The sequence below is a fragment of the Malus sylvestris genome, chromosome 15 (genome assembly GCF_916048215.2).
Source record: "Malus sylvestris chromosome 15, drMalSylv7.2, whole genome shotgun sequence".
Lineage (NCBI taxonomy): Eukaryota > Viridiplantae > Streptophyta > Magnoliopsida > Rosales > Rosaceae > Malus > Malus sylvestris.
Window position 1 is genome coordinate 16,112,718 of NC_062274.1, and position 133,184 is coordinate 16,245,901.

The following is a 133,184-nucleotide window of genomic DNA, read 5'->3' on the forward strand; positions in this document are numbered from 1 at the left end:
TCACGTGTTCTAAAAGTAAATCACTCATTCAACAAAGGCTTGTCACGTGATGAATTAATGACAAAATAATCTCTCCCCAGCCATTAATTGTATACTCTTTTATGAATCCATAGAATTTCCCTACCTCAAAAGACAATCTCTCTCCAGCCCTAGTGTTGTGGAAAATACAAATCATATAGTTTTTATGCATTTTCCAATCAAATTTGCTAAAAGAAAACACAACCCAAGAACCCAAAATTAAGAAAGTGAAAGAAAAACTATGGTATTATTATAAACAAATCCATGATACATTTGAGTTAGGGAACATCACTGATTCTAAACTAGGGAAGAAAAAAAATACAAGAAAAATGGAAAAACAAAACAAAAAAAATAATCAACCTCGGAAAGAAGGGGGAGGGAATGATTTACATTACAAAATGGACACTACTTCACAAAGAACAAAATTTTCTCGTGCGAACCATCCGGCGTGCTCTCATTTTCCCGGTCTCAATCGGTGATACGATTCACTCTTGCTTAATCATAAGATGCATGGAAAGTTTCAATCGAAGAGCTTTACAGTTTAGAAACTTTTTCAGTCAGTCGACCTCGTTTGCACTCTTCAATACCTGTCCTCCAGAGTATAACAACCCCATAGGGTGAAGGCTGAAAAGTGCATTTTCTGGTTCATTGTTCATGTGTCATAAATCATGAGATCCGTGGAGCATCATAGCAAAACGCTTAGCACTGTCTGAGCGAAAGCTATCTCCTTTAAATCCAATCTGGGAGGAAACCATAATTCAAGATGCACTCGCTCAAACAAGAATCATACAAAATTGTAAAGTGATACATATTTGCAGGGTGAAATTTATCGAGTATATATTCAAGCGCAGATGATTACCTCACTCAGGCTATCGGGGGAGAACCACCGCAGCAACACCCCAAGATGGACAACAGCAGGAATTATCTTGAAAAGCAATGGCGTGGTGACCTGCACCATAAGATCACAAAAATAAATATTCCTTTAAACATGCCATGCACTTCGAACTGAGACGCAAATCACATTTGAGGAGATGTCTCGCATACCAGACTGAGAGCTGTTGTGCCTAGAAGCAATAGATATAATTTACCCTGCAATAGTGATAAACCTTCAGTTCCCATTTCACTTTACACTAAGCTTTCAGTTAAATCCCTAGATTAGGTGGGGTATGTAAGGAAGTTAAGTTTTTTAAAATTTCTTAGGAATGCAGTTTACGGGTGAAGCACTAACCTCAACTAGATGAAGATTAGAAGCACGGCTTAGAAGAACGAAAGCAAATTCTCCAATTTGCGCAAGAGACATCCCGACCTACGCATATAGGATAACCTAAGGCCCCTCCGTCAACAAAATGTACGAAGTAAAAATGGAAATAAGGATGCGTTGACAGTTTGTTGAAATCTTACAAGAAGGGAAGTCTTGTTATTGTATCCAAATCCCTTGACCACGCAACCAACCACTATAGTTTTTACAATAATTACCAATATAACGGCTGCTAATAAAATATCAACATGATTCCAAAGGAAATGAACATGTATTAACATCCCAATGCTGGCGAGAAAAAGAGCAGCAAAGAAATTGCGAATGGGTTCAACCTGAAAGATAGGGAACCCCAAATAAGAGCAGAAACACATGTAAAATTAGAATATTGAATTGAAATATTATGACAATTGATGATAACATTTCAACACTATTTACGAAACATGCTGAATGGATCACACATCCTGTTAAATTGTTTACTATGATAGTAGAAATCTTAAGTAGGAAATTTCCTAGAATCATCAATCATGAAGCATACAAGGGGATAACAATTTGTAAAGCCTGTATCAGCTACACGTACATAGCAAATAAAAAATATCTTACTTGCTCCAGCGTATGCTGACCAAGATCAGTTGTTGATATCATCACTCCAGCCGCAAAGGAACCCAGTTCAAGGCTTAAACCCAGCTTATCACTACACTGAAATGACAAAGAAAAATGCACATTATATCCATCCTTCCAGGCAGTTATTAGATAGACACGTGTAAGCATGAAAGCATGTACTGTAGACCCCCAGGGGAAGACGTTTGGGGTTAGGTATATCAACTAACAAAGTTGGTAACCCCAAACCCCTTACGTCCCGTCCCCCCTCCCTTTGTTGATGATAGTCTATTTCTCTTACTGATGTATTAACTCGAATGAGTCCGTCCTATAAAATGGAAGATGTAAAAGATAGGAAATGAGACAAACCCAGGCAACTAGTAAGCAGAACGCCACTGATGCCAACTGATACAGTTCATTTGTCTGCAGATAAAAATTGTTCAGTAAAAACAATCTCTGAAATTAAAGCATCAGAGTGCATTAAAATGAAGATATATCAAAATACCTGAGAAGATAGGCTTATCATAAGCTTAAGGAACCATGGTACACAAGTACGTGCTAATATGGACAAGGTGGCCAAAAACATAAGCAAAACCACCAGCCTGTGATAATGTAGTATTTAAAAAGAGACACGAGGCAATAATAGAAACTCAAAGCAGGTAAAATCCAATTCATTTTAATATCACTAGAGAAATAGAGCAGTTAACAATCTCCTGTTCCAAAGACATTTAACTTTTCTGTTTCTAACTTTCCACAGCTGACTAATGGGAACTACAGAAGCATGTATAAATGCCCAATCCTTGATTGTATTACTTAATTTAACAATCACATATGACTCCTTTTTGTGATAAGTAAATAGTGTTAACACAGGCCAGCGACCAGCCTCTTAAGACTGGTTGCATCCGCTCTCCTTCTCCCCCTTCTTTATATGATAGGATGAATTTTCATAACAATTACTTACGATTTAGTCATGGATATTACTCCTTGAAGAATACCAGAAGTCCCACCCAGAACTGGAAGCAGAGCAAATAGCAAACCCACAGCACAGTCCTAGTAGGTCACGCAAGGAGAAATCATAAGCCTGAATTCCAATCATTGTTTAAATGCTAAGTAGTGAAACTTAGCAGTGATAGATTCTGCAAAGTGAGAAATTATGATATCACATACCTGCAGTATAAGAGTGCCAACTACAACTTGACCATGAAGAGCACTGATACTATTTCTTTCCATCAAGAATTTCAAAACCTGCAGACCGAAAAAAGATGAAATAATACAACAACTAAGAGGTTGCTACAGGAAGACCAAGATTCAAGGATACAGAAAAACAATGAGATTGGACTAAAGGAGAGGTAGGCAAACTTGTTTTCCAGTATCACCACTTGAAATATCAAATATTCCATAAAATTGCAGATGACAATTCATATAGAATGAAAACAAATCAATTCTATGTATATTGTGCATACAATTGTGAAGAAATACTAATTTCAGATTAACATAAGCTGAAGAACCCACAACCCATTTGCAAGAATTAGAAAATTAAAGGTCATGAATCCATATATTTTTCCCCAAAAAAACACATATGTAGGGGATGAGAGAATTTAGAGATATCAGGGAAAAGAGAGTCACCACAGCTGTCGAAGACATAGAAAGAAATGCACCAACAAATACCCCTTCTGAAGTCCTCCCACCGCATAACTAGAAATAGCATGCAGCTCTCGTATTAGAATTCCATTGAAGACACAGATTTATGTGCAAAAAAAAGGAAGTAGGAAGAATCATAATATGGCGTCATTGGATAACAGGTCTAGATATAAATATGTAGCAAAAAAATATTGAGTAAAATGTAAACATACCGAGGCTGTTATTCCACACAAGCACATAAATAGGAATATTTGCAGTAGACCTCCCAGAACAGCCACAATTCGAACAACCCGAAGCTGCAAACTTGAAAAGGAGAGACTAGTATCATGGCCTAAATTAATAGACCAACAAAATCCAAAGGGATACTGCAACATTCAATTTACAAGCCTACCTTAGCAGCTGAGAACTCCAAACCCAACGCAAAAAGAAGAAAGATCACCCCAAACTGAGCCACAGTCTCAACCTGCATGCATTTCTTTTATCAAGGAAACAGAAGTAATGCATATGAAGATATCTTAAAGATCATACGACAACATACTTGCACCATTTCACTGACAAAACTCAAGCCTCCAGGTCCAATAACAGATCCTGCTAGCAAATATCCAGTAATAACCTGTCCATAACATAGTGAGTGGTCACTTTTTCGAGAATACATGGATCTTAAAGCAAAAGAGGTCTTCAAATAGAAACTTATTATAAAAGAATGCAAAGAGCTACGATAGAGGACAGACTGGTTGTCCAGCACAGGCAAATGCAATTCCACCACAAGTTGCAGAAACAATGACAACTACCAGGTCCGAAATCAATCTGAACATATGAAGAGGAAACATCAGCCAAAATTTTCAGTCACTCATAAATGAAAGGGTAATAATAATAAAAACGTTAGCTGACCTCAAGTCCAATTGCAGCACAGGATATTTTGACTTGCGATTGGACATAATAAAGATATTGTCCTGATAAAAGAAATTTGAGCATACCAAAAAGTATCAACTTCGACCACAAGACAGTGTATATATTTTCCAATACAGCAGTATGCTATCATCATTAATTGTTATGGACATCACAATAATGCACTTTTACACATTTTAAAAACATTACCTATCCACTTTACAATAGTATAAATGCAACGTGAACTAAACAAAGTTTTCCAATGACGGATGGCAGAGTAGACATACCTTTCGATCTATTAATGTTGGCATATCTTCTTCTCCATTCTCATTATGGAAAACATCATGAAACTGAAATGACCTAAAATAAGGCTCACAACAGTGTCAGCAAACTCACTTCAAGTATTCGTATATCCAATTACAACTTCCACACACTGAAGTTAACATATTTGTTCTCCAATTCACAAGATAGAAGTACATACTTCTCCTCCTTGCTGTCATTCTTCTTGGACTTGACTCTAGCAACGGTTTCCAGAACTGCCTAATGGACAAACAGTTACAGCTCTCAATCTTGGGCCAAGATTATGCAAAATCACTTATGCAAGACAATATTACAATATTTCAATATGAGAAATTTTGGAGTGACAAGACTAAACATAGCATCCAGTGTAAACATTTCTTTAGTCCATCAATCTAAAGCATCTTCCTTTTTTGGTATCTCGCTCTAAAGTTTGTCAAAGGTGTTAACTTTAAAGTGATCATTACAAGATGGTTCTTAGCAATGCCGGTTTTAAACGTTCCTAAATCAGCACTAGGTGTACACTTGTCAAAGGTGTTAACTTTAGAGCGATTATCATCAAATTGCAATCCGATCTTCGCAATGCCGGTTTTTAGCATCCCAAAATCAGCTTCTAGGTGTACACTACTGATCAATTACATCAAACTACAACCTGGTTTCTAGAAATGCCGGTTTTTAGGGGTAAGTTCTGCCCGCGAACTCCGATCATCTAACACCAAAACACATGACTTTAAAACCGAAAAATGTCAGAGCATACAAGTGGCCTACCTGCTGTTCGGCAACGCTATTATTGAAGCCGCCAGCATCCTCGGCTGCACAACAAGGCACAACAATTTACACCATATTAACATCAACGTTGTCGTTAATTGCTCCAAAATTTCAATCCGAATTCAATTAAAAATTCCACATTTTTTCATAGTACCAAACAGACAGTAACTAATGCATGCAAAAACGAGGAATTGAAATTTGAAAGCCGTTTTTTAAAAATGGCCAAAACGAGGAATTGAAAAGCTCGGGATCTGAAAGAACCTTGATTTTGCTCGTTCTCTGGAAACTCCCGCTCCAGAGCCCGATCAATCATGTCGGCGAAGCTGTCCTCCTCGCCACCGCGCGACGAGTTCTTCGACTCGGCATTGGTCTCCCCCTCGGCCACGGCCACCGAGTTCGACTGTGTCGACTCGGAGGACTCGGTGGGGACAGTAGCGAAAAAGCAGAGAAAAAGAACAGACAGTGCGAGGACTGTAGGAGATCGGAGCCTCATTGGAGAGGCGGCGGTGCGTGGTGCGCGTAGAGTGACCCCGGCGCAGAGCAAATACGACCGTCGTATTCGATTCTCTGTGAGAGGGAAAAGGTTTCAGTCGAGTTTTTTGGAGACGGAGGAGATGATGGTGAAAATACGAGACTGTCCTCCGAAGCAATGTTGTGGGGGAATCTCCCCCAGGTGTAGGCTCTGTGTCGTGAGAGAGGAGAAGGTAATTAAACCCTACGCGCCGATGTACGCGCGTGATTGCACCTTCAGCGCACGTGGAAAATGGAAACGCAATCTACGTTTACATGTGCTAGTGGGGTAGCTAAACGGTGCTTTCCGCCCTCTGGGGAGGCGGCAACTGTGGGTAGGGGATTCGGTGCGGCGGCGGCGCATGAGGAGCAATGCAGCTCCCAACGGTCAATTAGGTAGAGTACGGCCTTGGCGCCGTCCGCGGCAGCGGGAAACTTTCTTATATTTTGCGCAAGGACAGAATTAAATGTTAAGCAAAGGTCAAGAATGACAAATGAGGAGGATGATTGGTCAATTAAGTGACAATTGATCCAAATTATAGATCCTCGAATAGATCTTGACCAAAAAAATGAAAATCCTTGTATGGATCTATTTGAACGGGCTCCACATTGTCATGCCTGTATGCGTGGCAATTTGTTTAATAAATAAATCAAAATCTAAGACCTCTCACTTACATATGAAGATAAATATCAATAAATCGTAGTATTAAGTGGTAAGAACCTTGCCATTGAATCTGATAAATTCTTCGTCAAATTGAGATTGATTCCGTCATTCGAGTGAGAAAATTTGACAAAATGCGATATAGGAATGGGCTCATTAGCAAATACGGATATTTAGGCCCAGCCAAGAACCCAATTTCTTATTTTGATACTTCTCTCTCCTAAATTTGAAGAAGGACAAACAACGTCGTTCTTATCTACCTTACCTCGTAGGCTTGCGTTTGTGGTGTTTTTTGGGTGTTAATCGAATGGAATAAGTTGTTACTTAGTATTACGGTCTAGTGATATTTTTCTTCACTTGTAAGTGAGAGGTCTTAGATTCGATTATCGATAAAGACGAATTTAAACCATATTATTGCTAGTTCATTATGAGGTTAAGCATACCCCCTCCCTCCTTAATGTAGATAATATCATTTATTCAAAAAAATAAAATCTAACGGAAGAAGCTTATTTAATCTCTGAGGTAATCTTATTAATCATATTTTGTTTAAACTAATTTGCAATTATTTTCTAGGGCTTGAGGTTTCTGATTGTGTGTAATCATTAATTAGGGTTTGAGTTGCACTTCAATCTGTTGTTAAATTGTTGATTAGTGTAATCCAGTGAAGTTTGCAATACAAAACGATTGTAAAGGGATGATCTTTTGCTTCCCCAAGAATTTTTTTTGATATATGTTGGTTCTTGCTAGTTAGGAAATACAGATAAATAGCAAATAAATGGCTAATTAGTTGCTGATTTAAAACGAATTTTATCAGTATTGAGTCCTAAATTGAAATTGACATGTACACTGGTGGTGGGATGTGGAATGTTGGTCCCTTTGAAAAACTAGAACTTAGCATTTAGATTCTCCTATTTTAGGATTGACAAATTTTCGATTTTGGTTGCATTACTACGCGAAAACATTCCCGTGTTAATGGAGTTTTGAAATGTTTGATGAAACCATCGAGTTATTCCTTACAATAGTTTTGAGATGATTCTGGGATGTGTTAGTTTGAAGGTTGGTGTCTCAATTTTCTTGTTATTGTATGTCATCTATATGGTTTCTGTTGATGCACAAAACCGAAGGTCTTGGAATAATGTAAATCCGACCGTGAATCTGCAAGAAATGTAAATAACACAAGATGTATCATGGTTCACCCCAAGGTTTGGGCTACGTCCATACTGATTATGTATTTCTCTGAGAGTATTGTGAAGGAGAGGGAGCTCTAAATGAGAGTCAGAGCTTTGAGAGGATGAGGGGTTAGGCCTAAGAATTGGCCTTTAAGGGTGAGAATGAGGTTCTCCCTAATTGTGAGGGTGAGGGTCATTTTATAGAATAAGAGTTCCTCACTTATTACATATTTGCCCATTTCTTTATTATATAATGACATTTAAGTCCCCCGAGTATTTATACGAGATCTAAATACGGAAGCCCTAAGTATGGTATAAACAGTAATCCCCCAAGTCTTCAGTCAAGAGAGTCTTTTGACTGGAGACTTGAAATTCAGTCCATGTGTGGGCCTGAAGTAACTAGATGTCGTCTTGAACTGATGCTCGGTATGCGGCGGTGCCCAATCTGAAATGATGCTCAATTAGAAGTCGCACATGTTGCGCGGCTGCTCTGTTTGTGGCTTATGTTGCCTTGGTTGGCTCGGCCTGTGGCGTTTGAAGGTGAGGGAGTCCCTTTTATAGAATAAGGGCTCGCTCGTCAATACATAAATATGGGCTAGAGTTGATGCTCGCGGTGAGGCGGTTAATCAGTAGGCGGCGATGCTTTCTAATGATGATGAGGGAGTCCCTTTTATAGAATAAGAGCTCACTCCTCAATACATGAAGAATGGGCTAGAATTGATGCCCTCTAATGATGGTGAGGGAGTCCCTTTTATAAAATAAGGTGTTGATGCACAAAACCGGAGGTCTTAGAACAACGTAAATCCGACCGTGAATATGTAAGTAATGTAAATAACACAAGATGTATCGTGGTTCACCCCAAGGTTTGGACTATTTCCATACTGATTATGTATTTATCTGAGGGAGAGAGAGCTCTGAGAGTGAGAGTTTTGAGAGAGGGTGAGGAGCCTTAGGAATTGGCCTCATAAATGGCCTCCTCTAATTGTAAGGGTGAAGGGTCATTTTATAGAATAAGGACTCCTCACTTATTACATATTTTCCCCTTCCTTTATCACATAATTACATTTAAATCCCTCGAGTATTTGTACGAGATCTAAATACGAGACCCTAAATATGGTATAAACAGTAGTCCCCCCAAGTCTTCAGTTAAGAGAGTCTTTTGGCTGGAGACTTGAAATTCAGTCTATGTGTGGGCCGAAGTAACTAGATGTTGTCTTGAACCGATGTTTGATGTGAGGTGGTGCTCAATCAGAAATGATGCTCAACTAGAAGTAGCACATGCTGCGAGGCTGCTCGACTCGTGGCTTATGTTGCCTTGGTTGGCTCGGCTTGTGGCGTTGAAGGTGAGGGAGTCCCTTTTATAGAATAAGGGTTCGCTTTTCAATACATAAATATAGGCTATAGTTGATGTTCGCGGCGAGGCGGTTGCTCAGTAGGCGGCAATGTTATCTAATGATGGTGAGGGAGTCCCTTTTATAGAATAAGGGATCGCTCCTCAATACATAAGTGATGGGTTATGAGTGATGCTCGCAGCGAGGCGGTTGTTCAGTTGGCGGCGGTGCTCTCTAACGAAGGTGAGGGAATCCCTTTTATAAAATAAGGGCTCGCTCCTCAATACATAAGTGATGGGCTAAATCCCCTAAGTATTTTTCATGAGTGCTCTCTAATGAAAGTGAGGGAGTCCCTTTTATAGAATAAGGGCTCGCTCCTCAGTACATAGATAATGAGCTAAGTCCCCCCAAGTATTTTCATGATGCCTAGTTGAGGCCTAATATATGGTACATAATGCAGTCCCCCAAGTTTTCGGTCAATAGAGTCTGTTAGCTGGAGACTTCAAATTGAATCCATGATGGGCCGAAGTGGCGGTTGTTCGGAGGCGGTATTTGTATACCCTGCACTGAAGCTTTGTAAGTGAAGCTTTGAAGCTGGAGCTCTGTAAATGAAGCTTTTGAAGCTAGAGTTTTTGTACATGAAGCTTTTAAAGCTGTAGCTCTGTAAATGAAGCTTTTGAAGCTAGAGCTTTTGTAAATGAAGCTTTTGAAGCTGATTGACATGAGTGATGCTCATGAATGTTTGATTGACATGAGTGATGCTCATGGATGTTGACATGAGTGGTGCTCATGAATGTTGACATGAGTGATGCTCATGAATGTTTATGTATGATTGATATAAGTGCTGCTTATGAATGTTTATGTATGATTGACATGAGTAATGCTCATGTATAATATGAAGTACTGGGGGTACTTTTGATCACATGGTTGGTGGCATGAAGGAAAGTACGGGTTGTACATTTCATCACCTGGTTGGTGACATGAATGGCTAGTTGCCAAATGATATTAGAGTACGGGTTGTACATTTCATCACCTGATTGGTGGTAATAGCGGCAGGTTGCCAAATATTTTTGGAGTACTGGGCGTACTTTTGGTCACCTGGTTGGCGATAATAGCGGCGGGTTGCCGAATAATTGTGGAGTACTGGGCGTACTTTTGATCGCCTGGTTGGAGCTGTTTTGGGCTTATGGGCCTTCACTCTCCACATAACATTCCAGCCCATTTATTTTGGGCTTTGCCGTTTTTTTTTAATTATTATTACCCTCTGATGGGGTTTATACAGATGTCTCCGAAAGATAAGAAAAATAAATCACATCATACATCTGCCAAGAAAAGTAAATCACATCATTCTGGTGGGGTGTTTATTCCTTGCCTTTGCTTTCTCTTTTCCCTTTTGGCAGATGGCAGACAACGCTTCCGTATTGGTTGAGGAAGTGTGCAGACAATTATCAGCTATTACAACTGGGTTTTTTGGGTTGTCCTCGGGAATATTTCTTTCAGCCTTGCCGACAAGATTTGCACTGACATAAGCAGCTTTGGTATATATGCCTCATCCTTTTTCTTTTTCTACCATTTGAACACAAGTTGGTGTACTCCAGCTGTAAAAATCCCATCAGAGTGCTTTTCTTTCTTTTCTTGTAGCTTTACTGGTTGCTTTTGTTTTTTGCTTTCTGCTTTTGATCAGTCCAGATTAGCGTAACATGTGAGGAGGCGCACTGCACTGGATTCCTTCTCCCTACAGAACTTGGAAAGAGGATACAAGTAGCGTGCACACTGTTTGAATGTAGCAACCATGAACTTCCCCTTAGCAGTTCTCCTCTCTGCCTCGCTGGTTGGAAGATGTCTGGCGCCTTGCTGGTTGGGAGATGTCTGAAGCCATTGTAACTGGTACATTGACAATTGTTCCCTGCTTCACTGCTTTGAAACGACGCCGTCACCAGAGGTCTTCTGGGCCTCAAATTCCACGGCTTCTGAAGTAGCACCTTAGCTTTCTTCTCTTCTTGATTGCTTTCCTGCTCATCGCTCATACGACGCTTGTTTTTCGAGCACGGGATAAACGATAATCGGCAGCGATCGGCGCGGGAGGACCAAACGTGGTTGTAGCGGTCTGATTTGGAGTTTGGGTCGGAGGCTTGTTCGGCGGAGGCGGGTCGGCTCTCGAGGTCTTGCACACAGCCCCACTTTGAACCCTCGGATCCAGAGCGCCAAAGCCAAATAGAACCAACCGCGATTCCCCATGTTTCTGAAGGGCAGCATTGACTATGTAACCCTTTTGCAGCAAGTGCTCAGCGAGACCAACATTAAAGAATGTTTCTTTGGTGGAATTACTGCAGTTTCTGCCAGGACGACTAGGATTCTAATCTCTTCGTGATTTATTATTATTATTATTATTTTTGCTGAAGACAGAAGAGAGGTGAGAGGTATTTGGGTCTTTCTTGGGTTTTGCAAATCCACGATGGACAGTGGTGAGATGAAAATTTTGAAAGAGAACCGACATAGTTTTTTGTGTCGTTTCCCACAGACGGCGCCAAATGTTGATGCACAAAACCGGAGGTCTTGGAACAACGTAAATTCGACCGTGAATCTGCAAGTAATGTAAATAACACAAGATGTATCGTGATTCACCCTAAGGTTTGGGCTACGTCCACACTGATTATGTATTTATTTGAGGGAAAGAGAGCTCTGAGAGTGAGAGCTTTGAGAGGGGGTGAGGAGCCTTAGGAATTGGCCTTAGAAATGGCCTCCCCTAATTGTGAGGGTGAGGGGTCCTTTTATAGAATAAGGACTCCTCACTTATTACATATTTGCCCATTTTTATCACATAATTACATTTAAGTCCCTAGAGTATTTGTACGAGGTCTAAATACGAGACCCTAAATATGGTATAAACATAAGGGCTCGCTCTTTAATACATAAATAATGGGCTAGAGTCCCCCCAAGTATTTTTCACGAGGCCCAATTGAGGCCTAATATATGGTGTATAGTGTAATCCCCCAAGTCTTCGGTTAATAGAGTATGTTGGCTGGAAACTTCAAATTGAATCCATGTATGGGCCGAATTGGCGATTGTTCGGAGGCGGTATTTGTATATCCTGCACTGAAGCTTTGTAGGTGAAGCTTTGCAAGTTAAGCTTTGCAGCTGGAGCTCTGTAAGTGAAGCTTTTGAAGCTAAGGCTCTATAAATGAAGTTTTTGAAGCTAGAGCTCTGTAAATGAAGCTTTTGAAGCTAGAGCTTTTGTAAATGAAGCTTTTGAAGCTGATTGACATGAGTGATGCTCATGAATGTTTATGTTGATTGACATGAGTAATGCTCATAGATGTTAACATGAGTGATGCTCATGGATTTTGACATCACTCATGAATGTTTATGTATGATTGATATGAGTAATGCTCATGAATGTTTATGTATGATTGACATGAGTAATGCTCATGTATAATTTGGGAGTACTGGGTGTACTTTTGATCACTTGGTTGGTGGTAATAGCGGCAGGTTGCCGAATAATTTTGGAGTACTGGGCGTACTTTTGGTCACCTGGTTGTAATAGCGGCAGGTTGCCGAATAATTTTGAAGTACTGGGCGTACTTTTGGTCACTTGGTTGGTGATAATAGCGGCAGGTTACCGACTAATTTTGGATTACTAGGTGTACTTTTGGTCACTTGGTTGGTGATAATAGAGGGCCTGGTTCTTTTGGGCATATGGGTCTTCGCCCTCCACATGACACTCCAGCCCATTTATTTTGGGCTTTGCCCTTTTTTTATTATTTATTTTTATTATTACCCTATGATGGGGTTTATACAGATGTCTCTGAAAGATAAGAAAAATAAATTACATCATTTAAAACAAAGGTTTCGACAGTTGCAGATCGTTGGTGCGTATTGGACCCCTCTTCTGTCTCTTGCATGCATGTGCACCCAATTAATCATTAATCTCTTCTTTGTCCCTTACCACTTGCGGTCCTGCTCATTCAAATCACAATCTCTCAGATTTTATTCTCTTGTCTGCTTTGCTCTTTTTTCTTTTGCTTTATCTTTTTCTCTTTTCCACCGCATCTTATTTTTGCTTTTGCTTTCTCCAGACATCCGTTGCTTTTTCTTTTCATTTCAGCTGTTGATGGATAGCTTTGTTGGGCACTGGGGTGCTTTTCACTTTCATTGGATGCCTGTTTGTTGGATTCGAATCTAGCATCGTCGTGGGCGCTGCTGCAGGGTTTTTGGAGATCTTGGAATCGATGGAGGTGGTGCTCCGGCGAGCATGTTCTTGGGCAGAAGCTCGCGAGGGTTTTAGGGCTTCTTCGTCTACTTCTTGTTCGTCTACCTCATTCTCCTGCTGTTTTTTGTTCATCGGCGTCGGAAATTCATGATCAATCCATCTCCCACAAGCACAAAATACGCCACTACTTTAGTTATTAGCGGTTGATAATTAAGACGATAAATAAGAAAGTGGTAGCTGAGATTGAAGGCTAATCAAGCTTTGCATGTGGGGAATGGGGAACCACAAGTGTCGGCGACCTTCTTGGCGTTTGGGGAGTTGACAAGCTTCTGGAGGTTGGGGTTCTTCACATACTGGCAGAGGCAAGGGCTCTACTCCTTGAGTTTTCCGCAACACACGGGGGTGGGAGAGTTCGAGGGCATGATTGCGGTGGCACATGGGGCTAGCTCCATTGGGTTACAAGTCGTGGCTGCCTCACCCATCTGGGTTTCCTCTCTTGCAAGCTCGTGGATCCGACTCGTCCCCAGATTGCACCCCTTTGTTCTGCTCGGCCATAGCCTCAAACAAAGGCTTTGTAAACAAACCCACACCCGGCCCATTGTCGCTCACACTCTCTGCCTTCAAGTATTGCACCGACAGCTCGCCAATGGCGTCGCGGCACGCATCCCGGACGTCGGAATCGGCTTCCTTGAGCCTTTTGACGATGTAGGCAATGATTTTGGTCAAATGGGTAGAGGTGAAATTGGGGTGAGAAGCAAAGACCAATGCGAGCAGGCACAAAGACTCTTTCTTGACGGTAGGTTTGGGATCGACGGAGGCGTCGTAGAGGCAGTTGAGGAGCATAGGCAGGCCCTTAGGCGCGAGGGTTTGGATGATTTTATCGAGATCTTCAACGGTAATTTGGTACGTGTCTCCATCGGAGAGTTTGGAGAGGGAAATGAGGATTCTCTGCTTGAGCTCCACCATGGCCAGGTGGGTCGAGAAGGAAGAAGAAGCAGAGGACTTTGAAGAGGAGTTTGGTGGTTGCTGCTGCTGTGGCAGCGTTGTGGGTGATGGGTTTGAGGGCTTTGCCAATTTGGAAATTCTGGGTCTGGCAAACTCATGGTTTCGAGTTGATGTGGTATAGTTTCGGGGATGGATGTAAAATGGAAATGGGTTCTCTCTGATTCGGAGATTTAAGCTTTCCGACTTCGACAGTGAGAGAGGAACAACCAATGATGTTGCAGAGAGGGGAGAGAGAGAGAAGAGATTTGGATATGAGAGAGAGTGTTGTGTTTTAGTTTTTTCTCTTTCTCTCTGTAAATTGAATGGGTGTGTCTTTGAGTGTGGGTGTTGGATTGTTTGGTTCCTGGGTTTTCTTTGCAGATTCACGGCGGTGAGATTTGATGAAAAAATGAAAGAGAACAGACATAGTTTTTCGTATCGATTCCCACAGACGGCGCCAAATGTTGATGCACAAAACCGGAAGTCTTGGAATAACGTAAATCCGACCGTGAATCTACAAGAAATGTAAATAACACAAGATGTATCGTGGTTCATCCCAAGGTTTAGGCTACGTCTACACGGATTATGTATTTCTCTGAGAGTATTGTGAAGGAGAGGGAGCTCTAAATGAGAGTCAGAGCTTTGAGAGGATGAGGGGTTAGGCCTAAGAATTGGCCTCTAAGGGTGAGAATGAGGCTCTCCCTAATTGTGATGGTGATGGGTCATTTTATAGAATAATGGCTCCTCACTTATTACATATTTGTCCATTCATTTATTACATAATTACATTTAAGTCATCCGAGTATGTATACAAGATTTAAATACGGAGGTCCTAAGTATGATATAAACAGTTTCCTTTCCTCATCGTCGGAGGTGAAGTATCCGGCATAACCGTATCAGCATTATGCTATTGAAAAAAGACTATTGTAAAAGAACACAAACAGTGTTGCAAATAGGAAAAGGTTAATTTAACCATGTCCGTCATGGTGGTTGTGGAGAGGTACAGTGTGTGATCCATGGCATCTGTTTTAAGTTCTTGAGATGTTTAGTCGTTTTACATTTCAGGCTCTTCTTACTACGGTTGTTGGATACGCGCGCATGATGCAAATGATCTGTTGTACCTGGATCTTTTTCATGTAGGACTTTCATAGCAATATGCGTCTGCGTTTTTCATCTCATGTTTGGTTAGTGTGTATTGATTACTTCATTCTGGTTGGTTGTATTTTGCATGATACGAAATTCAATGGATTACGGTGTGCTTCATATCGTATTGCTAGCCTTTTGGTTTCTACTCACCTGGTGTTTTGCTTCTGATACTCGCTCATGCACCATCTTAGTGCATTGTGCGAACGAAAATAAGTCACTGAGTTCCCAATGACCTGGTTCTTCTCTTTCCTGCTCTTCAGCTCATAGGGTTACACTTTTCGAAGGTGTTAACTTTAGAGCGATTATCATCAAATTACAATCCGATCTTAGCAATGCCGCATGAAATTCACCCCGTATGATTACGGAATAACCTCACTAGGCCCTCATTTTATGTGGCTCTGACAAATATTTTGTATTTTAATCCTGATTTAAATCAATTTTATGTTCCTCCTCTGATTTTGTTTCTCCTGTTTCCATAGTAGTTACGTGCTATAATTCTTTTTTAAATATAGTTTACTACCTCCTGTGGACTGAATTGGAATCTGGTTACTATGGTTGTGTGAATTTGCCGGTTTCATGTTGGGATTCAGTATATCTTGTTGCTGGTTTCCCCTTCCGAATTAAGCTTCTATATAAGTTTTATGATAACTACTTTGAAGGTTGTTGGATTGTCATTTCCAAGCTGCTCGAGCGATTTAATTGATTCAGAGGATTCAAAATAGGCTGTTAAGGCTTGACCACTTTGATTTATGACCGTGACATTAATCTGTGATTGTGATACAATGATGATATTGATGTTTGATTTCACCACTTGTATTTGGGGTGTTTCAGATTTCTCGTTTTGTTGCTGTTCTCTGAGGTAGAAGTCAGCTTCAAGCATTTCTGCTTCATCGTCCGCGACCTTTAGCAAATTACAAGAGCACGGCGAAGGTCCTAAGAGACACCCTGCGAGAAACAATGCAAATATTTGAATATCTGCCAAAAACATAACTTTGAACGAAAATCTTTATAAATAGGGACCATGCGAGAAACGGGTTTCTTCTTCAAAATAGAGGAGATCCCTAAAATTTCTTTGTGGAATGAACAATACATCGCCTGAACGGGTAGAGTAGAAGACCTTAAATTCTCCGGGAACTCTTAGCAGCGGCTTATTGTACCGTCAGTAATAAAAAAGTTCACGGCACTTGCCGATCATTAGCGACGGGGAGTTTGCTATATGTGGGTTCACAATACACACCAAAAGTGGTCAATAAAAGTCTAAAACCGTTGCAAAGTCTGTCTATCCGCAATAATTAATCCTCGCTGACCACGCCCTATAGGAATCATCGAATCAATAACAATAAGTTCTGTTTGAAGAGGCTCGTATACGGAACGTCTTGAAATAATGCCAGGAGCAGGAGACTTAATCAAAATTTAGAAAATGAAAAGAAATTTTATTAGATCGTGTATAATACTTTGTACTACTTTTTATTTTTCTAATTGACATAGACCCAAGTCCTATATTAAAGGATAGCTTAGCTGGTAGAGCAGAGGATTGAAAATCCTCATGTCACCAGTTCAAATTTGATTCTTGGCACATGAGTAATTTGTATGAGTATATATTCGAAAAATTTATTGATATGGGTCGACAGACATATTCATTAATAGTATAAATTATGATACATATTTATCCATCTAAATGTCGGAGATATATCATTTTATATATCATAAGTATATAAAGTATACAAAAGAATTCCATTTTGTTTCTTGTTGTTCTTTTATTTATCCATAATGTGTGACTGCGTCTCCTCTTGTTGAGACAATACTATGTTATTTCCGATGCTTATATTAGTTTTATTTACGTTGTTTGTTGGAGTCATAGGAATTTCTTTCTTCAATCATGAAGGAATATATTTGGATATATTATCCAAATCGTTAAGTTCATCCATAAATCTTTTACATCAAAATAAAAAGAATCTAGTGGATTGGTATGAATTTCTCACAAATACAATTTTTTTTCAGTTAGTATAGCTTCTTTCAAAATCCTTATATCATTTTTTTTTATATAAGCCTTCTTTACAAAATTTGAATTTATTTATATATTATAGCGGAGTGTTCTCCCTATATGGGGGTAACTTGAAATCTTTGCTATCATCCACAAATATGCTTTGCACCAATACAATCTGAGAACAGAGTAGATATTCTAGAGTCAAGAAGCCACAAAAGCAACTAAATTTTGGGAAGGATTTATATATTATTCGAGCGATAGTTTGATTAATTTAATCTAAACTGTTATAAACGAGAGAGACATACTTCGAACCTTTAACTAACTTGATTACACCCGTTTTTAATGTCGAAAATTTCCACAAGACATAACTATTTAATAATTATTAACCTTTTGAGTCAAACAAGCCCACGTTACTTGTATCTGCTTTGGTTCCCGTACCTTCGCATGGAGCTTCTCCTTTGATGCATTCTTGGGAAGGCACAATTTATAAGATTAAATATTAAATCATTTTCAAGTCACAATTCAGAAGACATAATTAGGAACAATTCAGAAGATTAAATTTAAAATGTCAGGCCTTTCGAGATTAAATATTAACAAACTGTTTTTTATAAACATATCATACATTATTGGTTCTCAATTACAAAGTGTAATCCAAGTAACAAAAATATGAAAATTATTCACAATTTGGCAAATGGATTCTCTTCCAAGGATTGGATTTCGAGCGTGGAACGTCCAAACGGTTTGCCACTTCTCATCTGCAAGAGCTACAACAAGGTAATTTAACTTGAGGGTTATGTAAATCAACCGTTAGGCCTTTCACAGTAGATTGAAAAACTGAGTGTGATACTAATAATATAGAAATCAAACTTCTAGAGTAGGCCAGAAAATCTGAGTGTTATGAGAGTGATTCTTAATTTTGAGTTTAATATATCAAACTCGTGAGCGTAATACCTACACAATAAATAACAATAGAAAAAATAGGTAGTAAGCCAATCATAAAAATAGAGAAAAGCAAAAAGTGGACAATCCATATCAAACTCACCACTTTGATAGTAGTGTAATATGAAAACTCACGTTACCTGATTCCTACATACATGTATCACACTCACCTACGGTGGATATGCATCCCACCTAATCCATATCTGATCAGAGGGCCGATATGCATGGACATGCTGCATAATTACAAAGTTGACCAACTAAACCACTTCTTGATATATTGGTCAAGGTTCAACTTATATGCTTGATTTGGAGACTCTTTTGACTGATCCAACTAATGCTAAATGTAATCTGTGGGACAAAAGCGCCCACTGGCAGAGTTTTCAATCCGCAGTTTCTCTTTGCCTGTTTGGACGCAATGCATTCAGAATCACACAGCCCCTAGTTTTGCTTAAACGAAGAATTGCAATGCAAAAACAACTGATCAGAGTAGTTTTCAACAAAAATAAGCGTACAATAATGCCCACTTGACAGAAAGAAACTATATGAACAGGAGAGAAAAGGAGAGATGCACATGCTTGGAATTACAAGGGGTGATAACTTAATCCGGGAAAGTTTTACATGCAAAAATGAAAGACGCAAAACATCGTTTACGCCAAAGATCTCGATTGACTTGGTTAGATATTATGTATAAAACAACTATGCAGAATCACATGGGGTTTTTGTCAGTTGAACTTGGACTAGTTATTCCACTCTTTTCGAGGCATCCGACGAATTCGCCTCTAGATTAATCTGTAACTGCTACACAATCTAATCTAACTACCCTTTATTTAATATTGGTAATCACAGTGTTTTCTGGCCTATATATACTCCGTTGTATTACCTATCTTCTACATCAGGATCAGAGAAAGATAAGCGAGATGGAAATACCTGTGATAGACTTTAATGAGCTCAACGGGGAAGCAAGGAGCAAAACGATGGCTCTTCTGGACCAAGCTTGTGAGAAATGGGGCTTCTTCCAAGTAAAAACTATGTTTTCCTTTTCCATTTTCGTTTCCGAAATTTAAATGCATATCTGTTATCACATCGTTTTGAGTCTTGACGAATATATTGCTTGATATTTGCAGGTTGAGAACCACGGAATTGATAAGAAGTTGATGGACAAAGTGAAGCAATTGATAAATGAATACTATGAGGAAAATTTGAGAGCGAGCTTTTATAAGTCAGAGATAGCTAAAAGCTTAGATCAAGAAGTTACCTCGAAAGTAGACTGGGAAAGCTCATTTTTCATTTGGCATCGCCCCACATCAAATATTGAAGGGATTCCAAACTTCTCAGAGGATCATTGGTAAGTCAGTTATCAATAGGATGTTAGAAACCATAACTTACGAACTGCGAAATGACACTTTGAAATCATATGCATATATGTATTCTGACTAGTATGCATGAAATGCAGCAAAACAATGAATGAGTACATCGCTCAGCTGATTAAGATGGCAGAGAAACTTTCTGAGCTCATGTGTGAGAATCTCGGTTTGGAGAAGGGTCACATAAAGGATGCATTCTCTGGTGGCAAGGGTCCTTCTGTGGGAACGAAAGTTGCAAAATACCCACAATGTCCTCAGCCAGAGCTTGTGAGAGGACTTCGAGAGCACACTGATGCTGGTGGGATCATACTCCTGCTCCAAGATGACCAAGTTCCAGGCCTCGAATTCTTGAAAGATGGAGAATGGTTTGCAATTCCACCATCCAAGAACAACACCATGTTTGTGAACATAGGTGACCAAGTGGAAGTGCTGAGTAATGGAAGGTACAAAAGTGTTTTGCACCGTGTCCTGGCAGACAAGAATGGAAGCCGACTATCCATTGCTACCTTCTACAATCCTGCTGGCGATGCCATCATCTCTCCCGCTCCCAAGCTCTTATACCCCAATCACCTCCGTTTTCAAGATTACCTGAAGCATTATGCCACCACAAAGTTCTCAGACAAGGGCCTCAGATTCGAAACAATGAAACAAATGGCCGATGGCCATAACGGGTTCCTTTCCTAAAAGTGCCTCTCACATAAATTTTCTGTTTCTCAGTCATGAGTGTCTTCTTTCTCTCTTTCTTTTTCCGTTTCTTTAATGTTGTTATGTCATCCGCATGAAAGAGCACTCAAGAAGTTTATAGAAAGAAATAAAAGGAAAGATTTGGCAACGAATGCAACTATTTGTTTCTTCTTCATCATTTTTATTTCCTTTGAGTAGGGGTCTTTACACAAAATACTCGTATCTCATATGCTTTTAAGAGGAGGCAGTATACGATTTCATCATCTAGAAAGTTCCAAGCCAGCCAGTTTACCTAATAGAGATCTGGCTAAAAAGGCTTTGTTTTGCTCGGCTACTTTAGTCAATATAAGCTTGTGACGCTTCAAGAGCGGAGAACATTTGTTGACTAAGCATAACAAAAAGTTGCCAAAATTCAGAGAATTGGAAAAAAATTCTGGCCAATTGCTGAGCCTGGTAAACAATATGGTCATCTGAACTTTGTGTTGAATGAACATTATAATTCAAAATGCTTTGGAGCAGGGTAAACAATGATTCTGTCCATATCATTTTATCCGTTATCAGATATTGGTGGCAAGGAAGACAGATGACTCTCCTCTCATCTTTTTCTCTGCAGAGAAGCTTCTGAAAGAAGGAAGAAGCACGACCTGTGTGCGAGCTTTTCATGATGATTGGTAGGATTTTTACCATCTACACAAATAGGGTTAAAATCACACAAAATATTTGCAAGAATACAAGGTTATTGTAGTATAGATGCTTATGCAAGGTCGTTCTCCTCAATGACTATTTTAATAATTTATGTAGAAACAATTCCTAATTAACTACTTAGAATTAAAACTTGAGAAAATAGATTTTGAATTTGGGTAATATTAAAAACGAATTTTAATTAAAAATAAATATGATAAAAGAAAAGTGTTTTAAATACCAATTTAGAAAAGCACTAGGGTTTCACCATCACCTAGCAATCCTATGAATTTTTACCAATTACTTGAGATTTACACATGCCACTTTGAAGGTTAGGTTTTCCTAATTTATATTCTACTTGGAACCTCTAACATAGAACATATATTAAACATGCAATCGTCCGGACATTCAGATCAAATATGAACATGAGAGACTTATTAAGTTTTATGAAAACCCTTTGAAAAACCATGCAACATTTAAGACGTGGTGTTCATTTGAAATTACAATTATTAATCACAAGAAGCCAGCGTCAATTTCAGGAAACATTCCGACCAAAATTGCATCAAATTACTTTTCTAAAGATCCTAATGGTAGCCAAGCATTAAGACAATTAGATAGTTCAAAACAGTGATCAATAATTCAAAGCATGCATGCAATCAATCATAAGCAATTAAATAAAAATTACATATTCATGCTAAGGCTCAAGGCTTCACCCTAACAAAACGGATTAGTTATGCTGCTATGCCATTGCACAAACCCTAAAATTGTAGTCTTTTGTTCCAATTAGGAAACTAAATAGTAATAAAATATCTTAGAAAATAAAGTCGTAATTAAGCTAGATTTAGCCTCAAATATCCTCCAAATATGGCCCATGATAGCTTGTTTTGAATATCAGGACGTTCTGAACACATCTCCAGAAGGCCACGAACCCATCAGAGGCATTACTCTTTTATTTTATTGCCAGAAAATAACCGTTTGGTGGAAAAATGTGATATTTTGACACAATCAAGCTAAGTGACTCACGAACATCCTCCAACTGAAATTACTCTAAAATTCGTCCGTTTGACCATGTTTTGCTCCAGGGAAGTCGAAAGTCCTATATTGAAAGTCCAATACAAAGTATCAAAATTCTTTTAAAATATTAACCAAAATATACTAAGAATAGAGTTAAATATATAATATAAAATCCACTCATCAATGATCCTCGCGATCACATCACATATGGGATTATTGATGCCATTCCGTCAAAGAATCAGTGGAAATAAGAGTGCATATTCACAGGCTCTTTGATGAAGCTTGCGGTACTCCACCATTGCAGTCACTAATACTCGAGAAGCTGGTTCCTCAAGCACCAACAACTTGGGAAGGATGACCGAGCACAAAACCTGGCTTGGCCAAGTAAGCTCTTCTTTGCTTCTGCTTGTTAGATGAGAAAGTACAACTGAAGCAATCTCATCGTCAGCTAACCAAGGTTCAATCAATCCCGAAATTGTCAAAGAATCTCCTCCTTTGTCCAAGCAAAGTTCACGAATTTCATTCGCTAAGCCTATGGTTTTAGAATTTGCTTGAAAATCTGCAACCTGAGCTTTCAAATTAACTGCCGCTTTTTGAATTTCAGGTTCAAGATGAACGCTAACTGGGTCATCAATATTTATTTCCTCCAGAACATCATTCATAAACACGTCTTCATCCTCTCCAACTTGACTCGATGAGCCATCATAGTTTTCACAATTACCACTCATTGTCCTCGAATTCAATTCCTCAAGCGATATAGGAAGCCATGGTAGGACCAGATCACTGGAAGCCACGGAGTCCTTAAGCCAACTAGGCAAGGACTCAAACGCATCCTCCACGGAATCCAAACTCAAGCAATTAATCCACTCATAACTTGACTTAGACATTCCATCGAGCAGATTGCGTGAAGCCCTCTGAGCCCATAAATCAAGCTCCTAACTTCCACTCAAAACAGTCCTCGCCAACCTCGCCAAGTCCCGACCGCAAAACCCTTGACGTTCAAAATCCAGAAACGAAAGAATTCGCGACTGAACCATGTTCGGAAGAGTCTGTATAAAAACCTGTTCATCAAAACTCCAAATCAGTCGCCAAAACCCATTGAAATTATCATTAAAAAAAAAAAAAAAAGTAACAATTGGTTTTCGACCCTTCACCTTTCTCTGATCGAAGGCTAACCCGAAGTCGAAGAACGAGAATCTCTGGCAACGATCGAGTCCAGAGGTTTCATCAGCAACAAGAGGAAGGAACCGGTGGTGATTGGGGTAGCCGATGACGAGGAGGCGCTGAAAGATTGGTTTATCCACGCAGAAGCTTCGGGTTCGGGAGTCGGGGAAGTCAAGAAGATGTCGAAGAGTGGGACCCACTGCTCCATTGTCGCCCGCTCCGGCTCTGCAACACTATGTTGGGTTGGGGGTTTCAGGAATCAGAAGGGTTTTGAAAGGTTTAACAAGACGCGGGAAAGTTAAAATGTTTGTTTTGATTAACAAGTGATTGGATTATGGGGTTTTAATTTGAACAATACTTTAGGGCAGGACAAATTTGGGTACGGACAGCCGAACACGTTATGTGTAACATAGTTCTATAAATATATGAGATTTTTTTTTTTTTTTTTTGTATTTTGATCTCCACTTGAATTCACGTCAATTTGATTTATGTGAAAGTTGTTCTAGTATTGAGTTTTTCTCTTTGTGCGCACTTGAAAGTTGCAGTTTCTTGTCCAATCAGTTGTGATTAACGAATTTATGCTAGGACGTGTCTTAATCAACATGTTCATATTCTATCATACCTTATCCTCTCACCTCATACCCAAACCCTAGCTTTCTTGCTACAGCCGTCGGCTCTTGCTGTCGCTTGGGATCGGCAACAGCCCTTCCCCTCTCCCCCCACTTTTATCTTCCCCTTTCCTCTTCCCCTCCTCTCTTCTAATTCCACCCGCACCCACACTGTTTTGTTACCTCTCCTTCTCCTCCCTTGACTAGTGAGTCATGACCCCCTTTTTCCCCTCTGCCCTCCATCTCTGCCTGCCCCCATCTGTCTATCTCCTTTTTTTCACTAGTCACCAAGATGCCCAACTCCCCCTCTTTTTCCCACCATTTTTTCTGAGATTTTTGTTAAAGTTTCTTCCTAAATCCGTGATATGCTGTCTGATTTTTTGTTTTATTTGTGATTTGGGTTAGGATTTATGGTTGTGGTGGGTCAGATCCATCTCCTACTGCTTATTTTCCACGGTAGTTATGCGCTACTCCGTTGAATGTGACTAAACTGCCTTACTTGGTTTGATCTATGGCGATTCGATCCTATGGCTGCAATAAATCTCTCTAGAAGTGGTTTTGTCCTCATTATGAGGATTTGCTGTTTGATGGTTCCATTCTTGGATTAGTTAAGGTTTTTTTTATTTTTTTATTTTGTGTTTTTTTGTGCTGCATATCAGGCTGCGTTGTATCGCTTCAGCGAGTCGTTTGTGGCTTCGTTCTTGCAATGGTTTTTGTGGCTCTGGTGCTAGATTTGTTACATATGCCGTAATTATGGCCGATCTACACTGGTAGCTTATGGTTTTTGTGTGTTGTGGTAGCCCTATAGGGGTTTTCCTTATTAGCGAAGATCAAGATATTTGGACATATGAGAATTATACCCATCTAGCACCTCGATGCAATGTTGGTTGTACGTGTTTGTTCTAATCATTGAAATTCTCTATCGTTTCTATAAAAAAAATAATAATAAAAACAAAAACACAAAAAAAAAAAAAAAAAAAACATGTTCATATTCTAAATCACAATAGAATCTTTGAAAAATGATTAAATTTGAGATCATTTAGTTATCTATTTGTACTTAACAATCGACAATAATTATAACAATTACATCCGGTTGATTTCTTAATCATAATGATACAAACAATGTGTGAAGCCAAAAATAATCAAGAAAATTATGGAGGCACCCTCGAGGCACATCGGGATTCCCACGCGCATGCAACGGACAATAACGGCTCAATCAAGGAAGAGTCAAAGGTGATCAAATGGTATTTATTCAAAACCTTCTCATCACTCCTCATCAAATCCTCACTCAAAAGGTAACTCCCAATTTTCCTATTCAATTTGGGATTAATTGCCAAGTTAATTGCAACATATTATTTCACATAATATCTTGCAATTACACTCAAAATTTGACCAAAGGTGATCAAATGGTATTTATTCAAAACCCTCTCATCACTCCTCATCAAATCCTCACTCAAAAGGTAACTCCCAATTTTCCTATTCAATTTGGGATTAATTGCCAAGTTAATTGCAACATATTATTTCACATAATATCTTACAATTACACTCACAATTTGACCATATATGGCGTGCCCTTATTCTCCAAATAGGGCCGATCATTCCCCTATAAATAGCCATGGTTTCCCACTAAAATGCTAGGTTATTCTCTCCCAAAAAAATCCTAATCACTTTCTCTCTCAAATTCTAACTTTGGCATCGGAGATTCTTTGGCCAAAGCCCTTCCATTCATCGTGGGCGCATGAGGCTTTTGGCTTTAATCTTAAGTGTTATTATTTTGTATGTGCATTTTCGTCAAAGGAGAAGACGGCGGAAATTTGCATCCATAAATTGGTGCTTTCATTGAGAGTTTGATTCACACGCTCGAAGAAGACTCTCGCATTCAAAGTTTCTCATTTCTCGTTCGTTCATAAATTTTTCATACTTTCTTATTCCTAAAATTTTTTAATTCTTTGAATAGAAAGGAAAAATACAATGACGGAAAATCCGGAAACCACGACGAACGAAACTTCCTACATTCAAAGATTCGGATCAAATGATGGAGGACGAGACGTAGCCCCACCACAACGATCCACGAGGCTCAACGCGATGGCAAGATGAGCAACTTTGCCACCACGGAGTACCACCATCATGGCCGCCATGGGGACCACTGTGGCAATGAGGAGTGGGCCAACTCCATGGCAGTGGGACCATCAGGCCACGACCCAAAAAGCGCAAGCCCCGGAGGCAGCCCAGCTTGCTGCCACTTCAGCAGCCCAGGCCCAGCACACGTTCGCTTCTGCGGCCCAGTCCACACCGGCGATCCTACCCGACCTGTTTTTATGGTTTAGCCCACTCCAGTGGCCCGCCAAGCAATCCCAACTAGTCCAAGACTAGTTCAACCGTCCCGGCTTTAAATTTTTAGACTGACAATTGAACCGGGGTATTTTCACCACATTCCTCCGCAAATTTAACATATCCCAACTCAAATCTCACGTCTAGAGTCTATTACACTTCCATTACTCAAGGAGACGTATACCGTCTAAGCTTTTCCACCCCAAATGGAGAACAACACTTGTCTCGACAAGTCATAAAGTTGATAAGCGCCCTCACATAGAAGACTACCTTGGTGAATCAACTCTTGCAGCGTACCGAGATGCAGCGTGCCCCATACGAAGTGTCTCGAAGTAAGACAATGGCAGACGATGAACCTTTCCAACAACGTTCCAGCAAGCAACCACTCGACCAGTCACGAACCGAGCTTTCTAGCAGTGTACACTTCTGACTGGGCTGCCAAGATAGCGTATACTCTTGTCTTAGCGCGCGGAAGAGCATACATTCTCGGTTAGGCTCACAGATGAGCATACATTCACAGTTGGGGCCACACTCCGATAATCAACATGAGCAACCTTCCAGGCAAAGTGTTCATTCATGGCTAGGTCTGCAAGGAGCATCATCCACTTTACATCGGAGTAGGCAACACGACGAACGGAAATAAACAGTTACTCAATTAGGCTTAAGTTCAACCGGTAGCCTACAAGTAATTCGCTCGCCTGCTAGGAACAACCTAAACCATCAGGTCACGATTGGAGGTAGCCAAGAGCTCCGCTACCCCGATAAAGAGAAATTCAGGAAGAAGTATAGAGGTTCTTGATCGAGAGATTGCACGATTTCCAACGCAACGAGGTCATTGATGAGGCACTACAACGAGACATGACCAACATAAACATGTCATCTTTCATTGACAAGATTAAGCAGATAGAGCCATTCCATATACACTGAAGGATACAATGATTACTTCTGTTTTGACAAACTCAGCAACTCAGCCTAATCGTGCGTCGCGGGCAGACAGATACTAGAAAGACATATCGGCCTAACCATCAAGAATCAGGGGCATATCTTGTTTTCATCACAACTCCGTTCTCAAAGTCATGCCTACATGCTCCACAGCCCCCGACTGCCCTTAATTTGTCACCATGGCTCATAACCGTGCCGATCTTGCACCACGACTCCTAGTCGTGCCACCTTATGGCTCCTATTTGCGCCAACCAAGCCTACAAAAACACTTCAAACTTCAAAGAATCCAACGATGGAGCAGAATACAAGGCTTTACTAGCAGTCTCTACTAACGAAAGGCTTAGCGGTTGAGAAGCTTGCAATTCATTCATATTCTCGGCTAACCACCAGACAAGCCTAAGAAGAACATATGATGAAACATCTAAGGATGGCGCAATACTTGGAGAAGGTCCAGGGACAGCTTATTGTGCTTCCTATTTACACCCTTATGTGGGTTCCACAAGAAGTTCGAAGTTTCAAGTAGATCGTTAAACAAGACCTTACATGCTGAGGATTATTTCAGTTGTTCAGCTTCATCAGCTGCGCTCACGACGACTTCCATGCTCTCCAGTGCGAGAGGGTAAACCAATTCCCTGACACTCATATGGGTCTGCTCTCCAGTACAAAAGGATAAACTAATTGCTCTTTAGTGCAAAAGGGTAAACCAATTCCTCGACACCCATATGGGTATGCTTTCCAATGCAAAAGGATAAACTAATTGCTCTCCAATACGATAAGGTAAACTAATTCCCCGACACCCATCTAGGTCTCATCTCCAGTGCGAGAGGATAAATTAATTGATCTCCAGTGCGAGAAGGTAAACTAATTCCCCGACACCCATTTAGGTATGCTCTCTAGTGCGAGAGGATAAACTAATTGCTCTTCAGTGCGAAAGGGTAAACGAATTCCCTGACACCTATCTAGGTCTGCTCTCCAGTGTGAGAGGATAAAATAATTGCTCTCCAGTACGAAAGGTTAAACTGATTCCCCGACACCCATCTGGGTTTGCTCTCTAGTGTGAGATGATAAAATAATTGCTCTCCAGTACGAAAGGTTAAACTGATTCCCCGACACCCATCTGGGTTTGCTCTCTAGTGTGAGATGATAAAATAATTGCTCTCCAGTGCGAGAAAGTAAACCAATTCCCTGACACCCATCTGGGTCTGTTTTCAGTGCGAGAGGATAAACTAATTGCTCTCCAGTGTGAAAATGTCACATAACTAAAAAAATTGAATACTCGAATACCATCTAAGCATCAAATGATCAGGGGGCAGCTGCCACTTCACACTCAACAGTTCGCTTATCTGACATTTCATCTTCAGCAGCTCTGATCTTAGCAGCTCCGTCCTTGATTGCTCCATCTATAACAGCTGAGAAATCAAACTCAAGCAGTTTCCTTATTCTTGGCAAGCAGCCCAGATGTAGCAGCCCAAATTGTGGTCCATGCCACGCCACTTCCCCGGCCCATACAGAGCCAGCCCTTGGCTTCAATCAAACCGCACAGCATAAGATGTGGCATCTGCCACACCACCTTATCGACCTATGCCAAGCCGACTCCTAGCCCTTGCCAGTCGACGTACCACACCACCTCGACGACTGCCATGTGGTAGCACTACCCAAGAAGAAGACAAGGGAAATTAAGTTTTTCTTACATTGATGCGGCGCGGAGAAGACAAAGAAATCAACGGAATACGGTTCTTTGCACGGGCAAGCAAAGAAGAGTGCTAGAGGAGGGGGAACAAATATCATCTAGCTTTCTCTCTTTCTTGTAGGGATAAATAATTGCCCTCCAGAGTTGATTTAATCCCCTACTTAAGGTAGGCTTAAATAGGCTTTGGAGGTGATTTATTTCTCTTTCCTAAAAGAATCTAATTTCAAGTCCAAGTGGGAATTTGCATCAAAGTTGGAGATCTCTACACCTGCTACCCTTTCCTACAAGCAACCCAACAGGTGTGGGGGCATTTGTGAAACAAAAAATAATCAAGAAAATTATGGAGGCAACACATGTACTTTTGGGTGAAAATGACAAAATTATCCTCGAGGCACACTGGGATTCTCACGCGCATGCAACGGACAATAATGGCTCAATCAAGGAAGAGTCAAAGGTAATCAAAATGGTATTTATTCAAAACACTCTCATCACTCCTCATCAAAACCTCACTCAAAAGGTAACTCCCAATTTTCCTATTCAATTTGGAATTAATTGCCAAGTTAATTGCAAGATATTATTTCACATAATATCTTGCAATTACACTCACAATTTGACCGTATGTGGCCGGTCCCTATTCTCCAAATAGGGTCGGTCACTCCCCTATAAATAGTCATGTTTTCCCACTAAAATGCTAGGTCATTCTCTCCTCCAAAAATTCCTAAACATTTTTTCTCTCAAATTCTAACTTTGACATTGGAGATTCTTCGGCCAAAACTCCCCCAATTCATCGTAGGCATATGAGACTTTTGTCCTTAATCTTAGATGTTATTATTTTACAAGTGCATTTTCATCAAAGGAGAAGACGGCGGAAATTTGCATCCACACAATGTACACTATTTTTCACGCTTTCGGCTATAATGATATTTCAAGATATTACCATTGATTTTTTTTAATAATAATCATTATTTTGAGAGATTAGTAACGGTTTATCTAATCATTCCAGTTTGTGGGATCTAAGGTGATACTGTGAAAATCTAGAGAAGCTTTAGATAAGGAGTGAAATTACATGAAATATGTGAATATACTTTACAAATGTTGAATGAGCATGGTTATATATTCATGAAGTATTATATGGAGACAGGATATATATCCTAGTTTATCTTCAGGTTGGTGGTGAGGTGGAGTAATTGGGTTAGAGATTGACTAGCATATGGTAATCTCCAAATTATCAATCACACGATGATGGGATGAAATGCTATCATGGTTTGATAGACTTCTTTGACTTGTGGGATACAGATCCATTAGTTTGAACATTATCACAAAGTTTTCTAACGACTTTGGGACACATTGTGCATTTAAAGAGTGAAGGTTTATGACATAAGGGATTATTTTTTGGTGGCAGTGACATATCAGGACCGCATCAGCGATTGTTGTGACTACAGCAAAAAAGGAGTTATGGCTTGGACATCAGAGAAAGTAGCATTATAAATAAAAGAGGTTTTGCAACATGAAAAATTATTTCAATTCAAACAAACAACTCAAATGCTTTATGCGAAAATCGTAATCTATGCGAAATCTTCTCACAATCCTGAGATAAATACTAATTATCCTAACTTCTCCCCATCGCCATATATTCAGTTCGTCGGAACATCACTGGATTGGCAACCGGTTAGGTTCGTTGGAAGTATCTATCCAATTCTCAGCCAATGAAGAATCTTCGATTCCTTCGCTGAAAGATGTCACTTCATTAGCTTTCTAGCGAAGTAAAGTGTCTATAATTGGTTACTCTTATTGGTTACTTTCATTTGCATTTTGCATTTCGGCAAAAACTCTCATCTCCTTCGCCTTTATAGCTTGATACTGATTTGGCACACTCATATTCTCATGAATATAATTGAGGCAGCCGAACCTGGCACAGGAGATCCTGCAGTAAATTGGACAACTTTATCTTTAGATTCTAGATCCCTAGGTCAAGTGGTGTTCCTTTCTTTTTTGTAGTCGCTTGAGTGCAGAAGTCACAACACATTTGACACCATCACCACACTTGTTCTACTCGCTCGACTAAGCATGCCCGCTTTCACAAAGTTTTTTACAATTTTTGAGACTTGGGTTGATAAAAACGACTTACATCACATTGATATATGGATATTTCATATTTGATAATACAATAATTATTTAGTTATTTGCATATAAAATTAAATTGGTGACAAAAAAAAGAGATGACGGTATATCAGTTTCATATTGAGAGGACCTACGCATTGTTCCTCAAAATAGACCTTGATCAATGATCAATGTGAGTTTGGATGTGATGTTTCCAAGGACCAATCAAATCTATGCAACGTGGAGGCTTGAGCTCGAGTCACGTGGGCAAGCATGTTGTCATTACCGCGCCCGGGAGTTCTGTCTGTTGAGTGTGGGTGGGGCGTGTTTGTAATCGCGTCAAATGCGCTTCGGCTTTGGGGTTTGGCGAGAAACGCGGTTTCCACTTTTTTCTTGTAATTTCAACGACATGTAGTAAAGTTGCAAACTTTAGAAATTTTGTGATGGGTAGGATTTTTGTCAAAGGGGGAAAGTGTAACAAATTCCATGATAGGTCATTAAATCAAATTAATACTTCAATATCAATTCAAGTAAACTTTAAGTTAAATTTACCAAAAACTAGTAATTTAAGATAAGTGTTACTCTTTTTGTTTCTTGATTACTTGCATAGGAAATGAAAAAATTATCAATCTAAGGTCTGGGTAATGAAAGAATCAACATTGAAGATTGAGATAACACATTATAAGTTGAGGTAACATGAATCATCTCATCGTTGTAGGAAGATTTTGTGTTAGAGTGTGTCCGCTTAGGGTTGATATATTTTCTTTAAGATGGTGTAGACTACAATATTAGACATTCTCAGTTGTTCGAAATAAGATCTTACTTAAAGTAAAAATTAACAGTGTCTCAAACATATCATGCACTGTAATGCGTTTTAATTTTTTCATACGACGTGTGTTTAATTTTGAACATTACCATCTTGGCTTCTCCATTTTATATAAGTCTCTTGTAAGTCGATCACTTTGATATACCTTTTGAGTATTAGTGATTCTGAACATTATGCACACAAAAAATAAGACCCCCGACCCAAAACCATATAAAAACCCAAACCACCAATACAATTCACACCAAAAACAGAGCAAGAAGTAAAGAAACCAACACAAAACCCTTCCCCCACCGACTATCCCATCCCACTATCCATCCAATCCAATCCGCCCTCCCACACTCGCCCTTCCCTCCCTTCCTCCAAATTAGTCCAGTCCCACACCATGGGAGTGAGCAACAGGATAACTGCAACCCTCAACTTCATAGCCCTCCTCTGCGCCATCCCAATAATGTCCGCCGGCATCTGGCTGGCCTCCAAGCCGGACAACGAGTGCATCCGCTCGTTCCGGTGGCCGGTCTTCATCCTCGGCCTACTCATGCTGTTCGTCTCTCTTGCCGGCTTCATTGGCGCCTATTTTAACAAACAGGGCCTTCTGGCTCTCTACCTCTTCTGCATGGCTGCCCTCATAATCCTGCTCCTTGTCCTGCTCATTTTCGCCTTCACCGTCACGAGGCCCGGCGGCAGCTACGCCGTGCCCGGCAGGGGTTACAGGGAGTACCGGCTTGACGGGTTTTCGAAGTGGCTGAGGGACTATGTGAGGGATTCTTCGAATTGGCAGAAGATAAGGAATTGTTTGGCTGACTCCGATACTTGTCCTAAGCTTACACAGCAGTACATGTCGGCTGATCAGTTCTTCTTTGCTCGCATCTCTCCTCTCCAGGCAAGTTTCTCTCCCCAAATTTTTAAAGAGACTCTTTTTCTTTTTCTCAATTTTTTGAGAAATATGACTTTTTAACCGCCTTGAGTAACTTGACTTGGAGACTTTGATGAAAAATAAAGAACTCTATCATCCATTTGGAAAAGGGAAAAAAGCAGGCTAAAAGTGATTTCTCATAACTAAACTTGCTTCTAATTATGTTTGGCAGATAAGTTTTTAGTAGAAGCTCTCTTTGAACCATATACTTTTCTAGTAAGCGTTTTTTAGTTTTAATAATTTAAATGTTGTAATAAATAACACTTCTAGCATAAGTGCTTACGAGCATAAATATTTGTTATAAAAACAATCTCAAACGAGGCCAACTGCCACTATAAAATGGTGTTTGTTTTAGAATGAGATTATCTAATGATTCATCCAAACTGTTGTTTAGTTCCTAAATCTTTTTACTTTCCCAATGCCACGTTGTGAAGTGATCGCTAGAAGTTCAAAAGTCGGAAATTACCCGAAATTTATATATACAGTGAAGTAGAGTAGGACCCACCAATTATGTTTATATATTATTCCAAAGGCCCCACACCACATTGCATCCCTTCAACATGGTCCATGAATTAGCTGGAATTTCACTCCCCATGATACCTAACTTACTGAATTATTATAAGAAATCATGGATTGTAGACCAAATTAAAGTGAACAAAAATTGATTAATTGGGGACACATTTTGTAACTTTCCACTGATTGAATCATTGGAGAAGATTAGAAGGAACATCTTGTGGTCGTTGCCAGCATATTACACTCACATATTGACAAAGTTTGGTGATGTTTTTCTCTTTTTCCCTTTTCTATTTTTGTTACTAGGGTTCTTCACATATACGCCCCTCGAAACTCCATTTCATAGTAAAAACGGATCCCGCTTTGGACGGGGTAAAACCCTTGAATCCAATTGTCATTGTACTGGTGACGCGGAGATGTTATTATTATTGTAGTTTGGTTTTTTATTGTTTCTCATTAATATTATTAGTTCTCAGATGACTACGTTGATGTGTTGTTGGTTTTACTTACAGTCAGAACATTGTAAACCTACAACTATGTATGAGTAATGCTAGGAGACTAAATTTATAGGCCAAGTTTTGTAAACCAAATGACATGGAAGTTGATGATTGGATAATTACTTAAACGTTAATAAACGTGCTCATTTCTTATCGGTTACGCATCATTTAGTTTGCAATTTTAGTCTATAAATTTAGTTTCCCTGGGATTACTCACTAAGTACGGGTACATTTATGTAGTTTGAATTTCGAAGGGTTTCTCACAGACAATAATTATAGTCGGGGCGACTTTTCTAATTTGTTGTTGTTGGTTTTACAGTCAGGGTGTTGTAAACCCCCAACAGTATGTGGATACAGCTATGTGAATCCAACACTGTGGATAAACCCAGTGAACACAGGAGCTGACCCGGACTGCTTGCTATGGAACAATGACCAGAACCTGTTGTGCTACAATTGCAACTCCTGCAGGGCTGGACTGTTGGGGAACCTGAGAAAAGAATGGAGGAGAGTCAATGTCATCCTCATTGTGGCTGTGGTGATCCTCATTTTCGTCTATCTCGTCGCCTGCAGCGCCTTCAAGAACGCCCAAACGGAGGAACTCTTCCGTCGGTACAAGCAGGGTTGGGTTTAACCAGCTTCCAAACACAACCCTATTTCACGCATCACCTAAACCTTCCCTCTGTGTTCAATTTCTTATCTTTTGATGACTTTTGATGAGTCCTTGTTTGTCACTAGTGTAGTCAGTGTACATATTCGTATGTTCTTTTTCTATCTAGACTGTATGGATGGATATATAATTGACAGGCAGTGAAGTTCTAGTATGATGTTTAGTTTTCAAATACTCGTACACGACTATTTGGTTCTGGTTTAGCAGCACTCAATTTCCACTTTGTTAAAAGAGGTTTGAAGTTCAAATCGCATGAACGACAGTTGTTGATCACTCGATCACTTTCTCTTTTAGTGAATAAGAGAATCGAATCTCGTTGACAACTCTTTTTTTTCTCGTCTTTTTTTTTAACTGGTATAAGATGCTTCTGTTTCAGTGGTCCTTGCAGCCTCTTGGACAGATCGATCTATGTGCTTTGAACATGTATGGCAATTTGGCAGCATTTTGCAGCTACCCTCACGCGCGCACTCTATTTCATGCTTACCATCCACAATATGCACCGACTTTGCCGACTACGGAGACAAAACTTCGCAAGGAACAAGGTGATCAATATTTATAGTTGTAAACCCAAGCTAGAATTTTGGGTTCTGTTTTCTATTTATTGACGCGGTTGATTATTTTGGGGAGTGAAATCACTATATAGAGCTAAAGTATTCAAGTGTCGGAATGGTTAATCGCTATGAATTCATGTTTTAAGTATCAAATTTTGGGCGGAGTAATTAAACCTGAAACCGAAGCGCTAGAGAACGATTATATACCCTAAATAATCAACCATATCAACAAAATAGACCAAAGTCGAACAAAATTGATCAAAAATGAGATTTTCTCGACATGTATGTTGTCTTTTAACAAAGAACGGACATCTTGTAAAGCGAACATATTTCAAGAAATGTAACCACTTCAGTTGGTTTGCATGCACACTGGAGTTAAGAGCGTACAGAGAGAAAATAAGAGCAGATTTGCAAGTTCACTTACAATGAACTCTTCTTTGGGATGACTCACTGGCTATGATCTGCAACTGTTAACAAAATTCCTCTTGAAATTCGGGCATCGATTGGAAGACGAAGAAATTTCTCGCATCTGGTATCTCTATACCGTAGATAATTTTCTAGAGTATACAATGTACATAGGATCTGAGCGTCCAGGGTTCGGGGATATATCCACGGCCTGCAGAAAGTAGCAAACTAGTTCAGAAAACTACAGCAAGTCTCGACGCCTTACATTACAATACATGGCTTGGTCTTTAGGTAAACCGTATAGAACTTTGCATTACTGTACATGCTCGGCACTGAGGTCACTTAACTAAGAGATCATATTGGTCAACCAAAATCGAATGTGCAAAAAGAAGAATCAGGAAACAGGATTAAGGGAATTGGAATGTCATATGTGAACCTGAGCTGATTATCTGTGCTTTATATGCCATAAGTAGACATTGTACATGCTATGATCAATGCATGCTGCTCCGTATCGGAAAGAAAATTAGGACAGAGCAGGTGCTACTTCTGTTACTGAAACAAAATAATAGACAATCTACCTGAGGTGGTTCAAATCCTCCAGCGTAGTGGAAATATGCCCCCACAATCAAACCATGATCAGCATCACCGGTTGATGTCCATATTGAGATTGCTTTAGTCCAGAAACAACGGTTGGAAAAGCTGTTTGTCGACATTTTCATTAAGTTAGAACTGGTTGAGGGGAGACCTGAAAGATTAAGAAAAACAACTAGCACAACAAAAGTGGACAAAATGATCACCTCATTATAGCAAGTCCACCTGGCTTAAGAATCCGGCATATTTCCTTGAAAACGTCAAGAGGCTTTGTGATGTAATCAACGCTAACCTGCAATATGAAAATTCTTAAACTCCAAGAGCAGATAAATCATCAAAGTTATCAGGAACTGGAAAGATTGGTCGCCTCGAGTCATTTACTGAGATTGTGCGAACACAGAACACATTTTGCCAATTAAACCCCTAGTGCCGATCAACAAATTCATATGTGCCATTAAACAACTACACAAAATGATAATTCCTTTATGTAATCCTGATTGTCAGATTTTCTCACGTAAACACAACCAGTGATTATGAGCTCCAAAAGCATAATGCCGCCCACAGAAATTCTATCATAAGTAGATAAAATAGTAAAAAAGACGGAAAGAGAGATACATACCACATTAGTAATCACATCAAAGGAATTGTCTTCAAAGGGAAGTTTGGGGTTCACATTCAAGTCTTGCACAACATACTCTGTCAAGACCTACAAAGTTCAACGAATGACGGTATATTCATTGATTCGAAATGATAATGTAAGAAGATTCCCAAATAAGAACTGTGATGCAATTTCAATTGCAAGAAAAACAGTTTGTGTGAACATGTGTAGAATAAAAAATGAGCAAGTAATCAATGGTGCAGCACCTGCATATTTGATATGTCTACATTAAAAATCTGAGAAAGAAGTACCGGATTGCGCTTTAGCTCTTCTTCATTCATCCCCATTCCCACTATTCGCTCTTGCTTGTATCCCGGTGGAAAGTGACTGACCTAAATATACATATTAAAAACAGGATCATGACTCCGAAAACTTACAACTATGCAATGAGGATGACTCTTCACACTACAACTTAAAGAGACTCACCCAACTGCTACACATGTCCAACATGCTTACTCCTGGAGTATTGCTAGGAGGAAACACTTTTGAGTAGTACTTGGTCAGTGCCGCAATGGCCGGATCATCAATATGTGTCACAAAGCGTGGAGTCTCATAAAACACCGAATCCGATGACCTGATCAAATCAAGTTCTAGTTTTCAGAACTTATTAAGTTTAACACGAACTTAGGCTGAACTTATTAAGTTTTCTAGAACACCTAAAGGCAAAAAACACAACTTAGAGGTTTTCTTACTCATCAAAGCGCTGGAAATCCTCAGGCTTGAAGGGAAATTGCTCCGGCCATTCCACATTCTTCAGTATCTTTAATTTGACACAAAATGTGGGATTAGGCATGCCAAATAGAATTAACAAAAATCCCAACGTCAAGCAGCAGGTTAACTTTAAACATTCAGTATTTTTATATACATGGGTAATCCAGAACATTCTAATTGCAGGGTTTATGGAGACTTGAGATAACACTGCTATCCTGTGTCAATCATGCACTGTGTGCGTTTTAACTTTCTCACAAAGATTGGCTCAGAAAATTATGACATCTCGTTGCAGGGAAGTTATTCTCCGGTTTTCGCTATCCCAGTAGCTAACTGTTTCAGGTTTCTAGCTACACAAAATCACTCAATTTTCCATAACCCTAGAATCCGACATAACCGATGCAAATTTTCCTCTAAAAATCAAAACTTTAGATTCAATTCAGCAAAACAGATACATATTCCATAATCAAAATCCAAAGTTGAAGAAAACCCAGAAAGCAAATCAACAAAACAGCTAAAAGACCAAATCAAAATCCAAACTTTAGACAAAAATCCTACCTCTTCAAAAGAAGGGCCGCTCTTCAACCTTGCAGAAGCAGTGAAAGATTTCCCACCAACCGCACCAGACATGTTCATCAACTGGGCCCAAAACGAGACTCCAAGGCCCAAGATCAGACGACGGGGAGCTCTCCCTCCACTTTTCCACTTGTTGTCAACCTTTGATGAAATGGGAACTGAGCCAGCAGCTCTAGCTCTAGGAACTAAATAGGAAGAAGAACAAGGACATATACCCGCCAAAATGGGTAACTGATGGACTCTGAGACCCATGCATTTGGCCATTTTTTTATAAAATCTGAGATGATATTAAGGAAAGAAAAAGTATTTCTTAAAGATTATGTGGAAATATTGGGTCTCATCTTTGCCAACATTTGTGGTGGACTTGGAGTTTACGTGGCTATCGCATGACAGTGTTCTAATAGAGCCCATGTTTTTATTTTGTTTTTCATTATTTCGAACATCTGGTTTTTCTTTACAGAAAAATCGAGGGTAAATCGACACGTGACTTCAAATATAAAGATAAATGCTCTTCGTTACTTCACTTATAAAATAATTGGCTTGCAGATGATTTGGAAGCTTGAAAGAAGTTTTTCTGGTGTGGAATCAAGTTAATTGGTATTTTGAGTTTCAAATTTGGTTTCTCTCCACCATTATTTCTTTTTAGCACATCATTGCATTACTGTGCGATTCATCAACGTCAAAAATCAAATTCAAGATATGTTGTGTGAAATACGATTATGAAATTCGTCTCCGACCACTAGACCACGGTGATTACAATAACAGTATTTTAAAACAATTATCATTTTTGTAACGCGCTATATCTAGTTAAATTTCTCTATTAGCTTACTAATAATATATGGACTCAATCCAAATTTGGGCTTTTATGGCACATTCCTGCTTTTACTTGCAGGCTTTTTCCATTTTCCAAGTTTCTTCGTCTCTATGGCATTTCATTGTCATTTGCTTTACTAGGAAAAATAAATTAGAAATTAGTCACAGTTGAAAAGGTTAACTTGGATATATCTATCCTTGTCGAAGAAATTAAAAAGGGAAAAGTTTAAAGTGTATAAACAAGTAGTACAAAACTTTCTTTCTCTTAGTGAGAGGCTTTGTACTTGTTTAGATGTACTTTTAAAATGATTGAAAACGTTTTTTACGAAAATATTTTTGGAACCAATCCTTAGCAAAAATGCAAGTAAATTCTGGAAAAGCACTTAAAGTGCTTCCTGAAAGAAGCACATAACTGGTGCTTCTTGCAGAAAGTACTTTAAGTGCTTTTTGGAACCAAAAAATATTTTCTCTAAAAGCGATTTTAGCCATTTTAAAAGTACACCAAACGAGCCATTTCTCTCTTATTGAGAGTACTTCTTACCGTTTTGTATGAGGTTTTCAATTTTGATCAAATTTGGTGGCGCCAACCCTAATTTCGATCAAGGATGGTCGCCATTCTTCCCTTTCTTTCCTTTTCTCCGCTTTTCCATCCTTCTACTGTTTTTCCCCTTCTTATCATCCGATTTGTTCTATTCTTCTTACCGCACTAGTATCCCCCTCCTTGTTCATCCATATTTTGATCTACAACCATGCATCCTCTTGAGATGGTAAGTAGAACTCCGGTGTTTCCAACATCATCACCTTCTCTATGTTGTCTGCCTTTACTAACAATGTTGCTTATGGGTTTCCATGAGCTTCATCTTGGTAACTGGCTTCTTTCGTTTGTTTGCCAGTTATCTTTAATTTGTGGTTGTGCTCGAAGAGCTGATCGTGGTTGGATGTTGCAATTGGCGACACGTTGAATGGTTGTGGGCTTGGAATTAGACGGATCGAGAAACAGTATTGGGGCGGCGATAGCGGTAGATTTTTCTGTTTTATGTAGCTTTGCTTTTGTTTTGGAGCCTCAGCTGTTGGCTGGCCTTTTGTTTGGCCCATTTTGGCTTGTTTATATATTTTAGCTTTGGGCATGTGGTTTGCTTAAGTTTGTGGTTTGTAATAAAAGTAACTTTTCACCAAAAAAAAAAAAAAAAAAAAAAAACAGAAGTAGTACATATATGAAGAATTTCGTGAAACAGATTCACCACCACAATAGCGTCTGTATAGAAATGCAACATCATGTTTAAATTTAACTCAACTAACCCCTGATATTAGATAATTGGACTGAGACGCCATTTTAATAATAAACTTATTTCATGTAATTTTTTTTTTCTTAGAGATATTTTGTTGAATGTAAGTTGCTCTCGAGCACAAAACTTTAAATCCCTAGTACAGGTTGGAAGAAGAAGAAATATGGTGGGAAAGGAGGAACGTTGATTAGAAGGAAGGGTTCCAAAACAAGTGACAGCCAAAAAAATGGTACTTTGTGACTAGACATTTCCAAAATATGGGACAGAAAAGATAAACAAATGCTTTGCTAGCTTGCAGCAATTTAGTAGACAGAAAGTTCCAAGTGGGTAAGTGTATCAAATTTTATAACATTTTGAAGAAAAGCATATGATCCAATGATCCAAGTATAGATGCATGATTGCATGTGGGAATAGTTAGCTAGCTACTTGGCTTTTCACTTTTGCACTATGCATGCACCAAAATTATACCTACGATTCCATTTTAAAAGAGAGAAGCTCTTTTGAGTTTGAAAATTTCTCATGTAATTCAACAATTTTTCTTCAATAGTTTGGGATTACTAAGTAGTTCGGAAAACAAACTGTGATGATCGACAAACAGTAAAGATTGTTTAAAAAGTCGAACTAATTGGTAGGTTAAACTACCGAAGACAAACTCATAAATGAGATTATTCATTTTTAATTTTTCTTGCTCATCAATTGATTATTGTCTCATGCATAACTTGATTCCTGTTGAATAACCTACGGAGTAAGGGATGAGTGTAATATGCATAAATTCGTATTTAATTTTTTTTCGCTCGTTGGTTGATCATAGTCTCACACACAACTTCAAATCTTCGATCCTTGTCAAGTTATGGGGTGAAACTACAACATCCCAGACTATTGTATACAGATGAGGCAACGAGACAATCTCTTAAACTCTGGTACGAATCTCTTACTCAATGAGTAAGGTAATTTAGAATATCGGTTTTTGAAAAACAAAAGATAAAAGTTTTGTGGTTAATACGTGGCATTTAATTTGTTAATAATGTTTTTGTCTTTTTTGTTTTTAATAATGTTTTTATCTTAAATACGTAGCAACATCCACTTCAAACCTCTATATAAACAACTCCCATTCCCTCCCTACCCCTCCCCCTCCCCCTTCACATTTCTAGGATCTCTCACTCTCCGAACCCAACCCACCAATCCCATCAACCGGGGCGACCCGCCCACCCCTCTCCCCGAAATGGACCGACCCAGATTCGTAATCGAAGCCTCCGAGGCCGAATCAATGGCCAAGCAGTCCAACCTCACCGTCCTCCAGCTCCTCCCCTCCCTCGTCAAGCCCGCCCAGGCCCTCGCCCGCCCGCCCATCTCCAAATTCCACGTCGGAGCCGTCGGTTACGGTTCATCGGGTCGGATCTTCCTCGGCGTCAACCTCGAGTTCCCGGGTCTCCCCCTCCACTACTCGGTCCACGCCGAGCAGTTCCTCGTCACCAACCTCTCAATCCAATCGGAATCAAAGCTCCAATATATCGCCGTCTCCGCCGCCCCCTGTGGCCATTGCCGCCAGTTCTTCCAAGAAATCCGCGGAGCCCAGGATATCCAGATCCTAATTACCTCGGTGGAATCCGGCGACGACAACTCCGGGTTAAACGGTTTCGACCCGCTTCTCCATTTACTCCCCCACCGATTCGGACCCGAAGACCTCCTGGGACAGGACGTGCCGTTGCTCTTAGAGCAGCACGAAAACGGCCTGTCGTTTTTTAGCGAAACCCAGAATTTAACCGGCGATTTTAAACTTAATGCGGAGTTAAAAGCCGCGGCTTTAGAGGCCGCGAATAAGTCACACGCGCCGTACAGCGGGTGCCCGTCGGGTGTGGCGATTTTGGACTCCGACGGGAAAATGTACAAAGGGTCGTACATGGAGTCCGCCGCCTATAATCCGAGCATGGGCCCGGCTCAGGCGGCGCTGGTGGCTTACATTGTCGGCGGTGGTGGCGGGTATGAGAAAATTGTGGTCGCGGTTTTGGTGGAAAAAGCTGACGTCTTGGTTAAGCAAGAGCACACGGCGAGGTTGCTATTTCAGGCAATCTCGCCCAAGATCGATTTTCGGGTTTTTCACTGCGATTCGGGTTCAAATTGTGTAAAAAGTCTTGATCTTTGATGATCATGAGTAACGCGATTGTTACGAAGTGTTGTTATTGGATGAATTATGAATCAATGAAGAATAAATAAGCATTGTCCTTGACGGAGAACGGGATGTCATTTTGTGATGTTTGAGTTTCTTATTTCTGTGTATTGGGTTAGGCTGTTCATAAAGAAATAAGCGTTGTCTTTGACGGTGAACGAAATGTCATTGTAGCAGTATCCTAATCCAATTATCCTAATCCAATTAAAGTATGTGATTCGAACCTAACCTCGTTGTAAGGAAGTTATTCTCCTGCATGACGCCATGCAAATTGTAATCAATCCACTTTGTAAGTTTTTGTCACTGCCAATCTCAAAGTATATGAATCCTTGGACTTCTCTTTTTCTTATCAAATTGTTGCTCGTTTAACATTTTCACATGACAGTGTGTGATGGATGGGCATCCCTATTGTCGGGAAGTTCTTTATCCTGCATGATGCCATGCAAATTGCAATCCATCCACGGTATTGCTTTTGTTATTCCTTGTCGAAATGTAATTTCTCAGTTCAGTACTTTGCGTCATGAAATTGGCTATTACGTTACTGTCATAGCCTAGTGGGATGTTTGCCATTTAGTGGCTGCCAAGTGCCGACTTTTTTCAGAAGCTAACATTTTGCAAGGAAAAAGCATTTTTTTGTTAGTACAGTCAGCCAAACAGAGAAAAAGAACATAGATTACCATAAGCTTATGGATTGGATGGTGTAGATAGATAGCACCGGATTTAAATTGAATTAGTCAACTCCGCTTTGCAAATTTGATAGGAGTGTGGATATCAACTGAGGTGGATTTCCAATACATTCACCTTTCAAAAAAAAAAAAGGTGAAATAGCAGATGATGTCTATCACAATGGTCGAGAGTAATGATGTCGATGTATTATGTTGCGGGTTCAATTCTCATTGATCTTTCTCCTTAACAACTAACCCACTAATGTTATCGTTTATCAAAAAATAAAAATTGGTAGTATTTTCTTTAACAAAATGATGAAAACGAAACAAAAAAAAAAGTTATCAAACAAGTGCTAAAGTTTGCCAAAATATGAAGAGGGTTCCAACCTGAGCATCCAATTCTCCTATCTGACCCTGCATTGTTATCATGACATAAAGGATCTTGCAATTTGGTTGAATTTAACATATTCTTTGTAGCTATATACAATCAAGCTTAGGATGGACGTGTGATTGAAGAGTTCAAGATAATGGAACAGATTCCAAAAGCAACTTGCCAAAACCAAGCATCCATACATCAACATATACACCATGTTTCCCATCCACTAATGAAAAGATGCTGACATAGACAAATTGGTCTAACTCACATCTACGTTCGGAATCAACCTTTGAATATATGTTCTCCCATCTTGGAAATTTGGAGAAAAAAAGGTGCGTTCTTATCTACCCATCAGTCCACTGACGATGTGGAAAAAAAGTTGGAGTTAGTTGAGCCTTTTGAAGCCTTCTGTTTCCATCAATTCTCATTAAGGAAGAACCTGAATTTTCCTTTAATCTCCATGGTGCTTCTTTGCAGTTTCAGCTCCAATTGCATGTCACCATTTATATATGAATTTACAGACTTTGAGTCCTAGAGACACGTGTCAATGAACCCATAATTCACCGTCGAGAACAAGGAAAATTTGGGAAGAAAATAAGGAAAATGATTTCCACATTCCTGTTTTCTCCCTTGTTTATGTCCTTTGATTCTCTTTCGATTTTCTCAATCCAAGCAAAAGAAAAGAGAGGTGTGATGAGGGAGAAAATGAGAGTGCGGAAATCATTTCTGTTTCGGAAAAGAAAAGACAGTGAAAAAAAGGCCTTACATTTTTGCGATTCCAGGTAATAAATCATCAATCACCAATATGTAATTCTCATTATTTGGCCAAAGAATAAGAAGAAGAGGCAGCATGTTTGAGAGGCAGTTTGAGAACATGTGCACCACCTTCACCTGATCCAAGCCCTTCTTCATCATCCACAATGAAGACATCCTCAGGCACCCTCAGAGCTCCATGCACCAGAACAACCGTGAGGCCAATGGAGAGTCCGGCGACGATATGATATCTCGCATTGGTAAGGAAAAGTGCGACGACTGTGACCACCAACAGAGCCATCGTCACCACTCGTTCGTTGATTCGGTACCCTAGAATCATCAAGGGTTGGTCATGCAGGAAAAATAGAAAGAACCATGCAACCATCATGACGACGAAGACGATCAACGAAATAGGGTGCCATAGGAGGCTCAGGAAGAGGATGAACAATGTGATGATGGCATAGTTCATGCGATAGAAGGCGACGTTCGTCTTGATTCTGTGGATTGATTGGTTGAAGGTGGATGGAAGGGTGAGATTTTGCAGTTGTATCATCTCCAGCCATGGTCTTCGGTTCTCTAGGCCTGTTTGGATCTGTTCTTTTGCGCGTGTGACGAAATGTTGGTTCGATGATGGCAGGGGTTCGGTCGTGATAGTCCCGTACGTTGTCATTGTCCGGTGGCGGAGATGGAGAGATGGAGAGAAGAATAGAATGGTATGGAGGTCTGTGGCAGAGACAGTGCCGAATGCGTGTAGCTTGGATATCTAATTTTGGGGGAGAAGTTTAGATCACTGATCACGTATCAGCTACGCGTTAGGTTGATGTTTAAGCAAGTTTTTTACGATCACATGATGTTTTTGTTACAAAATTATATAAGATGTTTTATTTATAACATCGGATGTACAAAAAATGGTTCAGCTAAAATGGACGGTGACGATTGTTCCATACACGGGAGACCTTTCAAATCGACAAAGAAGCCTAAACGGTTGACATTCATCAACAGAAACATGGCACAGAATAGTAGAAGCTCGTTTAACAATTTCTCCGACTCGTCTATGACTCACTGAGTGGCTGGGACTTCTCCTTGCTGCACCCTCCACGGTCCTCCGTAAAACTTTGGCTTCATAAGAGGCACGGCCTGCCCAGGATGTTCTTCCCAGTACTTTTCCTGCACAATACCAAAGGTGAAATTTTTATGCGATCTTCAAAACTTGACATGAGAAGATTTATCTCCATTGAATTTCGGATATATATGTCAACATGTAGATATGTATTTACCGATTCACTGATATCTAAATGTCAAAAAGATATAAAGCTACTCAGCATAGATCTCCTAAAAGTAGATGAAGGGAGCTTGATAGGATTGAAGATCATCGTGTATAAACGAGCAAGTAACGAAGACAAGAGTAGTTATGTGAGATCAGCAGGCGCATTGAGAATTGTTGACAGAACTACTATGGCACCAGAAATATGTAGGAATAATTTCCAAAACATGAATTAAAACTGGGGAGGAACAAAACTGGAAGGGTGAGATGGTTGCGTGGTAACCGTTGAATTTGAAATTCAAGTTGCAGCACCATTTGAACGATTGGCAGCCATCACTTGGTTTATTTGGCTGCAAACGATTTGAATTAATGCAGAAAGATGTATCCCAAATTGGTACTTTTTGATAGTTATGTTATGGCCTTTGATCTTGTATGTGATTCAATCTAATGGCCATTATACGATTCAGAAAATAAACAACTCTTCATTGAAGAGCTGTGACTGATATTTCCGAATGGGCATGACTCGTTTGAAGAGATACATCAATCTCTAGAAATAGAGATTGTTTCCAGCATATTTGGATATAACCAAGAAGTTCTATTTCTCCCTCCCGAATTCACAAGTCTCCATTATTATTATTTTCATACAAAAACCTAGAAACTAATAACCTGCATAATTAGTTTCTAGAATCCTTGAGTTTCTTGTAAGTCTTCTATCGGTGTTGGGTTGTAAGTGCAAGATGCAGATCAACAATAGGAAGATGCTAGGCTTCATTGTATCCACAGGCTCATTCGCATACTCCCCTCTGCACACTAGATGTGGGGGCGAATAGAGTCTGAAAGATAGCATATTTATACGTGTCTTGAAGCAATCGTTCATCCTTCATCATAACCATAACCCATATGTTCTAAAAATTTCTCCAACAAAATGTGAGCTACAGACAGTAGAAATGAAACCCTATTACTTGCCCATCACTCAATAGATCCGAAAAGTAAATCAAATGGGCATCTTGGGATCGAACAGAAAGAAAACCCAAACATGGCTTGATGACAAACACGAGAAATTTCCTCCTTCAGGCCAGAACTGGAAAATAGGCATCTTTTCCAAACCCTGTTACTCCACTACCCGTAATTAAAATTTAGAAACCAAAGCGTATCAGCTCTGTGATTAAAAGCCCGATGCCAACAACAATAATCTATCGATGCTGAAGTAAACTAGACCTACTGAACCAATCAAAAGTGTGAAGTCAATTAAGCATCAAATGCTACTCCTTTCATCTCCAAACCTGATGCCAGATCTCTGACACTCCTCTCAGCTGTACATAAAGTATAATCTCAAACAATGATATATATACCTTCAAGCAGAAGACACAATGCCATAAGGCATTCTATCAAATTACATCTCCTAAACGACACATAGTTCAAACAAACTCCACAAGTTTACAGATTTATCAGCAAATTGATTTCAGTCCAATAAAAGCTTCAAGAAGAAACCGACCTTTCTTCGGTCCATGATAACTAAATCATAGACTTATCAGCACAGAGATCAATCAATAGGTTAACATTTGAAGCTAAACAAGAAAATGGAAATTTTCTAACTTTCTATTCCTATAACTTAGGGCATCAAAACTAAAAACCAATATAAAAAATTTGGGTTTTGATCAACTAAATTAACCCAGAAAATTAACAATAATAACAATAAATACAAGCAAAAAAAAAAGAAGAAAAAAAAAATTTGAAGACCCAAGTGAGTACCTTGTAAAGCTGCTCAGTGATAGCAGAACCAATGACCCCGGTGTAGAAAGCGGCGACGTAGATGGTGACCAATGGGGTGAACGATTTGGGTCTGCTGTAGGGCTCCACCATGTTCCAAAGAATCATCCTTTCCCACTTGGTGTAAACGTAGTCTGCGTATTTCCTCCATAGATAGCTCGCCATTTCCACCTGATTTTATTGATCGGTTCGAATTTGGTGTTTTCGCAGTGTCGCTGCGAGAGGATATGTAATCTAGGGTTTCGGGTTTATTGGATTTTTCTTTTCTTTTCCCGAGCTTTCTCGGCAGCCAAACGGACTACTCGAGTCGGCTGGAAAGGGTAAGCGCGGAGGGAGAGGGAAAACACAGTTGCGGTTGGAAGACAGGGAAGCACGTGACAGGGACCAAAACATAATTGTAAAACGACAAGTCGTTTATCTTTTTTCTTACCCTTTTATTGGACAGTCGGACTTTTTTACCCCCGGATGTGTATGCTATAATTTACATTGGAATAAGAATTCGAACTCGAGTGCAAGAGGAAAAACACACTACTATGGCCAACGAATTCACCGCCACCCAAGTCTAATATTAGACTATGTAAGTTCTAATCGCATATCATTGAATTATTCAAGTAGTTTAGAGCCTTGCACCCGAGGTCCTCTGTTCGAGACTTCATCCCCCCAATATCGCTTGAAAAACGAAACCTGGTTGTAAACGAAAGAATCACTCATACCATATTATGAGCCTGGAATTTCTTTAACCACAGAAATTTCAATTACATATAAATGAAATCCAGAACAAGAATGGAAAAGAATGTGGCAGAATAGCAACTTGTGCTTTTGGGTTCTTTAACATAAATATACAGAATACAGGTAGAAAGCTTAAGCTGACTATCGATGGGTTTGATACTATGGACCAGTTTTCTTTACTACAATTGCTTGAGTCGAAGAAATTCTACGATGAGGCAGATTCTAAGGGCTTGTCCTTCGGAGCTGAGGATGGTTCCCATATAAGATCTCCAACTCCCTTCGGAGGGCCAATGCTGCAACGATCTGTGTTGTGTAATGCTATAGCATCCTTTAACTTCTGTAACTGCATAAGGTTATGAACACAATCAGGTAGTACTAAAACTTGGCCATCCACAGTACCCGCATGACAAATAGAGTTAACAAGAAGATAACGGAAGATGATTGTTCTCAACAGTATGACAATCGAGTTTACTATAATCAACATAATCCTAATTTATTCAGCTATACTAATCGGAGTTGGAGTGCTAAGCCAATGATGATTCTGAGATTTGAAAACTAGGTGCTTCAGCCGGTATAAACGGTTTTTTAGGATGGAAAAGAAAAGTGAGACTAATAAACATAGGATTCAACGTACTGTTTTACCCATCTTCCCGGTATCTAACTGATAAAAACAAAGTTCAATAACTACCTTTGCAAGTGAACATGAAAAAGATTCAAGCTGTCCCTCAGATCCACGATAGAAGTGGAAATAGGGAAGCACCTTCACATTCATACTTTTGCACATTGGTTTGTTCTCGTCAAAGTTCACTTTCAGGAATAAAATCTCTGGGTGGTCTTCAGCTGTTCTGCAGAGCTGACACATGTATTAAACAATAATGTCAGGAACATAGCACCTCAACCATACAAAAACAAATTTGAAACAGTGTAACACATTTAACGTCATTTAAGTTTCTATTGAAGGGTGTTAGCTTCCAGGACATTCTTTCAAAATGAACTTCAAAATTGAAGGATTCTTATGTTCCATTAAACATTTAAGCTGAAATCTTGGGTAGAGCTATCTCCTCTCTTCAAAAAACAGTTACCATATAATGATCAGTCAAAATGTTTCTCATGAAATGACACCTCTCGATAACAGAAGGCAATGTTCCAAAAACAATGAAGCAGCTAACCAAGGCATCCTCAGCATCTAGAAATGCTTAATACAGTATATACCATAGTGGCATACAATTAGTGTAGAAAAAATATTGATGGTTCAAGGGTTTATATGTTACGCTGGCGTTGCATATAAGACAGTTCTCGAACTAAAGAGGAACACCATTAAGGACGCATGTCCAAATCAATTTCTGTCTGGATCCCAATTGCAGAAACATATATACAGCATTTTGAACTTGGTTATTTCTTTTATTTTAAACTTAGGCAGCATACAATACAACCATATAAAAGTAAAAGAACCAAGGAAAACACTCATCTGACCGAAATTAGTCCCGGTTTATCCAACAAGACATGCCACTGCTTCCTTGGGCACATTTGACATCTGGAATCAAACCATTCTAGTGAACTTGAAGTCTTACAGTTCAAGTTAGCAAGAATAAACCAGGAAGGTTTTGATGACACCAGTCCTACAATACCCGTATGTATTCACATATATGCGCATGGACATTACCTTCTTCACTGCTTTGTTTAAGTCAAACAACTTCCGAATTATTATTCACGAGCTATATGAAAGTTTTTCAAGCGTAAAGTAACGAGAAGGAACTGAATTATGAGATTACCTTCGGAAACAATGCACGGCAAGAAGCACACCAAGTCCCATAGAATTCTACAATAACTAATCTATCACCAGCTTGGGCTAAAGCACTCAAAAACTCTGGAGTAGAATGAATGTCGACCATGTTTGGAACACTTCTTTCCCACCATTTTGGCTGGTCTTTATCTTTTTCAGCAACAGAAGCCTGCACCTGCATGTAGTGCACAAGAACCCATTAGACAAACATCCTTTCACAACATCAGCAATCAGCATAGCCCAAAACTTGGGGAAAACTAACAAAACATCAATTTCCAATCGATTTTCGCCTTCCCTTTCAATATTTTCCCTTTGTGCAACTGATACCACAAGCCATATTATCGAAATTAGCTAAAACAGCGAAATGCAATGGAATATGACAACTTCAACAAATGGGGTTCCCAAAAATGCTTCTAATTTGCAGAAAACTTGCCAATTGAAACCTAATTCACAAACAAAATTACCAAAAGCTATTATATACTGCCAAATTACAACACTTCAACAAATGGGTAATCGTAAATTCGATCAAATATTAAGCAGTGACAAAAAAAAAAAAAAAAAAAAAACCTTGCCAATTGTGGATAGAATTACCTTGAAACTAACCAACTGCTTTCTGGTTCTGAAAGCAAAGGGAGCGACAGACGAATACGAAAGGGGATAAACCCTCCTGTACGGGTTTTGATTGGCTGGGAGGCCCGGTTGCAGAGAATTGAAAGAGGAGGCGAAGGAGGTGAGCAGAGACGAAGAGAAACGAAGTGAATGGAATGGTGATCTCAAAACATCAGCCATTTAATTAAATTACTTGAAAAAAAAACAGAGAAAAGTACTGAGCTTTTTGAACGAAAAAAAACCGATAAATGGTAAGAGTCAAAGTCAGAGAAGAAGAAAGGCCATGGCTTTTCGAAAAAGGAAGAGTTTTTGTAATAGTATCTGCTCCGCTGCGTGTGTGAACCAGATGGTACCAGAGGACGGACGTTGCTGTTTGGTCTGGGTCGATTCTACTTGTATTTTTTTTGTTCTTTTTATCATTATTAGAGATTATTTCTAAACTTCAAAAAAAAATTCATTCATTTGATTTAGAGACTTTAATTTTTATACGAATAAAAAAAATTAACGATTCATATGATATTACTTTCATAGTCGTTGATTTGTTATCTAAATTACATGTTAATGAAATCTTCTTTGTCAAATGTCAACTAAAAAAAGGTGAAAATTTATTTTTGTTTTCTTTCACAATAAAAAAGTTAAGGACAATAATGCAATTTTACAAAATAAAATTTTATTGTTTTTTGTTTAAGTATCACCTATATGTGATTTTATCAATCTTTAATTTTCAAAATATAAATAAATAAATAAATAAATAAACCTCTCCCCCTCCTTCCCCACTCTCACGATGGTGTTTTTGTCACTCTCTTCCTTTCTCCTTCAATTTAGAAAATAAAAGTAAAAATTTCACACACTTTGTGTATACTAGTCTATATAAATCAAACAAATTAATCACAATGATATTGCTACAATGTGTTCAGATTAGTTAGTTTTTTTAGAATGATATTTGGATGAAAAATAGTTCTTCTAGGACATTCTTTACAAAATGAATTTTAAGTACTGGTTTGGTACTGAGGTACTTTTATAAAAAATGGGTATCAGAAAAAGCTAAGCTCAAAAAGTGTTTGGTAAATACTTAAAAACAGCTTATTTTCACAGTTTTGGGTGAAAAAAAAAACTAAAAATATGAAGCAGCAAAGATGAACTTATTCTCACAGCACAATATAAGCAGTTTTTTTTTTAAGCACAGCAATACCAAATCAGCCTAAACTCATCATTCTCTAACATTTTAACCAAAATAACTACACAAGGAAAATTAGATGAAATGACCTAGTAGACAAATGTGGATGTGTGTTCATTTAATTGATTATTAGACGGAGCTCACGCACGATATGTGTGTAATTATAAATATTTAAAAACACACTCGGTTTAATAAGGAAGTTAGGAGAGAAAGAATATAATAATATGGAGCCACCAGCTAAAAGACAAAAACTCGAGGTTATGCAAGCATCACCAAGAGTTTTAGGACACTTAGGCCCCGTTTGGAATTGAGGTGATTTTAAAAAAAGCTACTGTGAAAGAAAGCTGAGGGTCATTTTTGTGTTTGGTAAACTGAAAAAAAAGGGCTTATTTTGGAAGCTGCTGTGAGAATAAGCTGAAAATCAAAGGAAAAGCTGAAGCTGCTATTTGCTGCTTTGAAAAAAAACCAGTTTTTTCAAAGCACACGGAGCTACAGTGCTCCTTTAATGAAAAGACACACTATCATCCTACTTTTTTTCCAAAAGCACTTTCACAAAAAAGTTTACCAAACACTCTACTGGCTTTATTTCACAGCCGCTTATTCTCACAGTACAGCCGCTTATTCTCACAGCAGCTTTTTTTCAAAGCACAGCAATACCAAACCAGCCCTTACTATATGGATGAATAAAATATAAGCTTTATTCAACCTAAAAAACATTACAACCAGAGAGGGTAGTAAATAGTGAAATTTGAACGCGCCTCACGCGCGTTGTCGGTTTCTTCCTTTTTCTTTCACCAGGTGAGTTTTGCGTTGTGCTTTTCAGCAGCAAGGTGGATCTGGCGGACGGTAGTGGTGGATTGGCAGTCTTCGGACTGCCGGGGACTGCTGTTTTCGAGTTTAAGTGTACTGATTTGAGGGTTTTAAAACGAAATCATGTTGAGCCTGAGATTGCGACTGTTTGTAATGATGATGATCAACAAGCTGCGATGGAGACCACCAGGCCAATGATGGCTACCGACGGTGTCAAATTGAGTTGGAGAGACAAACTTCTGAATGTTCAGAATGGATTACATGCTCTGGATTTGGATAATTTCAAGTGCGATCTTGATGATGAGTTGGATTGTGCAGTTACAAGGGGTGAACGTGGCCCTAGCTTTCAATTTTCTGAACGAGCAATGAGGAAGATGTGCGAGCCCTGAGAGAAGTCGTTAATTGTCAAGTTGTTGGGTAAGCCTCTCTCAATTGCTGTTTTGTATAATCGTCTAAAAGGAAAATGGAGTCCGAATGTTGGTTTTAAGCTGTAGATTTAATTAATGGCTATTTTGTTGCAACTTTTAAGAAGAATGAGGATTTGGAATTTGTTCTTACTGGAGGACCTTGGGTTATTTCGGGTCAGTACCTTGTAATTCATAAATGGAAACCTGGGTTTGATGCTAATTCTTCCAAAATTACTAGGACTGCTGTTTGGGTTAAAATTTTAAGAATTCAAGCTGAATTTCTTGATGTTTGGGCTCTGAAACGAATTGGTTCTTTTCTTGGTAAAGCTCTGAAAATTGATGCACTAACTTTGGCTCGGGCTAGAGGCAAATTTGCTCGAATTTGTGTTGCATTGGATCCAACTAAACCTTTGGAGGCTTATGTGCAATTGAATGGTGCATGGTTCAACTTAGAGTATGAGGGTCTTCCTGATATTTGCTTCAAATGTGAAGTGTATGGTCATAGAAGAGTAGTTGTATTGTCACTAGTGAGGTGGTTGGTGATGTTTCTAGTGATGTAAATGGTATGAATGTTGATATTGGTGGAAATGAGGTTGGTGCAAGTGATGGTTGTACCGTTAATTCTGATACTAATGTTTGCAATACTAGTGTTGATGGTTCTGTTAAGGAATCTGTTTTGGGACCTTGGATGATTGTTCAAACAAAGAGAAGGGGTAAGAAAATGAGTGGGGAAGTAGCTTCTGGTAGTAATAAAGGGGCTACTGGGTCTCGTTTTTCTGTGTTATCGAAAGAAGATAATTCTCCTTCAGTTTTCAAGGCCAATATTGGTTCCAATGTTGGAGGAGATGCTGCTAGTACTAAAGTTTGGACTCCTAAAGTCAAGAAGACCACTATTTCTAATAGAGCTCATGTGGCCGATATTTCTAATTCTGTGCATAAAAGTGATACTCAAAAGGAGACTGGTTTTATGAAGAGCACTAATGTGGAAAATTCTAGTGTGATTCATCCTTATTTTGAATTTGGTGAATCTGTTTCAACTGATTGGTTTCGCAGTGAGGATTGGTTTCTCAATTGGTTTTCAGGCTTCATTTAATGGTCATGAACCACCTAATATCCATGCTATTGTGGTAAGATGGACATGACTATTGGTAATGATTTGCATATGCAAGGTCAAGATGATTTGGTGGGTGGCAATTCGTTACCTATAGATGATATGATTTCTAAGGATGGTCCTAATTCCCATGTTGGGGAGTGACCATTCTTTTCTTCTTGATTTGCCTGATTGGGCCCCTTCCTCTATAGTAGTTGTTATGAATATTTTAACTTGGAATATCATAGGAGCTGGGAGAGATATGGCTGCCACTACTGTGAAGAAGTTGGTGATGCAATATAAAGTAGATTTGTTGGTTGTTGTGGAAGCCCGTATCAGTGGGGATAAAGCGAAAGAGATTATTCGAAATTTTGGTTTCCGTAGTTGGGAGATTGTGGATGCTACGGGTTTTTTTGGGGGTATGTGGCTTTTATGGAATGAGACTAAAGTTAAGGTGAAGTTTGTTGAAGCTTGTGAGCAAGCTCTTACTGTTCAAGTATTTTATGATTGTAAGCGTAGTTGGTATTTTTCCGCTATTTATGGCAGCCCTGATATTAAAAAGAGAAATGCCTTATGGGAATTTTTCTATAATTTTAAGTCTAGATGCGATCTTCCTTGGCTTCTTGTTGGAGACTTTAATGAGTTGTTGGCCTATGATGAAAAGAATGGGGCTCTGGAAGCGTTAGTTTGGGTGGTTTTAAGGATTCGTTTGATGTTAATTTTATGGTGGATTTGGGATTTTCGGGTCATTTTTTCACTTGGGATGGTGTTAATAAAAATGGTGTAAGAGTCTATGAAAGGCTTGATAGGGCAATTTGTGATATTGGTTGGAGGGAGATGTTTCCTGAAGCTCATATCAAACACCTTGCAAAAACTATTTCTGATCATACTCCTGTGCTCATCACTTTGGAAAGCAAGCATATTCCCAATCCAGAGTTCAAACCGTTTAGATTTGAGGTTATGTGGATGAAGCATGAGTGTTTCAAGCATTATTTGGAGTCTAACTGGAAGTCCCAAGATGTTGGTATAAACCAGAAACTTGGTTTTTTTTCTGGTAAGCTGAGATGGTGGAATAAAAATATGTTTGGTCGTCTTGAGTGGAAGAGAACAAGGTTACTTGCTCGAATTGAGGGTGTTCAAAAGGCTCTATGTAATAATTGCTGGCCTTTTTTGTTGAGGTTGAATACTTCCTTATCTAAGGAATATAATAATCTTCTTGAGCAGGAGGAAATTTTTTGGAAGCAAAAATCAAGAGTTAAATGGCTTTAAGGGGGAGATAGGAATACAAGGTTCTTTCATCTTTCTACCATCATTAGAAGGAGAAGGAACAAAATTGAAGGTTTGTTGAATAATGATGGCGTGTGGGTGGAGGATAAGGAGGATCTCAAGCAGATTGCGGTGCATCACTTTTGTTCTTTATTTGCTGATTCTTTTTATAGGACTTCTAACGGTGTGATGCCTAATCTTTTCTCTTATGTCGATTAGTCTTTGCTTGGTGCTTTAAAAGAAGATGTGTCTCTTCAAGAAGTTAAAGATAGTTTGTTTTCTATTGGTGCTTTGAAGGCTCTTGGGCCAGATGGTTACCCTGCTGCATTTTTTCAGAATTTTTGGGAGTTATGTAGCTCTGACATCCTTTGTCTTATTACTGAGTGTTTTAAGAAGGCTCTATTCCAGATGGTCTTGGTAGTACCTTAATCACTTTTATTCCTAAGGTTGATGGCTTTCAAGAAATTTCCCAATTTCGTCTTATAAGTTTGTGTTCTACTTTGTATAAAGTGGTGACCAAAATTCTTGTTAACAGATTGAGACCTATTATGAAATCCATTATCAATCCTAATCAGGTTAGTTTCATCCCTGGAAGACATATTACTGATAACATTATAATTGCTCAGGAAGTTTTGCATACTTTCTCCATCACTAGAGGGGCCAGAGGCTATATGGCTTGGAAAATTGATTTGTCTAAAGCCTATGACAAACTTAGATGGGATTTTATAAGGGAAGTGCTTGTTGAAGTGGGTATTGATGATTTGACTGTCAAGCTTATTATTATGGATTGTGTAAGTAAAGTGGATTACAAGATTGTAGTTAATGGGGAATGCTCAACCAGTTTTAAGCCGGAGAGAGGTGTTAGGCAGGGTGATCTTCTCTCTCCATATCTTTTTGTGATATGTGTGGAGAAGTTGGGGCATTTTATCAGTGAAGATGTCTCTAATAAATGTTGGAAGCCTGTCAAAGTGGCTAAAAAGGGCCTGCCATTTCGCATTTGTTTTTTGCAAATGATATTATTCTCTTTAGCGAGGCTTCTATTTCTCAAGCTAAAGTGGTTAAACGTTGTTTGGACACTTTTTGTTGTTTATCTGGGCAACAAATTAGCTTTAAGAAGTCTTAAATTTTTTGCTCTTCTAATGTGGATAGCAGTGTTGCTGATCTAATTAGTGAAATTTGTGGCTTTCCAATTGCTCAGGACTTGGGAAAGTATCTATGTGTGCCTTTAATTCATTCTCGAATTAATTCCAGCACCTATATGGAGGTTGTTAACAAGGTTTAGAGTAGACTCTCTGCTTGGAAAGCCAACACTTTATCTCTTGCTGGAAGAACTACTCTTATTCAAGCGGTTACTTAAGCTATTCCAGTTTATGTGATGCAAACAGCCAAGCTCCCAGTTAGCACTTGTGATTTAATTTATGGATTGAATAGGAAATTTTTGTGGGGTTCTTCTGAAGTCAAAAGTAAAACTTGTTTGGTTAGATGGAGTTCTGTTTGTCTTCCGAAGAACAAAGGTGGTTTAGGTCTTAAGAGAATGAAGTACATGAATGCTGCTCTTTTGGCCAATTCCAGTTGGCGTTTGTTACAACGGGATGATGATCTTTGGGCTAGTACTTTTAGAGGTAAGTGCTTAAGTGGGGTGAATTCCGATATTCTCAAATGGCCAACTGGTAGGGTAGCTTCTAGCTTTTGGAAGGCTGTTGTTTATGGTGGTTAATTGTTGAAAAATGGTCTTATTTTGAGGGTCGGCTCATGTGCTAATATTAGTTTTTGGTTTGATGCCTGGCTTGATGATGGCATTTTCGCTGATAAGGCCTTGATTCCTTTGGATGTTTCTGCTAAGGCCATCTCCAACCGATGGCTAGCCAGATGGTTCGTTTTAGCCATCTGGCCTCCAAAATATTAATATTTTAATGAACAGTACATTGCCATATTTGCCTCCATCTCCAATCGAGGGCCAAAGGGCCATAGGGCTCGTTTTAGCCCTGTCACAAAAAATCGTCTCCAACCGAGGGCCAAAGGGCCAAACATAATTTATTATTTAAATTTAAAAACCACAACAACTTAAATTCAAAAACTACAACTTATATTTAAAAACTACAAGTTAAATTTAAAAACGATGAATTAAATTTAAAAACTACAAATAAAATTTAAAAACAACATTAACTTGAATTTAAAAAATATATATATGAAACAAATTTTGTGAAATAGAAGTTATACGAAAGAAATAGAATTTAAAATAAAATAAAACAAATTTTGTGAAATAGAAGTTATAGGAAAAAATAGAAGTTATAGGAAAAAATGGAATTTAAAAAAATATGAAACAAATTTTGTAAAATAAAAGTTATACGAAAAAAATAGAATTTAAAAAAAAATATGAAAAATAGAAGTTATAGGAAAAATTTTGTAAATAAAAAATAATAATAAAACTGTTAAAAAAATTCAAATGCAACGGCTAACTAACGTCAGCTAGTCGTTGCATTTGAATTTTTTTCTTAAGCATTTCTGTCGGTTATAACCGATAGGAAAGATGATTTTTCTGGCCAGCCTTCCAGCGCTCTCCGATTCCATGGGGTCCTTTCAGATTCCACAGCCTTCTGGCCTAACCTTCGGTTAAAGACGGTTTTCGAGCTATTTTCGGCCCTTTAGACCATTCGGTTAGAGATGGTCAAAAGCTTTAAAGGTTATAGACTTTTGCTATGGTAATTGTTGGAATGTTTTTGCCTTGAAAGTTGTTCTTCCGGAGGATTATGTTTGGAAGATTTCTGCGATTCCTATTGGTCTTAATGATGGAGATAGTGATTGTATTATTTGGAAGCATTCAAATGATGGAAATTTTAGTGTTAAATCAACTTATCTTGCAAGTATTGATGATGAAGACTGTTGATGCACAAAATCAGTGAGAACTTTGGTACAACAGAAAGTGTTAAGTTTGTGACATTCGCTAGATTGCTCCGGTTACTAGTGTGGATAAGTATGCAAATGGATAGAGACAAGGAAGCAAACACAAGATGTACGTGGTTCACCCAAATTGGCTATGTCCACGGAGTAGAGGAGTTCTCATTAATTGTGAAGGGTTTACACAAGTACATAAGTTCAAGCTCTCATTTAGTGAGTACTAGTGAATGATTTAGTACAAATGACATTAGGAAATATTGTGAGAGAATGATCTCTATTTATAAAAGAGAGTTTCTAGTTTCATTATGACATTGACACATGTCGTGTTGTGATTGGCTTCTGATGTTGACACGTGTCACGTTATGATTGGCTTCTGATGTCGACACCTGCCACGCTGTGATTGGCCTCCTGGTTGGAGGGAAACTCTTCTGGGTCCTTGACGGTATAACGTTGACCAGTGCTAAGTAGTTTCGGGATTGGTCAAGTATGGTACAAACAATGCTCCCCAAAGTTCCCGAGTGAGGGAAGCTCCTCGGTTGGGGACTTGCAAGATCGAAGCTATTGAGTAATCACAAAACTTCTAAGTACCGAAGTGTGGTATCATTTTCACTTGCCTTATCTGTCTCATATGTAGATGTGGCATCTTCTCTGGAAGTAATTTTCCTCCATCCAGGGATGGTATCTTTAACCGATGAAGATGCACAAGGTAATGTATCAATTTCACTTGAAACTTACTTGTAGTTTCGGTCTTGGTCAAGTGCGATACAAACCCTATAGTAGAAGTCCCCTAAGTCGCCGAGCTAGGAGATTTACCGAAAGAGGTAATAGACAAGGTAAGCAATCAGACTTCTAAGCAAGCTACCTGGATCGGAGGTTCGACTTCGGTTTTCAGTTGATTGTTCTCCTTCTCCTTGTGTCGTAAACAGCAACAAGGATAAGGAGAAGCAAATTGATAAGAGATGATATGAGATACTTTTGCTTCTGAAGAAGTAACTTTCCACAGGCTTATTCTTGAACTGGGCTGGAGGGTTTTCTGGTTTCCTCCAAAGTATAAGGTCGACTCAAGAATTTGAGGAGCAAAACAAGTCCATCAAATTTAGAGTACGTTCGACCTTGATGATATGGGATACTTTTGCTGTTGACAAAGTAATGGATGTATCGGCACGTGTTCTGTTATGCTTTGATGCGAAAATTATCTTAACACACAAATTTAACCCTCTTTTGACAACTGTAGTATAAATATAAGTATGGATCGTTCTGTACCGGGGATTAGGAGGGCTTGCTAATAACCTCTAAACTGACTCAAAAACATAAAACTAAACTTAAAAATACTTAACAAGACTCACAAGACTCAAAGCAAACTTAAAATATTCAAACCAGCTTAGAACAACTAAATAAACTTAAACTAGACACTAGGAATGACTTTGGACGAAAATTGACTTTTACTTGAATCAAAACATTTAAAAACAAAAATTAAAACAGATTCTAACTAATTAAACACACTAAAGTAAAGGGGGATTGAGTTTTGGACGAAGTTGAAACAAACAAACAAGTATGAAAAACTAGACAGATTGTAAAACAAATTTGAGAAATAAGATGATGGATGAGATAGCTAGAGGCTTTTTCTCCACACGTGACATGTATGCAAATAACTCGATTTCCAATTACTACTTCATTGAATTATGAACGACAATACTCCAAATTAACCGTGACATCACTAGTTAACTCTCAGATTTTCCTTATTTTATTGGATTGGATGACATCATTCGACAACCCAAAACATTCTTCTAAAGTCCCCTACATGACATCATAATAGAGATACAATAAAAGATCATTACGTTTAATGAAAATCATAAGCATTGACAAAGCACTTGCAACTATGACATCATGCCACTCATGCTAGGAATTGAACTTAACACGATCGTTTATAAGCGACCTTCACTACATGTGAATATAAGTTTGTAACGATTATGTGAAACTTCCTTATATTCTAGTAACATATTTATGCATGCCAATTAAGTGTCGACCCTTAATTTACAAATACAAATAAGTTATCAATCAAATAGTTAAGCCAACTGCATTCACGATTCAAGAGTTCATAACTGTAATTTATCAAATTATATTGCACACATAATCATGGCTTTGAAATCACCCCTAGCTAAGAGGGGTTTAGCCACTCATATTCACAACAAAACAAAAGAAAATGAATTTAAACATTGGAAACAAAAGAAAGAAAACACCTAAACGCTCTAACGATCCAAGTTGGACAACAAGCACGTCCAAGCACTTTCCTTCCCTTTCTTTGCTACGGCACAAGGTGTTGGTAAATGTTTGAAGGTTTGTTTGTATGGAGGAATGGATGTGAAGATGAATGAATGTGTTTGGATGAAGGTTGTATTGAATGCGGAAAAGAGTGGAGAATTGTGTAGATGATGTGTGTGTGTTTTGGATGGATTTTTTCTCTGGTTATGGTGAAGGGTGGATGTATTTATAGGCTAAGGAGAGGACCACCATCTAATTAAGGTGGTAGTGGTATATGTTGTGGTAATGAGTGGATGTAATGGGTGTAATGAGTGTTGTGGTAATGAGTGGATGTAATGGGTGTAGTGGATGGAGCTCACGGCAAGGGGATGGAAGGGAATGGATTTGTGAGATGTCATGTTTTGTCGTGGTGTGGTTTATGTATGTTTAAGGAGAAGGGATGGCTGAATGTTAAAGGAGAAAAAACCCCCATTTCCTTGCGGTAGAATTGTCTCCCTTGCATGTGTGTATATGAATGATGTCTCCATACTTTGCATGTCTCTCTGCCCTCCAAGCTGTCCATGCACTTTCTGTCCATGTCGTGCCTTTCTTTCCCATGTCTGTGTTGTCCATGTACTCATCATTTCCACTCATTCATTCTTTATTTTCTACTGTCCATGCCGTGTGTTCCTTGCTGTTTTCTCTCTTTATTTCCACATGTATCAGCTGTTACTCTTGCACACACATGCTCTTCATCATTTCAGCTACCAATCAACACCTTTTCTGCCTATTTTGTGTTCCTATTTGCATGTGTGTGAGCTATCCATGTTTCTTCCATGTGCTGTGTTCATCTTCATCATTTCAGCTAGCAATCAACACATTTTCTGTCATCACATGGCAGCTATGATGTTTGTAGTTGTAGGTCAACACACTTGCACACACAAATACTGATTTCTAGCCTTCTAATCTTCAAAAACGTCCATCCTCATGTCTCCATGCTTGCACTATCCAATCTTGGCCCAAAAATGCTCTAAAATGTTCCAAATAGCACTTTGTTGCCAACTTTGTTATTTGAACCTACAAACACACGAAAATAGCTTAAAGTACTAAAATAACTAGAATTAAACTAAGTAAATGCCAAGAAACAAGCTAACTAAGTTACATAAATATGCTCCTATCAAATTCCCCCACACCTAGCTTTTGCTAGTCCTCGAGCAAAACAGAAGAAACAAAACGAAACAAAACAAACAAAACACAACCTAACCTTCCAACATTTGCCTCAGGGATTTCCAATGCACATGACATGTTAAAAATCATCATTCCCACAGATATTGGTTATCTTCACACTTGAGCACAAACTTAATCACAGTCACTACTTACTAGTTCACAATTAACCAATTAAAACAATGTTTTGAATGTAGTAACATGCCTTAGAGAATTTGCTCAATTCCTTATAAGATACTCTCTATTTTCACACACACATTTTCTGACTACACACCCTACATTAAAGACTGGGACTCTCATATGTTATAACAAAGGAAGCAATTTTCTGGAGTTATTAAGCATGTTTAGATATGATCTCATGAATGGTATGCTACTACTTAGATGCGAGAACCAGTGACACCATATGCTCATACCAATTTCGAACTCCCCAAATTGAAACACACAACACTCAAGATTGAAGTCAAGGGTTGTAACAGGGCTTGAGGGTAATGGTTAACAAAGAAAGGATAGGAATAACAAACGTTCTTAAAACGACAGCAAGCAAAGCAATGAAATAGACACTTGGAATTCACTTTAGAATGCAGAATCAACTTTTACATACAAAGGGAAGATTCATGCAACACTTAGGGCCGAATTCGATATTTTGGACCATTTTTTAAAAAACAACACTTTAGAGCTCTTTTTCATACTTTTATTTTTCTTTTCTCTACTCGTGCCTTATTAAGGACTTTGGTACACACACACATAAGAATCACTTCCCCCACACTTGCTTTCTGCAATACATTGATAAAAAATGAGTTCATTTTAGGTCATGTTTTACTATGCTTCAAGAACAAGGGTATGGATGGTCCTAAAACTAGACTAGGTAAGGATAGTGTGGGTTAACAAAGAACATAGGCTTAATAAGGCTCAACGGGGTTAAACTTAAACACATAATGAAATAGGGGCACAGCAATTTGGCTTTGGTGGTCACTAAACAACTTCATCTTGAATATGTTTTATGTAAATCAATAGCATGCTTTGAATGAAATAGGCATGAGTTCTAGCATTTGGAACTAAATGATGAAACGCCTTCTAAGTAGCAACCAAGCAAAGAATAATGAGATCATGCAACGACTTTAGAAAACAATGATGTACAGATTATTAACTCTCCAACTAAACATTTAGGCTCAAGTCTCACAAGGTTGTAGTGTTCATTTGAGTTCATTCCTTCAAGCATGTTACAAAAACTGATTTTTTTCCTTTATGATTGCATGTGAATTCATAAATTATAACCACAAGCAAGCATACACCAAAGAGTAAATCAATTTTCATCCATGTTTATAACTCTCTTTAACAATCATGTAATTAAAAACCAAATCCTCATCATTGTGTTAGAAGGTACTCTAAGACACAAATAAACACACAAAAATAACTTTTTTTGGGGTTTTTCAAAACAATGTTTTTCAAATTTTTATGAGATTTTCGGATTTTTATGTCAAAACACACTAAAACACTCCAAAACAGCTTAAAAACACTTAAAAACAGTAAGGAACAACACTAGAAGTAATGGGTGATAAACTCCTATGAATTTCATGCAAAACAACTTGGTTACACCCTACACTTAAATCAAACATTGTCCTCAATGTTTCAAGCATAAACTCACACAAAAACAAGCAAACAAACAAACAACGAATAAACATGACAAGTATGGCAAAGTAAAAACCAGACAGAGTAGAGTTTAAGAACGCAAATCTGGTTTTGGAGATAGATGATCTTGGCGACTTTCCACAGCTTTGATCTCGAACTGGTTTGGAATTCTGAGTGAGGAATATCAGAGTTCCTTGGTTTCAAATCACACTCTTTCTGCTGGGTTGATTTGATTGTGTAGTCTGCATTCTTCTCAGCTTGTTTCTTCTGCACGGCAGGCAGGCACGAGGTAGAGGTGATGGTCTGTTTCTTTCTTCAATCTTTCCAAGTGCCCACCATTTGCTTTCTTTCTCCTTGTCCCTAGCTGAGGATGAATTAGCACATTGTCTCCACATGCTTCGAGGTATCATTTTCACTTCCCTTATCTGTTCTCCAGGCAGATGTGGTAGACGAAGGGGAAACATAAGATGTTGAAGATGAGTACTCGAGAGTAAGGCTAGGTAAGCAATCAGAAAGGGGTTCCAGGCAGTCGGTTCCAGATCGAAAGATTGATACCAAGTGCTGGCTGATTGCTCTCTTTCTCCTTGTCCTGCAGATGAAAACAACGACAAGGAGAAGGATAAGGAGAAAACATGATATGAGATACTCTTACTTTCAACCTTCATGATCTGAAATACTTTTACTTTGGATGAGTTGTTTGCAGAGGTACCCCAAGGAATAAGGAACACTGAGTGACTCGAGAGGCTTCGTTGGGAAGGTATTCTCAGAGATGAAGAAAGATTATGTATGTCTGTCTTGCAATGGAGGGTGAAGGTTGACATTTATAGGAATTAATAACCGGTACTATTCTTTCACTCTTATCGGCAACCGTTGGATGATTTAACAGTTAACTTCACAAGAAATCTTCGATAGATTGCCCGTAATTTCCGCAAGGCTGAGTGTGCATGTGACAGGCGCTGACACGTCTGGAAAAGCAAGTGCCTCTTCGATATCTGGGATCGGCGCTTCGACAAACTGCCTGTGATTTCCACAAAGCTGAGTATGCATGTGACAGATGCTGACACGTCTGGAAAAGTAGATGCCTCTCCGATTTCTGAGCTTGCCTCTTCAGATTCTGAGCTCGCCTCTTCGAGTTCTGAGCTCCGTCGAGTGCAGAGGTTGCATGTGACAAGTATGGACAAATCTAGAAAAGAAGATTGACCCGTGGTTTCTGAGCAAGCCCAGCTTTTAAGAAAGCTAGCGCCTCTTCGATTTTTGAATTGGCCTCTTCGATTTCTGAGCTTGCCTCTTCGATCTCTGAAATCCCGTCAAGTGCTGATTTTTATAGAGGCGCGCAGTTCGTTTCAAAGCACACTTGAATTTCTGCCTGTAGAAACTCCATTCATTGCACTTCTAAGATCTCGATTTGTCCGACCTCTTCTTTCTTCAACACCTTTGAAAATGTCTGGCCCCTCTGACCGTCGTTTTGACTTGAACCTTGGTGATGAGGCATCCGTGCCTTCTCCAGACAACATATGGCGCCCATCTTTCATATCCCCTATTGGTCCTCTTACCGTTGGGGATTCGGTGATGAAAAATGATATGACCGTTGCGGTGGTGGCCCGAAACCTTGTCACTCCCAAAGATAACAGATTACTTTACAAACGATCTGATGAGTTGGCTGTTAAGGATTTTCTGGCTCTCAATGTGCAGTGTGCAGGTTCTGTGTCCAATATGGCCCAACGTCTATTTGCTCGAACCCGTCAAGTTAATCATTGGCAGCTGAAGTGATGAGTCTCAAACAGGAGATTAGAGGGCTCAAGCATGAGAATAAACAGTTGCACAGGCTTGCACACAACTATGCTACAAACATGAAGGGGAAAATTGACCAGATGCAGGAATCTGATGGTCAGATTTTACTTGATCATCAGATGTTTGTGGGTTTGTTCGAACAACATTTGCTTTCGTCTTCTGAGGCTGTACCGCGTAGTGAAGCTCCAAATGATCAACCTCTGATACCTCCTCCTGTGGCTCCCCCGACTGCTGAAGCTCGGCCAACTACTAAGACTTCTCCTAAGTAGCCTTTGTGAAGGCTCCCTCTTGTATTTTTCTGCCTCCTGTTCATTTTCAACGAATTTTAATGTAAAAATACCTTACATATCTGTCAATGTTTCAAAAATAAACCCACACCAAAAACAATTAAACAAGCAACAAATAAAAATGACAATCATGGCAAAATAAAACTGCAGAAAAGGGAAGGTTTTTAAGAACGCAAAACATGGGTTGCCTCCCAAGAAGCGCTTGCTTTAACGTCTTCCAGCCGAACGAAACTTCCTTCTAAGCTTGGATAGGGCCCATAGCATGGAATTGATCCTTGAATGGAAGGTGATACTTGACATGATCCGGCAATGCTTTAAATTCTAGTGTAAGTGTCTAAATCATCAAAATCAGCAAGTTAGTATTAAATAAAATCGAAGTTGGAGAAGATGGCTTGCTTGCTCCAACATAAACTCAATTACGAACACCACATCTTTGAAGGTTGCAAAGATATGAGACTTGGCCAGATTTGGTGTTTTGAGAGTTATGACTTGTCCCGTGTCATAAAATCCAACTTCTTTGGGATTTTTCGTCTCAAGTGTATCTTCTTTGATGAATTCTAGACATTCCCTATCCACTTCTTGCTCTTGATTCTTTGGAAGGGTTTCGAAGATGCCTTTTTCACCCTCTTCTTCCCTGGATTGCTTGATCCTACAAGGAATAAGGACATTTGGTGAAACGAGGTCAAGACGAATTGAATTCAAGTCTACCTTGGTTGTAGTGGACGGCATAGAGGGCATATGGGGCTGCAGCAAGGGTGGTTCTTCCCTTGCCGTGGCTTTGTTATTCTCCTCTTCTTCGAGCTTCAGCTGTTCATCCATGTTTTGGCTTGGTTTGGATGTCTTGGGTTCACCTCCAACCTCCATAGCACTTCCCAAAGTGATAGCATCATGGATTTCAAAATCTTCCTTCAAATTTTCAATAGTTGAGTTGGAGAGTTCACTTTGCTCTTGAATTTGTGCCGTGAACTCCATAATCTCTCCAAGTTGATTTTTCAATTCGCTCATCTCCTTAGCTTGATTGAGAATTATTTCATTTTGATTTTGTTGCCCCTGCACCAAAGAGGTTAGTAATTGAAAAATTTGATCACTATCCGTGGACATACTTGAATTTGATTGGAATTGTTGTAGGGGAAGTTATGGTGGCTGCATAGGTGTTAAATAAAACTCCTCAGATTGCTGCCAATATCCATCTTGTTGAGCCTCATTGGTTTGATTTTGTGAGCCCTGCACCAAAGAATTCATTTCATCAAAAATTCGATCATAATCTATTGACGAACCTGAGTTTGATTGAGCATATTGTATATGAGGTTGTGATGGCTGCATAGGTCTTGAATGGAACTTCTCTTCTTGTTGCCAATATCCATCTTGTTGGAATTGTTGAAGTTCTATGTAATCTGAATAATCTTTCCAATCCGAATTGTAAGCGTTGGAAAACATGTTGTCCCATAATTGGCTACGGCCTTGATAACCCCAAGCATCTTCATTCGCAGCGAATTGAGAATATTGCTGAGTTGGATATCCTTACCCATAGGACACACCACATGTAGGGACACTTTGCATTGTGGTCATTTCGGCATATTGTGACAATTGAGAAGTAAGTTCTGTCAATTGAACTTGAATGGTAGCAAAATCCATGTCTTACTTCTCTAGTACCTGAAATCAAGGAAACAAAACTAAATCAAATATCAAAAGTAAAAAAAAAAAAAAAAAAAAAAAAAAAAACACAAACAGAAACAAAGTCAGTAACTAAAAACAAAAGACACAAAAATAAACAAAAAGAAATAACAAGGGATTAGCAAAGTTGCTAATCCCCGGCAACGGCGCCAAAAATTTGATGCGAAAATTATCTTAACACACAAATTTAATCATCTTTTGACAACTGTAGTATAAGCATAAGTAGAGATCGTTCTGGACCGGGGATTATGAGGGCTTGCTAATAACCTTTAAACTGACTCAAAAACATAAAACTAAACTTAAAAATACTTAACAAGACTCACAAGACTCAAAGCAAACTTAAAATACTCAAACCAGCTTAGAACAACTAAATAAACTTAAACTAGACATTAGGAATGACTTTGGACGAAAATTGACTTTTACTTGAATCAAAACATTTAAAAAGACAAATTAAAATAGATTCTAACTAATTAGACACACTAAAGTAAAGGAGGATTGAGTTTTGGACGAAGTTGAAACAAACAAACAAGTATGAAAAACTAGACAGATTGTAAAACAAATTTGAGAAATAAGATGATGGATGGGATAGCTAGAGGCTTTTTCTCCACACATGACATGTATGCAAATAACTTGATTTCCAGTTACTACTCCATTGAATTATGAACGACAATGCTCCGAATTAACCGTGACATCACTAGTTAACTCTCAGATTTTCCTTGTTTTATTGGATTGGATGACATCATTCGACAACCCCAAACATTCTTCTAAAGTTCCCTACATGACATCATAATAGAGATACAATAAAAGATCATTACGTTTAATGAAAATCATAAGCATTGACAAAGCACTTGCAACTATGACATCATGCCACTCATGCTAGGAATTGAACTTAACGCGATCCTTTATAAGCGACCTTCACTACATGTGAATATAAGTTTAGAACGATTATGTGAAACTTCCTTATATTCTAGCAACGGATTTATGCATGCCAATTAAGTGTCGACCCTTAATTAACAAATACAAATAAGTTATCAATCAAATAGTTAAGCCAACTGCATTCACGATTCAAGAGTTCATAACTGGAATTTATCAAATTATATTGCACACATAATCATGGCTTTGAAATCACCCATAGCCAATAGGGGTTTAGCCACTCATATTCACAACAAAACAAAAGAAAATGAATTTAAACATTGGAAACAAAAGAAAGAAAACACCTAAACGCTCAAACGATCCAAGTTGGACAGCAAACACGTCCAAGCATTTTCCTTCCCTTCCTTTGCTACGGCACAAGGTGTTGGTAAGTGTTTGAAGGTTTGTTTGTATGGAGGAATGAATGTGTTTGGATGAAGGTTGTATTGAATGCGGCAAAGAGTGGAGAATTGTGTAGATGATGTGTGTGTTTTTTGGATGGATTTTTTCTCTGGTTATGGTAAAAGGTGGATGTATTTATAGGCTAAAGAGAGGACCACCATCTAATTAAGGTGGTAGTGGTGTATGTTGTGGTAATGAGTGGATGTAATGGGTGTAGTGGGTGAGTGTTGTGGTAATGAGTGGATGTAATGGGTGTAGTGGATGGAGCTCACGACAAGGGGATGGAAGGGAATGTACTTGTGAGATGTCATGTTTTGTTGTGGTGTGGTTTGTGTATGTTTAAGGATAAGGGATGGCTGAATGTTAAAGGAGAAAAGACCCTCATTTCCTTGCGGTAGAATTGTCTCCCTTGCATGTGTGTGTATGAATGATGTTTCCATACTTTGCATGTGTCTCTCTACCCTCCAAGCTGTCCATGCACTTTCTGTCCATGTCGTGCCTTTCTTTCCCATGTGTATGTTGTCCATGTACTCATCATTTCCACTCTTTCATTCTTTATTTTCTACTGCCCATGCCGTGTGTTCCTTGTTGTTTTCTCTCTTTATTTCCACATGTATCAGCTGTTACTCTTGCACACACATGCTCTTCATCATTTCAGCTACCAATCAACACCTTTTCTGCCCATGCCGTGTTCCTCTTTGCATGTGTGTGTGTTGTCCATGTTTCTTCCATGTGCCGTGTTCATCTTCATCATTTCAGTTAGCAATTAACACATTTTCTGTCATCACATGGTAGCTATGATGTTTGTAGTTGTAGGTCAACACACTTACACACACAAATACTGATTTCTAGCCTTCTAATTTTCAAAAACGTCCATCCTCATGTCTCTATGCTTGCACTATCTAATCTTGGCCCAAAAATGCTCCAAAATGTTCCAAATAGCACTTTGTTGCCAACTTTGTTATTTGAACCTACAAACACATGAAAAATAGCTTAAAGTACTAAAATAACTATAATTAAACTAAGTAAATGCCAAGAAACAAGCTAACTAAGTTACATAAATATGCTCATATCATGCTTGTCTCCACATTCTTCCTTGTATCCTTCTCACTTGCCCTATCTGTTCTTAAGGCAGATGTGGTATCTTCTCTGGAAGCATAAGATGTTGAAGATGAGTACTCGAGAGCAATGCCAGGTAAGTAATCAGGCAAGGGGTTCCAGGCAGTCAATTCCTGACTGGAAGCTTGATTCCAAGTGCTGACTAATTCCTCTATTTCTCATTGTCTTGCAGGTAAGAACAAGAGCAAAGGAAAAGACAGGGAGAAAACATGATATGAGATACTCTTACTTTTGACCCTGATGATATGAGATACTCTTGCTCTGGTGTGCCTAGTTTGCATAAGTATTATTGGAGGAAGAAAGCTGAGTATTTTGAAAGGCGTCGTTGGGAGTGCCCTCTCAGATATGAGGAAAGGTTGAGCATTTTTGCAGGTTTGCCTGTCCGTGGAGGATGGAGGTCGACATATATAGGAGTCTCCCTAACAACAAGTAGCAATACTATTCCTTTACCCTTCTTGGTTATAGCAAGGTAGTAGGAGCTGCAAGCTTCACTTGTTTTAACTTTGTTAGAGCACTTTGAAAAAATGGTTTGTAGTATTTGGAAAGCTGATGTTGCGTGTGAAGATTGCAAACAAGCTTTATTCAAGGAAATTTGGCTTTCAAAGTTCGGAGAGCGATGCATCTTCAGTTTTCGACAAGCAATCATGTTGGGGATCTGGCTCTAGAGATTCGGAGAACGATGCCTTTTCCATTTTTGAAAAAGCAATCCTGTTGGGAGTCTGGCTCTTGAGATTCGGAGAGCGTTGTCTCTTCGATTTTTGAGAAAGTAATCTTGTTGAGAGTCTGGCTCTTGAGATTCAGAGAGCGGTGTCTATTTGATTTTTGAGAAAGTAATCATCTTGGGAGTCTGGTTCTCAAGATTCGGAAAGCGGTGTCTCATCGATTTTTGAGCAAACAATCTTGTTAAGAGTCTGACTCTCGAGATTCAGAGGGAGGTGCCTCTTCGATTTTTGAGCAAGCAATCTTGTTGGGAGTGTTTTCTCAAATGTGAGTAAAGGTTGGGCATTTTTGCCAGTCTGCCTTGCCACAGAGCACGGAGGTTAACACACATTGGGACTTTCTAGTTATCAAGCAGTGGTGATGTTCCTTTACTCTTGTGGGTAATAGTAGGGTAGCTAGACCTTCAAAATTTATGTGTCTAAACTTTGTCAGAGATCTTTGAACCCGAGGAGCTGATGTTGCGTGTGGAAAGTGGTGCCTCTTCGGAATCCGGAGAGTGGTGCCTCTTCGATTTTTAAACCAATGGCCATGTTGCCCTTTCTTTTATAAGGGCACCAATTGTGTGCAAGAAGTACATTCAGAGAGTTATTGCTTGTAGGAATTTTCCCCTTACTTCAAAGATTTATTGCACCTTATTTCTCCTTCATCATTTCTGAGAATGTATGGTCCATCCGACTGTCGTTTTGACTTGAACTTTGGTGAAGAGGCAGCCACACCTTCTCAAGACAACATATGGCGCACATCCTTCTTATCCCATACTAGTCTTCTTACCTTTGGGGACTCTATGATGAAGAATGATATGACCGCTACGGTGGTGGCAAGGAACCTTCTCACTCCCAAAGATAACAGACTACTTTCCAAACGGTCTGATGAGTTGGCTGTTAAGGGCTGGTTTGGTATTGCTGTGCTTTGAAAAAAAAGCTACTGTGAGAATAAGCGGCTGTGAAATAAATCATCAGAGTGTTTGGTAAACTTTTTTGTAAAAGTGCTTTTGGAAAAAGAAAAAAAAGGCAGTCTGATAGTGGGTCTTTTCATTAAAAGAGCACTGTAGCTCCGTGTGCTTAGAAAAAAAACCAGTTTTCCAAAGCTGCAAATAACAGCTTTAGCTTTTTCTCACAACAGCTTCCAAAATAAGCCCTTTTTTTTTCAATTTACCAAACACCTAAAACCCTCTCAGCTTTTTTTCATGGGTGTTTTTTTTTAAGCACCTTACTCTCAAACCACCCCTAAGGATTCTCTGGCTTTCAGTGTTCAGTGTGTAGGTTCTGTGTCTAATATGACCCAACACCTATTTGCTCGAACCCGCCAAGTTGAATCATTGGCGGCTGAAGTGATAAGTCTCAAATAGGAGATCAGTGGGCTCAAGCATGAGAATAAACAGTTGCACATGCTCGCACATGACTATGCTACAAACATGAAGAGGAAGCTCGACCAGCTGCAAGAATCTGATGGTCAGATTTTACTTGATCATCAGAGGTTTGTGGGTTTGTTCCAAAGGCATTTATTGTCTTCATCTTCTGGGGCTGTACCGCGTAATGAAGCTCCAAATTATCTACCTTCAGTGCCTCCTCCTTCTGAGGTTCTGCCTAGTACTGAGGCTCCGAATAATCACCCTCTGGTGCCCTCTCTTTCTGGGGCTCTGCCGACTGCTGAGACTTCTCATGAGCAACCTTTGTGAAGGCTCCCTCTTGTTTGTTTATTTTGATTCATGTATATGTACATATTTGTAACTTATCAGAGATATCAATAAACAAGCTTTGTTTCATTTCAACGTATTGTGTTAAATGCACCAAGGCCTTATTCACTAAGTTCTTTGAATTTTTCCTTTTGTTGAATCTTGTATGTTGAAGCTTTGTGAGTGAAGCATGTAGGTTGAGGTAGTGCTCCCTTAATTTCTCAAGTGAGGAAAACTTCTTGGTTGGAGACTTGAAAAAATCCAAGTCACTGAGTGGTCGTGAGACTTCCGAGTATCAAGGTGCAGTAGCATATGGTAGGAATCCCCCAAGTCTCCGGTCGAGGGAGTTGACGAAGGAGGTGTCTTGCTAGTAGCCAAGTTTCCAAAGTAACGAAACTTCACCATTTTCCTTTCTAAGTGGTAGCCCAAAACTCCTCTTTCATATATATTTGTTATGAAAGTTGTTAAGCCCAAAGAAGATGAGGCTTAGGCAATTTTTTTTATATTTTATTATTTTTTTTTTTTTTGAATTTTTAAATTTCTGAATTTTCGAATTTTCGAAGTTTTGAATTTTCGAAAATATAAATATATATATATATATATATATATATATATATATTTTAAGCTTTATAAGTGAAGTTTGTAGGTGAAGCTTTGAGGTTAAAACTTTGTTGGGTACCATGAATTGATTTTGCTTCACACTATCTTGATCAAGATAGTGTGAAGCTTTTGTAGGTGAAGCTTTGTAGGTGAAGCTTTTGTAGGTGAAGCTTTGTAGGTGAAGCTTTTGTAGGTGAAGCTTTTGTGGTGGGGAAAGCTTTTGTAGGGGAAGCTTTTGTGGTGGGGGAAACTTTTGTGGGTGAAGCTTTTATAGGTGAAGTTTTTGTGGTGGGTGAAGTTTTTGTGGTGGGTGAAGCTTTTGTGGGTGAAGCTTTTGTTGGTGAAGCTTTTGTTGGTCAAGCTTTTATGGGTGAAGATTTTGTAGGTGAAGCTTTTATGGTGAGTGAAGCTTTTATGGATGAAGATTTTATAGGTGAAGCTTTTGTAGGTGAAGCTTTTGTAGGTGAAGCTTTTATGGATGAAGCTTTTATGGATGAAGCTTTTATGGATGAAGCTTTTATAGGTGAAACTTTTGTAGGTGAAACTTTGTAGGTGAAACTTTGGAGTTGAAGCTTTTGTTGGGTACCATGAATTGATTTTGCTTCACACTATCTTGATCAAGATAGTGTGAAACTTTTGAGAATTTGTAGTTGTCCTCCATTGATGAAGTTTTTGTTGGTGAAGCTTTGTTGAATTTCCTTTTTTTTTTTTTTTTTTTTTGGGAAACCAGAAATTTGAAAATGTGGGAGAGACAACATATATAAATTTTGCTTCCATACTGTTGAGCAAGAGATTGTGATGCAAGCCACACCTTGTAGTAGTCGAATGTTTGGATGAACCATATAAATTGAATTTGCTTCAAACAGTCTTGAATTTGCCTCGAATGTTTGAGAATTGTAGTTGCCCTCTATTGATGAAGCTTTTGTTGGCACCATAAATTGGTTTTGCGAATTTGTGGTTGTCCTCCATTGATAAGCTTTTGTTGGTGCAGCTTTGTTAGGTACCACGAATTGATTTTGCTTCACACTATCTTGATCAAGATAGTGTAAAACTTTTAAGAATTTGTAGTTGTCCTCCATTGATGAAGCTTTGTTGAATTTCCCTTTTTTTTTTCTTTTTTTTTTTGGAAAACTTGAAATTTGTTGAATTTCCCATTTTTTTTTTTTTTTTGGGGAAACTAGAAATTTGAAAATGTGGGAGAGACAACATATACAAATTTTGCTTCCACACTGTTGAGCAAGAGATTGTGATGCAAGCCACACCTTGTAGTAGTCGAAGGTTTGGATGAACCATATAAATTGAATTTGCTTCGAACAGTCTTGATCAAGAGTGTGTGAAGCTTTCTACGAGTTGTAGTTGCCCTTCATTGTTGAAGCTTTTGTTAGCACCATAAATTGGTTTTGTTTCACACTGTCTTGATTAAGAGTGTGTGAAGCTTTTGAGAGTTGTGGTTGCCCTCCATTGATGAAGCTCTTGTTGGCACCATAAATTAGTTTTGCTTCACACTGTCTTGATCAAGAGTGTGTGAAGCTTTTGAGAATTGTGGTTGAACTCCTTTGATGAAGATTTTGTTGGCACCATAAATTGGTTTTGCTTCACACTGTCTTGATCAAGAGTGTGTGAAGTTTTTTAGAATTGTGATTGCCCTTCATTGATGAAGCTTTTGTTGGCACCATAAATTGGTTTTGCTTCACACTGTCTTGATCAAGAGTGTGTGAAGCTTTTGAGAATTGTGTTTGAACTCCTTTGATGAAGCTTTTGTTGGCACCATAAATTGGTTTTACGTAACACTGTCTTGATCAAGAGTGTGTGAAGCTTTTGAGAATTGTGGTTGCCCTCCATTGATGAAGCTCTTGTTGGCACTATAAATTGGTTTTGCTTTACACTGTCTTGATCAAGAGTGTGTGAAGCTTTTGAGAATTGTGGTTGAACTCCTTTGATGAAGCTTTTGTTGGCATCATAAATTGGTTTTGCTTTACACTGTCTTGATCAAGAGTGTGAAGCTTTCTACGAGTTGTAGTGTTTGCATTGTTACAGAAGAGAAATGTTTGAAGCAGATGCATGAGGGCTAAATAGCTTGATCTTCGTATGCCATGCACTGAAGTTGTTGTTAGCTTGCAATAAGACTTTGTTGGTGACTATAACTCTTGTTGGGCATAAGTGCTCCCCTAGTTGAGTTGTCAAGCTTGAGGGTTTTTGATTATTTGTGAATGCTAGGAGTTCACATGTACAAGTTGTACCACTCATCTTCTGGTAAGTGGAATGAATGGTGAGTTGCTTTCATCACTTGGTTGGTGGTACGAAAGTGAGTTCCTTCATCACCTTTCATCACATTTCATCACCTGGTTGGTAGCACGAGGATGAGTTCCTTCTTCACCTGGTTGGTGGCATGAATGACAAGCTGCCAAATGATATTAGAGTACGGGTTGTACATTTCATCACCTGGTTGGTAACATAAAGATGAGTTCCTTCTTCACCTGGTTGGTGGCATGAGTGACAAGTTTCCAAATGATATTAGAGTACTGTTTGTACATTTCATCACCTGGTTGGTGGCATGAAAGAGAGTACGGGTTGTAGATTTTATCACCTGGTTGGTGGCGTGAAGATGAGTTACTTCTTCACCTAGTTAGTGGCATGAGTGGCAAGTTGCCAAATGATATTAGAGTACGGGTTGTACATTTCATCACCTAGTTGGTGGCATGAAGGAGAGTACGGGTTGTATATTTCACCACCTGGTTGGTGACATGAAGATGAGTTCCTTCTTCACCTGGTTGGTGGCATGAGTGGCAAGTTGTCAAATGATATTAGAGTACATGTTGTACATTTCATCACCTAGTTGGTAGCATGAAAAAGAGTACAAGCTGTACATTTCAGCACCTGACTGGTGGCATGAAGATGAGTTCCTTCTTCACATTTCATCACCTGGTTGGTGAGAATAAGGGCAAAGTGTCGAGGCACATTGCAGCAAGTGTCGAAGACACAAAGTATGTTGAATCCTTTTGAAGCACAGTTGGCTTATGTATAGATGTGTTGGAATGTATGATGTTTATGTATGAATGTGTTGGAATGTATAATGTTTATATTGATTGATATGAGTGATGCTTATAAATGTTTTGCTATGCATGAAGGGATCCATGCTTTTGATATGTGAACCATGTTGGTTGTAATACTTAGTATCATATACTTTGTGTCAAAGTACGCATGTTGAAGCTCTGAGTTGGAGTATAAGGGTAGGTCAGTGTAGACCAAGTGTTCCACTGCTAGGAACGCAAAAGACTCAGAAGAAGTTGTATGAATTCCCTATTCTTTAAATATTTGTCGAATGGCTTGTGTGGCAAAAGATTTCAAGCTGTTGAGAGTCAAAACATTTGTAATGTGTATACCTTCTTATAATAGCATTTCCTTCAGTACCTAGTCCTCCACTTTGAAAGAGTGAGGCTTGGCCCCATAGTCATAATAGTCGACGGTACGTTCATTCCTGGTTGTCTTGATACGAAATTTTATCCCTCTTGTTGTAATGGGCTTGCTGAGAGTAAAAATCCTTCCTTTTACCAAGAGACAGATACGTTTGATAACTTAGCGAGTAGCTAAATGAGGCAGGAGATGATGCAATTGGTGTCTGAATGGCCAATATCTCCTCACTTGGTAGAACTTGACTTCCATTTCCCATTTGTTGATAGGGGTTAACCATATGGGGGTTCATTTGGTATGTGTTTGCTTCGGCGGATGCGTGGTTGTAAGTCTGTGCCATCACCTCAAAGTAAGTCTTCCAAGTGTTGGCATTGATCATGTACTTGAAGAAACAATCACGTAGGCCTGCCGTGAAGGCCTTGAGAGCGGCCTTGTCATCTGCCTCAACGCAGTGAGAATACTCATGGCTGAAGTGACCGGCATACTTTCGTAGTGACTCATCCGGCTTCTGGCGAATAGTATACAAGTCATCTGTAAAATACAAGTGATCGGTTCGGAAGATGTGTTGAGAGACAAACAGTTTCCTCAATTCCTCAAATGAGTCTATTGTCTTAGGTGGAAGATGGCAATACCAGTTTAGAACTCCGCCAGAGAGGGTGGAGGGGAAGAGAAGATATCACTATTCGTCGGTGTGCATCTGATATGTCATGGTGGACTCAAAGAGGTTAAGGTGTTCAGTTGGGTCTTCTCTTCCAATATAGAGTTGTAAACCAAGCTTTTGTTTTGTCTTCGCTTGAAGGGGGTGTCAATGATCCTTCTTATGAGAGGGCTAGGCTTGGGTTGATTCCAGTCAGGTATCTCGACCTGATGTTTGGCCTTCAACTTGTTTACTTCCTTAAGGAGCTGTAGGACAAGGGGGTCCTGAGTAGAGTCATGTACCACTGGAATTTTTTTCGTAAGTCTCCATCGCCTCTTGGAAGTAGGAAAGTTTAAGCAAAGGCGTGTGGTTTTTTCTTGGACTCGCCGTATTGACTTCTAAGGCGAGTCTATCGGAATACCTCAGAGTCCCCCGTACCTTCATGTTCCTCTGGGACCTGTCGTTCCTTTCCTAGATTGGCAGCTGGCCTGGGTCGTGGGAGGGGACCGAGTCTTTCAGAAACCCTTGGGTCATTGATCTTCGAGCATATGTGGAGGGGATTCTCTCGACGTTGCTTTAGGAAGTCTCGGCAGTCACGATAAACAGCTTTCGATCCTTCCAACCTTTCTGCAATGAGGTGTCTTCCTCCACTTCTTCTACTTCGGGTTGAAGCATCTGGGTTGAGAGAAATCTCATATTAATCAATGTTTTGATGATTAACTCGCTCCTCATCAGGGATACCCATGTCGAAAAGAGGTGACCCTCCGTGTTGGGGGGCACCCAATGATGGTTGATGTCCACAGGGGCAACGAGCTCGCATGTTTGAGTACGCCTAGTTTCGTGGAGCGTCTCAAAGAGCTTCTCATACTGCTCCTGGAAAACCTCATTCTTCATTGCTATCTTGTTGTTTTAAGCTTCTAGCTTATCTTTAGCTTGAAAAGTAACCCTCTTTCCTTCCTTCTTTCGTTACTTCACACTAGGTGCAAGAAAGGTATCACTCTGTGTGCTGTGGCTTCCTTTGCTCCCTATGTTGGAGAGGGATGCCTGTCAAAAGAGAATGTACGAATGGTGGAAACTAGCTTGGCAAAGCTGAAGAGAATGGGAATAAGTGTCACTCCCACAGATGGCGCCAAATGTTGATGCACAAAATCAGTGAGGACTTTGGTACAATAGATAGTGTTAAGTTTGTGACCTTCGCTAGATTACTCCGGTCACTAGTGTGGATAAGTATGCAAATAGATAAAGACAAGGAAGCAAACACAAGATGTACATGGTTCACCCAGATTGGCTACGTCCACGGAGTATAGGAGTTCTTATTGATTATGAAGGGTTTACACCAGTACATAAGTTCAAGCTCTCATTTAGTGAGTACTAGTGAATGATTTAGTACAAATGACATTAGGAAATATTGTGAGAGAATGATCTCTATTTATAGAAGAGAGTTTCTAGTTTCATTCTGACATTGACACGTGTCATGTTGTGATTGGCTTCTAATGTTAACACGTGTCGTGCTATGATTTGCTTCTAATGTCGACATGTGTCACGCTGTGATTGGCTTCCTGGTTGGAGGGAAACTCTTCTGGGTCCTTGACAGTATAACGTTGACCGATGCTCAGTAGTTTTGGGATTGGTCAAGTATGGTACAAACAAAGACTTTGCCGATTGGAGTTGGAGTGATATATGGAAGCTTAAGCTACCTCCTCGAGTGCTTCATTTTTTTATGGCTGACTCTGCATGGAAAATTGCTTTGCAATGAACAGAGAGCTAAGAGAGGTATGACTGATAATTCCTATTATGACTTTTATGATGGTTGTGTTGAATCTATTGATCATATTCTGGTGTGATCATGCAAAGTTAGTGTGGAATCAATTGGGTATGCATTCAATTGTTCTATCCTCAGTTGATATTGACTTTCATGATTGGATGAGAATGAATCTTTTTTCAGAAGATTGCTCTGCCATAATCTGCCTTGGTGGGGTGTTTTTGCCTTTGCTTGTTGGCGGTTGTGGAAATGGAGGAATTTAAGCATTTTTGCATCTGATTTCATTTTCCCAAGTCAACCTCAGATTCTCATTTTTAAAGCTGCTAAAGAATGGTTTAAGGTGCAAAATTTTGGTGCTAAGCCTGTCAAGAGTAGGATTTTTTTAGCCTGGGATCCTCCTTCTCCTAATTATGTCAAGTTGAATGTGGATGGCAGTAGGAAGAATGGCAAGGGGTGCTCTAGTGCTGGTGGGATTTTACATGCTGCTGCAGGTGTGTGGATTGCTGGTTTCACAATAAATATTGGTGTGGGGAGTGTGCTTAATGCTGAGTTATGAGGTTTTTTTCATGGCCTGACTCTTGCTTGGAGATTGGGTTATAGAAAAGTGCTTGTTGAATTGGACTCCGCTGTGGATATTACTTTAATAATGGATTTTAATTCCTCTATGTACCCTTTTGCTCATCTCATTACTGCTTGCCAGGAGTTATTGCACAGGGATTGGATTTGCTCAGTTTCACATGTTCGTGAGAATAATAAAGTGGTTCATGGTATGGCAAATTTAGGCCATAAGTTTGACATTGGTCTTCATGTTTTTTATGAGCCTCCTCCTCTTGTGGATAGGTTGATCTTTGAGGATGCTGTTGGGTTTCCTCATACCCGTTTTGTTAATAGTTAGTTGTTTTTCTTGGGTCTTTTGACCACCAATTTTCCAAAATAAAATAAAATATAAGCTTTGAAAAAGTCCACTACACCTACTCAGTTGCGGGCCGTGGCCTATGTGACTTTGGTTCCATTGAAAATGGCCATACGTTACTCGACCTATCCCTCATCCGTCGGACAATGCAGTACCTCTATCTCTCCTTCTTGCAATGCACTTCGTATAGGAAAAAGCAGGAAAAGATTGGAAAAAAACTGAGGAAATGGATGAATAAAAACAATCCTAGAATCTGAAATTAAAATGCAGGATAAAAAAGGAGATAGAAATCAAAAGCCAAAGAAACGAAAAGGAAACAATACAAAATTCAGTCGGAAAGGAATTCAAATTACAAAATTGATTGCTTCGCTTTTTCAAAATTTTATCAATTTTCGGCTTCAAATTCGAGAGTGATAAAATTGGAGAGGGAACTCAGGGAAGAAATTGAAGACTTGGAAGCCCTGGGCGATGAGAGCGATCAATCGCTTGAGAGCCTCATACTTGTCGGAGTCGAAAGGAAAGGAGCGACGCTGACGTAGTGGGGATCCTAGTAGAGATGGGCTTGAGTGCTGATCTGGAACACCATTGTCAAGGCCTTGCTTAGTCTCCTCCGTTGCTCCGAACTTATTGAACATCTTCCGCAACAGGTTTCTCTTTCTCCTAAAATGGAGGACTTACTTGAGCATGTCTCTTTTCTATCTGTTTTTTTTTTTTCTCTTTTTTCAATGAACAACTACAAATTAAACTAAGCAAATAAAAAAATTATTGGAATTCAATCGAAATTAGCAGAAGATCAAAATTACACAAAAGAAATGAACCGCCTTGGCATGAAAATTCATGTACCCGTTGTGGCATAACTGGCTCAACATTCACCATTTTCAAAAACCCCAAATCGAATCTGAACTGCAAAACCCAATTCGAAATTCAACAACAATTGAACAAAATGAATGGGATTAGAAAATTTCAATGTTGAAGAAGCACCAAATGAAAGAAGAAGCACAGATGAAGAAGCACCAAAACGGTAAGATGGATGAAAAAAAGACTATATGAGAGGGTATGGGAGGTTGAGTTGGTTTCTCCAGAACAGTACGGTTTTAATCGTGCAACTTTGCAACCGCTATAACTGCTCGTGGAGAGTTCACTAGGTATAGAGATGAGCAATCAACGGGGTTAGAATCAATCTAAAAGTCTGAGCACCTTTCATGTTATTGTATTACAATTTTAACCCTATTTTATTTGTGTATTACAATTATAGTCCTTCTATATATGAATGGTTTTATGTTGTTTTTTTTTTTTTTTAAATGAAAACATAATTGGAATATTGAAAGCTTCACCTATTTGGGTTTCTCCCTTTATATATATAGATACTAAAATTTAATATTTTTCTTTCAATAAAAATATTCAAATTTAATAAGATTTTACTATAAGATTTTATTGAATAAAATTTAAATCAAAATAATGTATCCATGTGCATTTTTGGATACATTACTACATAGTTTATATACAATTTTTTTAAGGCTATGAATGCATTCTTTTGCCATTTATTATTCATATTGTTACATTGTTTTTATCCATTTATTTAATAAAAAAAATTTGAAATTCTTTTTTTATCATAGCCATTTCAAATAGATATATAAAGAAAATTGGATATGAATTCAGAGGTTTGCACCCAACACGGTAGATTAATTAGGTTAGAAGTTCAAATTTGAAAATCAAGCTTCATTTTATATGTTTAGCTGCGTGATATGTGGATATATATGGAATAGAATTCGGGATTATGGATTTAGATGCTAATAGCAAGCCTATTTAATGTGCATTCAAGTATTTTGTACAATGAATTGCCACGGTGGAAAGCTGAAGGACTTGAATAAAAAACTTTAAATGAATAAGGGTTTAGTCTAAGAAGTTATCAACCACCGAAACTAAAATATCTCTAGATAAAAACTCATTTTTATTGATAAAAGAAAATTATTTTTATCGAATTTCTAACATATATCGACACATGGAACCACATGTGTACCTTTTCGTTATTATCTTTGTTTCTATTATCATGGGGCCCACTGATGTAATAATGCATATTTGTTTTGCAAAACACATTTTTCAGAACAAAACGTGATGATTTAGCCTTCACCATTTCGAATAGGTGAGTTATAAATAGAAACCACCCGTAAAATTATTTAGACGTGGTAACATGTATGCCTTTATTAATGGTGTTGAGCTCGTAAAAAATAAGGAATTTTAACGAAAAACTCTTGTTACTGTTCATTTTAACGAAAAATCACATTTTTACACTAAAAAGTCAACCCTAGTACTATTCATTTCACCTTTTATTTTGTCCTTATCGTTAAAACTCAAAATTATTAAGTTTTTTTCATTAGTTTTCTCTAAAAAATATGCAGACGTGGAGGCTCGAGCCATACATTATCATGTATATTTATATCATGGCAGCCCACTAAAATGCTATTTTTTGTTTCCTAGAGTGTAAAACATCTTGTTTGTTGGTCTGGTTATTTTCCAATACTAGTAACCACTAATTACGTGTCTCGATCGTGATCTTTAACTGCGATTAGCGCTTCGATATACGTGATAAGTCCTCTATATTTGGGGCAAAGGCTTCCATTTTTTAAGAAAATTCCGATTTAGTCATTTTACTGTTGAAGCAACCTTCATCAGTCGAGTGGGTGACTTGTAAATAGAAACCACCAGTAAAATTATTAAGTTTCACTCAAGCCATACGTGGTAACATGTATGACTTCATTGATGGTGATGGGGCCCGCAAGAGAAAGGTGGACGCAAAACAACTTGAGGTCCATGAAAGTCGTTGCTGTCACATCCGGCCGAGCCCTCACCACATCTCGAGCTTGACTCTATCGTAGCACGATATTATCTGCTTTGGGTCTCGACCACATCTTAACGGTTTTGTTTCTGAAAACTCAGACGATAACTTTCTAGTGGGTCACCCATCATGAGATTACTTTCGCGCGAACTCGCTTAACTTTGGAGTTCCGATGGAACCCAAAGCCAGTGAGCTCCCAAAATGCCTCGTGCTAGGTAGAGATGGGAATATACATATAAGGCTTACATGATCCACTCCCTTGAGCGATGTGGGATGTTACAATCCACCTCCCTTAGGGGCCTGACGTCCTCGTCAGCACATTTCCGACCAGAGATTGGCTCTAATACCAAATTGTCACATCCCAGCCTGGACCCCCACCACATCCCGGTTCGACTCCGCCGTAGAACAATATTGTCCGCTTTGGGCCCCAACCACACTTTCAAGGTTTTGTTTCTAGAAACTCACACGAGAACTTTCCAGTGGGTCACCCATCATAGGATTGCTCTCGCGCGAACTCGCTTAGCTTCGGAGTTCCGATTGAACACGAAGCCAATAAGCTTCCAAAAGGCATTGTGCTAGGTAGATATGATAATATACATATAAGGCTTACAGGATCCACTCTTCTAAACGATGTGGGATGTGCCGAGTTTTAGCTCTTGGAAAATATGGGCATAATGGGACCATTATGGGAAAAAGATTTTTGTTTTTTGTTTTTCGGGAATTACACACCACATCATTAGTCAAGTTCACCAAATTGATAGGAATAAATGTCTAGTTGCAACTTATTTATTATTTTGTTATAAATATATCAAAGTTAGAGAGATAACCTTTATATTGAGTGAAACGAAGCAGAGGTAAAATATCACACTGTAATTAAAACACAAGGAGATGGCAAATTAAAGAAGGAGGAATATATGATCTTATTGAACTTTCCTTCTTTCTGATGTATTCTCTCTTTATGTTATTGCAGGCATACAGAGCGCTCTATTTATAGAGCAGCTCCGATCAAACCCATTAATTGTACATTCAAAATTTACAACATATACTTTGAAAATGTGATTCCTACAATTCCAAAGTCTACTGCCAATATTTTCATTAGTCTGTAATGTTGAAAATCCATTTGTGGGCATTCAATTATCGGCCAATGTTGTCAACAATGCTGATATTTTCAACATATTTTTCTTTTTCTAATAATAAAAAACTAAATTCCAAAGAATAATATCCTCGTCTTCCTAATTTTGCCAAAAAATCTGAAAAAAAATCGACCATTTAGAATGCGACAACGAAGGGGAAATTATTTTTTCGATGTTTTGAACTCCTGTTGTCTTTTCGCACACATTGATATTATATACATTAATAACTAACTACACATTACGCAATTAATACAATAAAAACAATTAAACTTTTTTTCCAATTTTATTCCAAAATGATTAGAGATTCAAATAGAGTTTCATTTTGTGAATGAAGTTATAAAAAACAACGTTCTTATTATTACTTTATTTATAATTTCTAGTATTCTATATATACTTATAGTTAGGCTCCTCTTCTTGAGAATCCATACATCCCTTATACTAAAGTATATGGACAACTATCTCTCGAGCACAGGTTTAGGTTTGGCATTAATGGATATATATACTTATAGTTAGGCTCCTCTTCTTGAGAATCCATACATCCCTTATACTAAAGTATATGGACAGCTATCTCTCGAGCACATGTTTAGGTTCGGCATTAATGGAAAAATAAAAAGGAGCACCTAACAACGTATCTTCACAAACTAAGAACTACGAGATCGCCCCTCTCATTCTGGGATTCTCTCTTCCTTTTTTCCAACTTGCCTTTTTATATTATAATTTATAAAAACTCATTTTTATCAATAAAAGACAATCCTTTTTATCCAATTTCAAACATACATCTACATGAGTAATGTTAGGAAGACTAAATTTGGAAACTAAATTTTAAAAACTAAAGGACATGTAAATTGATGATTGGTTTATTACTTAGGCGTTCATAGACGTACTTATTTTTATTGGTGACACATCATTTAATTTGTAAATTTAGTATTTCTAGCATTACTCCTACAGACCACTTGTGTGCCTTTTCATTATTTTTTTTTATTCTATTATCATGGGTCCCACTAGTAATAAATAATACATATATGTTTCTCAAAGCATAGTTTTCAACACGAAACGTGGTGAAACTGCTTCTCTCTCCCTCACCCACTCGTTGTGTTCCTTGTTGTCTAATTGGGAATTGGATCCTCTCCTGAGCTGTGAGGATCCTCATGATCAGCCCACGTAAGCTATTGAATTTTGATTCAACGGCTACAATTATTATAACTTTTAGAAGGATTCCTTGTTTGTAGTCGCACGTAGGCTGATCAGGAGGATCCTAAGCTTGTGCTCAGGAGAGGATCAAACTCTGTCCAATTGATATGTATTTGCTTTTCAAAGAATATAATTTACAAGTGAAGAGAAATTTGATACTTACAAATTTTAAACTAAGAAATGGTAAAAATAATACCATTACATTTTATTGATGAACTCGTAGTATAGCATATATCCATTCAAAGACATAAAGGTTGAAGTATCTCGCAATACACTGATACTATCACCTAGCGAATGATGTCTCTTTACGGAACTACAAATCTACAACTCAACATTTAAAGGGCGGATCCTTTTCATGGTACAGCTTTTATTTATTACATGTAATGAATAGACAGAAGAACGACGTTGCCAGGGAGACTAAGATGTCGCAACAAGTGAGCTCATAGATCACGGCTGAGGAAACTAAGCATGTCGCTACGAGTGAGCTCCCGGATCATGAAATAACTAATACTGCTACCCTTCTGCAATGCTGGATCATAATAGCGAAATCTCTCCAACCACCACTCAAACTTCACTAAGCTGACTCCACGGGGATACACTTTGCGTGGACATCACGCAGCAGGCAAAAGAACAGACTTTGGAAATGACACAGATCCATTGTTAGGAGCACCCTGGATATTGAGAATCGTTGTGACCAAATTGTATATGTGGACATTTTCAAAACTAGGAACCTTGCGACCTCTTTCAAACTGAGGACCATGCCCAACAAATATGGTCCGCATGGAGAAAAAAGCATTTTCATAACCGTGTGCACCTCCACACTCTCTCCCTTTCGTCCTCTTTTGTTCTACCTTAAATCCCTCGTCAACCAACCCTACTATAGGCGTAATTCGATCACTCGCTGCATAATGGAGCCGACTAGGAAGCTCCTCCTTAAGATACACTCTCAAATTCTTCCCATTCTCAACCTTGCCCGATTTCAACCCTTCATTCATCTTCTCAACAACACTCACAGGATCACACCTGAAGGTGGACGAATGGCGAGCAATGGAGTATGTGACTGGACCCAATCATTAGGAATTTCAATCCAAGGGGCCAAATCACTTAAATAAATTAGCTTTTTATCGCATGTACCTCTATCTCTCCTTCCTGCAATGCACTTCGTATAGGAAAAAGCAGGAAAAGATTGGAAAAAAACTGGGGAAATGGATGAATAAAAACAATCCTAGAATCTGAAATTAAAATGCAAGATAAAAAGGAGATAGAAATCAAAAGCCAGAGAAACGAAAAGGAAACAGTTCAAAATTCAGTCGGAACGGAATTCAAATTACAAAATTGATTGCTTCGCTTTTTCAAAATTTTATCAATTTTCGGATTCGAATTCGAGAGTGAGGAAGTTGGAGAGGGACCTCAGGGAAGAAATTGAAGACTTGGAAGCCCTGGGCGATGAGAGGGAGCAATCGCTTGAGAGCCCCGTACTTGTCGGAGTCAAAAGGAAAGGAGCGACGCTGACGTAGTAGGGATCCTAGTAGAGATGGGCTTCAGTGCCGATTTGGAACACCATTGTCAAGGCCTTGCTTAGTCTCCTCCGTTGCTCCGAACTTATTGAACATCTTCCGCAACGGGTTTCTCTTTCTCCTAAAATGGAGGACTTACTTGAGCATGTCTCTTTTCTATCTGTTTTTTTTTCTTTCTCTTTTTTCAATGAACAACTACAAATTAAACTAAGCAAATAAAAAATTATTGGAATTCAATCGAATCAACAGAAGATCAAAATTACACAAAAGAAATGAACTGCCTTGGCATGAAAATTCACGTACCCGTTGTGGCATAACTGGCTCAACATTCACCATTTTCAAAATCCCCAAATCAAATCCGAACTGCAAAACCCAAATCGAAATTCAACAACAATTGAACAAAATGAATAGGATTAGAAAATTTCAATGTTGAAGAAGCACCAAATGAAAGAAGAAGCACCAAAACGGTAAGATGGATGAAGACACCACCAAAAAAGACGATATGAGAGGGTATGGGAGGTTGAGTTAGTTTCTCCAGAACAGTATGGTTTTAATCATGCAACTTTGCAACCGCTATAACTGCTCGTGGAGAGTTCACTAGGTATAGAGATGAGCAATCAACGGGGTTAGAATCAATCTAAAAGTCTGGGCACATTTCATGTTATTGTATTACAATTATAATCCTATTTTATTTGTGTATTACAATTATAGTCCTTCTATATATGAATGGTTTTATGTTGTTTTTTTTTTTGAAATGAAAACATAATTGGAATATTGAAAGCGTCACCTATTTGGGCTTCTCCCTTTAGATATATAGAAGATAGATACTAAAATTTAATATTTTTCTTTCAATAAAAATATTCAAATTTGATAAGATTATACTATAAGATTTGGTCGAATAAAATTTAAATCAAAATAATGTATCCATGTGCATTTTTGGATACATTACTACATAGCTTATATACAATTTTTTTAAGGCTATGAATGCATTCTTTTGTCATTTATTATTCATATTATTACATTGTTTTTATCCATTTATTTAATAAAAAAAATTTGAAATTCTTTTTTTATCATAGCCATTTCAAATAGATATATAAAGAAAATTGGATATGAATTCAGAGGTTTGCACCCAACACGGTCGATTTATTAGGTTAGAAGTTCAAATTTGAAAATCAAGCTTCATTTTATATGTTTAGCTGCGTGATATGTGGATATATATGGAATAGATTTCGGGATTATGGATTTAGATGCTAATAGCAAGCCTATTTAATGTGCATTCAAGTATTTTGTACAATGAATTGCCACGGTGGAAAGCTGAAGGACTTGAATATAAAAAATTAAATGAATAAGGGTTTAGTCTAAGAAGTTATCAACCAAAGGACCGAAACTAAAATATCTCTAGATAAAAACTTATTTTTATCGATAAAAGAAAATTATTTTTATCGAATTTCTAACGTATATCGACACATGGAACCACATGTGTGCCTTTTCGTTATTATTTTTGTTTCTATTGTCATGGGGCCCACTGATGTAATAATGCGTATTTGTTTTGCAAAACACATTTTTCAGAACAAAACGTGATGATTTAGCCTTCACCATTTCGAATAGGTGAGTTATAAATAGAAACCACCCATAAAATTATTTAGACGTGGTAACATGTATGCCTTTATTAATGGTGTAGAGCTCGTAAAAAATAGAGAATTTTAACGAAAAACTTTTGTTACTATTTATTTTAACGAAAAATCACATTTTTACATTAAAAAGTCAATCCTAGTACTATTCACTTTACCCTTTATTTTGTCCTTATCGTTATAACTCAAAATTATTAAACTTTTTTCATTAGTTTTTCCTAAAAAATATGTAGACGTGGAGGCTCGAGCCATAAATTATCATGTATATTTATATCATGGCAGCTAGGGGTGGGTTCAAAAAATCGAAAACCGAACCGGACCGAGGTCGAAAAACACCAAACCGAAAAAAAAACTGAACCGAAACTGTCAAACCGAATCTGGCCAGTTCGGTTTCGGTTTTTGAGGTTCGGAAACCGAACCGAACCGATATATATATATTTAATTGTTTTTTTCTTATAAATATTTTAGTCATACAATTACAACAAAACCGAACATGTTGCCAAGTTGGTTTCAGTGAAACTTTTCAAGCTAAGAGCGTATGGGTTCGAACCCTCGGCTCTAGGATGTTGGAAATTTTTTTTAATTTTCATGAGAAATGAACAAAACCCTTTAAAGTTTTAACCCTAGCCGCCACTCCCATTTCAGTTTTCACCTCTAGGTCTTCTCAAACACTCTATTTCTCTCTCCCCTCCGTTGCTTTCTTCCTCTCTGGTCTCTGCTTCGTCAGTCTCTCTCTCTCTCCTTCCTCTCTTCCTCCAAATCACTCGCCCCTTTCGAATTGGAAGTCTCTCATCTTGCCGCAACTTCTTCTTGTCGTTTCGAGTCTCGACAGCAAAGGTTAGTCTCACAGTCTCACTTCTCTGTGATTATTTTGATTGTCCTTTTATTTTTTAGTATCCTTGCATGTGGATTTGTTTTAGTTTCTGGGTGGATTTGTTTCAGTTTTTGGGATGGAGGAGGAGCCCCGCAGGACTAATTTGTATCGACGGGATCCTCGGCGAGGCGGAGAAGAAATCGACTATGATGGATTTCACAGCTGAGATGAAGATCCAAGCTTTTCTCCGACTCTTTCATGGTTTTGGTTCGATTTCAAAACTACCCAAATGATAAAAAATTAAAAGACTATGATGGATTTCTGGGTTTTTTTCTTTCTTTCTGGATTTGGGTTTTTTGTTGAATATAAAGGCTTCAACTTCATGACTACAAAACGATTTGAGCTTTTTAGAGAGAGAGAGAGCGGCTTTTGATGATTTCAGCGAGTAAATGCTGTAAGGAAGAAATACAGAGATCCAAAACAAGTTAATGTCGGGGAGGACCTTTCTTGTTTATCAAAAGCCGGTTAAACAAGCAGCACCAGCAACCTTAGGAGGTGGAACCTGCGCCGGCTCCTCCACTGTCAGCTGAAATGTCTGAACAGCTATCTGTTCTGGAGGAAAAGATAAAGAACTTACTGGAACAAGTGGAGGCCCTAGGTGAAGCTGGAAAGGTCGATGAAGCTGAAGCACTCATGAGAAAGGTGCTGCTGTTGGGGATTTTTAATTATTACTGTGAAGTATACTGATACATGAAATTTGACTACTTGATTTCTTTATCCTTTCATTTGGTAGGTGGATATGCTTAATTCCGAGAAGACAGCCTTGGCTCAGCAGCCCCAGAATGATAAAGTGTTGATGCTGGCACAGTGGATAAGTTTAACCACTCTGTTGCTGGTGCTGCTTGTTTTAACCACTCTGTTGCTGGTTCTTTCTTGTTCTTACTGCATTTTTGTATCATTGGCTTTGAAAAATGATCACATAAGATTAAATCATAATTTTTTAACTTTTAAACCAATGAGGATGATTGGCCTTCCAGATTTTGTATTGTTGGCCTTCCAGATTTGATATCATTGCCTTTTTAGAATGGCTGCAAGCTTTGTGTTCTTAGAAAATTTGTTTGCTATTTAAAATTAAAAAAAAAAAAAAAAAAAAACCGAACCTGAAAAAACCGAACCGAATACAAACCGAACCGAATGCAAACCGATAAAAAACCGAAACGAACCGAACCGAACAGTAATTTCGGTTCAGTTTCCGGTTTTGACAAAAAACCCAACCGAACGGAACCGAACCCACCCCTAATGGCAGCCCACTAAAATGCTATTTTTTGTTTCCTAGAGTGTAAAACATCTTGTTTGTTGGTCTGGTTATTTTCCAATACTAGTAACCACTAATTACGTGTCTCGATCGTGATCTTTAACTGCGATTAACGCTTCGATATACGTGATAAGTCCTCTATATTTGGGGCAAAGGCTTCCATTTTTAAGAAAATTCCGATTTAGTCATTTTACTGTTGAAGCAACTTTCATCAGTCGAGTGGGTGACTTGTAAATAGAAACCACCAGTAAAATTATTAAGTTTCACTCAAGCCATACGTGGTAACATGTATGACTTCATTGATGGTGATGGGGCCCGCAAGAGAAAGGTTGACTCAAAACAACTTGAGGCCCATGAAAGTCGTTGCTGTCACATTCGGCCGAACCCTGACCACATCTCGAGCTTGACTCTATCTTAGCACGATATTGTCTGTTTTGGGCCTCGACCACATTCTAACGGTTTTGTTTCTGGAAACTCAGCTGAGAACTTCCCAGTGGGTCACCCATCATGAGATTACTTTCGCGCGAACTCGCTTAACTTCGGAGTTCCGATGGAACCCGAAATCAGTGAGCTCCCAAAATGCCTCGTGCTAGGTAGAGATGGGAATATACATATAAGGCTTACATGATCCACTCTCCTAGGCGATGTGGGATGTTACAATCCACCTCCCTTAGGGCCCGACGTCCTCGTCAGCACATTTCCGACCAGGGATTGACTCTGATATCAAATTGTCACATCCCAGCCTGGGCCCCCACCACATCCCGGCTCGATTCTGCCGTAGCACGATATTGTCCGCTTTGGGCCCCAACCACACTTTCAAGGTTTTGTTTCTGGAAACTCACACGAGAACTTCCTAGTAGGTCACCCATCATGGGATTGCTCTCGCGCGAACTCGCTTAACTTCGGAATTCCGATGGAACACGAAGCCAATAAGCTTCCAAAAGTCATCGTGCTAGGTAGATATGAGAATATACATATAATGTTTACAGGATCCACTCTTCTAAATGATGTGGGATGTGCCGAGTTTTAGCTCTTGGAAAATACGGGCATAATGGGACCATTATGGGAAAAAGATTTTTGTTTTTTGTTTTTCGGGAATTACACACCACATCATTAGTCAAGTTCACCAAATTGATAGGAATAAATGTCCAGTTGCAACTTATTTATTATTTTGTTATAAATATATCAAAGTTAGAGAGATAACCTTTATATTGAGTGGAACGAATTAGATGTAAAATATCACACTGTAATTAAAACACAAGGGGATGACAAATTAAAGAGGGAGGAATATATGATCTTATTGAACTTTCCTTCTTTCTGATGTATTCTCTCTGTATGTTATTGCAGGCATACGGAGCGCTCTATTTATAGAGCAGCTCCGATCAAACCCATTAATTGTACATTCAAAATTTACAACATATACTTTGAAAATGTGATTCCTACAATTCCAAAGTCTACTGCCAATATTTTCATTAGTCTGTAATGTTGAAAATCCATTTGTGGGCATTCAATTATCGGCCAACGTTGTCAACAATGCTGATATTTTCAACATATTTTTCTTTTTCTAATAATAAAAAACTAAATTCCAAAGAATAATATCCTCGTCTTCCTAATTTTGCCAAAAAATCTGAAAAAAAATCGACCATTTAGAAAGCGACAACAAAGGGGAAATTATTTTTTCGATGTTTTGAACTCCTGTTGTCTTTTCGCACACATTGATATTATATACATTAATAACTAACTACACATTACGCAATTAATACAATAAAAAACAATTAAAACTTTTTTTCCAATTTTATTCCAAAGTGATTAGAGATTCAAATAGAGTTTCATTTTGTGAATGAAGTTATAAAAAACAACGTTCTTACACTTTGGATGCGGTCTCTAACTATCAATATTCTTTGATTGAAACCTTTTTAGTTTTTAGTTTTTTATTAAAGTCCCTGACATTAATATAATAATGTAAGTTACTATATTTTTAAATTAAAAATTAAAATTGAAATTTGTAATTGTTTATATTAATGAGATTTTAAATAAAACCCATAATTTATGGGATTAAAAATAATAAAATATAAATTATACTCTCTATCATATTGTGTGTGTATACATATATGTATGGGTACATTAACCAAAATTAACAAAAAAAGGTATTGTACCAAAACATGGATACATTCTCAAATCAACGAAAAAGAATGTACCCATATAAGTTTAAACATGGATTAAAAAATTTGAATGGATTTTATATTAAAAAAATGGTACATTTTACATATAACAAATTGATATATTTGAGAATGGGTACATTTAAGATTTAAAAAATTGAAAAATTATATGAATTGGTACATTTAAGATTAAAAAATTGAGAATCTTTATATATATATATAAACTAATAGGTACAAACTTAATTTAATTTAATTTTTTATTATTTTGGAAATGTTTGAATTGAAAATTAATTAGAAGTTTAATAGAGGTGTGAGTATTAAACCCTAAATTAATTACTAATTTTTATATTAAAAATTATGTAATAAACATGTAAATTCATTATCACATTAATGATAGGGACTTGAATCAAAATTTGAGAACTAATAAGGTTTTAGTCAATAAACAGTAAAAACTAGGGACCGGATACTAATTTTTCCTTACTTTATTTATAATTTCTAGTATTCTATATATACTTATAGTTAGGCTCCTCTTCTTGAGAATCCATACATCCCTTATACTAAAGTATATGGACAGCTATCTCTCGAGCACAGGTTTAGGTTCGGCATTAATGGATATATATACTTATAGTTAGGCTCCTCTTCTTGAGAATCCATACATCCCTTATACAAAAGTATATGGACAGCTATCTCTCGAGCACATGTTTAGGTTCGGCATTAATGGAAAAATAAAACGGAGCACCTAACAACGTATCTTCACAAACTAAGAACTACGAGATCGCCCTTCTCATTCTGGGATGCATTCTCTCTTCCTATTTTCCAACTTGCCTTTTTATATTATAATTTATAAAAACTCATTTTTATCAATAAAAGACAATCCTTTTTATCCAATTTCAAACATACATCTACATGAGTAATGTTAGGAAGACTAAATTTGAAAACTAAAATTTGAAAACTAAAGGACATGTAAATTGATTATTGGTTTATTACTTAGGCGTTCATAGACGTACTTATTTTTATTGGTGACACATCATTTAATTTGCAAATTTAGTATTTCTAGCATTACTCCTACAGACCACTTGTGTGCCTTTTCATTATTATTTTTTTATTCTATTATCATGGGTCCCACTAGTAATAAATAATACATATATGTTTCTCGAAGCATAGTTTTCAACACGAAACGTGGTGAAACTGCTTCTCTCTCCCTCACCCACTCGTTGTGTCCCTTGTTGTCTAATTGGGAATTGGATCCTCTCCTGAGATGTCAGGATCCTCATGACCAGCCCACGTAAGCTATTGAATTTTGATTCAACGGCTACAACTATTATAACTTTTAGAGAGATTCCTTGTTTGTAGTCGCACATAGGTTGATCAGGAGGATCCTAAGCTTGTGCTCAGGAGAGGATCCAACTCCGTACAATTGATATGTATTTGCTTTTCAAAGAATATAATTTACAAGTGAAGAGAAATTTGATACTTACAAATTTTAAACTAAGAAATGGTAAAAATAATACCATTACATTTTATTGATGAACTCGTAGTATAGCATATATCCATTCAAAGACATAAAGGTTGAAGTATCTCGCAATACACTGATACTATCACCTAGCGAATGATGTCTCTTTACGGAACTACAAATCTACAACTCAACATTTAAAGGGCGGATCCTTTTCATGGTACAGCTTTTATTTATTACATGTAATGAATAGACAGAAGAACGACGTTGCCAGGGAGACTAAGATGTCGCTACGAGTGAGCTCCCGGATCATGAAATAACTAATACTGCTACCCTTCTGCAATGCTGGATCATAATAGCGAAATCTCTCCAACCACCACTCAAACTTCACTAAGCTGACTCCACGGGGATACACTTTGCGTGGACATCACGCAGCAGGCAAAAGAACAGACTTTGGAAATGACACAGATCCATTGTTAGGAGCACCCTGAATATTGAGAATCGTTGTGACCAAATTGTATATGTGGACATTTTCAAAACTAGGAACCTTGCGACCTCTTTCAAACTGAGGACCATGCCCAACAAATATGGTCCGCATGGAGAAAAAAGCATTGTCATAACCGTGTGCACCTCCACACTCTCTCTGTTTCGTCCTCGTTTGTTCTACCTTAAATCCCTCTTCAACCAACCCTACTATAGGCGTAATTCGATCACTTGCTGCATAATGGAGCCGACTAGGAAGCTCCTCCTTAAGATACACTCTCAAATTCTTCCCATTCTCAACCTTGCCCGATTTCAACCCTTCATTCATCTTCTCAACAACATTCACAGGATCAACACCTGAAGGTGGACGAATGGCGAGCAATGGAGTAAGTGACTGGACCCAATCATTAGGAATTTCAATCCAAGGGGCCAAATCACTTAAATAAATTAGCTTTTTATCGCATGTACCAACCATCCCATGATCACCCACCAAAATTATAGTAACATCCTCGAAAACACCTTTTTTCTCTAAACCTTCAATCAACCTCCCAATCATTTTATCAATTCCAGCAACAGCTTCAGTAATCTCCCGATCGTCAGGCCCGACCTGGTGACCCTGATGATCGGGATCCTCGAAGTACAGAGTCATAAACACAGGAATTTCACTACTAGGCATATCAAAGTAATTCAAAACGGAATCAACCCGTTGTTCGAAAGGAACAGAGCCATTATACTGCATACAAAGCTTATCAGGGCAAGTCCAAGAACCTTTAATTACCTCAGAACCCGGCCAGAAGTAAGTGGCAGCCTTCAAACCATGATTCGCCACCGTCTCCCACAGCGGCTCGCCGAGCCACCACTTGGGCTCGTGGCTTCTCATGGTGAAGGACTCCCCTGTGTGCGGGTCCACAAAGTGGTTGTCGACAATTCCATGGTAAGCAGGGTAAAGACCTGTGACAATTGAGTAATGGTTAGGAAATGTCAGAGTTGGAAACACCGGAATCAAACCCTCTTCCGCCTCCGTCCCGTTGGCGATGAGGCGGCGGATATTCGGCGTCGGCGCCTTGAACTGGTACCCGAATCGAAACCCATCCGAGGAAACCAACAGAACAACCGGATGATCGAGTTTTCTCAAAGCTCGAGCCTTGTATTCCAGTGACGAGGACTCGTAGACGGGCGCGGATTTCGGTGAGTTGGAGAAGAATAGAAAGGCGAAGGCGAAGGCGGCGGAGAGAGCAACGCAGGTGGTGAGGAGGAGAGAGATGAAGATGACGGTGGTGCTGGGTTTGTGAGAAGGGGAAGACGATGGGGTCGGAGAGGCGGAGGGGTCGGTGTTGAAAGAGAGCAGCGCCGCAGATGGGCTCCGCGACCGCGAGTCTTCGTCGTGGGTCGGGATCGGAGTGGATTTCACATGCGTCAAATCCGAACCCATCAGAAGAAACCAGGTGATTGTTTCTGGTTCGTTTTTCGATGGGTCGGAGACTGAAGGATGTGGGATGTGGGTTTAGGGGGTGAGGTGTTTAGAGAGAGAGAAAGTGTGGGGTTGGAGTGAGAAGAAGGGATTAAAGGTTGGGTCTTTGGGTGGAGTTGCAGACAGTGGCTTGGTCGAGCTTTTGGAGAAGACCGCTTTTTAAAGATTTTTTGGTTGACTTGATTTGAGCTGGAAGGAAGGTTTCTACGAGTCTACGGCACCGACTTTGGTGTTTGATTTGGCGCATCTAAATTCTAAACGGTAAAAATACGTATGTGTACAACTTTATGTATTTAATATTTACTTCATTCATTTCATGCTTATTTTTCAATAACATGTATTAAAAAGGACAATCTTCTCATTAAAAAAATGAAAAGATAATGCTTGAATCCAATTTTTGTGGCCAGTGGGGGTACCTTCTTGTCTACTTTTGTGAATAATGTATTTTAGATTTTTTTTTTTAATATCATATGAACTTATACGGAAATTTGGCGTAAAAATGAGCACAATTGCATTAGGATTCATACACCCGATCTTATTTAATGTGATAAGGCTTAGTTGTTGTTTATCATATTGTTTGGGCCCAAATTTACATCATCGGCCTGTGCAATCAAGGCCGTTGAGTGAGCATAGCTCTCAATCATTGGATGGAAAAGTGAAGATAGTTTTGTTGTTGTTAAAAGATAATATTATGGTTTTTATCATAATAATTATCTTTTAATTATCTTGACATATGCGAATTATATCTCTAAGCAAGTGGTACAGTTCAAATTAAATTGGGATATGCGTGACATCAGATAGTGAAGCATGCAAATGATAGTCATACAACTGCAAATGGACTAATGCATGCACAGATAAAGAAGCCTAGGTAGGCTTGACTTTTGGTAGTGATGTGATAAGCCTAGGATTTGATGGTGGAGAGAGAAACCTAGGTAAGCTAGGTCTTTGGTCATGATGGGATAACCCTAAATAGTTTTTATATTTTGTTTGAAAAGTCAGCCAGCCTATGCCACGGATCAGATTTCATTCTGCGAGGAAGAGTTGCAGTCAGACTCTGCAACATTATATGACCGTGCAAGCCAAGTACTTCAATCTTATAAATACAGATGCAATGGTAACGGAAAAGAGGCCCCTCCAATTCAACACACAACTGCCATGCGCAAACTCTCTCAACAACTTGAGATTTTTATTTTCTCTTTTCGCTGACACATCTTCTGTTGGCATAAACAGCACTGTGAAAGCAACCAGTGATATCTTTAGTCGGCATAGATAACTCTGTCGCCGTAGAATCAGCCGATCTTGCAACATCTTTCGTTGGCATCAACAGCACTGCGGCGATGACGGTTGATTACCTATCCAAGTCTCAGTTGAGAAGGGTTTCCAAATCCTTATTGATTGAGGTCATCTCATTAGCCTTCTCGGCGAAGTGAAGTGTTACAGCTTACTGAGCTCAGCGCATTGCACGCCAAGTTATTTTATGATTGGATACTCTCAAGTAGGATTTAGAGTTCGGCATTCAAACGGTCGAACCACGTTTACTATTAAGACTTATATCTGCTTTGAGTATTTGTGCCCTTACACTTTGGTGTCGATTTGGCGTGAGTTTACTCTGACGAATACCATCACTGTGACCGAATTCGACGACGACGATTCGTGAACTTCGTAAAAATAGTAGTCTTGTCTTCAGGTTCGAGGACCTAAGAGGCCGAGACGTGTTCCTTCCTCAGCTGCAATCGCAAGACGCAGAAGTCAGTCGCGCACCCAACGCAATATCAACAAATTTACTCATCGGCCGACGAGTTGGCACGCCCCGCATTCACCAAAGGACGTAGTTAGCTTATAGATTACTCGGCCTGAGTGCCACGTAAGCTTGGTAGTTTTTAGGGTCAACACATATGAATAATGAATTTATACATCTATTTCAATTTTGTCTTATGAACTAAAATTTTAAGAAAACCTGTCCTATCCATAATTAAGTCACCATATATTGTGTTCATGGTTATTTTAGATTTTAGACTTTTTTTTTTCATTTCATTGCTTGTGAGAATATAATTAATAAAATCAAAGTCAAGTTTGATATTTATCATTGTCTTAGAAGACAATTATATTTCAGGAACATGTGTTATATGTCATGAGGACTATAATGTTAGAGAGAAACTCGATCAGAATTTTGTATGTCGTTGTATTAAGTTTTATGTTTGTTTTACCATATAAAAAATATTAACTGATTATGTTCAAGTTCAAACGCACTAAGTAATGAGAGAAGGTTGCTTATAGTTCACTACAATTTTTTCTTCCTAAAAGTAGTAGAAGTACAAGATACGATCTAAATTTTCAACTAATTTGAAAAATACATGTCTGGATTAACCTTAAACATCAATCATATTCATATGTAAGGCACATAACTTATTTAAGATGAAAAACATTAAAAAAAAATTAAAGTGAATTTGCTAAAAATATAATTAATAATAAATTAAAGGTATGTTTAAATTCATATATGACATTTAAAAAATAATAATTCTAAAATAGACAAGAAAGTAAGACGATTCAAGAAAAACAAGAACAATGGTGGAGCAAAACGACGTCATTGAACCCTTCAGAAAACAAAGTAAGGTGTGTGCTTGCAGATACTGAGAGTGTTAGATCGAGCAGACAGAGAGATGGCGTACTTGAGCATGGGAGAAGCTCACAGAAGAATTACCGATTACCTCAACCGCTTCTCCGATGCCGTTTCGACCCAGGACGGAGCTTCCCTCAAGCATCTCCTCTCTCTCTCCTCCGACAGCCCCGCCCTCCTCTCCCTCGCCGACGCCCTCAACATCTTCCAGGTAATACGTTCTCACCAATGTGTATATTTGTATACGTATTTGTATTTGTTTCAATTCGGGAATTTAGGGCTTTGATTGGTGAGGGTTCTTGGTGTGTGACAGGACTTCAATAGATTGATCAAACAGTCCGATAACGACTCGCAGTTTGGCGAAATTCTGGTGCATCTCTTCCGGGCTTTTCAGAGTTACCGAATTGGGAATTTCATTGATTCCTATCAGGCATATGAAAAATCTGCAAAGTATTGATCTTTTTTTTATTGATTTTTTGTTTTATTTAATTCTGTTCTGTGTGAAATTTTGTATTTGGTTTTGGACTAAGGTTAACGATGGATGTGCAGTGCTTTTATTCAGGAGTTTCGGAATTGGGATACGGCCTGGGCTTTGCCAGCATTGTATGTCATTGCTTATGAGATTAGGGTTCTAGCTGAGAGGGTAAGACCCCCAGTTTCCTTTTTTATTTAATGAAAAGAAAATTAATTTGTACTTTATTATTGTTCTGTCAAGATACGTGCTTTATTTCGTAATTGGTTGCCGATATGTTGGGAAGACGAATTTAGTAGGACTGGCCTGTGTGGAACTTTTGTAGGCTGATAAGGAATTGGCTTCAAATGGAAAGTCTCCAGAGAAGTTGAAGGGAGCTGGCTCTTTCCTTATGAAAGTCTTTGGCGTTCTTGCTGTAAGATTCTCTCTTTTGATATTCTATTTATTTCGCTACCCTTACTAAACTTTGGTTTGTATTTTGTTCTCTTTGCAAGAAAAGTCCGTTCCTTTACTCAAACTTCTATACAATAAGAGTTAATATTTTCTTGGGTGTTTACGAACAATTGTTTGAATCTGTACTGCTAACTCTTTCACTGGTGTATCCATTATAGGGAAAAGGCCCGAAACGTGTTGGAGCATTATACGTCACTTGCCAGTTGTTTAAAGTTTACTTTAAGGTAATTTTTTCGCACGCTTATGAGTTCGTCAGTGCTTTTAATATCTGAATTAGCTATTGGGGTATCTTTTGAATGCTGAATAAAGCACAAATAGCTAGACCTGCACTATGATGATCATCATTATTACTTTGCAGCTTGGTACAGTTCACCTTTGCCGCAGCGTCATAAGGAGCATTGAAACTGCGCGAATATTTGATTTTGAGGAATTCCCTAAGAGAGATAAGGTCAGAATTGCCTTTGGTAGAGCAAATGCAATTTTTTTTTCTTTCCTTTTCTGCTCCCTCTCCTTTTGAATTTGTTCTCTATCGCAACTAGTTTTTATGTTTGTTCTTACTGTTGTACCGTGATGTGCAGGTCACCTATATGTATTATACAGGTCGTCTGGAAGTTTTCAACGAAAATTTCCCTGCTGTACGTATTCTAATTTTCATGATGTTCTGACGCCTTCTTGTATATTAAGCTATTTAAGTGGTCGTTTGGTTTTGGTTCGGGCATTACCCTCTGGAGTCTTGAATCTAAAATTTAGAGACACTGGATGAAGAAGTGAGCAGTTCCATACTTATGCCTTACCATATTTTTAAGTAAAGAAATTGGTTACCACTGTTAACATCCAGTCTCAGCAGATATGTGCTCAAATTATAGATTTGATCTCAGTGATGATTGATCTTATACTTTGCCTGAATACACTTATTTCCATGCCTGCAAAAAGCTCCAGAACTGAAATCTGAGTTTCCATCAGGTGTGTGCTATTCACTAAATCTACTTTTGTTACATTGCAGGCTGATCAGAAATTATCATATGCCTTGGAGCATTGCAATCCTCAGCGTGAAGCAAATATAAGGTAAGGTTTCATCTGCATGATAGACTTTACCGCCGGGCCCCTGGGGGGGGGGGGTGGGGGTTGTGGGATTGTTGTTGTGCCTACATATTCTTCAGATTGAAGTGTGATGTTTAACTTCTTGCGATAGGAAGTCAAACGTTAGATTTGTGATATGTTGTACTGTCTTTTATTGTCCGACTCATTGTTTCTCTTTTTGTATTTACATAGGATGATATTGAAGTATTTGATACCTGTGAAGCTTTCATTAGGCATCTTACCAAGTGATTGGCTTCTGGAAAAGTATAACCTGGTTGAGGTATGGCAGTCCCTTATTTATTTTATTTGCAAGAGTTATTATTTAAAGCTTGATGATGGGAAATGAGATATTCCGGTATTGCTTAGCTATGTTACTTCCCCCTCTCCCGTTTTCCAAAGTTGTGGCTAAACCCTAACTTATAACTTCTTGCTTTTGCAGTATAGGAATGTTGTACAAGCTCTAAAAAGAGGTGATCTTCGACTTCTTCGGCGTGCTCTTGAAGAGCATGAAGATCGGTACGTGTATCATGCATTTTGAAAATCTTGAGATTGGTTAAAATCGATTTCCAAAGATGGAACTGATTCCTTCAAAATGAAACAGGTTCTTAAGATCAGGTGTATATCTTGTCCTAGAGAAGCTAGAACTCCAAGTCTACCAGAGATTGATAAAGAAAATGTAAGTTCTCATGCCGCTTTATAAAATTGATGGTAAAATTCCTCTGAAGATTCAATTCACGACTTCCCCAATCTCGTTGTGCAGTTACTTCATCCAAAAGCAAAGGGACCCGGTTAAAGCTCACCAGCTGAAATTAGAAGTAATTGTTAAAGCTTTGAAATGGCTTGAGATAGCCATGGATGTCGATGAGGTACTTGTTTTCTCCACCTCTCTATCTCTGGTAGAGTGGTTCTTGGTTTCTCCGTTTCTCTCTAATCAAATATCTGGTGTAATTTGCAGGTGGAGTGCATAGTAGCCATATTAATATACAAAAATCTTGTAAAGGGATACTTTGCTCACAAGAGCAAAGTTGTGGTTTTGAGCAAGCAAGATCCTTTCCCTAAATTAAATGGAAAGCCTGTCAATTCATAGAGAATATCGATACAAGTAATCAGGTGATGAAAAATACAGTATGAAAACGAGATATGCCGGCCAGTTCGTCATTGGAAACCATTTTTATCGGCCCCGTGAAGAATCGCTATATTGTTCCCCTTGTATCTTAACTTTTTGTGAATCTCAGTATTCTTAGTTAATTTTTAGAACTTAACAGCCATCTTATGTTCCTGTTTATGCTCATTATTCACCCATCAATTTTGTTCGAAGTCGAACCAATGATGTCCTTTATGTCCGTAAATCGGCTATGGTAAACTCAAACACTGGCGATTGCTGTGAAATAAATACGGATAAAATTCTGTATGAAAGAGATGCATTAGCATTATGCACTTTAGAAACTTAACTCATCTGATAAAATATTGAAAAGGACATCCAAAATTGTAGAGGTTACTCGAAACACCATACCAGACCCCAAAACGGGGAAGGAAAAAACAAAACAAAAACAAGCGAAAACAATGTCTCTTCAAACTTGTAATTGCTTCAACACATAAGCCATCCGCCATTGGAATATGATCTGATATATATCTACTTTCCGGCACACGAAACAAACTGTTAAACTTGGACTTTCAAGCACCATCAGAGTTCAGAGGGAAGGGTAGTCTGTATGTTTGAAGGCATCAGAATATTATAACCATCTGCCGCAGTTGAAACGAGCATGCCAGGAATCTGTGTGTGCCAATGAAGTTCTTTCAAGTCCTTTTGTCCCTGTTGACCATAAATTACCATGAGTTAAATGACCGAAAAAGTGGGGCCTCTTGGAGTAGAACAGACAGTCGAATATGTTTACCTGATGAACAAATAAAAGCTGTGGAGGTAAATCTTTTGGAGCATTCACTTCCTCTTTTGTCTTCGCTTTGAATTCTGCCTCTTCCTCCTCATCATTTTCTAAAGAAAGATCCCATATTCTGGTAACAAAAGCCAAATGACAAATATTTTGAGTTCAAATATAAACAGCATGAAAGCATATAAATTTTTGTGTAGGACATGCCATTTATCACTTCAATCTGGTCTGTAAATATTACTTACGTCAGCTGATTGTCAGAAGATGTCACAGCCAAAGTGGATGCTTCATGTGGACTCCACTCGATGGAGGTGATAGGGTGTTTATGGTATTCAAAATGTGCCACTACAGAATCTCCTTCCTACATTCAAATAGACGAAAGAGGACTATATCATTTTAGAATTATCAACTTAAAGAATCACTCAAAACAATTTCATTGAACCCAATTTAACACTCATGGGAATTCCAACAAGACGTACCTTCAGCAATCTAAGATCACGAATGGAAAAGGTGCCATCATCACTTCCAGATGCCAGCATACAACTAGCCAGCCTGATAAAAAACAATGAAGTGCCAAGGTCATCATTTCATATGTGGCACAAATGTATCAAAACAATAACAAATAAGAAAAGAAACATTGAAGGTTTAAATAAACACCTATTCCAAGACATAACATTCACATCAGCATTATGCGCCTTAAAAGAAGTTGCTGGTGCCTTCCCTATGCGTATATCCCATATTGCTATATTCCCATCGACAGAACAAGAGGCAAAGACATCAGGTTCCGTAGGACTCCACTGCAAAGATAAAAGTTTTTTAAAAAGAATACCGTCAAAGGATTGGAAAGATTAAGGAAAACTATTCTAACTAGATTGTTAGATTGATTATATGCTTTAAAACAACAGATTTAGCTTCCCCTCCAAGCTACATACTTGTAAATCCTCCACACTTGCAATATGTCCAATATATGGGGTAGTATCAACATTCCATGTTGAACCAGATGTAGGTTCCCACAAATGTATACAATTCTTGCAGTCCCCTTTTAAAATCAGACATAAATGAATCATTAGTTTCAAGCTTTCAAATCAAGAAAGTACTATGCCATCACTTACACTTGATATAGAAAAAGAAAAAACAAATAAAGTGACTTGATAATAGTACCAGATAGAAGCCTTCCAGGTACAAGGGGACTCCAGTCTAGAGCAAACCCTTCATCCTTATGCCCAAATTTAACCAATGGAGCCTGGTTAAATACTGAAGAAGCTCCCTGGCTAGCTTCGGTCTCTGACTCGGCTAAGGCATTTAAATGAGAACTGAAGTCCCAAACCTGAAAGAGCAGCAGGATTAAGTCACGTACAAAGTATATGTAAATGGTCGTTCGAGGATCGGTTTAATATATACTCATACTCATAATCTTGACATAAAGTCAGACCTGCACATGACCAGTGTCTGCCCAAGATGCACATATATGTGGATTTTGTGTCATGGCGCGTATACGATTCACACATCCTTCATGAGCTACCTTGCGCAACTGTATATGAGAAGAAGAAAAAATGTCAAGGCACAGAGATGAGGTCAAAATTAAGAAAGATAAAGGCAAGATAAATCAAGCGTGGAATGTAAAAATAAAAATATTGCCTGCAAAACAGGTGCGCCAGATCCACTTGACTCCTCATCCTCGCTATCATCGTCACTATCACTGTCCTCACTATCCATATTAGAGTCATCATCTGCAGCTTTGGCTGGCACTGGCTCGCGCTTTTTCCCAGAAATGTTAGATACTTTAAATATTCCAAGAGAGTTCCAAGCAGCTTTCTCTGCCTGAGTCCCAGCAACGAAATACACACTATGGGGGAACTCTGTCCGAACCAACCCCAACGTATCCCGTACAATATCAAAGCTGTCAAAAGTAATTAACTTCTTTTAGCCATTTACTCGAAACCTATAATTCTCTTAGAAAGAATGAAACTTGAATTCTTAAATATAACCATTACCAGCAAATTAAGTATAAAATTGAACCTCTAAAACATAACTCAATATTACGAGTAGACGTGAGCTTTCCCGAAACGAAAAAAAAAGAGAAGCTAATTATTCACAAACGCTATAAGTCTAAGCTTTAGTTCAATTCAGCTAATCAAACTCCAATAATTCAAACCCACAATTCAAAATTTCAACTTTATGCTTTTCCTGCACTTTCTATGCAACCAAAAAGAAGAATCCATAAGATTCAGAGCAACCTTAAACAAGGCCAACCAATATGGAAGGCATGGAGAGAATTGTAAGCTGATGGGTCACACTGGAGCTCTTCGCCCTCCTCCAACTTGTCCACTCCCGGTTGCCATACCTTCGCCGGCATCGACGGTCCCGAAGAGGAAGAAGACCCATCTCCTTTCTTTGAGCCCTAAACAAAAATTCGATTCAACCAAATCAATTGGGGAAAGGATAAAACCTAATTTTACTGAAATAATTAAACAATAAGAGGAGAAGGAAGTGGATTTAGGAGCTGACCTTGGCCTTTCTTTTGGCTTTCTTAGGGTTCTTGATGCTTCTGACCATTTCTAATTCTTCAGATTTTGCAGGAACGGAGACTCTGATGAAGGAAGGCAGGAACACAGAGCGTCTAATGAGGGAAGGAAGGAGAAGAGAAAGCAAAACTGAAGAGGGTTTTGGTGGGGCTAGGGTTTTAGCTTATTGGGCTCAGCCTTTATGCTCATAATATGCTATTTTTTTAGCCCAAAAATAATTTTATGATACTGTAGTCCAATGGGCTTGTGTTGGATTTCCAATCGTAACCCTAAAAATTTCGACATTTGATAGTATATTTGGATACGTAAAATATACTTTAAATTTGGACAAACGTAAAAGTTTTAATCAGAACTATACATTAGACATGTATATTTCTTGCATGACCCATTAACCCTACTCAAAATGATATGATACGTTAACGAATTAGGTTGTCGTTGGCTATTCTGTTAATAACCTGTTAAGATAACGAGTTTGACACGATATGTTAAGATAACATATAATACGAACACGACAAATGCGTCTCGTTTGCTAGGTCTTGGTACGCACTCGTTTTGGTAATTTGCATCTCCATTATATATAGAGATGAGTATTGGAAACCGTAACAGTCCCAAAATCAGCCATGTTCTATGCACTTGTATAGTTTGTTTGTCATAATTTTTCATGGTTTTTATTTTTTATTTTATTACAAATAATGTTATTACTTTAAGAGTATCTCCAACAATACTAGTTAAATTTTTGTTGATTTGGCTAGTCACAACTTTTAACAAATACTATTTATTTTAGGTTAAGCTTCTTAAAAACCAAGCCCTTTTTATTTTAGGTTAAGCTAAAATATTTTTAATATGATTTTTTCCAAACTTAACAACCAAGCCCTTTTTATTCTCTTGAAACCCACAAATAATTCACTTTTATAGTTTTTAATGTTTAATAAAAATTTAATTCTCTCTCTCCTCCTAATAAATCTAGCAAATTACTCATCTCAAAGTTAAGATAGTCGTTTAAATAGCCTGTTAGAGCGTTTTTTTTTTTTTTTTTTTTTTTGCATTTTTTTTGGTTAAAGTAGCCAAAAAAGATTATTTTTCTAGGTTGGTAGAGATGCTCTTGTTGCTACATATACACTGCTATAATACTATTGATCACCTCATTGAGTACATAAAGTGGTCGTTCAAATCAATGTACGTACACATTTACAACTCCCTACATAATCTTTAAATTTCGATAATCTAAAACATAGGGAAATTATAAAATGGTAGTGTTTTCCACACACCCATTTATACTTCTTCCACAATTCTCTCAAATTTCGGCCATCAGATCAAATAAATTGAAGAATATCAAAGACAAAAGATTAAAAGACTGTTTATAAGTAAAAATAGGTACATGAATAATACTATCCTTATAAACCCCATTTACTTGCTATACACTATTCACAGAGAAACTTTTGCCATAGTTTTACAGAAATGGCAGGGACTGGAAATTAAAATAAATACTCATCCTGCATGATCATATATTGTCTTCTCTGTTTAACTGTTTTTTCTTTGTCTTGTAAGGAGAACAAGTGTGCCAAAGCCAATCATAATTGCAACTTTTATTGCCTGGCAAGAGAAATGGGAGCACAAGAAACAAAGAAATTAGATATGAAGCTCCATACTTTTTAGAATTGGTTTAATAACCATTTCGTTTTTATATTCAAGTTTTCACGTTTTGGTCTGAAACGCCTTGAACAAAAAGGAGAGATATTAATAAGAATGGAGGAAGGGTGGCGGAAAAGATGCGAAAGAAATGCACATGTAAATAATAGTGTATAATATGAAAATAAAAAATTGAAAACGATTTAAATGGGGTTTTCTTTTCTTCTTTTTTTATTTTTTTATATATTTTGTATGTCATTCCATCTGCATTTCTCATTCCTCCCTCTACATTCTTGATTCATCCATTATTTTTTGTCTACTTTCTCTTTATATCTAGTTAAAAAAATGAAATGGTTATCATACGAGCCCTAATAATGCGGAGAAAACGTATAACCTGCCCAACTGGCCCCCCAAAAGTTCCAGCCTCCTCTGATGAATTCTCAACCTTTGATCTTCTTCTTTGATTCTCCTCATTTTTATCCACGTTATGCTACAAGTGATCACATAAACATAAGGTAAAAACAAGATGGTTCAGCAAAGTGATGACTAACAAGTTACCAGAAGTTCAGCTGAAAATTTCATACCTCTTCATCATTTTCTGGTAGTGAAAAATTCGTCTCTCGTGGATGGATATTTGGATTCTCTCTGCAACGGCCTCGCAAATCTATCATTTTTTTACCAGTAGTTGTTACACAAAAGCGTATCGCTTCATCTGGAAAAATCCAGGCACCGGAGCTCTCAAAGGGAATGTGCCTATCTTCACAGTTTGCTACTGATGTGCATAATACATTGGGACCGGAATCTTCTTGAATGTGCCTATCTTCCAAGTTTGCTTCTGATGTACATACATTAGCACTAGATGAAGCTCCTTGAACGTCGGTGATTTGAGTATTTGACGAAGAAACTTGTACTCGACTCTCCTCTATACCTTTGATGCGCCCAGAATGTTGCTTTCCACACGGCATATCAGAAGGTTCGTGCCTATGCTTACCAAGAATCTTCTCTGATACTTGAACCATTTCAAATGCTGATCGTCTAACGAAATCTTTGGGAAAGTTACCTTTCTTTATGTCAGCTACTTGGTCCACATCTAATTGTTTGAATTTATTCTTTATCCCAGTGGGATGTGAAGATTTAATCGCATCCGAAGCTCCAAGTAAACTAATTTGGTGCTCGCTTTTTTCACCAGATGTTAAATCAAGATTCAAGTCTCCTAAAGGATCCTCTACCGCTTTTGATATTGACTCTGCAGTTTCTGTACTTATCATATTCTTGTGTTCTTCTAAGTTCTGGCTTTCCACAAGAGCTCCTGTTTTAATCTTATTTGATCGAACTTGTAATGGTGGTGATTTGATTCGAGGCCTCATATCCTGCAGTCGAAGCAAACATTATGCATCATTATTATGGAAGAACTAGTTCTATCCACTCGAAAAAGCATTTAATCATCTCTCATAAAGCAACATGCCAGACTTACCTCAGCTGAACCGCTTTCAAAGGCGCTTATCATTTTCTTTACACTGCTAGGAGTTTTCTTGATCGGACTCCGCTTCTCGAGGTTTCGAGGTCTATCTTCCTGAAGATTAGGATGATTTGTTGCGCCAACAGCCGATTGTGAGCCTCTTAATACTATTGAAGTTTTATCCGCAGAAGTGGCTGTGGATGGAACATTAGCGGGAAGTTGTTTGGGCTCAGCCTTCTCCACTAATCTCCCTTCATACGATTCATTTACTGGGAGCTCAACAGTCTGATGTAGAATAATGGCCGATGAAGTCTCTTTGTTTCTATCTGCATCACTCTAAAACATGTTAAGTGATCGTTAAAACAACTCGCGAAAACAAAAAGCGTATTCTCTAAATTGACCAAATTCTGCTTCTGATCATAATAAGCACTTCTTATTCCAATTACTATCTGAAAACAAAATTATCAATCGACAAAAAGTTTTCTAACTTTTCAACTTCAATATAGGGTAGGATTTTCTCATGCATTCGGAACATCCAAAATAACCCTCACGAAAAGAGAAATTTTAATACCACATAGAAAACTAAGGACTTGTCACCTTCTTCGTTCCTGTTACATTATGCCTGAAGTTTCTAAATTTTCTTGTTAAGCGATTAAGATCGAACCTGAGATCTCTTCGCGAAGGTAGAAGGATGATGCAACATTCACCCCAGCACTCAGAGTACTTTGCACACTGTTGGGACTGCTATTGATCAACTCCCCTTGTTTCTTTTTCAGTGCAGATTCTCTCTGCAAGAAAATTCAGATTATATACCAAATGCAAGTTGCAAACTTACGACAACTATATGAAATTTCAGTACAAACTGAAATTAACCATTCAAAACCAAAAGTCAAAACTAGCAACACAAGAGAATACCATCATTCGGATTCTGTTACGCTCTTCTTCGTTGAGTACAAACTGCAACTTCATACGCACAAACCCGCCTCCACTGAGGGGAAACAAGTCATCCCAAATACCCTTCTCGACTATCGACTTAACTTCAACGCCTGATCCAAAAATGATCATACATATTAATATGCCTCACTGCTTTTTGCAGACAAAAACAAGAGAAAGTTTATACATATAGGAATTGTTTTGACAAACCTGCGTGTGATATCTCATTACCCTCAGAATCTTGAAGAAGAACAACCAAATTGTCGCGGAGGGACGTCAATACGCTGTCCATAACACAACCAGGATAAGATACGAATCGAATAACAACAGCATTTATGATTAGAAGCAGTTTTATGATTATTACAAGGTGAAGTCTCCCTTGTCCCAAGCTTGGCACTCTCTTTTCCCCATAGAAACTGCAATGTGTATTCAATCAGTGAGCATTTTTTTAAATTGTTAGAAATTCTAGACCGAAACTCGAAGAACGAAATTAAGCTAAGAATAAATAATTGCTTACCCTTGATGGATATTGAGGAAGAAGGAAGGTCTATGAACTCGAGAACTGCAAATTCAGCAAAACGTGAAGAAAAAGAAAAAAGTTAACGTATGTTGGACATCACCGACTTTTTAAAAATAGGATTAGGCGAGATTAGCTCATCAGCGCCGTTTCATGTTTGAATTATAGTTGAAAAATAGCTTTTAGTACCTGAAACTTTGATGGTTCCTGGCATTGCAGAGACAAAGAATTTGCAAACTTCTGTTTTATTTTTTATTTTTAAGATTTGTAATAATTTGATGAATGGTTGAGGGCTTGAAGGTGGGAGATGGGATTGGATGGGAAGTGTGGATATCGTTAGAGGAGGGAGATTTGGTGTACAACAATGGTGGGTCCTTCATTAACTATTAACCACATCAAAGTCTTCAACTCAAAGGGCTGAGAGGAAAAATGACAAATTTTTTATCATCTGACCGACTTGCCTAAGAACTGGTCGGGCTCCCAAAGGAGGCACTCAATGACAGAAAATTCGAAGGTACACCGGTGAAACTGTCGAAACTGAGGTGCGTTCACCGGTGAAACTGTCAAACTCAGTTGCACCAGTCGAACCACATGGTTGTGCGGCCACACATACAGAAAAAGGGTTTTCCGTATTCCCTGCTTTCTGTTTCTACCCGTGGTCCCATCAGAATGGGAGAAAGGTTGTATGTGGCGGTCGTACACAGATTTTTCTCCTCAAATGACCATTTACCTTCTTTAGTATGATGTTTTAGAAAAATTATTCTTCAGTTGAGTACTAATGACAAATCTAAATTGTCAGTTTAGTTTTGCATTCACCATTTCGTACTGTATTTACTCTTTTTCGGATTAATACGAGATGAAAGATTCAAACTTGAGAGCCCTTGTGCAGAGAAGTACTACTAGATTAAGACTAGTCGTATCCATATTCTCATATTATGTATGTGAAAAGACAAAAAATATAATTTATTGCAACAAATTGCCGACACAAGATACAGATTGTTCTCATGGACACGGGATATCCTTAACTTGTGCAAATATTGGCATGATAATATGTTGCAAACATGTTACCTACGCTAAAAAATAGTAACAAATTAATCCGCTGAAATCAACCTAGTTAAAAATCCATCTCCCTGTATAAGATTCTATCAGTAAAGAGAAGCACCAGCTAAAAACTTGGTACCAGTTCTGCAAGGATAAAACTGTTTAAGATTGTATCTTCTTCGCTTTTTTCGGGGTCTGCTTTGAAATGTTGATGTTGCTAGGAAGCTACATCGTCACATATCCCATGTCTCAGAAGTTGTACTGGTTGTTGTAGGAGTTGTTGCAGGAACAGAGGGCACTTCTACTACAGGTTTGTGATTTTTGACGCCTGTTTCTGATTTCCGTTTCAATGTGCCAGGATCTCGCTTCTTGACGCCAATAAACATGTAAGCTGCAAGAGTTCAGATGCAAGTCGGTTAATCCTGTCTTTGAGGTTAACTTTTGAATTCGACAATGATGTTATTCATACTGTGGAAAATTTGTGTGATAAACACAGACATCAACTAAGGGTGAATATATCTTTATTGGGAAGAATCTATTTCACCAAATGTTAGCTTTTCTCCCCTTTTTTCTTGATTGGTTATTTCTTAGTCCAAGTCATGAGGTGATGAATATATCATCCTAAATATCTAGAGTTAAACCCCAACTATTCGCGATCTAACGAAACCATCAATGTGTGTGTGAAGTGGAAAAATAGGCATGTCATTTGACAATTATCGAACCGATCAAAGTATAAGGGATGGAAGATGGCTTTTGTCCAGATGGCAGTAGCCCGCTGATTATCAGGGTAGGAAGGGGACTAAACCTTCCTATCGGAAGATTGAACAGGGAGACAGTCGCACAACTCATTCACAGAGGCACACCCAACGCACAAGCACATGAACATGCATGTAAATAGAAGCATAGAAGGGATATTTCACACAAAGATTAATATCTTGATAAAGTAAACACTGGCAACCTCTTGTTTCACGCAATGGATGTAATACCCATATCAGTCATACTCAGTTCATACTTCCCATGGGAACAGCTTTAACAACCTCCAAACCACCTTGCCCCGTCCCCCTTTTAACAAATAGGGAAAAAAATTTAAACATTTGGATTAAGAGGGAAAATCCCAAAGGACAAATGGATGTATACTTCTGGCAAGGTTTCTGTCGATCACAAGACAGTGAAGAATACCTTGTATACTTGGCGCTAGAGATGTGAAATAACAGTTTCTATAGATGGAGTAATCTAATGTCAAATTGTCAATGAAATTCAGCATTACTGGTACACTGACACTACAGCCATCAGAGTGATTAAATTTCTTCCCATACAAAAGCCATCACGGCAATCATTCCAGCAAGATTCCCTAATTAAGGTTTGCTCATTAATGTTAACTTACTACCACTTTATTTTAAAAATCACGCTATTAAGCTTTTTAATTTCTATCAGGCCACAACCAAGGCCTTCCAAATTTAGAAATTCAAATTTCAATCAGCATACCGCACGAACAACCACACGTCTTATCACCTACAAATAGTGAAGGCCATCCGAAATCGGTTGCCTATGACATTAATTGGCCGACTTGGACCAAACTATACCAATTACAATAACATCCATCAGTTTCAACATGATCTAAAATATCCATAATATCCTAATATTTCCATCGAAATTTCCGTGTTTTTGGACTACCGATATTTTTTTGGACTACCGATATTTCCGATATCATCGATATTTTAGACCTTGCTAAGTCACTCATGTATCTTACCATACAATGTATTGTACTAATTCATTATATATAAATGATTATGGTGTGTTTAAACTTATTTCATTAATTACTACATATTTTCTATACTCACAATGTTTGCCAGCTCGCTATATAATCAACTTAAATCAGTTATATCTATCATGCAATGCATTTCCTTCTAATTTTTTTGTGATAAACTAATAGATAATTGACTAAATAAACATCCTGCAAAGTTTCAATAAAAATTTCCAAGTTTTTCTTACAATTTCCGTGGTTTTTATTCAATTTTTATCGATATCGATAATATCCCGATATTTCAATCGAAACTTCCGTGTTTTTAGACTACCGATATTTTCGATATCATCCATATTTTATACTTGTTTCAACCTTATGTTTATGATTTGGTCCCCAAAAAACACCCTAAAGACCTTGACAGAAATCGGACAAGGGGCTGAAGAGACTCAACTTTTTCCTTCTCTCTCACTGGATCCCTATTCCATGAGCACCATGACAAAACAAATTACACTTTCCTAACTTAGCATTTAACAACAAATACAAATTACCCATCAAACATTCTAAGCCTAAAAACGCTTCTATGGGACGCCAAATCAAACACATTACGTACAGAAACGAAAACACGCATTCCAAGTCTCTTAAATCAAACTTCTGCTCAGATAAACAAAACCCATAACCCAATTTTGCTCAGACGCTCAAACAGTAAAAAAATCTAGGGTTTTACAAACCCGTATCCATAAGCTAATAATCTAATGCAAAAAATCGCAGAGAAAGTAGAGCTGAAAAGATGAGGAAGCTGGCTGACCTCCGAGAACAAGATTGGAGATCATGAGGACTCGCCAAATGAACTTGTAGCGGTTGATTGGTAGTTCCTTCGCCGGTAATGACGGCGGCGGTGGCTCCGGCATCTCTCTCGGTGTTTGACTGTGCGTGCAAAACGCAAGTAATATACGAAGTCCCCTTGCAGTCGTTAGCTAACCAATTTTTAGGACTCAAAGAAGAATCAAGATGTTGAGAAAAACGGGGATGACGAATAGTACGACGTGTCGTTTCATTCAAGCGTAAAGAGGTCTAAAAATGTTACTGGGCCGAGTTAGGTCCAAACTTTAGATGGGGCACGCTTTGACAAATGTAATAAGTCCATGAAGGCACTATGTTACAGAAAACCCAAGTTGGCCATATGTTTATGGCACCTAAAAAATAAAGCACTTTTCATTTCCGTGACAAACTTAAATTCTTATTTTCTCCATTTTTTTTAATGAGTAATATAGCAAGAATTCATACTATGCAATTTAAACATAACAAGTTGCTTGTAACTCAGTTGGTGAAGAATATTCACCATTTCACTTGAGGTCCTATGTTCGAAGGGTAGTTCACCCTTCCACCCGAGGTCCGTGTTCGAATCCCCTTCAAGTATGAGCCTGACCTACTCAATTAAGTCTAGTTAATAATGTTTGTACCATACTTGACCAATCTCAAAACTACAAAGCACCAATTAACTTCATACCTTTAAGGACCCCCTAAGGAATTCATGCTGAGGCACCCTTGCCGAAGCACAAGAGTTTCCCTCCGCCCAGGAGGCTAATCACATCACGACACATGTCAACGTTAGACTAAAACACCTAGATTCCCACATTGACAACGGACAAAAGCCAGAGACTCTTCTCAACTATAAAAGAAGACCATTATCCTACAATTAAGGATGAATGCAATTATTGTACTTAAACTCATCATTAGAACACACTAATGATGATTTTGCTTGAACATATGTATTATGTAAACCCTTCATTATTAATGAGAACTCCTCTACCCCATGGACATAACCAAACTTAGGGTGAACCACGTACATCTTGTGTTTGCTTCCCTACCTCTATATCTTTACATATATTATCCCCACCAGGTGATCGGAGCAACCGAACGAAGGTCACAAACTTGACACTTGTCATAATTTGTTTGTTTGTTTTACTTATTGTTGTTAGAGTATAGTGCTTAAGATTGAGACACTTGTCATAATCCATTGATCCTATCTCTCTTGAAATAATTTGTTTGTTTTACTTATTGTTGTTAGAGTATAGTGCTTAAGATTGAGACACTTGTCATAATCCTATCATATCAGTTAGTTAGGTTGTTAGCTTTGTAACTTATAACAACCTATATAAGACTAACCTCATGTAACTACTTACTGATTAAGAAATATACAGATTGTTCTTCTTCTCTCTAACATTCTCTTCTCTCCTTCTAAAACTCCTCATCTGTTCTTCCTTCAATATACAAGATTACATTGTATGAATGATCAATTGATATAGATTAACATGGTATCAATCGCCATTGTAGCTTACGCTTGACGTTTCAATCCTTTACTGCTTCCGCACATTCTTTCTCGGATCGATTATCCTCTTCAATTCGGTACTTCGTCTTCTCCAATTTCTTGTTTTTATAATTTCTAGGGTTTCTATATTGATCTTCAGTTCTTGATCGGTTTTCTATACATATTGCACACCACGTGTTTGTTGTATTGTTTCACTAGTAATTGGAGCTTGGAATCACGATGGTGACTGTTTCGCAACTTCAGCTGCTTCAATCTTCGATTACGGCTCTCATTCCGTCCATTTCTATGTCGGTTAATGTCAAGCTTGATGATTCAAACTACCTTAATTGGCACTTTCAGATGCAGCTTTTGCTTGAAAGCAATGGAATCATGGGGTATGTTGATGGCTCTACTTCCTGTCCATCTCAACATGTCTCGATATCCGGCGAATCTGGTAACAATTCTCCTGTTACTTCTTCTTCTGCTATGAATGATGAATATGTCGTGTGGAAAATGCATGATAGAGCCATTATGCAATTGATTACTGCAACATTATCACCTATTACTATGTCTTGTGCCATTGGTAGCACTAGCTCCAAAGATTTGTGGGTTAGGTTAAAGGAACAATTTTCCACTGTGTCTAGGACTAGCATTTTTCAGATGAAGTCTAATTTGCAGACAATTAAGAAGGGATCTGATTTAGTTTCTTAGTACTTCCATCGAATTAAGGAAGCCAGAGACTATCTATCTGCTGCTAGAGTGTATTTTGCAGATGAAGACATTGTAATCCTTACATTTAATGGGCTACCAGCTGAGTATAACACCTTTAGATGTGTCATAAGGGGGCGTGAAAGTGTGATTTCACTTAAAGATTTCAGTTCATAGTTGCTTGCCGAAAAAGCCATTGTTGATTATTCCACCCCTGCACCTTTTATGACAGCTATGGTTGCCAACACAGGTCCATCTGCTTCAAAAGGCTCTAATTTTTATACTCGTGGTTTCTCTTACATTTTTGGTCAATCACATTTTGCTATTGGAGGTTTCAAACCATATACTGGGACTAAGAACAAGAATAAAGGCAGATTCAATCAGGGCTCTAGATTTTATAATGTTAAACCTATGTTTTCTACTCAAACACATGTGCTTCCCAACTCTAATCCTGGACTCCTTGGTCAGTCACCTAGTTCACAGTTTGGAAGTCCTTCTGCACCAATGATTCCAATCTGCCAGTTATGTAACTTCGAAGGTCACACTGTTCCATTATGTGGATCTTCTTCCCCTGAAAGAAACAAATGTCAGATTTGTGGTAGAAGCAATCATACCACCTGGTATTGCTTTTACAATGACAAGGGTCCAAACTTTATTGGGATGCATAATACTACAGCTTATTCTTCGCAATCATCTTATCATATGCAACCACAAACTGTCAACTACTCTTCATTCACACCTACACAGTTTTAATCACAACAACCTCCTATGCAAGCAATGCATACAATGCTTAATCCTGCATCACAGTCATCAAGTTCTCAAGCTTCTCCTCAGGTGTGGATTACTGATTCAGGGGTAACTAATCATATGACAGCGGATTTGACAAACATGTCTCTAGCATCGCCATATCCAACAAATGAAACCATTCAAACTGCAAACGGTGAAGGTTTGACAGTATCTCATGTTGGTTATTCAACTGTTCATACACCAATTTCTTCACTCAAATTGAACTCTGTGCTCCATGTTCCTCAATTAACTCAGAACCTTCTATCATTACATCGAATTTGTCTTGACAACAATTGCTAGCTGATTTTTTATGCTTATTGTTTTTGGATTCAGGACAAAGCCACATGAAGGATCCTTTACAAAGACTTGTGTAGTAATGTCATGTACCATATCCATTCCTTGACAAATTCAACCTTGCAGAAGATCCATTCAGCTAAGGCACTTCTTGGACACCTTGTGCAGTCTAATCTCTGGCACCATAGGTTAGGTCATCCCTCAAATAATATTGTATCTCTAATGTTGGCCAAAGCTAATGTACCATTTACAAAAACCTCTTTACCTGTAATGTGTCATAAATGTCTAGAAGGGAAATTTAGTAAACTACCTTTTCCAAAGCATGTCAATAAGTCTGTATTTCCATTTGAGACAATTCACACTGATATGTGGGGTCTTGCATCATGTGTATCAGTTAATAGTTATAGATATTACACCATCTTTGTGGATGAATGTACCCCACATTAATGGATTTTCCCATTAATAAACAAGTCAGATTTGTTTCCTACATTTGTTGCTTTTCATTCCTTTGTTGTTACTAAATTTCTACAACAATTAAGACTCTTCAATCTAATGGAGGGGGTGAGTATATCAGCAACAAAATGAAACAGTTTCTCATTGAAAAAAGTATTTCACATCATTTATCCTGTCCATACACCCCTGAAAAAAATGGATTAACGGAGAGAAAGCATAGACACATCATTGAAACCACAATCACCTTGTTACAAACAGCTCAATTGCCATCTCAGTTTTGGTCCTATGCTTGTCAAACAACTACCTATCTTATAAATCGAATGCCCACTACTGTTCTTAGTAATAGATCTCATTTTGAAATGCTATTTGGGACATATCCACTTCTTACTCATTTAAGAATATTTGGGTGTGCATGCTTTCATTTACTCAAGCCATATAATAGTACCAAGTTGCAGGCCAAATCTACAAAGTGTGTGTTATTGGGTATGCCACAAAATATAAAGGCTATATGTGTTATCATGTACCTACAAAGAGAGTGTTTGTATCTAGGCATGTCATCTTTGATGAACAACACTTCCCATATACAGACTTGTTGGCATCACATTCAACTTTACTTGCATCATTGTCCTACCTATATCACACTCATCTCATAGTAGTCCTAGTGTTTCTACACCTGACACAACAAATATACCAACCTCAGTCTCATTATCACCTTTAGCCTGTGTTTCAGCTGATATTTCTGCAAGTCCTCAGTCCATTATTGCTTCAAGACAAGCTTCTTCTCTGATCCCTGTGGCACCTGACATAAGTTCTACTTATGCAACAGAATCCAATGAGTTTAATCCTAATACTCTGCAAGTGGTATTGTTCATTCCACCACTCAATTTGCATTCCATGCAAACTAGAAGCAAGAGTGGTATTATTAAAAAGAAAGCTCTCTTAGCACATGTTCAGGATTTTGGAGGAACTGATATATCATTGGTTGAACCAACAAGTTATAAATCAACAATTAAAGTCCCTGTGTGGTTAGCAGCTTTGCAAGAAGAAGTCAATGCATTACATGCTCAAGGAACTTGGAGTTTAGTTCCATTACCTGCCAACAAAAACCTGGTTGGTTGAAAATGGATTTTCAAGATTAAGAAGCACTCTGAAGGGTCCATTGCTAGGCACAAAGCATGGTTAGTTGCTAAGGGTTTCAGTCAAGAACCAAGATTGGATTATAGGGAGACCTTTAGTCATGTGGTTAAGCCTACCACGGTAAGGTTAGTTCTTGCTCTTGCTGCACATTTTAATTGGCCTCTTAGACAATTAGATGTCAAAAATGCATTTCTACATGGAATTCTTCAAGAGAAGGTATATATGTCTCAACCTCCTGGTTTTGAAGATCCAACTCATCCTCATCTAGTGTGCAAGCTGCATAAGTCTTTGTATGGATTAAAATAGGCTTCTTGGGCCTGGAATGATAGGTTCACTCAGTTTTTTCCTTCTTTGGGATTTTCAAACACATACTCTAATTCATCATTGTTTGTTAAACATGTTGGAAGTGAAATGGTGGTGTTGTTACTCTACGTGGATGATATAATCATTACTTGAAGTGCATCTGATGCAATCTCACAGGTTATTAGTGCTCTTACTGCTAAGTTTGATATCAAGGATTTAGGGCCATTACACTATTTCTTGGGCATACAAATTATCAATTTTGCAACTGGTTTGTTTCTGTCACAAGCCAAGTATATTCAAGATTTTTTGGTGAAATCTAAAATGCTTGATGCTAAACCTTGTGATACACCATGCCTCCCTTACAATAGGTTGCTCAAATCCTGGTTTATATAGAAGCATAGTGGGGGCATTACAATACTTAACTTTTACAAGGCCATATATTGCTTTTTCAGTGCACCAAGTCTGTCAGTTTATGCAGAATCCAATGGTGTCTCATTTCACTGCAGTTAAACGCATTCTACGATATCTCAAGGGAACCATGCAGTTTGGTATATCCTACACTAGGGGAGATTTGCAGTTAAAGGCCTTTAGTGATGCTGATTGGGCAGGGGACCCTAATGACAGAAGGTCAACTACTGGTTTGGTGGTGTTCTTGGGTAACAATCTTATTTCTTGGTCATCTAAGAAGCAACAAGCTGTTTCTTGATCTTCAACAGAAGTTGAATATCGAGCATTGTCATTCACCTCCGCTGAGTTGGATTGGATCAGACAATTATTAGCATTTATGCATATACCATTGCTTAATGTTCCGTGACAACCTCTCCGCAATTGCTTTATCCTTTAATCCTGTCAGAATCAAAAAACTAAACACATTGAAATAGATGTGCATTTTGTCAGAGAAAGGGTTTCTCATAAACAACTCTTTGTACAATTTGTGTCTTCCCATGAGCAATTTGCTAATATTCTTACAAAAGGCTTAAGTGGTCCACTTTTTCGAACTCATTGCTGCAATCTCATGCTTGGTTCCTCTTGATGGGGGATATTAGAGTATAGTGCTTAAGATTGAGACATTTGTCATAATCCTATCATATCAGTTAGTTAGGTTGTTAGCTTTGTAGCTTATAACAACCTATACAAGACTAACCTCATGTAATTACTTACTGATTAAGAAATATACAGATTGTTCTTCTTCTCTTTAACATTCTCTTATCTCTCTCTAAAATTCTCCTCTATTCTTCCTTCAATATACAAGATTACATTGTATGAATGATCAATTGATATAGCTTAACAATTGTGTAGGGGAGCCGAGGTTTAACTGGGATAAGGGTTTTGAGAGTTCAAAACCTTCCGTGTGAGCGTAGCTTAATTAAGAGTGAACCACATAAATCTATAGTGTTGTCTGAATGCATGTAGCTCAATTTCTGTTTACAAACTGCAACCTTAAACATTAAGTCTAGTTTGGCAGCTTGTATAAGAAACCGGATAATATTGATAAGAGTGATGTTACAATTAACACATATTTGTATGATCATTTGTATCATCTCTAATAGAGGTAGGGTTTACCAATACATATGGATTCCATTTCTACTAGAGAGATTATATACAAATGATGATATAAATATGTGGTAAGAGTAACATTTTTGTAATAATAATACAAACCCAATTGTTTGATGCCTTATGTGTAAAATAGTCTCATCTCTATTAGAGAGATTATACGGACCCGAATGCCATAGTTCATATGCCAAATTAGTGCTGAAATAGTCAGTACAGTCCAACGTACCAAACGAGGCTTAGAACTCTCATATATACCCTAGGCTTATTTTGCATGAACTGCTCAATTATGTCGAGCTAATCTGGAAGGATTATCCAATCTCAATCTCAAACTAATTTAAGTCAACACATGGATTTTAAATTTCTCATACATAGCAAAGCACAAAGATTTGTCATTAACCCAAAACTACTTCGGTTTCTTTCCGTTGTTGTGCATTTGAAAATAATCATAATCAAGTTCAACGTGTCCTAGCAAAAACTTACTAGATAAAAGTAAAAAGAAAGAGAAATATAGCTTCCTATGCTTTCCCCGAAAACCAATTTATTATCTTTTTGAAAGAACAAAAAAAAAGTCCCAAATCTCAATGGTCCAAACTTCTAAAAAATTTGGGAGTAATTATAATATAACACCAACCGATCGACCTTCTGGCAAGTATAAAAAAGTTATGTACCATATTGTTTAGCTAGATGAAAGAGAAGCAAAAGCAGAAATGTAAACCTTCTGTCTACCAGAAAAAAAAATATCTTCACGGTCCATTTTTTTCATGGGATACTATTGTAAGAGTATGAGTATGAGTATGAGTTAAACATTAAGAGCAGGATTGTGTAAATCTTTGTATGGAAAGTCTTGTTAATGAGCTTGGAGAAATCCTATTTATTGTAGAATTGTGAGTACTGGAAGTAGTCCAAATTGGCATGGGACTGAACTTAGTGTCACGAGTCTTATTCATTCATATTGTAATATGGGTTACTTGTGTGAGTTCCATAAGGTTTCTAATAGGAGAATATTTGGAACAATACTATATATAAACCTAGCCACTGCTCTTGCAAAGGTCTGATCATATTATTCCGAATACCTAGTGTTTGGAGAGTGCTTGTGCTTTGTTAAAGAGGAGAAGGTTAAATTGTTTATTAAGAAGCTGCACTGGCTTCATCTTCCATCTCTGGTTCTGCAGGTTATTTAGTGTGCAGGTTTTAATGTTTTTCCTCAGCATGATTAGGATAGGTTCATATCTTGTTCTTTACTTTTGATAATTCAATTGGCTAGCTTGTGTTTTGTGGGATCGAGATATATGTGTGTATATATATGTCTTACAACTATATATAGGCCTCATGAAAATCCCTTATTTAAATTGAAAATGTTTTATATATTGGCTAAACTGTAGCTGCTTGATAGTATATGATCAAGTTAATTTGACAGAGAGATTAATTTCTTTTCTCTCTTTTGCCCTAGGTTAACCTGGGTATATACATAGTAACCTCCCACGAAGTACTTCGTACAGCATGTGTGAAATTTCTAGTATAGAAGTCACACTAACCATAAGATCACTAAGATTGTGCAACCATCACCGGCAAAGAGCGAAGTCAGATTACAATTCTGTGATTTCCTGAAATGAAGACTTTCCTCCTCCCCGGAAATGAGGGAAGTTTTATCCTTGCATAACTCTATCTCTAAACCCTAATTAAACACAAAGGACAGAGCAAACTCAAAGTAGTTATTTCTGAGATTGTGTAACTAATCTATCCCTCTGAAGTATTTGACTGTAGCTAGCCTGCAAAGGTCACTGTGCTTCTTCTTGCACTGCTATGACGATGCCTAAGACGAGTAGTACAATCCTCTAGGTGACCTTTCAAACCCAAAAAGTCGTATTCATATGGTATAAATATGTGATAAGAGTAGCATTTATATATCACCAGGGACTTTCTTGGGTACTCCTTTTTTGTGTGCTCTGAAGTACCCGGTACTCCAAGAGTTTTAATTGTCAAATTTTTAGTTGAAAATATAAAAATTAAAATCCGACTGTTAAAACAACCGAGAGTTTTTTAATATCTCCACTCTGAATCATCACAATCATGATTGCTTTGCCAGTAGCCCCATTAAACTTTTCAGGAAAAAGGAAAATAAAAGGAAATTTATTAAAAGCTATAAAAAGATCAGTTGTTGCTTTCTCATATCATCAAACCCTACAGCGTTAAAGTTCTTTTCGAATTAAACCTCAAATATTAGTTTTATTCTTTATTAAACTTGAGAATTGCTTGTGATTTGCTACCCATTTACTGGGAATGGGGTGCAACCTAGCTGATCCAATTGAGAGTTTAGAATGGTGTTTAATAATGAATTTCTTACCCTCCTGATTTATTATTCATACAACTGCTACTTAGTTATAAGCTCATGCTACAACTGCTCAGACAAACCTCAACTATTAGAATTTGTTCTTTACTTAGTTGGAGGCTCACGTTACAAAAGCTCAGACAAACCTAAAATATTAGTGTTTCTTATCTTTATACTCAATATATGTGGGATGATCTGCACCCCTCAATCTTCGTGCCCTACTGCATGCAGTATATGTTTCATTAATTTTAACGGTCATGTGACTCAAAACTTTTGTTGCCTTTGTCTCTACAATATTTCCAAAAGTAGCTTTAATCACTCGTCTCAGCATATACGGTTCTTCAATTTAAACTCTTATAATGATGCAAGAACCCTAGATCTAATTAATTCGCAACTAAGATTTGTACCACTGTGCAGCAATACTGCTGAAATCAAACAAAAAAAGGACAAAGAAGCAAAAGGAGTAGCAGCAGCAGCAGCAGTGCTGTGGCAAAGCTTAGCAAATAATTTATTAGGTAAGATGACAATTGATCGATAATAGGATAACAAAACAAAACCTAAATATATAGATGAACAAGCAGCTATATAGAAACAACCATTATTTTTGGTAAATTCTATATCTGCTTGTTAAAAAGCACACCACACGCTCCTCTCATAAGATCATCACAACAATTATTTTTGGTTTTTATTGAACTAATTAACTAATTTGATCCCTCATCACTGATTTTGTAACTTCTCTCTCTCTCTCTCTAGCTTAAACTTTATTAATTGATTTTGTTCTAATATATAGCTAAAGTACTACTACAAAACAAGTAATAGTAGACTAATTAAATTTGAGGATGCATGTGTTGAAATTGATTCAACCATGAACAAGTCCACAAGATAAAGCCATTAGCAGGATTGCAGCTTCCTTCTCGTCCTGGGGGAAAACTCGTTGAAGAGCGGTAGTGGTGGTGGCAGCAGTGGGGTTTCCTGATGAACTGTTATTCTTCATGCTGATTGTGAAATCCTCAAAACAAAGCTTCTTTGATTTGCCTCGAGATGATGGGGATGAGGACAGTTTATTGTACGGCCTTTTCTTGAAGGGAACAGTAGAACTTACTCTTGATTTATTGGCTTTGGGTTGCACCTTACTACTCTTCATAGATGGTGCGGCAACTGTCAGGGTTGTGCCACTTGCTGCGGCTGCGGCTGCCGCCATCGCACGCCTTGCCTTCCTTTGCCGAATTCCACAAGCGTTACAAAGTGACTGCAAATTAATGATTAATGAGAAAGAACTGAAGCTGATTCCAATTGGAACTGTTGTTAACGATACAATTAACTTTACCTTTTGTAAGTTAACGTTTGATTAAATGCATTTCAAGAAATAAATCAGTTAGAACATAAACTAATTAAATACCTTAGGGCCTCTGGGTCCACTCCTCCAGAGAGGTGTCTTAGTAGTGTTGCAATCGGAGCAAACCCTAATAATTGGGACGTTGTTCATGTTGTTTGATGAATTATTGCTGCAGCTGATCATGTCAGCTCCTAATTGCGATGATGGATGCTGCAGCTTCTGCTCTTCAAATTTGTGTGATGATAACTTCATCGAAATTGGTTTATCATCACTACTAGTAGAACTGCTTGATGTTTGATCAGGGTTCGACATCTTCCCCATCATCCTCATCTTTGAAGACATCCACTTAACTGAACTAGTACTAGTCTCATGATCAGTACCTGGATTCCCATTTCCGACAGCTCCATTCTTGGAAATGCTTAATTTCAAAACAGTACCACTGCCACCTTCATTTTCAATGGCTTGATGATCATGATCGTGTGATCCGCCATGCGGAACAATGTTATGATCAGCCTAAAAAGAAGACAAATAATGATCAAGATAATCAGCCACATACTATAAATATAAGGATGCATGAGATCAGGTACTAATGAAGACAACTAATTAGCTAGGAACCTAAAAGATCCATATATATATATATATATATATATATATATATATATACATACATATATAACCCTAAATATATATAGTCCCATCATCCTGTTTTTGTATAACGGGATCCTGCTGAGAAGGGGCTCGTATATATGTCACATAAATAAGTGTGCACATGTCATGTGATCATCGCTTAATTAGTACCTCTAGGAGTTGGAATTGAAACTGGTGTGGTTCTCTATAATGATCATCGGATCGTCCTTGGACTTGAGCTGGAGTTAAGAAAAGGGCACTAGAAAGAGAAGAAGAAGAAGAAAAGGAAGCTTGAGGCTCAAGGTTGAAGAGGTGGTGGTATTGAAGATCATGATCTCCATGATGATCTCCACTAAGCTCAAGAGTAAAAGGGGAAGGAGGTGATAGATTATGATAAGGTGGAGGAGCCATCGATGATCAAGATCAAAGAGAGAAAACTATTAAAACTTAAAGCACTCCAGTAAAGGTGGAAGAGCTAACTAGGCCTGAGCTATGGAAGACATAGCAAGTAAATTAAAAGAGAGAGAGAAGCAAAAGGGCCTAAGTTGCAGAGTGGTGTTACTCTTTTAAAGAAGAGATCAGCTATAGCAGGCAGGCCAGGGAATTGGCAAGGCAGGAGAGAGAGAGAGAGAGAGAGAGAGACGTGTGTAGCTGTAAGTATTCACGTGACTTCTAGACACCCAAACAAACAAGGTTTAAAAAGACAAACAAAAAGGAGATGTGTGGAATGCTACTACACAGACCCCATATTGATTTCAAAACCCTATCTGCAAAATTATTTTTCACCCCACAATACGGCCCCCCGGTTAGAAGAAAAAAATAATGATAATAATGCATGGTTCCCTGTAGCAATAGCTAGATAGCACTGGAGATTGAACTGTGGCCACACAAAAATTTAGGATGGCATTTCAATCAGTGATACTTCACACCTTCAATGAACCAATGATCATCTCAATTATAACCAACATCATTGGGTTGTACTCTCAAATTAATTGAACCATTGATCCGTGTAAACCATGTACTTCGGTCTGATGCATGCATGCTTATATTTTATATATAGATCTTTTCTAGAGCTCGTGTTGAACACAAATAATTTTGAATTGTGTAGCGCTTTAGTTTTTAATACTTTTCTGAAGTGTTTTAGTCGTTTCAGAAAGTAAACTAGCTAATTTGCGATTTACTACATTACCCTAATTTAACAAGGAAACAACTAACAGGTGGTTGCAGTGGCACAAGTCCTAGTTTTGTATTTTGATCAAATAACTTGTAAACGAATAATGATTACCGCACACATTTTTCACCTTCTACACTCTCTTATTTCTTTTAACTATTTGATTGAACAAAGCTAAAGAGAATCATAACTAAAGAGGGTGCATAAAGTAAAAAAAGTGCAAAAATCAATCTTTATTGTAATTTTGCTGCAGATTTTTTATTTTTTTAATAAACTTCAACTGTTCGAGAAGAGTAATTCAACTGCAAATTAACTTGTGATGTCATGTAAATTAGCCAAGTTCTATCAACCAGTGATGGAAGGCTAATGATCATGAGGATCACTGTACGTATATTATTTTTTTTATTAGCCAGGTTCCTTCGAATAATGGAACGAATGTTAGATCGTTAGGCAGATGGGAAAGATGGGGTTTAGTATTGCCTTGGATGGCAACAAGTCCTCACCTTAGTATTGCCAAAAGACAATCAATGCTTGTGCAGGCGAGGGACAAAATTTGCTCCCAACCCTCTCCCCACACCCTTTCCATATCTTACTTTTTATTTATTTATATTAAATCTTTGATTTCGGTATCTCACCAGAAAAAAAAAAAATGTCTCCCTAAAGTCATAAGAAAAAATTATTAATGAAAATATGTATGATAATATGCCAAAAAAATTGTGGTAAACAAAATCCAAAAATCATTACAAAGTCCCAAGTTATATATAAAAGCTAGGATATAGTACATGTAGCTTTATGATATTTAGTATATGTATGCATGTACATATATTCGTGTACACACACACACACACACACACACATAGAGAATGATCGATCGTTTACTGTAATTAAAATGAACCAGTAAAAGTAGAGCCAAACACCACAAACAAGTAGGCCAAATATCAGGGTTTACATTATTGACCTGCCAACAAATCTGTAGTAACCGGTTGCCAGTTGTCCCAATATAGTCAACCCTAAGAACATCACGTGAACAATCTAGAGCAATATGCCAATTACCACTTTGATTTTTTAGAAGCAGTTATCCAATCTCTGTGGCCATCTCACACTATACACAACATACACATGTATACATAACTACATGTGCATCAGTACGTACTCAGCATACACATTGATACACTTATACACGTATATAAATCTATACATGTTAACTAATGCAGTATTGTCCTGTAACAAAATGAACGTTTGAGTGCATGATGAGTTTGTCAAAAAATTTAGTTTAAATAATCTTGCAGTGGTGATCTATCAAGAAGCGGTAAAAATGAAAGTTTAAATCATGGAATACATTCTGTTGTGAGCTCAAATGAACAGTTAGTACGTATTAACTTAGTAAGTGATAGTATGTCTGTTTTGAGGAATGCTAGCTAGGGATACCACACATTTAAACTACATTGGTGTACCATATGTTGTGGCAAATGATGCATACAATATACATCCAATGAGATTTATTAATTGGCGTGACAAATACACATCACTACCACATCATATGATGCACTAATGTGGTACAAAAATGTGGTCTCCTCCTCAATTGCCAAGTGTTTTTTATTTATACCATTTGATTGAATTATAAATCAAATAATTTACCTTAACAGTGAGGTACGTATTTAGGAAGCATGATTATCTCGACCGTTGAATTCTTGGACATCATGACATGCATGCATGCGTCGAACCAAAAATCATTACGTTTATAAGGTTGTGTCGCTTCATTTGGCATTCATGAGGTCATCGATCGATGAAGTTAAAACTAGACCATTACTCTAATTCTTCCCCACACTTCTCTATCATATTTACGTAAGGGCCTGCATTTAATTGATTAATTTCATTTCACCTAGGAAGCAAAGATATCCCTTCAAACTTTTGAATTTGTCGCTTGGCATAGAAAAGAGAAAAATACACCTGTAACTACGTAACTACGTTCAAATTCCCCCAGAGAGCGTTAATTTTCCGAAGGAGTAAAATGGGTGTTGTCATTCATGTTGATAGATCATCAGTCACTCTTTTAATATATAGTTTCTTATAGTGTTACGTACGTGGGGTTAAGTATCTATAGTTTGTGTTGCTTGAATCTTTTGCAGCGTGTCTTTAAGCATATTGGAGTAAGAAATCGTATCAAGCTATAGTGACAACTCTGGTCTAATTTTGGAAAAATAAAATGGAACTTTAACGAAAAGCTCTCGGTACTGTTCACTTTAATGAAAAACCATATTTTTACACTAAAAAGTCAATTCTGGTACTATTCACTTTACCCTTTATTTTGTCATTTTCATTAAAACTTAAAGTTTTCAAGCTCTTTTCATTATTTTTCTCAAAATAAAATCGTCAAACTAGTCATACTGTACAACATCGCTAAATTGTTTGGAATTACATTTAAAATAACAAAAAAGTATTTTAGAACATTAAAAGCGCTTTTGACTATGTTCGACAAACCATATTGGCAGTATTTCAATGTTTCAAATCTAAGTCGTTATAGACCTCTTATATTTCAAAAACGCGTTAAATATCACTAGTTGCTTATCGATGTGAGTGAATAATAGATATTTCCCTTAAAAAAAGATCAAAGGTTAAAGTCATTAGGGATAGGGTTTTTTGCTTTGGATTAGATGCTTTAATTATTCAACGCGAAAAAAACACACCAGGATTAGGATATTGTTTGGGTTCTCTTCTTATCAATCCCAACAAAGTTTTGAAAATTAATGCACATGAAAGTTGATGATTGGTTTATTATTTAAGAGTTGATAAACGTGCTCATTCTTATTGGTAACACATCATTTAGTTTGCAAATTTTATCTCTTAACATTACCCATTTTATATATATGTGTGCATAAATAACTCATCAAAATTATATAAAATAAAATAAAAATTCGGCACATGTAAATCTAGCTAGCTACGACTAAAACATTTTTTTTTTTTTTGAACAAGCAATATTTACACTTTGGGAAGAGAGTAGGCTTATCTTCAAACGAAAATCAAACCTTACAAATGAATATAAATATTATTAGATCGTAGTACTAAGTGGCTAAAAAAAAATATTATCCTTAAAGTAATAAATCATTAGTGTTATTAGCTAAGGGGCATGGCCCCGGAGAGGTGGAGAAACTTAGCCTAAAATAGACTACAAAAATAGTAGGATAAATAAAAACTTAGCCTACTATTTTTTTTCTTGGTCTCGTTGCTTTATGCAAATGGCGTTTTACTATAGTGGTGGAAAACAATGATGTCTATACACCTTGGTAAGCATTGACGAAGTCAGAATTTTTTTTTATTGAGGGCAACTTCAAATGGTGAAATTAAATTAAAATTTTGATACGATGGTATTAACTTATTGTCAAATAACATGATTTTGGGTAACTGGTATTTAGAACATAAATATTATAAAACATTAGCTAATGAAAAATTTACATGGCTCAAAAGAGTAACAGGGTAGGAAAAGTATAGAATGAGAGAGAGTATGTTGAGTGTTTGGATTGAGACTTCATTTCTGAGTATATAGGTAATTTATAATTTAGCTGGAGCATTTTTCATGGCAAAAGAGTTGAGTGGGAGCAACTACCCCCATTGGGAATATGTTGCCATCACCACCAATCCCTTTCCTCTAATACCATTTCCAACCCTTGGGTTAAACCCTAAAATTTAGACTTTAAACTAACCCAGTGGTTGGGTCTAAAACAAGTTTTGGGTTAAAATTTAAAATTTTGGGAAATATAACCTAGAATTTTGGCTAGGATTAAAAGGCTAGCCTACCTTAATTTTAAATACATTGAACCCAAAAGATGAGATCGAATATGATAAAATATAATGGTAAAAAAAAAGATATAATGGTCCAAAGTTAAATTCAATGGCTAATAAAATAAAAAAAATTATTCAAATCAAAATTCATCCAAAAATTCTATAAATACATATGTTTTTTTTTTTGTCGATCTACAAATATATGTTTCATTGGCTGATTTAGTGAATCTTCAATTTTTATTGAAATTTTAATATTTTTAGGTTTAAATATTTATAAAAATAAATTATGATAATCTACACCTATTCTATTTTTGAAAAAGTTACCGAAAGTAAAATTTAACCTAAATTCATTCTCTAATAATCTTGGCTTAAAATTTTAACTCAGAACCATTGAATTAGAAAAACTGTTTCGATTTAGATTTTAACCCCAACCATTGAAAGTTGGTCTAAAAATCAACAATTTAACCTAATAATGCTATCATTTGTAAAAAAATAGTAGGATAAATAAAAGATAATGATTACTTAGGATACTGCAGCCAGTCAACGGCCTTAAGGAATATCATTGCTGATACTTTAGTGAAACAACAAATCAGATACCAGGTTTTTCTTTTTTTGACAGATCAGATACTCGGTTTAAATGATGGACACAACAACAAAAAGGAATTGAGATACCAAATTTGGTGTTATTACAACAGATAGGAACATAGAAACTTCAATTTAGTCAATATTCACACAATTTATAATATCCATCATCGATGGATCAGAAAATTAAGAATTGATTAGAAGCACATAATATTTTACGATCACGAGGCAAGCTACGTATGCGGCTTATGGTTCACTCCTGTACATGTTGGCCTGTTGGGGGTGGAGACATATATATTGACTGGGACGTGGTGAGAAAAAATTATTGCATATATCTGTTCTTTTGTATGCTATTTTTGTCAGTTAATATAGTTGGTTAGTTTTCATCTTAGTGTGCATCGATATTTGAGGGACCGTGAGTCACGGTGGCCATTGAAGGACACATGATGACAGTTTTCTTCATTGGCAAAGGACCCAGAACCTCTGTCTGTCTTTGCCCTAGATCTGTTATGGGCTAGCAAATATTGATGGGTCCGGGTGGGCAAATATTTACATTGATGTAGTTTAGATTGATTGTGAGAGCTGCCAAATCAAATCAACCATCTAATCTTGTATAAGATTTGTAAGATTTATAAGATTGGTTTTCTGAGCTAAGTTATAAAAACAGTCGATGAAATTTTGACCGTATATTCTTTTGGTTTGAAATGATTACCTCTGAAGTATTTTGTTAATAGAATCCATCTTAAGATGTTTATAGAATTATAAAGGTAAATGGTCTCAAATAATTAAAAATATTTTTTACAACATTTAATAGAGTTAGTTAGTGTTTTCATGACAGCACTTGAATTTTGTTAGAAATTTTAGCATCTTTCTAGTTAAAGCTCAACAAAAAAAAAAGTGCTTAAGTGACTAATCTGAAAGAAAATATTTTCAAACAATTGCTTACTCACAGTCACGTCTTTCAAAAATTATAATACCACCAAATTTACCTTCATCTAAGAATTAAGCAAAGATGGATAACTTATAGCTTTTAAACTTTGTCTAATATGTAGAAAACATAGGAAATATATTACCTTAATCTAATTCAACCATGGTTGACTGTTTCAATATAAGATGTTTCTTTGAAAAGGGCTTCTTTTTCGCTGATCAGTGATCAGGAATCATGATTTATAATGACGATGACGAGCACCATGGTAGATTATAACATAATGGTCCTTTTCTTTCGAACCTGGGAGAGCTGCATGCATGGCACACGATATTGATGTAAAAACAGGTCCTTAATGGCTTTCTGGCATATGAGTTTGTCAGTGATCATCACTCTTCTAGTAGCGTCCCGAGTCTTTTCCTGTACAGCTGTTCTGGGACAACAAGATTATGGAGGACAGAATTAGCAGAAGGCAAGAGATAGAGTATTTCATGTCTTGGCCAACTCAAGAGAACTTAATATACATTTTAGGGGATGCTAGGTTAAACTTTTCATTTTACCTTCTTGATTCTCATTCTCATTCTGCGTAATGTTGTGCAATGATTAATTAATTAGAACTATCTACTTTCTAGTCCATTTTTAAAGATCAACTTTACTGAAAGTCAATAAGAAATCGTTTAACTGTTGATAAAGTTGATATTTAAAGGAAAATCTAGAAAATAGATAATTTGGATCATTGTGCAACATTGCAAGATAAAAAAGAGAGTAAAAAAGATTTAAATTGGAATGTTGCTGGCATATTCTTCAACTTTTAAATGTTGCCCTCTTCCTACCTTAGCAACTTCTTTTCCCTTCACTTGTTTGTTTTTTCCAACAAAATAACCAAATATTTTGTGTAGGGCTAATATGGTGAACATACTGAGGCCCCCAATTAAAAAAGGTGAAGATAATTCTACTAGCCCAGCTTCATTAATTTAAGTGATGGGCTCAATTTCATTAGAAAAGACCAAACCACTCCATGGAAATCAAGTGCTTTACATGGGCCTGGTAGGAGCGTAGAGAAGTGGGAACAAAGGCCACATTGTGTTATATATAGGAACCCAATTAAATTATGCACGTACGTCTAACAAGGCTAGGCCAATATGCTTGGGATTTAGATAAATTGAAGTTAATTTCAAGCTTTATAGCATTTGTTCATCAACATATTACATGTTTAGAGATTTATACTGCCATCACTCATTAGGAATGCTATAACATGTGACAAATAATACAATAGGACAAAAGTTCTTGTTTTTGTAGACCATCACACACACTTAGACTATTCTTAGACATTGTTTAGAACGAGACTTATCATGAGACTCACATCAATCAACGGTTAACAGTTGTTCATGCGCGCATGTAATAAGTGATTAACGCTCTTTGTTGGCAATGAACAACACTATTCGATGTCACAAAACGCACTCTTCTCTATTTCTAGTATTTCAGTTGGTTTTCAAAAAGTGCTACTATCAAGTACCTCTTTATATTAATATTTAAGCATATCCCAAGTTGTTAATTGAGCAACATGATAGACTAGCTAACTCCTCCTGTCTCTCTTGATATGTCACCCTCATGTAGGATCCAGTCTCTAGCGAAAGCCCTGGAACCCGAATTCATGAAGAGGAAAGTGGGGTCATTCACTGTTGTACAAGGATTGGGTTTAACATAATAAGATTGGATAATAAATACATACACAAGTATATATTATGTTCGTCATATTCATAGGTACATGCATTGTTTGTGTGCTGAATTTATCAAATGACGAGACACATAGATAACGAAAAGAAGTCTCTTGTTCTGCATGACTTGGAAACTTGGACAGAATAAAAGTGTCTTTTTCTTATAAAAATCAATCATCTGCATACCGTTAATAAAAGTTGTATTATTCAGCTCAGAATTACCTACCAGAGAGTTGTTTACGTACGCAACATATGCATGTCACAAAAGGGGACAAGTCGTGAGTTTGGTGAATGGGAAGATATTGGCTAGCTAGCTGAACCCATTACCTCTGCCAGGTCCCCCCAGCTGGTGGTTGCTTTTGGTTCTTGGTTGGTTGCGATCCAATTTCAACAAGACCATATTTGTGACAGAGGTCCGGTCCCAACGCAACCAACAAAAGCATGACATGGAGGGGTTTAACCAAGTAGCCAACTTCTCTCCTATAAGGAAAAAATATATTTTTTGGTTTAAAACAAAAAACCCTAGTTGTATACCTGTAAAACTTTATATGGGGCAGTGAAAATAGATAGGATGTGGAGTTAGTTGAATAAATGGATTGAAATTTGGAGTGAAGTGGTTTCAACTTTCAATGTCATTTAGGAAAGTTGAGCAGCTAGATTATCGTATAACTAACCAAGAATGGAGAAATTTAATTAAGGTTATGGGTCATGATATTTTACCAAAGAATTCTATTAAGAGTGGTTAAAACTTCAATCAGCGTACCTAATACTAATTAGAAATAGTTGGCAAGTCAAATGACAAAATATCAAATCATTAACTATGCACTAAGGATAAATTTGTTTGTTACGTTTTGATTAAATCAATACATCATTGTCGCATACTTCTGTTGCCGTTTTCAACCGTTTCTGCCCCCTTTGCAGTTTGACATCCTTTGAAAGAACCACAAAAACCTTTGTCATTAGACTTTGGAATATAATATTATGTATCAACGATTCTAGCCAAATAATTTTTTTGTATTAAAATTGACATGGGCGGCAGAGATGTGGATGTCCAAATTGGTGTTCTACATGACGAGATAAATCTTGCATGTTATGACACTAAATTATCAGATTAACATCAAACGTCAAAAAATTTAAATAAAAAAAATATGCGACAACATAACATACGAATCTAATATCAGTTGTTCATATGTAAGATTGTCAATTTGACGACGTAACAAGTTAAACTGACTTTTTTAGAGACCTTAATTTGTTACTTGATAATTGCATATTACGTTTGCATGCTTGTTATATTATATGATTGTTTTGATTAATGAACTTGACTTAACTTCGTATTTTATTAAAGTATAGTTTAGTGGTTGTCCAAACCAGATTATGAGGATAACATGATATAAGCGATAAACATTAAAATTCGATGGCTTCTGCTAATACACATCATTTTAGCTAATTTATATGACTTCTTATCGCATCATAAGAGTACTCGTGAGTCATGATATTGAAAATTTGACTCTTGTGGTCCTCCTTCAAACTCGATTCTGATAAGAATGCATCATGAAGAAATTATTATCAAGAACTGAACTACCAAAGCTATAAATTAAAAACCCTTCTAGATGAGAGGTCCTTTTTTTTTTCTTTATTTATCTTTTTTTTTCGTACCTTTAATTTTCTTTTCTTTTTGGTCCTATTTTCTCACACAATATTAATATAAACACTATCACCACCAAAAATATAATACACGTACAAAAAAATATATGTAGAAAATCGTGAAGTCGTTTTGTGGTGAGACGGATCTCAGATCAGATGGCCACACTCATTAGGGTTTGGTGAGGTGACTCTTTACGTGAGGAGGCAACACTAACGCCTTATCTCTTCACAAATGACCACAAAGTTTCCTTCAAAGGTCCCATATGAAGTTATGAACCGACTACCAAGACATATTTGGAACCCATGGGGCACATAAAAAACTACAAGTTTGGATAACCGCCAATCAATATTGACCTTCACGAAACGTGGCAAACTCATCCAAAACAAGACAGAAACAGCCTGCCTCGGCCCTTTTGCCAT

The 133,184-nt window shown here is 37.9% G+C and overlaps 16 protein-coding genes and 1 long non-coding RNA gene across 21 annotated transcripts; 5 read left to right on the top strand and 12 right to left on the bottom strand.

The window, feature by feature from the left end:
* Nucleotides 1-246: 246 nt before the first annotated feature.
* On the bottom strand, nt 247-6,404 carry LOC126605073 (K(+) efflux antiporter 4-like). 2 transcript variants are annotated; one of them, XM_050272423.1, is made up of 20 exons: nt 5,729-6,392; nt 5,468-5,511; nt 4,884-4,942; nt 4,690-4,762; nt 4,406-4,467; nt 4,246-4,321; nt 4,053-4,127; nt 3,906-3,977; nt 3,727-3,810; nt 3,500-3,568; nt 3,041-3,118; nt 2,835-2,923; nt 2,379-2,475; nt 2,243-2,296; nt 1,877-1,972; nt 1,420-1,608; nt 1,247-1,324; nt 1,063-1,107; nt 878-967; nt 247-758 (listed from the first exon to the last, which is right to left on the bottom strand). In XM_050272423.1, exons 1-20 carry the CDS (start codon nt 5,958-5,960, stop codon nt 678-680), a joined length of 1,743 nt encoding a protein of 580 aa, XP_050128380.1. In that variant the 5' UTR covers nt 5,961-6,392; the 3' UTR covers nt 247-677. The 2 variants fall into 2 exon arrangements, 1 of the variants encoding a protein (XP_050128380.1); XR_007616837.1 differs by lacking the exons at nt 247-758; nt 878-967 and having other exon boundaries at nt 1,061-1,107; nt 1,247-1,342; nt 5,729-6,404.
* A 12,732-nt stretch (nt 6,405-19,136) lies between these two features.
* LOC126605074 (1-aminocyclopropane-1-carboxylate oxidase 1) lies at nt 19,137-20,604 on the top strand. Its single transcript, XM_050272424.1, has 3 exons — nt 19,137-19,423; nt 19,529-19,749; nt 19,858-20,604. Exons 1-3 carry the CDS (start codon nt 19,322-19,324, stop codon nt 20,450-20,452), a joined length of 918 nt encoding a protein of 305 aa, XP_050128381.1. The 5' UTR covers nt 19,137-19,321; the 3' UTR covers nt 20,453-20,604.
* Nucleotides 20,605-21,748: 1,144 nt separating this feature from the next.
* On the bottom strand, nt 21,749-24,079 carry LOC126605075 (uncharacterized). Of its 2 annotated transcripts, none has more exons than XM_050272426.1 (2): nt 23,302-24,079; nt 21,749-23,196 (listed from the first exon to the last, which is right to left on the bottom strand). In XM_050272426.1, exon 2 carries the CDS (start codon nt 23,032-23,034, stop codon nt 22,378-22,380), a length of 657 nt encoding a protein of 218 aa, XP_050128383.1. In that variant the 5' UTR covers nt 23,035-23,196; nt 23,302-24,079; the 3' UTR covers nt 21,749-22,377. The 2 variants fall into 2 exon arrangements, with proteins under 2 accessions (XP_050128383.1, XP_050128382.1); XM_050272425.1 differs by having other exon boundaries at nt 21,749-23,208.
* A 7,900-nt stretch (nt 24,080-31,979) lies between these two features.
* Nucleotides 31,980-34,572, top strand: LOC126605078 (tetraspanin-2). The gene is made up of 2 exons (XM_050272428.1): nt 31,980-32,692; nt 34,055-34,572. Exons 1-2 carry the CDS (start codon nt 32,191-32,193, stop codon nt 34,360-34,362), a joined length of 810 nt encoding a protein of 269 aa, XP_050128385.1. The 5' UTR covers nt 31,980-32,190; the 3' UTR covers nt 34,363-34,572.
* Nucleotides 34,573-35,203: 631 nt separating this feature from the next.
* On the bottom strand, nt 35,204-38,219 carry LOC126605077 (uncharacterized). Its single transcript, XM_050272427.1, has 8 exons — nt 37,870-38,219; nt 37,296-37,363; nt 37,030-37,177; nt 36,855-36,935; nt 36,565-36,651; nt 36,152-36,237; nt 35,933-36,053; nt 35,204-35,565 (listed from the first exon to the last, which is right to left on the bottom strand). The coding sequence occupies exons 1-8, from the start codon at nt 38,149-38,151 to the stop codon at nt 35,488-35,490; spliced, it is 951 nt and encodes a 316-aa protein (XP_050128384.1). The 5' UTR covers nt 38,152-38,219; the 3' UTR covers nt 35,204-35,487.
* Nucleotides 38,220-41,116: 2,897 nt separating this feature from the next.
* LOC126605079 (cytidine deaminase 1) lies at nt 41,117-42,213 on the top strand. The gene has a single exon (XM_050272429.1). The coding sequence runs from the start codon at nt 41,209-41,211 to the stop codon at nt 42,127-42,129; it is 921 nt and encodes a 306-aa protein (XP_050128386.1). The 5' UTR covers nt 41,117-41,208; the 3' UTR covers nt 42,130-42,213.
* An 886-nt stretch (nt 42,214-43,099) lies between these two features.
* Nucleotides 43,100-44,672, bottom strand: LOC126605081 (PRA1 family protein F2-like). The gene has a single exon (XM_050272432.1). The coding sequence runs from the start codon at nt 44,615-44,617 to the stop codon at nt 44,012-44,014; it is 606 nt and encodes a 201-aa protein (XP_050128389.1). The 5' UTR covers nt 44,618-44,672; the 3' UTR covers nt 43,100-44,011.
* A 128-nt stretch (nt 44,673-44,800) lies between these two features.
* Nucleotides 44,801-47,346, bottom strand: LOC126605082 (uncharacterized protein At4g29660). Its single transcript, XM_050272433.1, has 2 exons — nt 46,964-47,346; nt 44,801-45,114 (listed from the first exon to the last, which is right to left on the bottom strand). Exons 1-2 carry the CDS (start codon nt 47,144-47,146, stop codon nt 45,007-45,009), a joined length of 291 nt encoding a protein of 96 aa, XP_050128390.1. The 5' UTR covers nt 47,147-47,346; the 3' UTR covers nt 44,801-45,006.
* A 323-nt stretch (nt 47,347-47,669) lies between these two features.
* On the bottom strand, nt 47,670-50,501 carry LOC126605080 (thioredoxin-like 2, chloroplastic). The gene is made up of 4 exons (XM_050272431.1): nt 50,085-50,501; nt 49,483-49,668; nt 48,399-48,563; nt 47,670-48,053 (listed from the first exon to the last, which is right to left on the bottom strand). Exons 1-4 carry the CDS (start codon nt 50,280-50,282, stop codon nt 47,916-47,918), a joined length of 687 nt encoding a protein of 228 aa, XP_050128388.1. The 5' UTR covers nt 50,283-50,501; the 3' UTR covers nt 47,670-47,915.
* A 28,381-nt stretch (nt 50,502-78,882) lies between these two features.
* LOC126605091 (uncharacterized) lies at nt 78,883-86,046 on the bottom strand. The gene is made up of 3 exons (XR_007616838.1): nt 85,728-86,046; nt 85,106-85,631; nt 78,883-78,965 (listed from the first exon to the last, which is right to left on the bottom strand). It is a non-coding gene; the product is annotated as an uncharacterized LOC126605091 (long non-coding RNA).
* On the bottom strand, nt 84,074-85,038 carry LOC126605089 (uncharacterized). The gene has a single exon (XM_050272443.1). The coding sequence runs from the start codon at nt 84,900-84,902 to the stop codon at nt 84,519-84,521; it is 384 nt and encodes a 127-aa protein (XP_050128400.1). The 5' UTR covers nt 84,903-85,038; the 3' UTR covers nt 84,074-84,518.
* Nucleotides 86,047-87,699: 1,653 nt separating the features above from the next.
* LOC126605090 (uncharacterized) lies at nt 87,700-88,950 on the top strand. Its single transcript, XM_050272444.1, has 2 exons — nt 87,700-88,571; nt 88,663-88,950. Exons 1-2 carry the CDS (start codon nt 88,461-88,463, stop codon nt 88,933-88,935), a joined length of 384 nt encoding a protein of 127 aa, XP_050128401.1. The 5' UTR covers nt 87,700-88,460; the 3' UTR covers nt 88,936-88,950.
* Nucleotides 88,951-92,824: 3,874 nt separating this feature from the next.
* On the bottom strand, nt 92,825-94,945 carry LOC126605085 (uncharacterized). The gene has a single exon (XM_050272439.1). The coding sequence runs from the start codon at nt 94,709-94,711 to the stop codon at nt 93,224-93,226; it is 1,488 nt and encodes a 495-aa protein (XP_050128396.1). The 5' UTR covers nt 94,712-94,945; the 3' UTR covers nt 92,825-93,223.
* A 2,326-nt stretch (nt 94,946-97,271) lies between these two features.
* LOC126605087 (enhanced ethylene response protein 5-like) lies at nt 97,272-100,640 on the top strand. Its single transcript, XM_050272441.1, has 13 exons — nt 97,272-97,578; nt 97,681-97,817; nt 97,917-98,010; nt 98,165-98,254; nt 98,451-98,516; nt 98,651-98,740; nt 98,871-98,927; nt 99,296-99,357; nt 99,565-99,652; nt 99,812-99,888; nt 99,974-100,048; nt 100,133-100,238; nt 100,328-100,640. Exons 1-13 carry the CDS (start codon nt 97,411-97,413, stop codon nt 100,457-100,459), a joined length of 1,242 nt encoding a protein of 413 aa, XP_050128398.1. The 5' UTR covers nt 97,272-97,410; the 3' UTR covers nt 100,460-100,640.
* A 170-nt stretch (nt 100,641-100,810) lies between these two features.
* Nucleotides 100,811-103,935, bottom strand: LOC126605086 (protein HEAT STRESS TOLERANT DWD 1-like). The gene is made up of 11 exons (XM_050272440.1): nt 103,770-103,935; nt 103,499-103,662; nt 102,900-103,161; nt 102,694-102,792; nt 102,423-102,588; nt 102,194-102,300; nt 101,919-102,058; nt 101,741-101,813; nt 101,507-101,622; nt 101,268-101,385; nt 100,811-101,185 (listed from the first exon to the last, which is right to left on the bottom strand). The coding sequence occupies exons 1-11, from the start codon at nt 103,815-103,817 to the stop codon at nt 101,057-101,059; spliced, it is 1,422 nt and encodes a 473-aa protein (XP_050128397.1). The 5' UTR covers nt 103,818-103,935; the 3' UTR covers nt 100,811-101,056.
* A 1,192-nt stretch (nt 103,936-105,127) lies between these two features.
* LOC126605084 (uncharacterized) lies at nt 105,128-108,930 on the bottom strand. Of its 3 annotated transcripts, none has more exons than XM_050272436.1 (10): nt 108,514-108,930; nt 108,325-108,369; nt 108,172-108,223; nt 108,018-108,091; nt 107,790-107,920; nt 107,539-107,662; nt 106,890-107,068; nt 106,000-106,785; nt 105,810-105,905; nt 105,128-105,379 (listed from the first exon to the last, which is right to left on the bottom strand). In XM_050272436.1, exons 1-10 carry the CDS (start codon nt 108,536-108,538, stop codon nt 105,308-105,310), a joined length of 1,584 nt encoding a protein of 527 aa, XP_050128393.1. In that variant the 5' UTR covers nt 108,539-108,930; the 3' UTR covers nt 105,128-105,307. The 3 variants fall into 3 exon arrangements, with proteins under 3 accessions (XP_050128393.1, XP_050128392.1, XP_050128394.1); XM_050272435.1 differs by having other exon boundaries at nt 106,890-107,200; nt 108,514-108,929; XM_050272437.1 differs by lacking the exons at nt 108,018-108,091; nt 108,172-108,223; nt 108,325-108,369; nt 108,514-108,930 and having other exon boundaries at nt 106,890-107,210; nt 107,790-107,919.
* A 12,515-nt stretch (nt 108,931-121,445) lies between these two features.
* Nucleotides 121,446-123,601, bottom strand: LOC126605088 (GATA transcription factor 21-like). Its single transcript, XM_050272442.1, has 3 exons — nt 123,116-123,601; nt 122,381-122,830; nt 121,446-122,230 (listed from the first exon to the last, which is right to left on the bottom strand). Exons 1-3 carry the CDS (start codon nt 123,353-123,355, stop codon nt 121,841-121,843), a joined length of 1,080 nt encoding a protein of 359 aa, XP_050128399.1. The 5' UTR covers nt 123,356-123,601; the 3' UTR covers nt 121,446-121,840.
* Nucleotides 123,602-133,184: the final 9,583 nt, after the last annotated feature.

Coding starts and splice junctions, on each gene's coding strand:
- LOC126605086 (XM_050272440.1), bottom strand. CDS start 103,817: ATGGTCAGAAGCATCAAGAACCCTAAGAAAGCCAAAAGAAAGGCCAAG. Junction 103,663..103,769: donor AAGCCAAAAGAAAGGCCAAG/GTCAGCTCCTAA, acceptor ATTTTTGTTTAG/GGCTCAAAGAAAGGAGATGG. Junction 102,793..102,899: donor CTGGCGCACCTGTTTTGCAG/GCAATATTTTTA, acceptor TCTCATATACAG/TTGCGCAAGGTAGCTCATGA.
- LOC126605081 (XM_050272432.1), bottom strand. CDS start 44,617: ATGACAACGTACGGGACTATCACGACCGAACCCCTGCCATCATCGAAC.
- LOC126605073 (XM_050272423.1), bottom strand. CDS start 5,960: ATGAGGCTCCGATCTCCTACAGTCCTCGCACTGTCTGTTCTTTTTCTC. Junction 3,978..4,052: donor TTGTCAGTGAAATGGTGCAA/GTATGTTGTCGT, acceptor AAATGCATGCAG/GTTGAGACTGTGGCTCAGTT. Junction 2,924..3,040: donor TTGGCACTCTTATACTGCAG/GTATGTGATATC, acceptor GTGACCTACTAG/GACTGTGCTGTGGGTTTGCT.
- LOC126605078 (XM_050272428.1), top strand. CDS start 32,191: ATGGGAGTGAGCAACAGGATAACTGCAACCCTCAACTTCATAGCCCTC. Junction 32,693..34,054: donor CATCTCTCCTCTCCAGGCAA/GTTTCTCTCCCC, acceptor TTTTACAGTCAG/GGTGTTGTAAACCCCCAACA.
- LOC126605080 (XM_050272431.1), bottom strand. CDS start 50,282: ATGGCTGATGTTTTGAGATCACCATTCCATTCACTTCGTTTCTCTTCG. Junction 49,669..50,084: donor AGCAGTTGGTTAGTTTCAAG/GTAATTCTATCC, acceptor CACTACATGCAG/GTGCAGGCTTCTGTTGCTGA. Junction 48,054..48,398: donor TTTCATGTTCACTTGCAAAG/GTAGTTATTGAA, acceptor AACCTTATGCAG/TTACAGAAGTTAAAGGATGC.
- LOC126605074 (XM_050272424.1), top strand. CDS start 19,322: ATGGAAATACCTGTGATAGACTTTAATGAGCTCAACGGGGAAGCAAGG. Junction 19,424..19,528: donor AGAAATGGGGCTTCTTCCAA/GTAAAAACTATG, acceptor TGATATTTGCAG/GTTGAGAACCACGGAATTGA. Junction 19,750..19,857: donor AACTTCTCAGAGGATCATTG/GTAAGTCAGTTA, acceptor CATGAAATGCAG/CAAAACAATGAATGAGTACA.
- LOC126605082 (XM_050272433.1), bottom strand. CDS start 47,146: ATGGCGAGCTATCTATGGAGGAAATACGCAGACTACGTTTACACCAAG. Junction 45,115..46,963: donor TCACTGAGCAGCTTTACAAG/GTACTCACTTGG, acceptor GGTATTGTGCAG/GAAAAGTACTGGGAAGAACA.
- LOC126605079 (XM_050272429.1), top strand. CDS start 41,209: ATGGACCGACCCAGATTCGTAATCGAAGCCTCCGAGGCCGAATCAATG.
- LOC126605089 (XM_050272443.1), bottom strand. CDS start 84,902: ATGAATGAAGGGTTGAAATCGGGCAAGGTTGAGAATGGGAAGAATTTG.
- LOC126605084 (XM_050272435.1), bottom strand. CDS start 108,538: ATGCCAGGAACCATCAAAGTTTCAG. Junction 107,921..108,017: donor TAATGAGATATCACACGCAG/GTTTGTCAAAAC, acceptor TTTTTGGATCAG/GCGTTGAAGTTAAGTCGATA. Junction 105,906..105,999: donor TACCAGAAAATGATGAAGAG/GTATGAAATTTT, acceptor GATCACTTGTAG/CATAACGTGGATAAAAATGA.
- LOC126605090 (XM_050272444.1), top strand. CDS start 88,461: ATGTCTGAACAGCTATCTGTTCTGGAGGAAAAGATAAAGAACTTACTG. Junction 88,572..88,662: donor CTGAAGCACTCATGAGAAAG/GTGCTGCTGTTG, acceptor TTCATTTGGTAG/GTGGATATGCTTAATTCCGA.
- LOC126605087 (XM_050272441.1), top strand. CDS start 97,411: ATGGCGTACTTGAGCATGGGAGAAGCTCACAGAAGAATTACCGATTAC. Junction 99,358..99,564: donor CAGCGTGAAGCAAATATAAG/GTAAGGTTTCAT, acceptor GTATTTACATAG/GATGATATTGAAGTATTTGA. Junction 100,239..100,327: donor TAGCCATGGATGTCGATGAG/GTACTTGTTTTC, acceptor TGTAATTTGCAG/GTGGAGTGCATAGTAGCCAT.
- LOC126605085 (XM_050272439.1), bottom strand. CDS start 94,711: ATGGGTTCGGATTTGACGCATGTGAAATCCACTCCGATCCCGACCCAC.
- LOC126605077 (XM_050272427.1), bottom strand. CDS start 38,151: ATGGCCAAATGCATGGGTCTCAGAGTCCATCAGTTACCCATTTTGGCG. Junction 37,364..37,869: donor GCGGCCCTTCTTTTGAAGAG/GTAGGATTTTTG, acceptor GTCAAATTAAAG/ATACTGAAGAATGTGGAATG. Junction 36,936..37,029: donor TGGACATGTGTAGCAGTTGG/GTGAGTCTCTTT, acceptor ATGTATATTTAG/GTCAGTCACTTTCCACCGGG.
- LOC126605075 (XM_050272426.1), bottom strand. CDS start 23,034: ATGTCTAAGTCAAGTTATGAGTGGATTAATTGCTTGAGTTTGGATTCC.
- LOC126605088 (XM_050272442.1), bottom strand. CDS start 123,355: ATGGCTCCTCCACCTTATCATAATCTATCACCTCCTTCCCCTTTTACT. Junction 122,831..123,115: donor TTCAATTCCAACTCCTAGAG/GTACTAATTAAG, acceptor TCTTCTTTTTAG/GCTGATCATAACATTGTTCC. Junction 122,231..122,380: donor GTGGACCCAGAGGCCCTAAG/GTATTTAATTAG, acceptor ATTAATTTGCAG/TCACTTTGTAACGCTTGTGG.